The following is a 111,188-nucleotide window of genomic DNA, read 5'->3' on the forward strand; positions in this document are numbered from 1 at the left end:
AAGGACTCCAAAACATTCTCTCTGCAATGCTAGGAGCTCTGTTTGTTTTATGAACACTAAGTTCTGAAGTGGTAAGTTCCTTGGAAAGAAGCGGAGACATGCCTGGAAATATGTGGTTGCAATTGGCAACTTTTCAAAATGTAGCAAGTAGACTGTGTAAGCAGCGATGTGGGAACCTAAGAGGAAGGGCCATCATGACTCTGCAGGAGTGAGCAGGGCAAGTTAAAGTCCTTTCACAAAGAATGCATGCATACAGCCAGTGGTCAGACAGACAGTTCTCAGAGCCTCATGAAGATGCCCATAGGTGGGATGCCCGGCAAAAAAGTGACAGCCAGACCATGGAGTCTAGCCTTCCGTCTGTAGGCGAGGTAGGGTGAGTGGTTTGTCTGCATGTCTTTCCTGCTGGAAAAATGAGTTCAAGCTTCTGTGGAGCTACTGGACACTATGCTCTTATTCCATTTAGTTATTTTCCTGAAATGCAATCTTGGGGCACTAATGTAGGAAACTAGCCACACTTTAACAGTCACTTTGTAACCACAGGGGTGTGTGTGTATGTGTGTGTGTATTGTTTGGCCACCCCCAATATCCCAACAAATAATAATGAAAAGTAGTGTGCATTTAGAAGAGGGACAGATAAGGGGCCCAGTGTCCTCCAGGATTCTCTTTAGGGTACTTAGAAGAGCTCTATCTTCAAACAGTGAAAGAATTGGGACTGTCAAGAGATATGCATAATTTAGCAGTCTTGATCAAGGTGTGGTTCCACCCACCACTCTCAGTTTTGATTCTGCAAAGGTGGACTGGTAAATTGTTCTGTCATCCAAGGAGGCCAGTCTGAAATCTACCAGAAGGTCTGCTTTGGCGTGTAGCTTCTGTATCATAGATGTCATGATTGTTTGAGAGGAAGGTGCTATCCTCAGAGACTTTGCTGTTGCTGGATACAAGATGATACAAGATGACCGAAGGCTTAGAACAATGACTTAACCTTGTGCCTTCAGCCTTGAAGGAAGAGAGAGATTAGAGCAACGGTTCTCAACCTGTGGGTTGAACAACCTTTTCACTGGGGTTGCCTAAGACCATCAGAAAACACATTACAATTCCTAACAGTAGCAAAATTAGTTACAAGCAGCAACAAAAATAATCTTATGGTTGGGGTCATCACATGAGGAACTCTATTAAAGGCTTGAAGCATTAGGAAGGTGAAGAACCACCAGGTTAGAGATACATACACCCCTCGAGTAATTAGCATGCCCGTGCAGTAGCAGGAGTCAGACACAATGCCTAAGAAACACAGCTTCAAAGCGTCTGTTACAACTCAGGCAAACTGGCCAGCGCATTAAAACTGAAGGCTGCTACATTAGCAGTCACACTATTATCCGCTGGTGAAGGCCTCAGGACACAGATGAACAGAGGTGGCTCCTGTGGCAGGTTTGCTGTGATTAGACCTACACACATGGCAGGCACAGCCCTACCTGCAGTTTACTGGATACCAGCCAGACATAAAGGCTATAAAAGATGGTCAAGAATGACGTTAGGGGGCTGGAGAGATGGCTCAGAGGTTAAGAGCATTGCCTGCTCTTCCAAAGGTCCTGAGTTCAATTCCCAGCAACCACATGGTGGCTCACAACCATCTGTAATGGGGTCTGGTGCCCTCTTCTGGCCTGCAGGCATACACAGACAGAATATTGAATACCTAATAAATAAATATTTAAAAAAAAAAAAAAAAGAATGACGTTAGGGAAAGCAAACTGACTGCCATCTACAACACAACACCGTGCTGAGTCTGAGGCTCCAGAGTGTGAAAGGCCTAGCTGTGACTCTAGACAGCTGCAGTTTCGAGTCAACAAGATAGGCTCCTGTGAGTTATTTTCATGACTCCTTGTTCCTGATTCTGAAAGTCCTATTTTTTTTTTGGGGGGGGGGTGGTTCAAGACAGGGTTTCTCTGTGTAACAGCCCGAGCTGTCCTGGAACTCATTCTTATAGACGACACTGGCCTCAAACCCAAGAGATCCACCTGCCTCTACCTCCCAACTGCTGGAATTAAAGGTGTGTGCCACCACCATCCGGCTGTTTTCATTTCACCAGGAAGTGGGTTCTGGACCTAGTCGTGGGATGTGCCATAGACCTCCTAAATCAAGGCCAGTGGAGAAGGCCAAACGTTCTGGCAGTCTGAACATTTGGGCCAGTCCTGTCTGTAACGGGCACAGCACTTGCCAGCAATACTCAAGCACACACCAGATGGACACCGACCAACGAGGGAAAGTCAAGTCCTGACAAGGTCCCCTCATTACCCCTTAGCTTCAGCCATCAGATGTTGTTAAATAAAAGTCTCTCCCTTCCCAAGTTTACAGCACTAACTTATTTAGTTTTTGGAGCTTTCAAATTCTCCATGAGCTGGCAATCTTTCAGAAAAACCACCAGAGAATTCTAAGTATTCTAAGTGATGTGGAAGGTCCTTCTGTCTATGTGTTGCTTTTATTGGTTAATGCATGGGAAAAAACTGCTTTGGGCCTATAGCAGAGCTACAGGGGAACAGAGCTAGGCAGGGAAAATGAAGCTGAATGCTGGGAGAAAGGAAGCAGAGCCAGTAAGAAGCCATGTAGTTCCCCCCTCCGCCAAAGAGACACCAGTTGGAATCTTGCCAGTAAGCCACAGCCACATGGAGATACACAGATTACTAGAAATGGGTTAAATTAAGATGTAAGAGTCAGCCAATGAGAAGTTAGATCTGATGGGCCAAGCAGTGTTTTAAATAATATAGTTTCTGTGTGGTTATTTTGGTTCTGGGTGGCCAGGACAGACAAGCAGCCTCCTCCTACACCTAAGACCCCAGAAAAGCTAAGTGTCTAAGAACCAGGCTTCCTGTGGCGTGTGAGTCATGGGTAGATGCCCAGTATGCTCACTCCTCTTGCAGCTGCAGACCATCTCTCTGGCCCTTCTACCTCATACTGCAATACTACTTATGACATACAAAAGTAGAGTGACCTTAGTAACAGCTGCTGCCACACTACACATCTGTAGCAAGCGTTTAGATTCTTTATAAACACTCTGTCACCAGACAGTGGAGGCACAAGCCTTTAATCCCAGCACTCCAGAAGGCAGAGGCAGGTGGATCTGAGTTTGAGGTCAGCCTGGTCTGCAGAGTGAGTTCCAGGACAGTCAGGACTGTTACATAGAGAAACCCTGTCTCAAAAAAAAAAAATAATAAAGTTATCAATACTTAGAACACTTTAATATTTTTCTCATTTTACAGACAAATAAGTCTGAGAGGGTGAGCAACTTGTTTCAGAAGCAGTATTGATCTGTCATGACTGTCACTTATCTCTTCACTCTGATAAATGCATCTACTGTCAGACTATAGCACAGAGACAACAAGCTGGACAAAAAAAGCAACTGTGGGGGTTGGGAGGTCTTCTCTTTCCTTGAGTACCATTTGTGCTGTGAATTCCTGGTCTAGCTAATACATATCCTTAGCCAATGGCCCACATTCTGTAGAGTCTGCTCAATTTTAAGATAACCTCATTCTAGAAGCAGCACTTTCCTTCAACCTCATATATAGAAATACAAACTATACCATTTATAGAGAGCTACCTTCTAAGTGACTATTTAATGAGAGCTATAAGTGAGGGTTATACTGATTGGCTGTATATGGAAAAACAAGAAATCTGTTAGTACTTATGTCAAAAGCACAAGGTTTTTCTCTAGAAATGAAGAACCCATGACTAGTCTCACAGCCATGGGTGCAGTCTTTTAACTTGTTCCTCTCTATCTGCTTCCTCATTTCAGAGTTGGTTATAACGAGTTTCTATGAGGATCAAATGACAGTACATATATTGCCTGGACTGTGGTAACTGAACAAAAAATAAGAGATATGTGTGATGCTGGTCATAGTGTTGGCACCATCCAAGAGCAAGACACTGTCTGTGGTGGGGATTGATATTTCCCATCTTGACTGTAACTCAAAGCGTTTGTGTGCAAACAATATGAGATAGTTGCCCTAATGGCTGTACTAAGTCTTCCAATCCAGCTGTGTATGAATGCCCCAGTGTGATATACATCTCACTTTCATCTTAAAATCAAAGACAGCTTTAGATATGATAAATCAGAAGTTAGGCACCTGAGTTGTGTATTAGTTTACCCTGGTCTGATATCCTGTACTGCCGCTGGGCAGTGGTGGCATACACCTTTAGTCCCAACACTCAGGAAGCAGAGGCAGGAGGATCTCTGTGAGTTCAAGGCCAACCTGGTCTACAGAGTGAGTTCCAAGGCTACAGAGAAACCTTGTCTTAAAAAAAAAAAAATCCTGTACTGTTAATACCCACTTAGAGTCTCTTTCACTAGACTGTCCATGAGCTAGAGCCAAAGCTGGTTCTTTTGTTTGACTGTCTCCTTTGGTTAGTTACTTCTGCTATTTGAGTCTCTCACTTTGGGTCCACCTGGACACTAAGGATAAACCACATCTCTACTCTGCACTGGAAGGGCTCAGGCAACACTATAGAGACTGGGGACTGCTCTGATATTTCCACTTAATCCCAATTTACTGCTGCCACATGATCTGTAGCAGCAAAAGGAAAAAAAATTGATTTAAACAGATAATTGTGCCTGGTACACCCACCGGTAAATCCACTTTGAAAAAACTTCATAGGAGCAAACTAACACAACAGTGTTCACTTACAAATTCCAGAGGAGGCCAGGCGGTGGTGGCTCACACCTTTAACCCCAGCACTAAGAGGTAGAGGCAGGCATATCTCTTTGAGTTCGAGGCCAGCATGGTCTACAGAGGACAGGCTCCAAAGCTACACAAGAAATCCTGTTTTGAAAAAGAAAAAGAAAAACAAAACAAAAAATCCCCACTCCAAAGCTCACGACAAAAATATAAAAATCTCCACATATTGAAGAAATAAGTAAGATTTCATACAAACATAGATAAATATATTTAAATTTTAACTATAAGTAAATTCAAACAGAATGCTGTAAAACAGGATACTATTCACAATTGTCTCGATGTATCTTATAAAACATAAAAATCAGGATGCTGAGTGGGTGCTGGTGGTAAAAACAACAGGGTCAAAACTCTTACAACAAACTAGGGACCACTATAATTAATGAACATGACCAACCCAACAATAATGATTCCAGTCAACTTCCAGTCCAAAGAAATTCAAGATTTTCTCCTCCTTCTTCTGCCTGATTTGGTCCGTGACCGAAAAGTAAATTGGTCTTTAAAGTCCACTAAGCAATTTGTGGCTTCTGAAACAGGAACAAAAGACTTGATGGGAGACTCATTTAAGTTGAGCTGTGAGAGGGAACTCTGCATCTCTCTGCTGCAGCTAGCCTCTTCCACCTCTGGTGAAGGTATCCTAGACAGAAAGAAAAACTCAAGTGAGACATATTACATGTGTGTATGTCCAGCTCTTTAAAATTTTTTATGTGCAAAGGTGTCTGCATTTAAGTTTGTATACCACATGTATGCCTGGTGTCCTTCAAGGACAGAGGAGGGTGCTGGATCTCCTAGGATGGGAATTACAGATGGTTGTGAGCCACCATGCAGATGTTAGGAATTGAGCCTGGGTCCTCTGAAAGAGCAGCCAGTGCTCTTAAGCACTGAGCTATCTCTCTAGCTCCCAGCCTTTATTGAAAACAAAACAAAACAAACAAACCAAACAAACAAAAAAAAACTATGTAGACCCAGTTGGCCATGAACTCAGAAATCAAGTCTGCCTCTGTCTTTGTCCCACTATGCCTGGTTTCAAGTTCAATATGAAGCTGGTAAGCAACAAGTATGAACTACGCACTCTAGTGGAGCCTTTAAATTACATTAATATACTAACTTGCGTAATATTCTAGCCATGTAAGTTGTATCATTCTGCTTTCACAGATGAAGATACTGGGTAATTCACATAACCTAAAGCCATGGAGACATGGAGAGACTGTGGAGTCAGATCAAAATTCCTAAATCTGCTAGAATTCAGGTTTAGATGGGAACTGAAAAGAAGAAAGGCCGGGCAGTGGTGGTTCACACCTTTAATCCCAGTACTTGGGAGTTAGAGGCAGGTGGATCTCTGTGAGTTTGAGGCCAGCCTGGTCTATAGAGGGAATTCCAGGACAGCTAAGGCTGTTGTTACACAGAGAAACCATGTTAAAAAAAAAAAAAAAAAAGGAAGGAAGAAGAAGAAAAGGAGTAACATAACCCTACTTACTTTAACATCAATACAGCTATCCAACCAATTCTTAACCCAGATATAACAGGATCATCAAGTTAAATAATTGTGTTAGTTCTACAGTGATTTCTATTTTAGTATCTTAATTATCAATCTACACAGAGAACCTAGCATTAGGCTCACACTTGCCAGGGCTGTTGACAGATAGATTCAGTGCATACTCTAACTTACTTGAAGGTTCTTGCTTCTGAAGACGTGTTTTTTTTCTCTACACCTGGAGAGATAAAAGTACTAACATTAGCAGTCATAGCCTCTCAATGCCTGCTGCTTTTCATCAAGCCTATTCAAGTAGTTCAGATCTCCAACCCTTCGACCAATGGAATGTGAGCATTAGCATCCAACAGGCTCAGCTGCAGTAAATACTTCTGAATGAATCATTTCTGAATAGACCTACTTCAGACCTAGACTCAGGCAATAAGGGCTGCCAGGGGAAATCTGCCACCTGAGAGATTCACAACCTGGTGATCTAGAAGCAAGATGTATGACAAGTATAAGACGGGTTCTTTTTTGTTTTGTTTTGTTTTTTCGAGACAGGGTTTCTCTCTGTAGCTTTGGAACCTGTCCTGGAACTAGCTCTTGTAGGCCAGGCTGGCCTCGAACTCAGATCCACCTGCTTCTGCCTCCCAATTGCTGGGATTAAAGATGTGCATCACCACTGCCTAGCAAGACAGGCTCTTTTTACAGTCATTACAAAGCAAAACAGATTTGCTTGGTAGTAATAAACTATTATAACTAGACAGTAAGCAAAAAGTTACTGTTCAATTTGTATTTGGTAAAATTTAACAATAGCAACTAAAAGGAACAATAGTAGCAATAGCATCTAACATCCAGCAAAAGTCTATTAATGCCAGGGAATACATATATAGTGCTTTACTAGATATAATCTTTGTAATCTCTAAAGTTAGAATTACTAATGCTCCTGATAAAGCTACTCTAATGCTCCCTAAATACTAGAGAAGCAAAGAGGAATTACTTCCTACAATTTCTTAGGAGTTAAATTGGGAGACTAAGCTAAAGGTAATGTATGAATGGTTTACAAACATTCAGAAGAGGCAGTGATGTCTGCATGTGTGGTTTTCCATGACTATTCCTTTAGAAGATCTATTTTCTGGCATGAGTTACAATTTGGAACCACTCCCCAGTTTAACAGGCAGTCTTAACTCTAGATGTTATGAAGGATTAGGTGTTATAAAGGATTATATTAAACCCATGTTGGGAAAGACAGGATATCTCTTCATCCTTCCTGGGGATGAGACAGCCTAGATTAAATTTCCAAGGCTGGCTGATTGGCTCCAAAAGAATTCACTCACAATCCCCAACAATCAGCTGAAGGTTAGGAGTTACTATCTTCACTGGAAGGCCTAGAAAGAAACCCATAAAATTGGTCTTGGAGTTTTCACCTGTGGTCTTGTGCTCAGACTGTTCCAAGAGACTGAGCAGTCGGCCTTGACTGTGGTCTTTGTCCTGTGATAGAGAAAATGATAGACGGATTAATTAATTCGTGGCAAGATTTACAGCACAGCTGACTTAGTGCTGTGGAATGAGCTCCTGGGCACTGCGAAGATGTGTCACTCTGTTTTAGTACAAAGTTGAATGGCCAATAGCTAGGCAAAATTTCCAGACAGAAAGAATGCTGGGAAAAAGAAGGCGGAGATGCCAGAAGATGCAAAGCGAGCAGGATGGGCAGTATGGAGATAAGATAAAGCCATGAGGCAAAAAGTAAATTAATAGAAATGGATTAATTTAAGTTATAAGAGCTACTTAGAAACAAGCTTAAGTCAAGGCCAAGCTTTCACAATGAATATAAGTCTCTGTGTCGTTTTTTTGTGAGCTGGCGGCCCAAAGAAAAGCCCGACTACAATTTAGCCTAGATCTTTCCCAGAAGAGAAATATGGTGGCACAGCTGGCACTAGGCTAGTCTTTTGCTTTATAATAAATGAGAGTAGAGGAAAAGAACAGCAAACTGTAATGAAGGTGTTTAAGCACCATATCAGGAACACAGCTTTCCAGGAGTGGTGCACACCCTTAACCCCGGGGATCAGCATGTAGAAGCAGGTAGATCTCTGTAAGTTCAAGGGCATCCTGGCCTAAATATCAAGTTCCAGGTCAGTCAAGGCCTCACAGGGAGACCCTGTAAGAAAGAATGAAAGAAGAAAAAGAAAAAGGGAGGGAAGGAAAAGAAAGGGAGAGGAAAGGAGATTCAAGGATGGCTTCAGCATCAAATCAAATCAGCCCACAAACTACACTAAAGAAGAACTTTTGAGCTGGAGGGGTGGCTCAGTAGTTAAGAACATGCTGTTCTTTCAGAGGACTGGAGGTCAATCCCCAGTACCCACATGATAGCTCACAACTGCCTATAATTCTAGTTCCAAGGAATCCTAGGCCTCTGGCATCCTAGGTCAATGGACTCATGTGATCATACCCCCCCCACACACACACACTTTATATATATGAATAACTAAAATTAATAAAAGTAAATCTTAACAAAAAAGGACAGCTTCTGCCCTATGTTACATTTGAGATTTTTAAAAACAAAAACAAACAAAAATCAGTTTCAAGACAACTTCTATAGGCAGTAATGACAAGATAACTAAACTGGTGGCTTAATGATGAAGAGCACTGGCCAGTCTTCCACAGGACCCAGGTTCAATTCCTAGCACCCACATTATGGCTCACTATTCTAACTCCAGTTTCAGGGGACCTGATGTCCTCTTCTGAATTTCTTTTTTAAAAAATATATTTATTTATTATGTATACAATATTCTGTCTGTGTGTATGTCTGCAGGCCAGAAGAGGGCACCAGACCTCATTACAGATGGTTGTGAGCCACCATGTGGTTATCGGACCTCAGGACCTTTGAAAGAGCAGGCAATGCTCTTAACCACTGAGCCATCTCTCCAGCCCTCTTCTGAACTTCTTAGGCACCAGCTACACATATGGTACACAGAGAGACATACATGTGTATGAAACACTCATACACATAAAATAAAAAGTTTTAAGTATAAAAAATTTTAAAAGATAAATAAATTGGCTCTTTGGTATAAATAAGCACTCACCTATAAAACTCAACTCCAAAAATCACCTGATTTAGGGGCCAGAGAGGTAGTAGCACTTGCTACTCTTCAGAGGACCCAGGTTTGATTCCCTGCACTCACATGGCAGCTCACAGCCTTCTGTAATCTAGTTCTACAGGATCCAACATTCTCTTCTGGCCTCTGAGGCACTAGGCACACAAGTGGTACACAGACATACATTCAAACAAAACACCCATGAACATAAAATAAAAAATTTTAAAAATCCTCTGATTCATAGAGATGTCACTTCCTTCTGACATGAAGATCAGTTTGGGTTACCTGCCCAGCTGTCTAAGTGGTTGGTATGCTAACAGTTCTTGAACACACTGTTGCTGCTTTATGTTGGTCACTAAACCAAGACTTGCCTTTCCTGATCTCTCATCACAAGACCCAGAAAGTCTTAGATCCATTTTCCCACAGACCAGGAGCCATCTGTAGTTTCTCAAGTCTAGACACAGAAGAGATTCAGAAGTTATTTCACATGTGTTCCTAGCAGTGTGGACATGAATTCCCTACATTTTCTGAAAAGCAATTCATTGTAATATTTCAAAAGACACTGGAATATTGACTTACACTTCAATAAATAACTGGTAGTCCAAGGATGGGTTAATGGTATTTTTCCCCATTTTTAAATTGTTGTTATTCTGTTTTGTTTATATTGTTTTACTGGAGTTTTGTTGCAGTTTCTGTTTTTTAGATAGGGTCTCACTACCTAGCTCAAGTTCATCTAAACTCACTATGTACCCAGGACTGGCCTTAAACTCTCATACCTCCAGAGCGCTGGGGTTACAGGAGTTTGCCTATACCAGCCCTTAGACTGTTTTAAATAGTCATAAATATAGAAGGATTAGGGGAAAAAAACAACATTTCAGTAATAAGATGATGTTAAGTGGCCATCTATATGACACAAACATTGATAATAATAATTTTTGCAGGTTGGAAAGCAGGTGTTAGAGGTAGTGGTAGGGCTTAGAATTGCTATGTAGAGCAGGATGTCCTCAAACTTATCATGATCCTCCTCTCTCTGCTTCATTACTGGTGGATTATAGCTATGCTCCACCATACCCAGCTAATAGTAATGTTTCAAAAGTCTAAAAATAAACCCAGAGAGATGTTTATAATATACAGTAGAGCTTCTTACTCCACTTGGGACCCCTTCTCACCTGAGAAACTTTTATATACTGGTAAATAAAATCAATAAAACAAATCAAACTTTTATTGATAATAAATCATAATGAAAATTATTTAAGAACAACTCTTTGGAATATATGTAATTTTACCATTTACTAAAGATAAAAGCTAATGTGCATACTAAAAAAATAGATGTGCTTGTGGTATGGTTTTAGTTTTTGATGTTTTGGTTTTTGAGATAGGGTCTCATTTAACCCAAGTTGACCTTGAACTTGTTATATATCTGGGAATGACTTTGAACTCTGATTCTCCTGTTTCTACCTCCCAAGTGCTAGAATTATAAGTGTATTCACCATGCTCAGTACTATAGGGTGCAAAACTTCGTTCATGCTAGGCACAATCATTCTACATTCTAAGCCAAACCTTCAGCCATACTTGTTTATTTTTACAAAAACCCTGGCTGAATATCTAACACTGCAAAACGCAGAGTGTGTTCAATGCTTCTCAGAGTTGACATATATTTTGATTTTATTATCATCAGTGCCGAGAATACGTCTTCACATAAATATATATTACAAACTGACAGGTACATGCTAAGGGTCATTTTAGAAAGTGTTGGAAATTTCTGTCTTAATCCCAAGCCAAAATTCATTATAAATTTTTTAAACAACCCACATTAGCAATTCAAATAGCAATTAAAAAAAACCATTCTCACAAAATACAGACCAAAAATACACTAATTTGGGGATAGGATGTCATAAAAGTGGTTGCTGTTAAAAATGAGGACCTGACTTTGGGTCCCAACACAAATTTAAGAAGCTGGCATGGTCCCAAGCACCTTTGCCCCTAGCATGAGGGTTGGGGTAGATAAAGGTAGATTCCCAGAGCTAACTGGCTAGCCAGTCTAGCTAATCAATGAAAAGCAGGTTCAGTGAGAAACCTGTCTCAAAGGATAAGTTGGGCACCTGACATAAATATAGGTATTTGCAAGTAACCATTATGTTTTTATAAGAGTAGAAACTTCACATGTACTGTAAAAAGCATAGCAAGTAAAACTGCCATAGTCTTGGATGTGCGTGAAGGAGTTTCAGGTAGCATTCTTAATCTGCAAGCCCCAAGTCTAGTGAGATCCTGTCTCAAAATGAATGGATGACGCCTCCTGCAGAACAACACCCAAGTCTGACCTCTGGCCTCCATACATAAATGCACACATATGTATGCATACATATACACAAACACCTATCCTTACAAGCATAAATCCTGTATTAGTATAAATAGGAAAGAGGAGGAGGGAGAGAAAGGAGGGAAGATAGGGAGAACAGAATTGCAGCTTTTCCTAAGCACATACCTTTGCCTTCCTCAGCCGTTGCTCCTGTTTGCCTTCCACAGCTGCACACACTCTGGTTCTCTTACCCACTTCAGTTCCATCTCCTCTGTCTCCCTTTGCAAGCTGGAGACAGGCCTCTACATGACACTCATACTCTCCAAGTGGGACCAGGGACTTACAGAGATAACACTTCTCCTTCCTGGGTGATCAGAAGAGGGGTGGGGAGATGGGAGGGAAGGCAGTTTTAAGATCTGCTTTTGCCTCTGGGTTCTTGGAATGTTTCAAATTGTCTTTTTACATCTAAAAATGTCTGCAGAGGAGACTTGTCAACCAATGTAGATTCACTCAGTGGGATCACCAATAAAATTAACCCTATGCCAATCATAAAAACTAAGTGATTAGCAGTTTTCCCTGGCTGTTTCTCTGTACCCTGCTGTTGCAGCAGTGGGATGGTAATGAAATCAGCTCTACTAACTATCTCAAACAATGCTGATTGCTCCTCAGACATAAAACAGTCTGTCAAACTCTTCTGAAATTAAGTGTAATCGTTTCTCCAAAGAGAAGTTAAAATTTCAACAGAAAAGGAAGCACCAAAAGCATTAAATCAACAGTGAGAGTTTTACCATAGTGGATGCATTTGTTTGATTAGTAAATCAAATCTATCTATATGCTAACTTCCTTAACTTTATAACCTGACATATCAACTAGAAAGTTACTAAAACATGTGGGTCTGCTAGAAGTTTTTGCACTAACATAGTTACTGTCATCTTTTTTTATAACAGAACCATTTAGAGAAAGGAAAGTGTGTGTTCTTGCTGTGGAATTGGTAAAGAATACTTATTAACTACTTTCTCCGTGGTCAGTACCTTTCAACATGATTTCTCAATTAATTCTTCAGTCCCAATAGGAAAGAACTATTCTACACAAGGGTGTCACAGCTAATAAATATCAGAACTCATAGCTGATTCAGAAGTTCATCTTAAACTTCCTTTTCTGACCATTACTGTTTAGTAACTATGATGAGATTAACTCTATGGAAGATTTTCTCTAAAGGAAAATAAAATAAAAAATTAATTTATTTCTCTAAAGAAATAAAATTTCTCAAGCTATTCAATTACCTGGAAGAATACAAGTAAAACTCTACCTTATGAGAAAAGTTAGACTAGTATATCTTCAAAGTTTATCAACTAATGCAAAAAGCACTATTAACTCTTATTATTAGATTAGTACAAAAGTAATTTTGTTTTCTGCACTGTTGAAATTTGTCATTTGATTATGAAATACACTCTTAAATATATGTAGTTATGATATACATCATTTTAATGCACATTTTTCACTTTATGGTTCTTTGCTGTTTTTTTACTTGCTGTTTATATTTATTTATTTTATAAATTTATATTTATATTTTACTTGCTGTTCATTTTATAATATGGAAATGGTGTGAAACAATTTTTTAAAGATTTATTTATTACGTATACAGTGTTCTGCCTTTGTGTCTGCCTGCAGGCCAGAAGAGGATACCAGATCTCATTATGGATGGTTGTGAGCCACCATATGGTTGCAGGGAATCGAACTCAGGACCTCAAGAAGAGCAGCCAGTGCTCTTAAATACTGAGCCATTTCTCTACCTCTGTGAAACAAAAATTTGAGTTTTCTTATTTGGCAAAATAGATGGTAAAATAGCTGAGGCAATTTGCAACATCAATAGGTCTTTGGCCCAGGAACTAATAATGAACATATAGTACAGAGGTGGCTCAAGAGCCTTCAAGATGAAGAGCTTAGTGGGTGGCTACAGGAAGTTGATAATGAGCAGCAAAGAGCACTCACTGAAGCAGATTCTCTTATTTGACTTGAGAAGTTGCCTCGATGTGAATGAACCATGCAAGTTGTTCAAGTATTTGATGCAAATTGAAGGTGAAAAGGTTTGGTAAGTGGGTGTCTCATTAAATCGGAAAAAAGAAAAGAAAATTTAAGTTGCTCTGAGCTGTTAGTCCTCGTATTCTACAGAACAACAAACCATTTCTTACTAAGACTGTGATATGCAACCAAAAGTGAACTGTGTCCGACAACTAGTGATGACCAGTTCAGTAGCTGGACCAAGAAGCTCCAAAGCTTCTAACTTCCCAAAGCCAAACTTGTACCAAAACAAGGTCAGGGATAACTGTTTAGTGGTCTGCTGTTGGTCTGATCCACTTCAGCTTCTGAATTCAGGGAGACCATTATGTCTGAGATTTGTGTTCAGCAAATGAATGAGATGCAGCACTGAGAACTGTGATGCCTGCAGCCAGCACTGGTCAACAGAAAAAGCCCGAATACACCGTTAGGACACCAAACTGCATAGGTACAACTAACATTTCAAAAATTGAACAAATTAGGCTACAAAATTCTGTTTTATTTACCTGACCTCCTACCAATCAAGTACCACTTCTTCAAGCATCTTGACATTTTTTTTTTTTTTTTAAAGAAAAACGTTGTAGGAACTCCTTCAGCCAATACCCTTTAAGATACTCACTTTGGGTGTGGTCTCATGTACTATAAGTGCAGATAAAAATTGCGCACAGACCCCTTTTTTCTGCTGGATTTTGTTCCAGTTCCCAGTGTACACAGAGGACTGTAGATGGCTACCCTTATTGTGAGTTTATCCCTAAATATATAAACCTTTGTTATACTCATTCCAGGTTACTGTGAAACTCTTTGATACTAGTACAGAAAATGCTTTATAATCAGAAGAATACAGAAAATGCTTTATATGGGGATCAGCAAGCTGGCTCAATGGATAAAAGGTACATGTCACCAAGCCTGATGACCTGAGTTTATTCCCTGGAACCCATATGGTAGAAGAGGAATCAACTCCTACAAGTTGTCCACTGACCTCCACAAATAATGCATTAAATGTACTGGGGAGGTGGTGGGGAGGAGAAGAAAGATACTTTCTAAGAGTTCTTCATATCCTGAAGCATGAAATTTTACACTACAGAAATAAACATTTTTCATTGGTAAAAAATACACTGACTGTAATGGTTCCTATTTTGATTAATAAAGTATGGTTGAATCTAGTCATGATTTAGAATTTATGGTCTGAAACAACAACTCCTTTGAACTAACCTAATATATGAGAGACAGCAGCACTACAGGAAGACCCAAACATTTAAAGTCAGGCAGACTTTTGACTTTGTTACTGTTCACATGACTTAGTTACCTATAATTTACCTTTACTTGAAAAAAGAGAGAGAGAGAGAGAGAGAGAGAGAGAGAGAGAGAGAGAGAGAGAGAGGAAGGAGAGAAAGGAAGAAAGAAAGAACGAACGAACGAGAGAGAAAGAAAGAAAGAAAGAAAGAAAGAAAGAACGAGAGAGAGAGAGAGAGAGAGAGAGAGAGGAAGGAAGGAAGGAAGGAAGGAAGGAAGGAAGGAAGGAAGGAAGGAAGGAAGGAAGGAAGAAAGAAAATGAAAAGGGGCTGAGGGCAGTTCAGTGACTAATTGCTTAGCACATACAAGATCCTGGATTCAATTCCCAGTACTGGAAGGGGTAGGAGGAGAAAACAATTATGCTACTCCATTATTTATTATATAGTAAATGAAGTATCTACAATGATGACTGGCATATGATAGCAGGTGTTCATTACACAACTAATATTTTGAGTGCTATCTCAGATATATCTTATTAGATGCTGAACATAAACAAAAACGAAAATAAGTGTGGGCACCTTAACAGCTTATCAAAGAACACAGAGATTTTAAAACAAACTGAAGCAATATGAGGAATACAGCCCAAGACATCTATATTAAAGCAAGATCACAGAGAAGAAAAATAGGAAAAAGTTGTTTGTTAGTACTAAGTTACAGCTAAATAGTACTAGGGAGTCCTCAGGGTTTTTAATGTTTTTAGCACAAAGAAATGATGACTTTGCTTTTAGAAGGCAGCATCTATACCTGGCGCCTTCCTCAGAAAGTGCTTTCTTACTCAAGCTACAACCCACATCCCAAGGAAGTTTTCTATATTGCTCAACCTCCTGCAACTCAACATTGCAAAATGCTCACTGTTTCCCCAAAGCACCAAACATCAATATATAAATTCAAAGAGTACAGAAACCTAAGAGCAATGCAGAAACAGAATCATTAAAGTTGGGAAACATACACTGAAATAAACTAGTAAGAAAAGGAAATTCAGACTTTCAAATGACAAAAGAAGACTAGGAAACCAAAGAAATACATGGTGACAAGAACCAGTCTCTTCACTCGGTCCAAATAATAATGTGTTAGACAAGAATTCAATGAAAGCATTGTGGCTACTTACTTGTTGATGTCCAGGGCAGTCCGTGTAGATGTCTTACTGTGACTTTTGTTCCTGGCCTCTCTTCGTTTCCGAGTTAACACTTTCCCATTAAAAAAAGAAAAGTTAGCAGGCAGTATATTCAAGGTATAAAAGAAAAGACAACATTCATAAAAAGAAACAGTTTAAAACTGTTCTGTGGGGAAGAAGTCCCCTGACTGGAAAACCCAAATAACACTTGTGATCAAAACTGCCAGTCACAAGACATTTCCTGTTTGCCAAACCATGAGATCTAAAAATCTAGTTCTCTCCAAGGAAAGTTTCTGTGAGCTACCTGTACGTGCAGCAATCAAGGAAAGGACATATACATTCCCTCACCATAATTCTGTAAATTATGTAAATAATTCCAGTAAAGTACTCTATGAAATACAGTAATGATAGCTACAGATGAAGACCAACTAACATAAGCCCCAATCTTTACAAATCCTTCTGCGCTCCATTTTATAAGTGAGGAAGATTAGAACAGTAAGCACAGCTGGTCTTTTCCACTACATTAGGATCACCTCTGACTTCTACTGGGTATTAATGGGTTGAGTCAGGCGATATAAATATTTGTCTCTCACCAAAAGATACCTACTTATAAAATCATAGTTCATCTTAATGACCTTGCAGGTTATTTAATCAAATGTTTTCTAGTCTTTGCCATAACAAAAACTAAACATTTATCTTCAAAGCAAGCCTTCCTTACACTTAACATATTATACAGAGACTTTAGAAAACTTCTATTAGTTCATGAAATAATGTAGCTTATTAATTACTTGAATCTGCAGCTTGTATAATGCCTGGGTTATACCAGGTATTGCATAATACCAATTAGGTTCCAGTTAAGTACTTGCTATACAAACCTGAATTTGATCCCTAGCACCCATGTAAAAAACAAAATATGGTCAGGTGTAGTGGCACACACCTTTAATCCCAGCATTTGGGAAACAGAGGCAGGTGTATCTTTGTGAGTTCGAGGCCAGTCTGATTTATAGAGCAAGTTCCAGGACAGCCAGGGCTACAGAGAAACCCTAATACCTGAGCTGGAGTCCCAGAATCTTTCAAAGGATCCACACTGTGGATGAGAGACCTGACTTCCACTAGCTGCCTGCCCTCTGATCACCATGTGTGCTAGGATGCTCATTCTCTCCCTGACTCCATTCAAACCATGCACACATACTACTCATATATTAAGTCCCAAAGTACATATAACATGGTAAAACATATATAAAGGTCTTCTGATTTACTCAGAGGGTGTGTCTAAGCTGATTAATCATGCAACTAATTTAACCAGAGATTTGTATCAAGGCTGCCTTCTCTCACCTTGAGTCACAAAAGGATTTTTCTCATCAGAAGATTTTCTTAAAATCTTAAAAAAAAAAACCTTGTTCTCTCAGGTGCAAGCCTCAATAATTTTATTTTATTGATAAGCTATAACTCAAAACATTCATGCTGATAGTTCCTAAATATAAGTCCTTTCATGCTTCCTCTTCCTCCCCCCCCCCCCCACAAAACACCCCAGATACATGAGTCCATTTAATAATGAGCACATTTTAAAAGCTTAGAGGTCTCAAACTTGTAAATTACTCCCCTGGAACATTATTTAAGGTCTGACAGACTCCAAAGCCAGGACTGCAATGCTAAAGACCCCTGTCTCTACTCAGGCTGTAGTAATTTCAAGTTTAGAAATGAGCATGCTTGGGGTTGGAGAAATAGCTCAACAATTAAGAGCACTGGCTGCTCTTCCAGAGGAACCAGTTCAATTCCCAGCACCCACATGGCAGCTCACAGCTGTCTGTAACTTCCAGTTCCAGGGCTTCTGACATCCTGGCATGGACATACATACACATAAAATAAAAATAAATTTAGAAAAAAAAGAAATGAGCGTGCCTATTGTTTGCTTCACAGTGGTCCTGGGATTGAACTTAGAGCCTTATGAATGCAAGACAAAAACTCTACCATTATGTGACATTCTTACTTTCCTTCTTAAGAGCTACATTCCAATGTTCAACTCTTGACCTTGCTGTTAGTTAACCCTGTACCTAGTTTGCTCAATATCTTTCCTCATAAAGTCAAATATATTCATATAAATATAGTCTTATCAATACTACCACCCTAAAGAAAAGAGTTTGTACCTTGATAACACACATTCCATCTATTTCAATATGAAAGTCAAGCACTATTAAATGTTTTTAAAACCCTCAATCATGCAGTGAACAATCTAGAGGCTGCAGAAAAAGTAACTGACCTAATTCCTACTAGTCTGTACAGTTACAATTCAGTCGGTTTTGTTGTTGTCGTGGGGGAAGGGTTGTTGTCTTTTTTGTTTGTTTGTTTGAGACAGGGTCTCACTCTGATGTACTGTAACTCACTATATAGACCAGGCTGAGATCTGCCTGCCTCTGCCTCCAACTGTTAGGACTAAAGGCATGGATCCCCATGCCCAGCCCTCAATCATTTCCTTGACAGCTTAAATTTTTGTTTAAGCACCTTGCCACAGAGTTTTATTATCTGTCTTTTTTTAAATTATATTTATCCCTTTATTTGTGTATGCATGCATATGCACCGGCAAATATGTGTGAGTATATTTGTGCGGTGGCATGCATGTGAAAATCAAAAGTGCTTTGTGGGAGCTGGTTCTTTTCTACCATGTGGGTCCTTAGGCTTCTTCACAGCAGCACACTTACCCACTGGGCCGTCTCACTGACATTATGTTTTAGTCAGGGTCTCTGCTGCTGTGAAGAGACGCCGTGACACAACAACTCTCATAAAGGAAAACATTTAACTGGGGCTGCCTTACAGTTTCAGGTTTAGCCCATTATTGCCATGGAGAGAAACATGGCAGCATGCAGGCAGACATGGTACTGAAGAGGTAAGCAACAAAAAGTGAACTGTGTGCCGGATGTAGTTTCAAAACCCACCCTCACAGTGATACATTTCCTCCAACAAGGCCACACCTAATAGTGCCACACCTATGGGTCAAACATTCAAACAAAGGAGTCTATGGAGGTCATGCCTATTCAAATCACCACACGCTATATTTAAAACTTAAAATAACGTATTTGTTTTTGTAATAGCAGAAACTGAAATCAGGGTTTATGTATGTTAGGCAAGTGGTCCTTCACTAACTGCACTCCTAGACCTTTATTTCTTTCAATTTCAAGACAAGCTCTCATTAAGTTGCTCAGGCAAGCTGACCTTGAACTTAACTCTGTGGTCCATGAAGGTCTTGAACTTGTGATCTTGATCCCTCAGCATTCTGAGTAGCTGAGGTTACATTCTTAGATCACCATTTCTGACCAGAATTTTAAAGTAATACTTATCTTCTGACTGGTGAATTATAGTTTAGGAATCCACTTTGATACAATCTTAACTTATCAGACTGTATGGACCAATATATTTTCTAAAAGCACTATTTATAACAATGAAACCTAAACAAGCCAATGTTCAAAAACAGGATTAAATAATGCAAGAATACAAAAGAAATAACATAATACGCCAAAATATTAAACTGGTGAGCCAGGATTTGGGAAAGTTTTTCCCATTATACTATTTTTTAATTAATTAGGTTTTTCAAGATAGGGTTTCTCTGTGTAACAGCACTAGTCGTCCTGGAACTACCTCAAACTCACAGAGATCCACCTGCCTCTGCCTCTTGAGTGCTGGGATTAAAGGCATGGGTTACACCATCACCCAGCACCAGCTAATCTTAAAACTAAAAAGACAACTAAATAGTATATGCCTCAAGTTTAATTTGATATGAAATTTACAATATCATCTACGAAACACTTGAAAAAAACCAAAAACACCTGAGGTAAATCTGACCAAGTCTCAAATCCAATTAGTAGTTTCTAGAAACTATACCCTAGAACAGAGAAACATGCTAAAGTGCAAACAGCAAAATACAGGAAGAAAAAAATGTGGCTTTTTTTCCCCCTCCTTGTTTTGTTTGGAAACAGGGTCTCAAGCATCCCAGGTTGGCCTCAAGCTCACTAAGTTTGAGACTGACCTTGAACTTCTGATTCCAGGGTGGAAGTTCTAAAACATAATTAACTTAACAAATGAAGTACAATGGAAAAGGGGGAGAGCTAGTGAGAATTCAGAAGATACTTAAAAAGTTATCAACCAAATCTAATGTATAACCTCTAGGTCCTGGATGACTGTTATGACAATAATGATATTGATATCAAAACAGCAAATTACAAATGTAGCTCTTTTTCTTTTCCCTCTTTTTTTCTTTCTTTCTTGAGATAAGTTTTTAATATGTTACCCTGGCTGGCCTGGAACTCTCTATATAGACCAGGCTGCATTTCTGCCTGCTTCTGCATCTCAAGTGCTGGTTTAGAAGCATGCGCTACCACGCTGCGTCTGGGGCTGTATTTTTATTAATATCACTGAACACTGAAGTATCTGTAGATGAAAAACTATGCTGGAAAACTACTTCAAAATACTTTAGTGGAGAAGGGGGTGAAAAATCAGAGTAAGTATAAAAATAGATTGGTCTTATGTTGATAATTACTGAAATTGGGAGATGTGTTTATAAGAATTTGTTATAGCCCAGCACTCGGGAGGCAGAGGCAGATAGATCTCTGTGAGTTCAAGGCCAGTCTGGTCTACAAAGGGAGTACCAGGATAACTAGAGCTGTTATACAGAGAAACCCTGTCTCCAAAAAACAAAACAACAACAAAAAGGGGAAAAAGGAAGAAAGGAAGGAAGGGAGGGAGGGTGGGTAAGGGGAGAAGAAAGGAACAGAGAGGAGAGGAAGGGAGGAAGAAAAAGAAGGGAAGAAGGGAGGAGAGAGGAAGGGAGGGAGGAGAGGAAGAAAAGGGAACATATCAAACTAGTACACATTTAAAAATAAAACATTAAATCAAAAAATAAATCCATAAGCCCATGCAATATTAAAAAGTAATAGTAAAGGGGGAGGGAAAAGTCTTTACAGAAGAATGTCAGCTAATCAATGCAGAAGTGGCAGGATCACAAAAACCATCATTACCACAGTGATAAACAATTTAAGTAACATTATCAGTGGGTACTAAATCCTCCACAATCACATGGGAAAAAGGAACCAAGCTGTTCTCTCTCCTCACACTTGCACTGAGGTAGTTAGTGGCCCTTTCTCTCCCTAGTAAATAAATGTAACATAAAAAAAAATTTAAATCATGGTGAACACTATTTTGGAATGGAATACTTATTTATATAGCCTCAACATCATAAAAAGTGTGACTAGATCCTAAAGTAAAACAGTTTTACCTGCAGATACTCCTTTTGTACATAATACTTTTGAGTATTAACTCAGGTATTAAAAGAGCTATTTTATTTTTCAAGAAGGGATGGAATAAGCACATCTGGACAAAGAAAATTGATAAAAGAAGTTTTGAGACCTGGATGCTGTGTTGTGATTCTCACTTGGAGGGAGGAGGGAAGCTCACGAAGCTGAGAGGCACAAAATGCTCAAAAATGTATAGGACTTATAAGGCCCTCCCAGAGGTTAGGTAAATAGTAAACAAGGTAAAACAGCCAACAAGTTGAGTAGGGAGCTCCAGGGATGAGGGTTCTGAGTGATCATCCATTTTCCTGTAAAATGTTATATGATACGACTGCCTGAGAGTCACTCATGCCCATATTTAGTAACTCTCAAACTCACTGGCTCACCAAACTAGACTTGAGTGGGGTCATTTCTTTGGTCTGCTGTTGGTATCCTAGCTGGGGTAAAAAGATGCTTACTTACATCTCTCGTAGAAAAGTCACACAGCACTGACTCTTCAATATCAAAACACAATGAATAGGAATAACTACAAAAGTCAACATTCAAAACAAGATGAGAAGAACAAAGATGCTTGAGATCCTAAGTGGATATGCTGCAGTCAGACAACTATGTATTTTGTGTGTGTGTGTGTATACACACATACATACATACAAACACACACACATACATTTGAAGCAGGGTCTCATGTAGCCCATCTTCAATCTCTCTATGTAGTCAAGGATAACTCTGAACTATTGTTCCTCCTGCTTCTACCTCCCAAGTACCAGTTATTACAGGTATATACCTGGCCAATCATTCCATATCAAACACCAACTTTAAACTATATAGTGGCACAAGCCTATAATCCTAGCACTCAGAAAGCTGAGGCAGGAAGACTGCCACAGGTTCAAGGCCAGCCGGGCTTCAAACCTGCAGTCTTCCTGCCTCTGCCTACACACTCGGCTAAGATGTATCTTAACACTTGCACCTAGAAAGCACAATATAGAAAACAGAAATAAACATACAAATAGCTTTCAAAGCTGAAAAAAACCTCCCATGACAAACTCCCATTAGCTTGTTACATGTGTCATTCTCCTATTGCCTTCCACAATGCCCACACTGCCGTATTTAATTGTTGCTCTTTTCTGCACAAGTTTTATGTGTTTGTATTTAAGTGATCTATGTTATATTAGTGCCCTTTTCTTCTAAGTCTTCAATCACATTTTCCTCTGAAACAACACAGAATCTTCTTTGTGAGGCTCTATGAGTATTTTTAGCATTGTATTACAGCTATTTATGTGCACTTCTTAGCATGATTTCCATGAGATCAGAGCCTATTTCTTATTTGTGTATCTCCCCACATCACCCTGTCTCCTAAATCCACACTTTTTTTCTATTAAATCTATCCCATAAAGTGAAACTGTTAACCCTTTAGAACAAGTCTAATAGCAATATAGCTAATCTAATCATTCTGGGTACTACAAACACCACACTAATACAAAAAGATAGGAGAGCTTTACAAATGACATTCGGATCAGTAACTAGCAGGTATCTAAAACAGAAAAGGTCCAACTTTGTCTAACTTGAGAAGTGAATCTTACTTAGAGATGCTAAGGCCTTACTGATTTATGCTAACATTACCCAAGTCAAGCCTGTTCTAAGCCTCAGTCCTTTATCACCAAAGCATATCATAAAAAAGATCTCTACCTCCTTCAGTGCATCCCCATCTATTCATCATTATTTTTCGAGATATCCATGAAAAGAAAAAAACACTAAGCAGTATCATGACTCTATGCTATAACCCTCTACCTAGACAAAAAGTAAATATAGTTAATGCCTAGAGCCTCCTAGTTGCTGCTATTATGTATTTCTTTTTTAAAAAAAATATTTTATTTATTTATTTATTTATTATACAATATTCTGTCTGCAGATGGCTGTGAGCCACCATGTGGTTGCTGGGAATTGAACTCAGGACCTTTGGAAAAGCAGGCAATGCTCTTAACCTCTGAGCCATCTCTCCAGCCCCTATTATGTATTTCTTATTAACTTATTACTATTTGTTTTGTTTTATGAGACAGGGTCTATGTACCTGGATATCCTGGAACTCTCTATGTAGACCAGACTGGCCTTGAACTCAGAGATCTACCTGCCTCCATCTCCCGAGTGTTGGGATTAAAGGTGTGTACCACTACTTCTAATTTAACTTATTCTTACCACTTTGACTCTTGGCCTTGATGACCATCTTCCCCTTACTTATACCCAACTGACAGCTTATCTACTTATTAGAAACACAAGCCCTAGAAATAATACTAGACATGAAGAAGTAATTTATAATTGCAGCTAGCATTTATAAAATATCTAGGCATAATGCTTTATATATCTACCCAAAGACATTATAAAGTGTCTCAGATTCTCATGACCCTACTGTTGGACTAATTTTATAAATGAGGAACCTGATTCTAAAAGAGGTAAATATTAGTCAACTGGCAAACATTACATCTATTCTATCATTCTGCCCAAAACAAAATGTTAACTGTTCCCCCACTGTACCCCTGTCCCCCATTCTAATAATCTACTGTCCTACAGCAACCTGAGTGATCCTTAAAATTGCTACCCTCTGTTTAAACATTCATTCTTGGCTCAAGTCTTTCCCCCGCACAGGAAAAATCTCTGGGCCTTTTGTACTCAGCAGCTAATGCCAAGTACTGCTTCTAAGACTACTGTTCTCCAAGGACTAAGGAGAGGATTTGGGATTGCCTGTGTAGCTAAAAAGCTGTCTCATTTTTGCTGATTTATCCCTCCCAGATCTGTCTAGTGGCATTTGATAATTTAAGGTACTGTTAACTTATTACTTCATGACATTTATGAAGTTTCCTTCTAAAATACAGACAGGTGTACCTCTTTAACAGACTTCATAGTCTAGGGCTAACAGGTTTCAGGTGTATCTTCAGAGGTTCAGAGTTTCCAATTCCCTTTAATTGTCTTATGTTAACCTCACCTAGTTTCAAGCACATTTTACAATAAGGACATAAAAGAAGGAAGTTTTTGCTCTTTGCCTGCTTGTCCTTGCCTTGCTAGCACTGAAATAAGAGCCTACTTCTTTGGGATTCCAGTATATACTGAAGACCAGCTGAGCCAATCAGTTTTGTTGTCTGAGCAAGTAATGGATCTTGGGCTTCCATTCACTGCCAGCCATGGTTGAATTAGATGAACTTCAGCCTATAAGGCATTCCACAAAATCCCCTTTATATATAGATTCACTCTATACCTTCTATTATTACTCCAGGGATCTCTGACTAACACACTTTCTCACTTTAAAACTCCCTCACTTCTTTTAGGTCTCTACGCAAATGCCAACCTTCTTTTTCATATTTTTCTTTATGTAAAAGAATTATTGCCTGAATGTATGCATGTGACTTCAGAGATCAGAAGACAGTGTTAAGACACACTGTCTAAAACTGGAGTTAGATGGTTATAAGTCATCTTATATGGGCACTGGGAATTAAACACAAGTCCTCTATGTACCATGAATTCTAGTTGATCTTAGTAATTAAAAACTCAGAGTCAGATATTAGAGAGTGAAAGCTGAGAGATTAGAGAAGCAATGCAGCCAGGCACCAGAGAGTTCTCTATCGGGGGCCTTGAGTACCAGCCTCAGTACCCACTCTGGGCTCAGAACTGGGTGTCTATGACAAGTGAGGATCTGAGGGCAAAAAAATTAACTCAAGTACATTACCCCTGCATCTTCTCTATTTTTCATGCAAAGGGAGAAAGTGAAGTGAAGGGAGCACAGAGGAGAGGAAGAGTAAGGGGAAGAATAAGGAGAAGGAGGAGAGTAAGGGGAAGAAGTAGCAAGGAGAAGAGTAAGGGGAAAATAAGGTATGAAGTGATCTCCTCAAGGTTTCTAGTTTTTACAGACACAGATGGAAAATTCCATAGTCAAGGACAATGATAATATGCACATCAAAATCACAAAGAGGGCAGGTAGAATCTGACAAGCAATACTCCAGAACAGGTAGCCAGGCCCAGGAAAGAGCTAGCATTCAAGGGGAAGTACCTGACATTCCAAACCGCCTGATAAAGTTACCCAACATTCCTGCATCCTGGATTCACCCATTCTCATCTAATCTCTTTGGGTGACAACCAGTTTTGGGGACGCCCATATTTGTTTGTTAGCAAAGGTGGGGCATGCTGCCTTCCTGCTCAGTGCCTGTCTTCTATAGAAATTTCCATGTTGTCTGTTAGCAAGTAATTTTGTGGGATTGACTCTATGTAAATTTGACTGTTAGAACAAAGAGTGGGTGTTATCAGTCTAAGGTCTCGTGGTGTGGGGGAATGGAGCAAGGTCATTCTGTTGACTGTGCAAGAGTCACACTGCTGAGGTGTTTTGGGAATGAACCCCATTTTGAAGGGAAGAATCATGGCTTCACAAGGTTTTTACAAATATGACAGTAACTTTTCCAAAAGACAAGTATTTTTGCAGCTCTAGAAAACAGGTTGTCGCATAAGTTGTACACTTGTGGGTCTGCCTTTATGAATCTATCAGCTGTGCATTTACTGTCTAGTCTTGTGGGCTCCAACAGTTCTCACCTCTACCAATGCTCAGACTGAAAGGGCGAGCCTGTCCTCAGACTGCCTCCTCAGACTGCATCTTCAAACTCAGACTGCACTGAGCTCCGTCTCCTCTCACCTAATATTCCTCTCTCCACCTCCCTAGTGCTGGGATTAAAGGTGTGGGATCCCAAATACTTTGTGTGAGATCTGTTTCTCTTTTAGACAGATTTAATCCTGTGTAGCCCAGGGTAGACATAAACTCAAAGATCTCTCTGCCACATTTCCCCCGTCCTGGGATTAAAGGTGTGTGTGCCACCACTCCCTGGCCTCTAGTGGCTTAGCTCTGCACCCTGGTCTTCAGGCAAGCTTTGTTTGTTAAAATACAAAGTATCACTACACTTCTGAAAGAACAGCAGATGTTCCTAACTGCTGAGCTACCTCTCCAGCCCCAAATGCCACCATCTTAAATGGGACCTTCCTGACAACTGTTTTAAATTGTTACATCAAATGCCGGGCGGTGGTGGCGCACGCCTTTAATTCCAGCACTCGGGAGGCAGAGGCAGGCGGATCTCTGTGAGTTCGAGGCCAGCCTGGTCTACAAGAGCTAGTTCCAGGACAGGCTCTAAAAAAGCTGCAGAGAAACCCTGTCTCGGAAAAAAAAAAAAAAAAAAAAAAAAAAAAAAGGAAAAAAAAAATAAATTGTTACATCAGTACTCTCTATTCCCTTCTTGTGCTTTGTACTTTTTTTCTCCTAAAATATTTATCACCAGTCTAGAGAGACAGTTTAGGCAGTTAAATGCCACACAAGTATAAGAACATGAGTTTAATCCCCAGAACACATAAAACGTTGAGCATGATGGTATATGCTTGTAATCCTAGCACTAGGGAGGTGGAGACAGGCGGACTCCTGGAGCTCACTGGCGAACCAGTCTAGCCTTAACCATCAAGCCCCAGAGAGAGACCTTGTCTCAAAAAACAAAGTAGATGGCTCCCAAGGATAATACTTGAGGATGACTTATGGCCTCTATACATATGCACACACATGTACATATACATATGCACATCCACACAAAATAAATTTTAAGAATTTATTACCACTTGACGTCTTGCTTCCTTACTTTTTGTTTCTGGTTTATCTTCTATCACTGGATTGTACACTCCATGAGAGTAGTGATTTTTTATATTAATTTAATGTATCTGATATACATTATTGTTAAATAAGTAAGTAGGGAGCTTTATTTTTTCCTAAGTGTTTACATAAAAATGATCTTCAATGTATTTTCCAGAAAATAAATATAAAGGCAGCTTGCTTTTGTTCTAGTCTGGATCAACATAGTGAGTCTTATCTCCTACAAACAATCCTTTTAAAGAACATTTTATTTTTTATAGTTCTGATCAGATAGCCATGTCACTAAAATAACTGAGCACACAAGTCAGTTTAAGCACAGTGTAGTATTATAATCAAATAAAACTTACAGCAAAGTTAATCAGACAGATCTTTAATGACATGCATAACTGTTATTATACTGCACGGTAACTAGGCATAAATGGTAGACATTCCATGTAAATGATGCTAATTACTATTCCTGTTACACAGCCAAACCAAGCATATCTAGGATTAGCATCAGAGAGAAACAGAAAGGAGGGAGAAACCTTGATACTTAACTCTGAGAGGTAAGAACGTTCTTCCTCTGCTCCCCAGGAATTAGACAAATTGTCTCCAGGCTCCATTATGTGGCTTATTCCCATTTTCAAGATGGGAAACTTTTCCTTACAGTATGAGAAGCCTGCTATCCAAGATTTAGAAATTATGTTGAGAGGAACAAAAAACAATCACTAATTTCCATCTCTAAGGAAGATGTGGGCACAGGCAAATTGATGGAAACTAAGCCAAGGATCAAGAAAAGGCCACACACACTAGTAAGTGTTTCACATAATTTTTCACTTCCCCAACGTACCTAAATCCTGAAATTGTTCCCAAGAAAAAACAGGAGTGAGAAGACTGTGGGATGGCTCCAGTGAGAATTCCCTGTAGACGGAGGCTGTTTATTCATTTCTGGGCCTCCCAGACCCGAAATACTCACACAGAAACTATATTAACTGCAATACTGTTTGTTTGTTCAATAGCTTAAGTGTATTTCTAGCTAGCTCTTACATTTAAATTAACCCTGTTATTTTTTATTTACCATGAGGCTCATGGTTTACTGGTACCAGCGCGTGGGTGTCTTTCTCCTCCAGCAGCTACATGGTGTCTCCCTGTCTCCTCCTCTACCTGCTTAGAATACCTGCCTTTCCCTATTCTGCAATGCAATAGGCCCAAAGCAGCTTCTTTATTAACCAGTGGTATTCATAGCATACACATCAATTCCCTGCTCCAAAGTCTCCTACAATGCCAGCTTTCACAAAGCAGGCTAAACCCCAGCCTATCTAAGTTATGGTAAGTCACTGTCCTTCTCTCCCCCACTGCACTCATTTGCAGGGATATTCACTTAGGTATATACAAGCCATGCACTCTAAACAACTGCAATTACTTTCCTGAGTAAAAATTTACTTTCCCAAATAAGTTCACAAACCTCTCAGGAGCAGAAATCTGTTTTAAAACTTCTCTGGTAACCCACATAAAGGCTTACCACAAAATTTTTTAAAAGCGTGTTCTGGGGCATGGTGATTAAAAGTGTTTGCTGAACAATCATAAAAGCAGAATTTGTATCCTAGAATACATGCAGGAAGCTGGGCATCCCACACAAACCTGTAACCCCACCTCTGAGCAGAGTGAAGACAAGAGGATCAGTGGAGCTTGCTCAAGTCTAGTCTAGCTGAGAAAATGTGAGCCCCACGTTCAGAGAGACCCTGCCCCAAGGAACAGATGGAAAATATTAGAGGAGAACACTCAATGTCCTCTTCTAGCCTCTGCACATGTGGGATCCAGGGGTCAGAATTAGATCATCAGGTTTGGTGCCTTGACCCATGGAGCCATTTCACCTGCTTGAGCTCTCTGACATATATGACATGGGTAGTAAGCAGAGAAATCCAGCAGAATACTAGTCTACTCCAGTCATCTTTTAGGATGAGCACTTCCTGAGCCTTTTAGGGTCACAGATGCCTGGGCTGCCAAATCATATATAACCATTGTGGATGAGCCAAGTGGTCCTTTCTGGCAATTTTAACTTATAAAACACTTTACTAATATACAATTTCAGATTTAGATACATCTAAGTTTTAAAAATCAAGTGGCATTAAGAAGGTTGCAACACTTCTAATTACCTAAGGCTTACATTTCATTTGAATGGTAGATCATGGAGCTCTAGCTATGCTAACACTAATTAATTTAAAGGTTAAAATCATAGACAGAAAGGCAGATTCTGGATAGTAAATTAAGGGATATGATTAACAAGAATATTTTCTTGGAGGCCGGCGGTAGTGGCGCACGCCTTTAATCCCAGCACTCGGGAGGCAGAGGCAGGCGGATCTTTTGAGTTCGAGGACAGCTTGGTCTACAAGAGCTAGTTCCAGGACAGGCTCTAGAAACTACAGGGAAACCCTGTCTCGAAAAACCAAATTCTTGGTCAACATCTCACACTGTATCAAAACTATGGCTTTGAAGGGTTACCAGTAGTTTTGGCTTAACCCAGCAAAGATATACGGGACAGAAATATAAATTAGGGATAGTTTTAACAGCTGTCTCTAAGTAGAATGTCTACCAATATAAACCACAAGACATTTCTTTTAAATAAAAAATGGACTACGCTAGAACTTAAGTTTCTCAAGTTGCTTACGAGTCTCAATATTTAAATATATAAACTGAAAAGCAAGGTTTACTGCACTGTATTAGCTTTTCAGTATGCACAGTAAAGAGCTAATGGAACATTAAAAGGAAAAGGTTTCCCCCCCCCCTTTCCCTTTTCCTGAGGAACTTGGTACAAGGTACTATATCTAAGGAAAAGGGACCTGAATGAACTAGAAACTAATTATATAGAAATAACAGCAACTTTGAAGATAGAGCTATTTCTCCTGCACTGTATTACAGAAAATTACAAAAATACTGTGCAAAAAAAGTTAAGAGTTACACTGTCAGCTGGGTATGGTGATGCACATCTTTAACCCTGGCATCAGGAGGCAGAGGCAGAGAATCTCTTCAAGTTCAAGAGCAGCGTGGTTTATATCATGAGCTCCAGGCCAGTCAAGGCTACATGGTAAAACCCTGTCTCAAAATAACAAAAAGTTAGGTCACCCTGGTGAGGTTTTACCTGTTTCCTGCTCCATCAGACCATTGCAGTACATGGCGTGTTGTTCAATCTTTGTAGGAGGAAAGTCTTGGTCACACAGTGGACAGGACACCCGGGTACCAGACGAGAATGCAGGAATGGGAATTGCTTTCTCACCATTTTCTCTATTACCAACCTAAAGAGTATGGCAAACAGCAACTGTAAGTAACTGTTAGTTTATGTCTCTTCCCCCAAAGAACAAGACCCATCCACATTTCATTTACTTCCAAAGAAAGAGTACCTATCAGTTTATACCAGATTCAAAAACCAAAGACTAAAAAGCAAAGACTTAAGTATTTGCTTTTAATTTTTTAAGTATTAAGCCTAAAGAAGTTATTAGTTAAGACAATAACTAATTTCTACTAAAGCCTCTGTTAAGTCTTTTCTCTTGCTCCTACAGTTGCCATTATCTTGCACAGGCAATTTTAAATTTTTGTTTTAGTGTGTGTGTGTGGTTTTGGCTGGTTTATTGTGTGTGTGCATGTGTATGTACATGCAACATAGTAGGCATGTGGAGGTTCAGGAGTTGGTTCTCTCCTTCCACTTTGTTGAGGTTAGGTCTATCTTGTCTGCCATACTTCATATTCCAGGCAGGCTGGCTATCTTAGTTAGGGGTTCTCTGGCTGTGATGAAACACCATGACCAAAAGCAACTTGGGAAAGAAAGGGTTTATTGCATATAATCCCACATCACAGTTCTTTATCAAAGACAGTCAGGGCAGGAACCTGGGAGGCAGGAGCCTGATGCTGAGGCCATGGAGGGGTGCTGCTTACTGGCTTTCAATCATGCCTTGCTCAGTCTTCTTTGCTATAGAATCCAGGACCACCAGCCTAGAGCTGAAACCACCCACAAAAGGTTGGCCCTCTCACATCAATTACTAATTAAGAAAATGCCCTACAGGCTTGCCTACAGCCTGGTCTTCTGGAGACATTTTCTTAATTGAGGTTTTCTCCTCTCAAGTGATGTAGCTGTGTCAGTTGACATGAAAGACATTTCCCCCCAATATCACCAAAATAGTCTGTTTAAATAACTAGTAGGAAGGAATTACAAGGCAAAAAACATGAGTAAAGCAGCTTTTATTAGGACTGTGTAGCCTACATACAGATTTGGTGTCTACAGAGCTGTTTCTACTGTTTTAAAATACCATACAGGCAAGATGGCTCAATGGGTAAAAGGTGTTTGAAGCCAACTCTGATGACTTTGAGTTCAACCTCTAAAATCTACATAGATGGAGGGAACTATCTCCAGCAAGCTGTTTTCCTGACCTTCACACACACACACGTACACACACACACACACACACTCACTCTGTGTAAAATAAATAAGTAAAAAATACTACACAATGAGATATCAAAAGTAGTACTCAGACACAGAATTGTAATCCCTTGTAGGTATGTCTTTGGCTCTCAGGTATTGGGGACTATTACTTTAACTTGGCAAAGATGTGTTACATTTGTTTATGTTGTGAATTATTACTTTATGTAAAGTGTGTTACATTTGTTTATGCTGTATTTGTTTAACGATGTAAAGATGTGTTGCTTTGCCTGCCTCAGGCACCTGATTTGTCTAATAAAAAGCTGAATGGCCAATAGTTAGGCAGTAAAGAGATATATGGGGCTGGCAAGCAGAGCGAATAAGTAGCAGGAGGAATCTAGGCTCAAGAGAGAACAAAGGAGGGGGGGGGGGGGAGACGTGTAGCCAACCAGTCAAATATGGAGTAGGACACACAGAAAGAAAAGTAAAAAAGTCCAGAGGCAAAATGTAGATGAAGAGAAATAGGTTAATACAAATTTTAAATTTAAGTGGGATAAGCAAAAGATAAAGCTAAGTATCCATAATATTAAGTCTCTATGTCATGATTTGGGAGCTGGCTGGTGGCCCAAAAGAAAAGTCTAATACAATCAGACCACATCCCAGGAGAGCTGTGAATGCCAATTAATACATTTTATAAATGACAATATCATGCCACTATGTCAAAAAATTGGCAAACTCCTGTAGCCTAAACTTCTAACCTCAAAAAAAAAGCCACCTCAATAAATAAGCCCAGTGAAAATAAAGATATACCCTATAAATCACCAAGTTCTTTGCCCTCCCCTACCTGGCTTATAAGTAGCTTAGAAAGCTGTTCGTTTTGATCCTTCTTACCAAAAGACTTTTTGTGCGGGGGGGGGGGGGGGGAGAGATAAGGTGTTTTTGAAACAGGATCACCCTATATAGCACTGGCTGTCCTGGAACTCACTATGTAGACTACTTTGAACTCAAGAGATCTGCCTGCCTCTTCCTCCCAAATGCTGAGGTTAAAGGTGTGTGCCACCACACTAGGCTCTATACGACTCTATTCAAATAAAAACTTACTAAACTGTTTTGTTTGGAAGAACTCTTATCTCACCTGAGAACAGAATATCTATGACAATGTCACATCAAGAAAATTCTCAAGTACAATACTGAGAAAACATTAATCTACCATTTCCAAAGAAAACTGACTACTGTAAGAAATCAAGAGAGACTGCAGTTATAACAAGGTTGATATGCATAAGTCAGTACTATCAAGCAGTTACCCCAATTAACAAGCTAATATCACTAAACAGTCACAAAAATTTCAAAGCAAAAAAACTGTTTTTATATGCATACTTCTACTTGTGCCAGATCAGTTATATGTTTTATATTCTGTCTAATTTAATATTCTAAGAAACTCATCTTTTAATGAATTTGAGGAGCCAGATGGTGGTGGTGCATGCCTTTAATCCCAGCACTCAGGAGGCAGAGGCGGACGGGATCTCTGAGTTCAAGGTTAGTCTGGTCTACAGAGCAAGTTACAGTTTAGCTAGGGTTACACAGAGAAACTCTGTCTCAAATAACTAAAAGAATCTCCGTTTGATCCTCAGCACCCAGATGAGCATGGTGGTACGTGTTTGCAATCTCAGCACTGGGGAGGCAGAGACAGGCAAATATCTAAGGCTCAGTAACTAGCCTATCAGAATTGACAAACTCCAGGCCTATGAAAGATCCTTCTTAAAAACAAGGTATGGTACATGGCTTTAATAGCAGCACTCAAGAGACAGAGGCAGATAGATCCCAAGAAACCTCCAAGATTACTTAGAAGCATAAGCAGACATAATCAAATAGCAACAGTGAAAAGCACTCATTTAATAGGTAGCAGTGCAGAATGCACATTATAATTTCCAAATGGGCCTTATGTTCTTTGGCCCCAAGAACAAGTATCCTTTGTAGTCATGGTAAGGGAGGAGGAGGGGAGGAGATGGAAATTTTTAATAAAAAAAAATGAGAAAAAAAAAAAGAAAGAAAGCATTCTTGAGGGCTGGAGAGATGGCTCAGGGCTTAAAAGCACTGATTGCTCTTCCAGAGGACCAGGGTTCAATTCTCAGCACACACATGACAGCTAACAACTGACTGTAACTCCAAGATCTGACAACCTCACACAGACACATATGTAGGCAAAACATCAGTGCAAATAAAATAAATAAATCATAAAAAAGAAAAAACATCCTTGATAACTAAAGGCTTGTAGAGTTTCTTCTGCATGTTAGGATAACTATATTGCCAATACTCTGTTCCCAGATTCCCATTTAGAAGGTTCTGTATCTTCCCTGGGAAGAAAAACCCAATGGCCATTTTGATATTATCTAGCAGAATCTAACCTCAGTGCTACAGAGGCTAATTTTTCCTATACTGGCATGAGGAAATCCCAGCCTGTCATTTGTGACACACCAGGTTCCAAGAAACCTGTGTATGATTCACAGGTTTCTAGCCAATTACCTGCAGTGCAGAAACTAGGAAAGAACCTAACATTTACTGTGAAAATTGTTTCCAAAAAACCTTTACAGTTAAAAAGGAATGAGAAAATTAAGTTTCTTTAAAGTGTTCAGGACCATAAACATAAATATGAGCAAAATTTTTATTTCTATAAGAATTTATTCAATCCTCAAACTGCTTTTTACAGCAACAGAATTCCAGGAAATTACTTAGTTAAATCTAAAATGAAAAATATATACAATAAAAAGGCTGGAGAGATGGCTTTTACTCAAGTCTAAGGACCTGAGTTTAGATACTGAACAATTACAGAAAAGCCAGTTGTACACACCTGTAACTCCTGCACTAGGGGGATGGGGAAGGGAAAAAGAGATGCAGGAAGCAGAGATCTGAAGAACCCAAGGGCTTGCTGGCCAGCCAGATTAGTCAAAACAGTGCGCTCCAGATTCAGTGAGAGACTATCTCAAAAAGAGGAAGGTATCAGCCTCTGGTCTCAACATGAGCATACACAAATAAATGCACTCAAAATAAAAAATATAATCTATGATTTTTTTTTTTTTTGAGGCACAGTTTCTGTACAGCCCTAGCTGTCCTGAAACTCACTATGTAGACCAGGTCGGCCTCAAACTAAGAGATACACCTATGTTTGCATCTCTAATGCTAGGATTAAAGGGTTGTCCTACTATGCTTGGGTTACTCTAAGAATCTCAACTGTACAGCTATGGCCAAGCATGTGTAGTCAGGGACAGTAAATTATATAAACAGAGATTCACGTATTTGTCTTCCCTTTGTATTTCTTTTTTTTTTACACTTATCTGTATTTATTTCATGTTGAATTTATTCCTGTGCCAGAAGTTTTTGTTTCTTCAGTTTCTTCCGGGATGTCTTTTTCTTCTGTGCAACCTCCTCTTCTGGCTTTGGAACAATCTGTTCCTTTTCAGTGAGGATCATCTCCATGTGGCAGGGGGAGCTCATGTATGGGTTAATCGGCCGTGAGCTCTGTAAGTCCGTTGGCGCATCTTAGGTGCTTTGTTCACCTGAATGTGCTCAATGACCAGAGAGTCTACATCTAAACACTTCAGTTCAGCATTGCTCTCTGCATTTTTAAGCATGTGCAGCAAAAATTCCGCACCCTGTGTCCAGCTCCACTGTTTAGCCTGGGCGCACCTACCGACTCCACCATTGTACCATTGTTATGGCACACACTGCTTCTTTAGAGTGACATCTTTCAGATACTTGGTGGCTTTTCGGATATGCATACCCTTGATGGTCTGGGCCGTTTCACGGGTGTTCTTAAAGTGAACCTGAAGGTTTGATCCTCTCGATTTGCATGATTTTGTAGGGTTTTCTGGGTCAAGAGAGTAGCGAACCATTTTCACAGGTCACCTTTGGCCACTTACAGGAAGAGGAAGTCTTCCCTTTGTATTTCTGATAACATTTATAAAATAAGGTTGAACAATACGTGTATGCTACACAGTGATTACCTGCCCCCATCCTGTCTATTTCTTCTACTTATCTGTATAGGATAGAAAACGTCTCTATAGATTTAGAGACAAATCTATGTTCAGGTTCTAGTTCTATAATTAATAGTAACATCAACTAGTGCAAATTATGTAAACATTCTAAATTTTTCTTTCCCTATCTCTAACAGAAACAGTAAAAGAAATGGTTAAGTGGCCGGGTGTGGTGGTGCACAACTTTAACCCCAGCACTCAGGAAGCAGAGGCAAGTGGATGTCTATAAGTTTGAGGCCAGCCTGGTCTACATAGTGAGTTCTAGGACAGTCAGAGCTATGTAGAGAGACCCTATCTCAAAAATCAAAATAAACAAAAAAGGTGGTATTTTTATAAACAGTGCTGAAATGATAATTTCAACTATAAAAATTTCTCTCTAAGTGCTCCCTCCCAAAACTAAAACTCTACCACCAAAATCTTTCAGGCCGAGATGAACACTGTATCACAAAGAAGACCAACAGCATAAAAATTAATTAGAAAAATCATGGAGAAGAGTATTAATTCACCTGCTTATCACTCACTGTCCTTCTTACTTCAATGGGGACCTCGCTGCTATCTGGAGAGTCTTCTCTATTGAGGTCAAAGGGCTCAGGGGAACTTAACTGTGTCTCTGTAATTTAAAAAAAAAAAAGTAAATACCATTAATTCTAGTTAATTTCTTGAAGATTTACTGTGACATAATTTACACAGAACAGAACTGACTAGCTTTCAGTTTGTGATTTGATGGGTTTGACTAATACATATCATGTAACTACAATAAAGAAAAACAAAATGTTTCCAGCATCCCATTAAGATCCTCCTGTACCCTTCAGGAGAGTCAACTGTACAAACTACTATATACCATTTTGCCTTTCCTAGAATATCACCTAAATGGAATTAGCCAAATGTGGTGGCACACACCTGTAACCCTAGCTATTCAGGAGGCTGAGACAGAATTCAAGTTTAAATCTGGGACAATATAGTGAGACCTGTCTTTTAAAAAGGAAGAAAAAAATCACAGTGTATATGGGTATCATCTTTTTCTTAGTATCATGTAACTGAAAAACAGCCATGTTATCAGACATAAATGGTGTCTCCCTTTTTTCTGGTAAGTAGATCTCTATTAAATGAATGCAACACAGTTTGCTTATCTATTTACCAGTTAATCCATTTGGCTTATTTCACTATAGTTCTAGTATCAAAATCTACTGATTTCAACAGAAACCAAAAACTGCCTACATTAGTTCTAAGGTTAAAAGGATGAATGGGAAAAACAGAAAGGCAAAAAAAATCAGAATATGCATTTTTTATTATGTTCTTTAAAGCAATACCTATTAGTTCAATAAATACTGATGGAATAAAAAGTCCCAGGCATTGTACTACCTACTACTAACACAGAGATATAGTGTAAATCAAGAACAGAAAACTATAGATACCTTCTAGGTCCAATCTGGCCAGCTGCCTGGGTTTGTAAATAAGGCCCAGTGTAATACAATCATATTCATTTAGCTACACATTATCAATGGCTGCTTTTTCAGTGAAACAGATGAATAGGTTTAACAAAACATCTAACCTAAAGAACCTAAAATATTTACTAGTCTTAAAGAAAAGAAAGAAGTTTGGGGAAAGTTTGGTCAGGGGTCGGGGGTGAATTAATAAAAATATTTTTTTGAAGTTATTTAACTAGAAATTCTAGACACCTGTCAATATAACAAAAGAATAACAAATTGTATTTCAAATGACAACAGATCTAGTAAAGAAATGTTGTAAACTCAATGTGTATGTCTCATTCAAACGTCATGATGAAATGGTAATCCTAATGATGATAAGAGGAAATGGGAGGCCTCTGGAAAGTAATTAGGTCATAAGAGTGGAAAAATAAAAAAAAAAAAAGATGGGATTAGGGTCCTTTTATCAGAACCCTACAAAGAGCTGTCATCTCTGCCTCCCATTTAAGAACATAGTAAAAGGATATGTCTAGAAACCAGGAAGTGGGTTATCACTAAACACTGAATCTGTCTACGCGTTGATCTTGGACTCCCCAGACTCCAGAACTCTGAGAAATAAATGTCTGCTGTTTATAAGCCAAAGTCTATGGTATTTCCTTTTATTTTTTAAACATTTTAAATTTTATTTCCCTCTTTTATATTTGTCTGTATGTGAACCAGGGTCTTTTAGAAAAGCAGTCAGTGCCCTTAACCTCTGAGCCATCTCTCTAGCCCCAATGTTTGCTTATTACAACCATAACTAAATAAAGAAATCCATCTCAGAAGGTAAGCCTTGTTAAGTTTTCAGTTGTTTGACACTATACCTCTGACACTCTCATGCTTCACACATACAATGAATAGTCAACACTGGGCAAATAATCTGTAAATTCTAAACTATCTTCAGAACAATTAAAGAATTAAATACATTTATAGTATTAACTATATTTGAAAATTAGAAACTCTTTATCCAATTTGGTTGTAAAAAGCTCACAATTCTTAAACTGCAAAATCTTCTGTGTTAAATTTCCCTGAAAGAGTTTATCACCAAATACACTATTCAAAGATAAGAATCACTCCCATAGATGGCTGTAGCAATAAAAAGGACAAACAGATGAGCGGTCTAACCACGAAAACACTTCAGAGAGCCTTGGTGCCTCAGAAACAAACACTGCTGGTGCCGTCCTGTGACAGTTAGCCTTGAATGCTAACCTGACTGACTTAAGAAAGAAACCTAGGTTAGTAAAGTACAGGTGGATGTGTTCGTGACAGCAGTTCCCGAGACAGATCCCGAGGGCTCCGGCCCAGTGAATGAAGTCATTACTAGGAGACGGTAAGAGAAGAGGTGAGGCCCAGCTGAAGAACACCAGCCACTGATATCTACATCCTGAGTGTGATATCTTGCTCAAGTCTTTCTGTTATTTCTCTTTTTACTGGTTCTTATACCATGAGGTAAAGAAGCTTCTCTGCCACACACTCCTACCATGTTTATGCTCTGCTCAAGCACATGGAGATAACAACTACTGACTAAACCCCCTGAAACCATGAGTCAAAATTAATTTTGAGGCTCAGTTGTTAAGAACACTGGTGCTCTTCTAGAGAACCTGGATTTAACTCCCATGTGGCGGCTCACAACAATCTGTAACAACCGACCCGGGGAATCCAGTGCCCTCTTCTGGCCTCCACAGGAACTGCATTCACATAAAAACAGCTAATGAGAGAGTAAGCCCTTTCTAACTGAAGTTAGGTAAAGTAGCTTTTATTATCATGACTTCCAATTAGCTTACAGGTTAAACCCAACTATTTGCTGACCTAAACCACTTTCATGTGGGTGCTGGAATTCAAACCAGGTTCTCTGAAAGAGTATGTCTCCAGCCTATTTTTTTTTTAATTTTTTGTTTTTTGGTTTTTTGAGACAGGATTTTTCTGTAGCTTTAGAGCCTGTCCTGGAACTAGCTCTTGTAGACCGGCTAGCCTCGAACTCACAGAGATCCGCCTGCCTCTGTCTCCTGAGTGCTGGGATTAAAGGCAAGCGCCACCACCGCCCAGCTTTATTTTTAATTAGTATACAAAAAAAGGCTTTTATTATCACATCCCATATACACTTGTTTTTATTGACCCTCCCTCCCTCCTCACACCCCTCCTCCACTACTCATGCCTTCCTTCCCCAGGTAGTCCTCTTTGCATTTTCATGCCGTGTGTATTCTATCACCTTATTTTTCCTTAGGAAATCTTTTGCTTTTCCATGGTCCCCTTTTAAGCTTTTTGACCTATCCCATATCCCCTTACACATGTAAAAATTTAGATCTATTAGCTAAGACTTTGACGATCATTCTATTTGCAGGTTCTTTCTGAAATATGCCACAATGACATCATACGCCATCATCTCAAACAGAGTGTCTTCCCAGAAGGATGGCAAAATTCATCAGTTCCACACAGAGAAAGGGATAAAGCTTTCTTTTCACAAAGACAGCACCACATTCTTGAGTGCCCTTGCCAAAATCAGAGCACTTTAGTAACTGAGTCTCTTAGTAGGTATCATTAGGCAGTAATTCATATACATTTCAACTTTATTAAGAAACCACTTTCATTAAAAACCAACATTATAGCCGGGTGGTGGTGGCGAATGCCTTTAATCCCATTAACATTACTTACATTCTTAAAACAATAAAAATCTTTTTGACAGGCTTCCAAGTGTTTTAATGTATTTATAGGATTTTTCCTAGAGTATATGTTAAGTTTTAGTCTTTGTGGAAAAAAATTTGAAAGAAATTAAAATAAGACAACTATAAATACTGACAGGCTGAATGTGTTCTAAAGGAAACCCAAATATGACTACGACTTTGTACACTACTTGTCTTCCGGTGAGTTTAAATATAAGTAGGTAGTTCCTTAACCTCACATGAATAAGATTCCTGAGTAATACAATGGGCTCTTCTTTTAAGAAAAAGGAAGGAAGGGAAGGAGGGAGGGAGGGAGGGAGGAAGGAAGGAAGGAAGGAAGGAGAACGAAAGAGGGAATGACGGCTGGCTAAAACAAATTCTTTAGAAAGTAAAAGTGGTTCATTTAGCAAAATAATTATTCATATTATACAATGACTCATTAAAGAAGTCTCTTAGACAGTGGCTATCTTAATTCATTTCAAATCATTTTATGTATCTAAATCCATTCACATGAAACACTGAATTAGTATGTCTTATGCCTAAGCAAAATATATAACCCCATCTTTATAAACTAAAGCATTTAAGCAGATCTTATCTACGATTAACTGTGCCAGCCACAAAACTGCACAAAAATTCAGTTCCTGAACTCATAAAACCTCAAATAATAGCAATATCAAAACAAACTACTAAAGGGTTTTGCTTAATAATGAAGGTGACCTGAGAACAGTCTAATTTTGAGGACATATAAATCAAACATTTAAATCCCTTTGGCCCTGAATACACTGTTAAGTAAGGATTATTCTTGATATTTTGTTGCTTCTTCAGATCACATGGTAGGGAAGCAAGTAGACATAAGAGCCAGTTAATTTCAAAACCAAATTACTCCTCAAGCAGAAAATAAAGCTGATAAAGTATGCGAACATGTGTGTGTATATACACTAGCAATAAACACATACACACATAAATCACACATAACCCTCCTGAGAATAGTTTGAACAGTCAAAAAATTGAATAGAAATGAAAAGGCAGATAAGTAATATCAGAAATTCAGTAAAGTCATGGTGTACTTACCAGGACAAACAGTAATTTCTTCTGCAGAACTCTCTGGCATAAGGACTAAGCTTCTCTTATTGGCCAAAGCTGCAATGCTGAAAACAGAATCAAACGATAAGTGAACTCATAAAATAAAGCAGAGCACAGGCCTACAAGCAAAGGTGGGCCATTTACAAAGCCACAAGTAAACTGATATATCCTGTACAATGTCACAAGCATTGGAATCTGCAGTGCCAAGTAGGCCAGAAATAGGGAAAATTACAACTTCGGTTCTAGTGAAATCACTGAATGAAAAAAAACCCTCCCTTTTGTAGTCTCCACAAAGGAAGGATTAAAGGGTAAGAACTACCAGTGACTATCAGAGAAGACAAAAATTATAGTATCAAAAGTGTTTTGCAGTCCAGCGACCAGTTATAGCCTTCTGAAGGCAAGAGATATAAACTCAGAAAACATGGAGATTCTCCTGACAGCACAGTAGGTTTTCTTCACCTTACAGTTAAGGTTTCGTCTTTATCTCAAGATAGAGCTTTCCAAGCAACAAAAATAAAATAAAATCCCAAAGTGTCCTACAGCAAAAATCTGCCCACACAAGTTGAATATCTCTTCTGGGAAAAACGTAATTATGAATGGCTTCCCTTATCCAACCTTCTGGTTTTTCCTGCCTGTTTGTTCATGGAGTGTGATCTCTTCCTGACATCAGAACACATGGCTGAGAACTCTGAGCATCTGAAATAGTTCCCTCATGCTTCTCAGAATTTTATGATTAGTTTGATCAAGTACGCAAGAAGACACTTAAAAACACAAATCCTCACATCAGCCAAGAGCCACAGAGAAGAGAGAATAGCCACCACTGAGACTCATGATAAATAACTAAATCATGACAGGAAACCACAAGTGATTTCTCTCTCTAAATAAAACATTTCAGAGCATTTGTTATAAAGCCAAGCCAGACACAGTTTACTCTGCATGTAACATTAGGGCTCTATTCAAAAAGTCCATCACAAGACAATTTGCTGACATTTATAAAATGGGCTAATCAATTTGAAGTCAAACCACATTGGATGTGATTTCAACTCTCTCCTGGTGACAAAACATATAATCATTTATTAAAACCTACATCTGCTCTGCACAGGCTCACAATAAAAAAGAGGTCTACAGGGAGCAGAGGACCAACTTCAGTTTAAAACATTTCCAAGAGTATTTTTTTTTTTTTTTTTTTTTTTTTTTTTTTGGTTTTTCGAGACAGGGTTTCTCTGCAGCATTTTTAGAGCCTGTCCTGGAACTAGCTCTTGTAGACCAGGCTGGCCTTGAACTCACAGAGATCCGCCTGCCTCTGCCTCCCGAGTGCTGGGATTAAAGGCGTGCGCCACCACCGCCCGGCTCCAAGAGTATCTTAAAAGCAAAAGAATACAACCAACTCCATATTCTTCAGCTTAGGGATAAATACCTAGTACTATTCACCGAATGCTTAACAAAGACCACTACCTAAATTCTAGTAATGACAACTGGCCCTTAAATTCCATATGAGAGACAACAGTCATTCAATACAAAGATCAACTCTTGAGAAACCCCCAAAACTCAACTGTCAGACAAAGGGTAAAAGTGGCTGGAAACCTGATGCAGTTAATAACCAGCTAGCCATTATCTATTATTAAAGAAAAAAGACTAGGAAAGTAACCCCGTTACCTAATCATCAAGAATAGAAGAAATGGGGCTGGAGAGACTGCTTAGGGGTTAAAAGCACTGACTGCTCTTCCAGAGGACTTGGGTTCAACTAACAGCTAACAACTGCCTGTAACTCCAAGATCTGACACCTTGACATAGATACCAGTGCATAAAAATAAATAAAATTTTTTGAGAACGTTGAAAGGAAAACTGTATGGACTTGAGAATCTGTAGCCAGCAAATTGACCATTTGCATGAAGCCATAGTGTAAGATTATTTCATAAAACAAAAAATAATAAACTAATTTCATTTTGTGCTAAATAACTTATATAACGGAAACTCTGATATTTGTGCATATGTGTTTGCCACTTTATGAGTTTTTTAAAATAGCCATCAGTTTTAAAAAGTTTTAGTTTATGGCTGGTAGTGTTTTAATAAAGTTCCTTGATAGGAAAGTATTGTTACTGATTCACAAATCATGTCTCTAACCAGCTTGAATTTACTGTGCTCTCAGAGCATAAGCTGGTCAAGCCCTTTTGAGTAAGCATGTATATATGTGTATTGTGTGCGTGTGTTAGTGTCAGGAAGTGGGATCAATTAAAAACTGGGACATACACATATTATCGTACAGTTATAAAGACTGGTACGCTTGGGCCAAGAATCCCTTAATATTTGTTCTTGGGGAAGTAATTATACCACCAACTCCTCTGTGGCAGTTTAAAGTCGTTGCTTATACAGAAACAAATAGTAATTAAAACTAATTCTAAAACTGTTAAAACAAGCAAAAAAACAAACAAACAAAATTTTTTAAAAATGGAAGTAATACAAATATACAGCTATAGTATCAGATAGATGAGAAACTAACCAGACACAATGGCAGAGATAGAGTGAAGGTGGTACAGAATCTGTGTGGCCTGAATAATACATAGGTTTAAGAAGACTTGGAAATGCATATAAGTATAAGCAAAGCAAAAAGACGTCTCTACAGAAGACCACCAGAATAAGAAAAACAACAACAACAACAACAACATCAACAACAAAAGACTATGCCAAAGAGATAGAGGGGAACGATTTGGAAAGGTACAAAATAAGTAAAATAGCCGGGCGGCGGTGGCGCAAGCCTTTAATCCCAGCACTCGGGAGGCAGAGGCAGGCGGATCTCTGTGAGTTCGAGACCAGCCTGGTCTACAAGAGCTAGCTCCAGGATAGGCTCCAAAGCTACAGAGAAACCCTGTCTCGAAAAACCAAAATAAGTAAAATAAAAAGTATTTATTACTTTGCAAGCAAGAATAAAGGCATACCAAGTCTACAGCAAGCTGAGTACAGCAGCTATAAAGTTCCTTGGCCCTGAAAAAATTCAGAAGCCATTTCAAAAAGCAAAGCCAGATGAAAGCAAGATAGTTCTGCCCCTAGGAAAAGCCCCAGTTCTTAGATTTCAAATCCAGTTTCAAATTTCAGTGAGACAGTGATTACTCCAGTAGACAGATCTATAGTAGATACAAACCCCATTTCTGTTATACCATATGACTTGGAAGGCAGTGGCCAGGAACCATTTTGGGGAGGGAGGTCTATTAAAAACTAAACTGAGGCTGAAGAGATGACTCAGTGGTTAAAAACACTGGCTGTTCCTAAAGACCTAGGGTTTAATTCCTAACACTCACACAGCAGCTCACAACTGCCTATAACTCTAGTCTTGGGAATCTGATGTGTTCTTTTGGCATCCAAGGGTACCAGACACAAATATACATGCAGTTAAAACCCCCACACATACATAAAAATAAAAATTAAAAAAAAAGCAAAAACTGAACTACCGTGGGGGCCTGATATCAAGAAACATCCACAGGATAAGAAACCTCAATTTGGCCTGCTATAAACCTTCAGTCAGGGAAGCCTCTTTTTTTTTTTTTTTTTTTGTTTATTCAATTCTCTTTTAAAATTTATTTATTTATTTATTTATTTATTTATTTATCCGTTCAATTATTTACACTTCCTTCCCTCCTCCGAATCCCCTCCTGCTCCCCTACCAGGGAAGCCTCTTAAAGGCAGTTGAGGATAGCAGCAGGGCTAGACTCTGGCCAAAGGGAACAGGCAACAGAAGGCTGGCTTAGATTAGTTCATGTATAAGAAGCAACAACCCCATGCTCAGTAGCCAGAAACAGATCTCATCAACAAGAACTATGCTAAAGTTTAATAGCTCTGATCCTTAGGTCAGTGAGCAGATCAAATTTTACAACTACCTACATTCATTACTTTTAAGCCCAAGAACTCTGAAGTTCCTGGAGTGTGATACCCAAAAAGGCATCTCTCCAGCAGAATGATTAATACATAGGAGACCTTGAAAATAAGAAGGCATGTCTTTTTCCCTGTACCAATCTCAGTGCTATGGTAGGATTTCCACACTCCCAATCTACTTGGGAGACACTCCTTAGATAAACAGCCACAAGAGGATACAATACAGGTAGACTAAGGAGGATGTGAAAATCTGCCCAGCCCACAGAATACAAAGCTAAATGTGACCCACAGACCCTGACATGCAAAGAAAGAAAATGATCGTGAAGAGAACTCCGGCAGATAGCAATACAGACTCCGTAACAGCATAAACCGAAGGACAGACATATCAACAGGCCACAGCAAATTGACCCTACTCCTGACTCTTGAGTATTATTCAAGGATCCAGAAAGAAGCTGCTGCAAACATCATCTTTTTTTCTTTCTTCTTATTTATGTTCTGTTATTTACGTTTATGTGTGTGTTTTTCCCTTCCACACTTAGAAGGATTTTAACATTTTTAGTGTGTGTGTGTGTGTGTGTGCACAGGCATGGGGACAAGAGGACAGTTTTTGTTAGTCAGTACTCTCCTTCCACCACAAGGTCTGGGAATCAAACTCAGAACATCAGACTTGTACAGTGAGCACCTCCACTCACTAAGCCCTATAATCCAGGATTTTGTTTTGTTTTGCTTTTTGAGATAGGTCTCTCTATGTAGACTTAGATGTCTAAAAACCTATCTAAGACCAGGCTGGACTCAAACTCACAAAGATCCTCTAGTCTCTATCTCCCTAGAAAAGGGTTGGGGGCTTTTGGCTATTTTTTTTATTGTATTAAAAATTCTTTAATGTTCTTATTTGCTATTTTTCTTCAAATATTTCTCTAATTTTTTAATCCTTTTTTTTCCATTTAGGAAAAAACTTTTTCCTAGTTTCTTAAGACAGGACTTCATTGTGTAGTCCTAACTGGCCTAGAATTCATTATGCAGGCTGGCCTGCCACTACCTGGGAAGAGCTAGATTAAGACATGCACCACCAGTGCACAACTTTATTCTTCACTTTTTTCCTTTTTTTGCTCCTCATCCTACATTTATGAAATTTTGCTTTTAAATTTTCTACTCAGTGATGCTTTCTTTCTTACTCTCCTGCTCTTGTCTCTCCCAACCCCCCAAATTCCTCTATTCCATTTATTTTTCCTTTCATCTATTTGTTTTCCCCTTTCCTCCAGTCTCCATCTCATTCACTTGCTATTTCCACTTACTTTAAAAAATAATTAACTTTATACCTCATTCTACAGCAATATGGTATTTTCAACTATATCCTTGTTAGTGATTATATATTAGTGAACTGCAAGTGATATATTTGTATTTCTCTATTTCATACAGTTTGATGTTACTACTGCTAATAGCAGTGTTTCCTCCTGAGTGTACACATTCAAGAGTAAGCTGCTCAATAAGAAGATACGCTCCAAAATCCAGAAGAAAAGCCAACAGATCCATGTATCAGAACAATGGATGTAAGAGATATGGAGAGCAAGGGTGACACAACCCCTCTAAGACTACGATCCTCGGCCACGGAGATTTACAGAGGGAGTTCTCAAGTGTTTTCTGATAAAAATGGCGTATGAACTAACATAACATAGAAACAAAGCAGATTTAATCCAGAAATGGAAAGTCTGCAGCATGGGGGGAAAAACAGGACCATCAATGAAAAAAAAAATCAATATAGATGAAAAACAATAGAGAAGAGAAATTCAGAGATTTTTGAAAGGGAGAGAGGAGTAAAGGAAAGAGAAGGATAGGAGGCAAGGAGAGAAAGAAAGGAAAGAAAACATGGAGAGCGGGAGGAAGAGAGGCAAGGAAGGAAGGCATTGAAAAGCTTTTGAGTAAAAAAATGAAACAGAGGTGCCGGAAAGACAGCTCAATAGTTAAAGGCACTTCATGCTCCTGCAGTGGACCTAGGTTGGGTTCCCAGCACCCACATAGCTTGCAACATTTGAAACTCCAGGTCAGAGGACCCAATGCCTCTACCCACCTCTGTAGGTTCCTGCATACATGCAGTACACATACATATACCCAAGCAAACACACACACACAATTAGTAATTTTTTTAAAGTAAAGTGGGAAGTATCACCAATAACTTGACTAAGCAAAAGAAAGAATATCAAGGATAGAGGACAAAGTGAAACAAATACTAGATTCAATTATTACTGAGGAAAGAATAAATGATCATTACCACAACATCTAAAAATTCTGTGATAGCAGAACATGGTGGCACAAACCTTTGGTCCCAATAATAGGGAGACAGAGGCAGGTGGATCTCTTTGAGAAGAAGACCAACCTGATTGATCTACATAGTGAGTTTCAGGACAGCCAGGCTCATAGTGAAATGAGACCCTGTCTTGAAAAAAAAAATCAAAAAAGAATCCATATGATAGACATATGATAGAAGATAGAACTGCTATGAATACTGAAAGCATAAGTTATTCAATGATACTACAGCAGATCATTTCCCAAACCTACAGAAAGAAACAGACAGAGGCATGTTATGTCAAGAGGTCAAACATATAACGTAGGAGCTGAGGAAATGGCTCAAACATTAAAGTGCTTGACACACAAGTCTGAGAACCAGCGTTCAGATCCACAGAAACCCTCTTAAATGCTTGGTGGGTATGGCAGTGACTTGTAATTCCAATCTCATAAGGCAGAGATGGGGACTCCCAGAGCTAGCTGGCTAGCAAGACAAGCCATACGGGCAGGCTCTGGGTTGAACTAAAACACTTTGCCTCAATACGGTAGAAGAGTGATCAAGAGGGATGCTATATGGGCTTCTAACCCACACATGTGCATACCCACCTGCATGCAAAAGCATGAATACATCACATGAAAATGAAAAAATACAAAGCCCCAAATACAAGAGCACCCTCATATGTAAAAGAAACACTTCTAAAGCTTAAATCATACATTAAACCCCACACACTAATAGTGGGAAACTGCAATACTACATTCTCACCACTGGATAGGTCTCTAAGGCAAAAAATTAACAGAGAAATAAGGGAACTAACAGATGTTATGATTCAAATGGACTTAAAAGACATCTATAGAACATTCCATCCAAACATATACTGGCTTTGGGGAGGCTTGGCCTGTTTGGATGCTCACCTTCCTGGACCTGGATGGAGGGGGGAGGAACTTGGACTTCCCACAGGGCAGGGAACCCTTACTGCTCTCTGGACAGGAGAAGGAGGGGGGAATGGAGGTGGGGAGGGGGGTAAATGGGAGGCGGGGAGGAGGCGGAAATTTTTAATAAAAAAAAATATACCTTCTTCTCAGTACCTCATGGAACCTTCTCAAAAATTGACCACATACTAGGTAAGAAAGCAAACCTCAACAGATGCGAAGAAAAAAAAAAGGTGGGGGGGAATAAACCCCATGTATCTTATCAGATTACCATGGCTTAAAATTAGAATTCAACAGCAACACTAATTCCAGAAAGCCCACAAACACATGGAAATTAAACAATGCGCACCTGAAGCATCAATGGGTCAAGGAAGAAATTAAAGACTTTCTAAAATTCAATGAAAATGACCACACAACATACCCAAATTTATGGGACACAATGAAAGCAGTGTTAAGAGAAAAGTTCACAGCACTAAATGCCTATATAAAGAAGCTGAAAAAAATCCCACATTAGTGAGTTAACAGAACATTTGAAAACTCCTCTACAACAAAAAGAAGCAAACACACCCAGGAGGACTAGAGGGCAGGAAATAATCAAATTGAGAACTGAAATCAACAAAATATAAACAAAGAAAACAATACAAAGAATTAATGAGCCAAAACTTTGGTTCTTCAAGAAAAGAAAAAAAATCAATAGACAAACCTTTATCCAAACTAACCAAAGGGCAGAGAGAGAATAACCAAATTAACAAAATCAGAAACAAAACGGGGAACATAACAACAGACATGGAGGAAATCCAGAGAATCATTAGGTCCTATTTGGAAAACCTGTACTCCACAAAATTGGAAAACCTAAAGGAAAATGGACAATTTTCTGAATAAATATCACTTACCAAAATTAAATCAAAACCAGATAAGCAAATTAAATAGATCTATAACTGCTAAAGAAATAGAAACAGTAATCAAAAGTCTCCCAACCAAAAAAAGCCCAGAGCCAGATGGTTTCAGCTCAGAATTCTACAAGATTTTCAAAGAAGAACTAATATGAACACTCCTCAAATTGTTCCACACGTTAGAAACAGAAGGAACATTGCCAAATTCTTTTTATGAGGCTACAATTACCCTGATACCCAAACCACACAAAGACATTACTAAGAAAGAGAATCACAGACCAATCTCACACATGAACATTGACGTAAAAATACTCAATAAAATACTGGCAAACTGCTGTGAGTTCGAGACCAGCCTGGTCTACAAGAGCTAGGTCCAGGACAGGCTCTAGAAACTACAGGGAAACCCTGTCTCGAAAAATCAAAAAAAAAAAAAAAAAAAAAAAAAAAAAAAAAAAAAAAAAAATACTGGCAAACTGAATCCAAGAACACATCAGAAAAATCATCCACCATGATTAAGTCAGTTTCATCCCAGAGATGCAGGGATGGTTCAACACACGAAAATCTGTCAATGTAATCTACCATATAAATAAACTTTAAAAAAATCCACATGATCATCTCATTAGATACTGAAAAAGCATTCAACAAAATATAACATCCCTTCATGATAAAGGTCTTAGAGAGAGGAGGGATATAAGGAACATACCTAAACATAATAAAGGCAATATACCCCAAGCCAACAGTCAATATCAAACAAAATGGATAGAAACTCAAAGCGATCCTTCTGAAATCAGGAACAAGGCAAGGTTGTCCAATCTCTCCGTATCTATTCAGTATAGTTCTTGAGGTTCTGGATAGAGCAATAAGACAACAAAAGAAGATCAAGGGGATACAAATCGGAAAAGAAGAAATCAAACTCTGTTTGCTGATGATATGACAGCTTATATAAGCAACCCCAAAAATTCTACCGAGGAACTTCTACAACTCAAACACCTTCTGTAATGTAGCAGGATACAAGATTAATTAAAAAAAAAAATCAGTAGCCCACCTTTACACAGATAATAAATGGGCTGAGAAAGAAATCAGAGAAACATCACCCTTCACAATAGCCACAAATAGCATAAAATACCTCAGAGTAACTCTAACCAAACAAGTGGAAGACCTATATGACAAGAACTTTAAATCTTTGAAGAAAGAAATTGAAGAAGACAACCGAATATGGTAAGATCTCCCAAGCTCTTGGGTAGGTAGAATTAACAGTAAAAATGGTAATCTTACCAAAAGCAATCTACAAATTTAATGCAATGCACATCAAAAACCCAGCAAAATTCTTCACAGACTTCGAAAGAACAATACGCAATTTCATATGGAAAAGCAAAAAACCCAGAATAGCCTAAACAATCCTGTACAATAAAGGAACTTCTGAAGGCATCACAATCCCTGCCTTCAAACTCTACTATGAAGCTACAAGACTGAAAACAGCCTGGTATTGGCATAAAAACAGAAAGGAGGACCAATGAAACCAAATCAAAGGCCCAGATATCAATCCACACACCTATGATCACCTGACTTTCAACAAAGAAGCAAAAAACATAAAATGGAATAAAAAAAGCACATTCAACAAATGGTGCTGGCATTACTGGATATCAACATGTGAAAGAATAAAAAAAAAAAAACATTATCTATCACCATGCACAAAACTCAAGTCCAAATGGATCAAAGACCTCAATATAAAGCCAACCAAACAATCTCATAGAAGAGAAAGCTGGAAGTACACTGGAACGCATTGGCACAAGAGACCACGTCCTAAATATAACCCCAGTAGCACAGACACTGAGAGAAACAATTAATAAATAGAACCTCCTAAAACTGAGAAGCTTCTATAAAGCAAAGGACACGGTCAATAAGACAAAAAGACAGCCTACAGAATGGGTAAAGATCTTTACCAACCCCACATCAGACAGAGGGCTGATCTCCAAAATATACAAAGAACTCAAGAAACTGGTCATCAAAATAAAAAAATAATCCAGTAAAAACAAAAAAAAAAAAAAAAATGGGGTAAGGACCGAAACAGAGAACTCTCAACATAGGAATCAAAAACGGCTGAAAGACAGTTAAGGAAATGATCAACATTCTTAGCCATCAGAGAAATGCAAATCAAAACAACTCTGAGATTCCATCTTACACCTGTAAGAATGGCCAAGATCAAAAACACTGATGGCAACTTATGCTGGAGAGGATGTGGAGTAAAGGGAACACTCCTGCATTGCTGGTGGGAATACAAACTGGTACAGCCCCCTTTGGATATCAGTATGGCTATTTCTCAGAAAATTAGGAAATAACCTATGTCAAGACCCAGCAATACCACTTTTGGGTATATATCCAAAGGATGCTCAACCGTGCCACGAGGACATGTGCTCAACTATGTTGACAGCAGCATTGTTTGTCATAGCGAGAACCTGAAAACAACCTAAATGCCCCTTGACTGAAGAATGGATAAGGAAAATGTGGTACATTTTTACACACTGAAGTACAACACAGCAGAAAAAAAATAATGACATCGTCGGGCAGTGGTGGTACACGCCTTTAATCCCAGCAGAGGCAGGCGGGTCTCTGTGAGTTTAAGATCAGCCTGGTATATAAGAGCTAGTTCTGGACAGGCTCTAAAACTACAGCAAGACCCTGTCTCAAAAAACAAACAAATAACAAAAATAGAAAATAAAAAACAAAACAAAACAAAAAATGACATCTTGAAACTTGTGGGCAAATGGATGGATCTAGAAAACATCATATTGAGTGTGGTAACCCAGACCCAGAAAGAAAATATCGTATGTACTCACTCATAAGTGGCTTTAAGACATAAAACAAAGAAAAACCAGTTTACAAATCACAATCCCAGAAAACCTAGACAACAATGAGGACCCTAAGAGAGACATACATGGATCTAACCTATATGGGAAGTAGAAAAAGACAAGATCTCCTGAGTAAATTGTGAGCATGGGGAACATGGGAGAGGGTAGAAGGGGAAGAGAGAGAAAAGGAGGGGAGCTAACATATATATATAGAGAGAGTTTAATGAAAACAATAAAAACAAATAAATTTAATTTAACTGACTGACTGGTTGGTTGGTTGGTTGATTGATTGATTGATTTTTTTCAAGACAGGGTTTCTCTGTGTAGCTTTGGTGCCTGTCCTGGAACTTGCTCTGTAGACAAGGCTGGCCTCAAACTCACAGAAATCTGCCTGCCTCTGCCTCCCAAGTGCTGGGATTAAAGGCATGTGCAATCACCACCAGGCAAGATTTAAATTTTATAGCCACTATCAAATATGGAAGTTCTAAAAAAGACAGACAGAAAGATGAAAGGAAAGACGGGAGAAAGGGAAAGAGAAAGAGACAGGTGGGGGTGGAAGGGAGGGAGGGAGAGAGCAAGAGCAAAAGAGAGTGAGAGAAAGAGAGAATAGAATTACCATACAATCCAGCTACATTATATCTATGCACTCAAAGAAATGTCAACAGACCACAGAGATACTTGTATATCCATGTTTAAAGCCACACTATTCACAATAACCAAGAAATGGAATCAGCCTAGATTTTAATCAATAAGTAGACAAACAAGGTACATAGACGCAATGGAATTTTGTACAGCTATAAAGAAAACTGAAATCATGACATGTGCAAAAAATATGGGTGCAAGATCCCTGTTAAAATAAGCAGATTCAGAAAAACAAAGACTATACACCATGTTCTCTCATAAGCAAAACACTGCATATAAATCTAGTATGTAATAAATACATGTTAATGTATATATGTATATTTGTAGAGCATGAAACTAGTAAGGAGATCATGAGAGAGGAGAAAGAAACTTTAAGAAAGGTGAGAAACAGAAAGAGTAATGGACTAACCAGAAAAAAGGGTATAGCTGGGCAGGGGAGGGTACACAGAGAAGACAGTGAGGGAGGCAAGTGAATCAGAACAATTGCACAAATATGAGGAGATGACATAAAACCTATTATCTGTGTATTAATCTGAAAGGAAAAAGTAACATGAACAGAGAGAACCAAAGGAGAAAGAAGACAGGAAGAAAAGCCATAAAGAAATTGTCTAGAAAGCTAGGATTAGAGAACAGCAAGAAATAAACCAGGAAAAACTTATATCAAGATGACTAGAGTAGGTAAGAAAACCTTTATGATCTCTTCCAGGCTTAACAATTTAGGCTTCTAAGAGATGCATATTTGCACTGTGCAGTGGTAACGCTTGCCTTTAATCCCAAGGGAGGCAGGCAGATCTCTGAGTTCCAGGCCAACCTGGTCTAAGCAGAGAGTTCCAAGACAGTCAGAACTGTTATACAGAGAAATCCTGTCTTGAAAAACAAAAAACAAACGGCAAAGGGCGGGGAGGGGGGGTGCCTATTTGAGAACTTACATTTCCAGTCCTGACACATTAAGAAGATAAAGATCCCTGGCAAGTTGTCCATGTTAGTCTCTTTCAAGGGGTTAACCCTTATGCTTATACCATAGGAAGAGACCTGAAACCCACAGAAAAATACAACCTCACCTTTGTGAGACAGGCACACAGTTTCCTTCTTCAGAACTCTTCAGAACTTCTTCTGAAGTCTCTTCAACAAATAGACCTTGGGAAGACTGTAAAAAAACAGGAAACATCCTAAATACATAGATGAACTTATTTCTTCCTTGTTATTATCTATTTTGTACATGTTTATATGTGCATATGGGAGACAGAGGTCAACCCTGGGTGTCATTCCTCAGCAGCTATCCACCTTGGGTTACTGTGTTCACTTTTGCTGTATTTTGTTTGTCACAGAGTCTCACTATATGTAGACCAGGCTAGCCTCCAGCTCAGAGAGATTCTCTTCTGGGACTAAAGGTACACATATACATGTTGGTTTCTTTGGTTTTTTGCTATTTTTGTTTTATTTTACATTTGTTTATCTTTGGGGAAGGACTGCACATGTCACTGGTGCACAGAGGGCAAGGTTTGCAAAAGTCAGTTTTCACTTTCCGCCATCTAGATTCTGGGAATCAAATTTAGGTCATCAGATCCCTCTTTCTTGGTGGTAACAAGCACCTTGTTTCTGAAGACAGCCTATCTCATCAACCTGAAGCACCCCAAGTAGACTAGGCTAAGTTGACTTGTTAGTCCCAGGTCTCCATTCACCTGTCTCCAACTCTCTAGTATTAAACTTAAAACTGAGTGTCAGCCACCATATCCAGCCTTTTTTCCCCCATGGGTTCTGGGGATGGAATTCAAATCCTCAAGTTTATATGGCAATCAGTTCCAGTTGAGTGTTCTCCTCAGTCCTAATTTCCTCCTTTAAAAGAAAAATCTAATTGTTCAAAATTATCATTTAACAGTTAGTAGTAAGAATAAAATATGCTGGGTGTGGTGGCATATGCCTGTAATACCAAAACTTGGGAGGCAGAGGCAGACATGTCTCTGTGAGTTTAAGGCCAGGCTGATCTACAGAGTGAACTCCAGGACAGCCAAGGCTACATAGTAAAACCCTGCCTCAGAAACCAAAACAAAACAAAGGCCAGGTATGGTGATTCCAGCCTTTTATCCTAGCACTTGGGAGGTAATGGCAGGCAAATATATGAGAGCTCAAGGCCATCCTGATCTACGTATCAAGTTCCTAGACAGCCAGAGCTATGTAGAGACCCTGTCTAAAAGCCAGACAATAGAGCCACACATCTTAAATGCCAACACTTGGGAGGCAGAGACAGGCAGATCACTGTGAGTTCAAAGTTAACCTGGTCTATTTAGTCAGTTCCATGAAGAAAGCAACTAATGCTACACCTTAAATGGGATTCCTGAGAATGTATCTTGGTTATGATACTTCTTCCAGGAAAAGCTTCTCTAGCTACTTGATCAAAGTTTTCAGGGTTTCTTAACATTTTATCAATACCCCCAAGAGGTTAGACATCCCTCTATGATTTCAATAAATGATAAAATTTAAAAGGAGAGGAACAGGGGGGAAGGGAAGAAAACAGAATCTATAATCAAAAGGAAGGTAAGTTTACAATAACTGGAAATGTGGTTATGACACATCAAGGTTGAACAATAAATACTACAGCACCAATGGGCCAGCAAGATGGTTCAGTGGAAAAGGGTGCTTGCTACCAAGTCTGGCAACCTGAGTCTGATCCCCGGGACTCATACAGCAAAGGAGAGGATTGACTTCACGCAAGTTATTCTCTGACCTACACATATGTGTGTGTGCGTGCGTGCACACACATAAGTAAAATGTAACTTTCTGAAAACCTTATCATTAAAATACAGCAACAATAAATAATGCACCAACTCTTTGAATTAAGCAATGAATTTTTTCCTCTGAAGAAAAAGAAACACTGACACCTAGTGTCCACTAACAGAATTTGTTGATTTAGGGAACTAAAGTTCAAAAGAGCATGTACTGCTAAAGAAGTAGAGTCCAGTTCCCAGACCCTAAGTCAAGCAACTAACAAAAGAACTGATTCCCACAAGTTGTCCTCTGACCTTCAATCATGTGTTGTGGCACACCCAAAATAAATAAATACATAAATGTTTCTGAAGTGTGTTGATTTTTTTTAAGTGAAAAATAAGACAAAGTCAACCTCTGGCCTTCAACCTCTACACACACACACACACACACACACACACACACACACACAAAACCAGAAAGGACTGTTAAAGAAGTATGGTCCCTATGGGCAGCCCTAAGTGTTGCACTAAGCAATTTAATCAAATTCAGTTTAATCATTACGACTCCATAAAGATGGGACTGAAGAGATGGCTCAACAAGTAAGAACACTTACTGCTCCTTGCAGAGGACTCAGGTTTACTTCTCAGCACCAACATGACAACTCATAACCATCCTTAAGTTCCTTCTGAATATTTTAAAAGCATCATATAACTACAAACTCATTATCGGTAATTTTTAGAGTACTGTTTTATGATTAAAATGTTTTCTATTGCTATCTCTGTTATCAGACTTTGAATTTTTGAGTTTCTCTTGCTACCACATTAGTTTTCCTTATGATAAACATTTATGAAGTGATAGCTCTTACAAGTATTCCTAATAGTATAATTTTGATCTCTGTATTTTAGTAATTTCGTGTCTTTTAGCAAGTCTCAATTTTTACATCTATAAAATGGGAATAACAATTCCTATCTTTAAATAGTTTTAAAGGGAGACAAACAAGATACAAGTTTTTATACATAACACTATCTAGCCATATGTGAAATAGACTAAGACAGCCGGGTGGTGGTGGTACATGACTAATTCCAGCACTTGGGAGGCAGAGGCAGGCAAATCTCTTTAAGTTCGAGACCAGCCTGGTCTGTAAGAGCTAGTTCCAGGACAGGCTCCAAAGCTACAGAGAAACACTGTCTCAAAAAACAAACAAACAACAACAAAAACAAAACAACAACAAAAAAAACCCTAGATTAAGACAACAACCTAAATGTCCCAAATGGAGATTGATCAAAAGTCACTAGAAGCAAATTAGAACTATACCATGATGAGAATGAGAATAAACTGGGTAACTGTCTCAATTTATATCAAAGACTATTTCCCCTAGGATTGACATGGTGGAGAAATAAAACTGACCACTGCAAGTTGTCTTTAACACACAAACACACACACACACTAAATTAGTAAATAAACTATCAAACTATAATTGTGTAGTTTTGTTTTTCGAGACATGACTTCTCTGTGTAACTACCCTGGCCTAGAACTAGCTCTGTAGACCAGGCACAGAGATCAATATGCCTCTGCCTTCCAAGTGCTGGGATTGAAGGCATGCACCACTACACCTGGCAATAAATTGTAATTTTTTAAACATTACATAGATATTTTTCCATCTTTTCTATCAGGAAATGTCAATTAGTCTGAATACCATGCCGGTGCAAACTTGAGGGCTAGTATTCATGCACCTCTGTGGGGAAGGCAAATTGTCTATAGATGACAATTTGGTAATGGTTAACAAAACTACGAATGTCAGCATCCTTTGTTCCACTACTGTATAATAAATTATCCTATCCCCTGTAGATGAAATTTCCTGTTGAAAGCAAATGTTAGAGACAACCTACATGCCCATCAGTCGGCTACTGAATAATCTGTTTTATCTAATACAGTATATCCCATATCTCTAAATAAAGGGGGATAAATTGAGTATTGTTATGGAATGATCGCAGAATTGCCAAATAAAAAAGGGCAGAATGTGTATAGTAAACTACCATTTGTATAAATAAAAGGCAGGGAGCTAAGCTTGTCTAGTATGCATGAAGTCCTGGACGCCACCCCTTGCATTAAATAAAGCATGATAAGATAATGCTTGCCTATAACCCTACCCAGTACTCTGGAGGTGGAAGGAGTGTTGGGGAGGCTGACCAATTCCTTGTCTGAGGGGCGTGGCCGCTCCAGGGCAAAAAATACCTTTAAAAAAACCAGGTTGGGTAAGCTCCGCCCTCTCGGTTCCCTGCTCTTTGCTGGAGCCTTGGCTCTGTAAGTTTACCCCACTTCCTTCCTTTATTAAAGCTGATTATTTCTGACAAGGCTAGTTTTGATTATTTCCCATTGCTGCCCGACCACCAGGCTACAAAGGAGGGTCACAAGTTCAAGGTCATCCTTCTACTTAACAGGTCTAAAGGCCAGCCTGGACTACATGAGAAACTCTGTGAACTAAAGTTCCCAGAAAAATAAGCTACATCTACACTGAACATTCTACAAGGCTGTTTAACAGGTTATAACCCCAATGACTGTGAAAAGGCTGAAATTTGCATGTCCAGAGCCAAATTATTTTAGCCCCAAAGTAGCTATTTCTTGCTCACCTGTGTGTGTGATTTAACATCCCTGTGACTATTAGGTAATGGAATGTATGAACAGACACCTAGCTTCCACCAACCCCAAAGCTAAAAATGTCATCAGAAAGTATCTGAGGCCTATACACAGCTTTCCCCATTTTACTACAATCGACCTACCTGATGTTCCCACCAATTTATTTGAAAATGTTTTTCTTTAAAGACTTATTATTATTTTAATTGTGTTGGGCATGTGAGTAAGTGCACACTGAGTGCAGGCATCCAGGCCCCTTGAAAGGTGTTTGGATCTGTAATTTTCTTTGTTCAGTTACTATAAAATCTTCATAAAACCTTAACACCTTGTTAAGGTTGTTAAGGTGTTGTTCCTTGGTGGAACATGTAACCTAAAGCTGTGTTCCCAGGCCACAGCAACTCATATTTGGCTGCAGAATAAATTAATTCTTATGCCTTCTGAAATAAAAGCTGTGTTTTTTACATTGATACTTGTCTAAAAAATAAAATAATTTTAAATAGTGAGGAAAAGTACTTTTTGTATTACATGAAGTATCACAGAAGGTACACTAAAAATTAGTAGCATGGAATGAATCCAGTAAGGGAAATGTCTGGCTAGGTGTAGATAGAAGACAAATATATTTTTAATTTACATTACCTAGAATTTTTTTTAAATGGTGCCTGTAGAAAACATTTTAAAAATAAAAAATTTAAGTCGGGTGGCAGTGGCACATGCCTTTAGTCCCAGCACTTGAAAGGCAGAGGCAGGTGGATCTCTGTGAGTTCAAGATCAGCCTGGTCTACTGTAAGAGTTCCAGAAAAGCCAGAACTACACAGAGAAACCATCTTGAAAAAAATAAAAGTTTGGAAAAGAAAATATGATATATCCTAAAAAGATGGAATAATGTTTTGATATATATCTGGTAAGCAAAGATTTTTGATAAACTATAAAATAAATTAACAAAGTTTGGGCAGTAGAGTCTCCATTTTGCTCAAAAATTTGAAAGAAAAATGTGTTTTATACATTTAAAAGTGATGATGATTTCCTCTTAGTGGCTGGACTGCAAGTAATTATTATAATTTTTTTCTTTTTTGAGACAAGGTTTTACAATGTAGCCTAGGCTGGCCAGGTTACCTAAGCCTAAATGATGGGATTATAGGTGTGTAGCACCACACCCAGGTTCTTGTTTTGCACTTTTCTCATTTTATATGGTAAGCATGTGTTGTTTTAATAAGCAGATAGAGGGGAAAGATCATATAAATGGTTAAAATAATCCTAACTTTATCTGCAAATAAATAATCCTTATAGCATCACTGACCCTTACCTGACCATGACTGGTTGTTGGTTCTTCCTCCAACAAAAGTTTCTGTTTCAAGCTTTTAATTGAACTTTTTTGAAAATCCTTGGTCTCTGAGTTCCAGACAGATGCCCCAGATCCCTGCCTTTCCTCTCTGGCTTCCTCTCCCGTGTCTTCTGAGACGCCTTCATTGTTTTCACTCCTCTCATCTTCTTGGCCACATTCATTCTGGGTCAGAAAAGGAGGTCTAGGTAACACTGGTTCCCCAAACCCTCTTTTTTTAAAAAGCTGCCTCTGAGCCATTTTCAGGCTCTTCTGATAAACCTCCAACTGACAGAGAATGACATTGGTATATTCGTTAGGATCTACTCCAGCAGGGCAGAATGGAATACCCCAGTAGTAGTGCACAGTGCCCCCATTGTCCTGGAGACTTTTGGTGTCTGTTGGGGTAGGAAGACATTGCCTAGATGTGTCCCCCTTACCCTGGACAGCTTTGAGAAAAGCATAACCACTCCCAGTACTTTCCTGTGGCTTCCCACACTTTGTGTGCTCAACCAAGTGGCCAGTACATCTGTCCAAACATTTAACACTCTCATTCTCAAACACTGGCTGGCTTGACTGGTCCCAGCTTCCTGAGCTGCCAGAGACCGGCTCCTCTTCAGTGTTTTCATTGTGGTCCCAGGGCTCTTTTCTTTCCTCAGCCTCGTTTCCCTGACTGATATTTGAGTCTTTAAACAGTGATGGAGGTACCAGCTGCGATATGCCTGTAGGTATTTGAGAAAAAGTAGGGCTAAGGACAAAAATTTTTATTTTCAATTAAGACAACTTGGTAAGTAATCACTTACCAAAAATTACAAAATAAAGTTACAAAAAGCCCTTCTTTTACTTTAGCCAAAGGGTGGTATTTTTCTTGAAGATAAAAGTATTTCAACTATTTGCGTTTTAACCTCTTTTATATCACAACAAGGATGTGGGGCATCTCTGTCACCACTCTCAGCAGAAGACCCCTGTGGTGTGGTTATACTTGATGAGTGGAAGGAGTCAGAACAGGAAGACATGCCTTCAGTGGTTCCAGAATCTTTGGTGTTCTCTTGATGGGAATGTGAAGATGATCCAATAGCCAAAGGTTGAGAACTGGTAGCAGAAGCATCAGAAGACCAGCAACTCTGAAACAAGTGATCCCGTACCAAACCAGGTTCATTATTAAAATAGCTGTATACGAAGAGTCATAGGAAGAACAAAAATGGCAGGCACTGTCCCTAGGAGTTTCTCTTCTTCAAAATATAGCTCCTCAATTAAAACAGATTCCCCAACGAGAAGTCAATGTCTATATATATTTACTATATAGTTTCTAATATGAAGGGTATATAGTATAAATGATTCAAACTGGACATATATATTCATATGTTGATACATGTCTGTAGTCCTAAGCTTTTCGGAAGGCTGAAGTGGGGGGGACTGCTTGAAACTTATAAGTTCAAAGCCAGCTCTTTCAACTCTAGGAAATTCCAGCTCAAACAATTGAGCTAAAAAATAAATAGAATCAAGGATGGCTCAGAATCTGTTACTGGCAAGTATCCTTAACATTTAAAATAATTTCTATTGCATGTATTCAAATAGTAATTTAATATTATTTGGTTTTTTAATTTGCATTAGTTTGCCATGTTTGCCGTGGGAAGTTTCAGGTCTCCTGAAACTGGAGTTACAGCTGTGAGCCGTCATGTGGGTGCTGGGAGTTGAACCCAGATCCTCTAGAAGAGCAGTCAGTGCTCTTAACCGCTGAGCCACTTCTCCAGCCCCTTATTTGGTTATTTTTAAAACTGTCCATTCTTTGTCTCATTTTCTTTGCTGGCCCCACAAATGAGAAGAGGTAAGCACCTGGTCTTTGGAATTCTTGGTATTCTATAACTCTTCAGAAGCTGCCCACTTACTATGATTCTTTTAAGCCACTGACTGAAAAATCTGTGGAGTGGAAGCAAACTCATACAGTAACAAAAACACTTCCAACTGGACTAACCAGAAATTCAACAACACAGACTTTAAAAATAAAAGTACTGAGATATATTAGTCAAAAAACCTATAAACTACCATAGCTCATTTCTAACTATATAACTATACCAACCACCAAGTAACTAAGAACATTATTAATAAAACCCACAAACTCAACACAATATATATTTACATTCAGGCTTTCAGCAATGGCTTTCCTCAAGAGCTCCTCTTCTTTCTCCTCCTGGCTGTTCACCTCCCTAGCTTCCTGCTCACTCATTCTAAGAGCCAAAGCAAATTGTTCTTCTTCTGACATTTCTGTAAGAGTGTAGGGAAGAGAACACCAGGAAACAAATTAGCACAATGGCTCAAAACAAAAAACCAGAATCATTAAACTGTTAACTGACAATACTCTAAATCATTTAGGATGATTTGTAATCTAGTAAGGAAAGTCAACCAAGGTACAGTGTGGTCAAGATTATTGGCAGCATTACAAGAACCCTACGTTAACCAGAGTATAAGCCCTCATGAAGGCATAGTGTTTGCCTATACAGTTCATTAGTGTATCTCTAGCACACAAGAGTACATGGAAATTAGTAACTGCTGAATGAAACCACTAGAGAGCTTTTTGCTAAATACCACACTACTTTATGCTCAATATTTAACCAGAGCAATTTTACTCTTCAGAATCTTTGGTTTGTTTTTTTTTCCCCAGACAGGGTCTGATGTAGTCTCTGCTGGCCTTGAGGATGACCCTCTAGTTACACTAGGATTATACACACACACCACTTACTTTATATAGTGATGGGGATTCAACCAGAACTTCATGCACACTAAGCAAACATTCTCAAGAACGGAACCACATATATCCCCAGCTCTCAGAATCTCTAATTTATTCATTTTAACAAATCCTTAGTTATCAAATTCTGATCATCAAACATTATTTCCACTAACAGCAATTGTAGTACACTAGCAAAATGGCTGATTCCAAGTCATGAAATGTACAAATGAGCTAAAATACTTCTTATAACAGCAAAGAATCTATTATACACTCCTAGGGTTGGATCAAAAGAAATCAGTAGCAAACTTAGGGAAAAAAAAAAACTACTGGCATAAAATTGAACTAGAATCCACTGCAGTATCTTTATGAATTAAAACAGCAAATACATTCCCAGCCCCTCAATCAATGCCTTCAACATAACAAAGAAAAAAACCTTTAATAATTCTAAAATAAGTTTAATATCTGAAGTAAAATATGAAAAAGTAATAACAAAATACTAATAATTATTAATATCCTCAGAAAATAAGATATTGGACACTGGATCTCTGAACACAGTCAGGATGCCATAAATAAGCAAAGAACATTAGAGAATGAATAAGAAACTCTGAGATGAAAGAAAATGAAGATACACATTTTCAAAACTTAAGAGGTAAAGCTAAAGGAATTTTTACAGCAAAATTTGTGAGTGTATGATGCTTGTATTAAAAAAAGACAAAAGATGTAGTTCAGCTGGTAGAGTGCTTACTTAAAATGAAGCCTTGAATTCAATTCCAAGCAATAATGAGATTTTTGCATCTATATTCCAAAGAAATATCAGTCCTTAATTTTCTTGTACTATCTCCCCATGGACATGGTATTAGACTTAAGGAGTAAGTTAGGCAGTAGTTTCTCATTATCTAATATCTGTAGGAGTTTATAAAGAACTGCTATTAATATTTCTTTATTCTTGACTAAAGTTCAACCATGAAGGCATCAAACCAATCTTTTTTGCTTATAGCTATTGTTTTTTAATTCAATTTTTTATTATATTAGTTCTATTTTTATTTTCTGCTTCTTGAGTAAGTTCTGGTGTGGGTATTCCTAAGAATTTATCTACAAAGTTCAAGTTATTTATTTTCTTGGCATACACTTTTTTACACTATTTCCTTATCTATAACTTAGTTCTCTTTTCTAGTCTTCATTTTACCTCCAATTTATTTTATATGGTTGTGCTGGTTGGTTCTTTTGTCAACTTGACACAAGTAAGAATCATCTGGAAGAGAGAACCTCAACCGAGAAAAATGCCTCCATCAAATTGTCTTATAAACAAGTCTATGGGGGCAGTTCCTTGATTAATGACTGATGTGAGAGGGCCTGGCCCACTGTAAGTGGCACCACTCCAAGGCAGGCATTCCAGAGCTGGGTAAAACAACAAGATGAGTAAGCCATGGAAAGACAGTAAGCAGCATTCTTCCATGGTCTGCTTCCAGTGCCTGCTTCTAAGTTCCTGCTTGAGTGCCTGCCCGACTGACTTCCCTCAATGATGGACTATGATATGGAAGTATAAGCCAAATAAACCCTTTTTCTCTCCAAGTTGTTTTTGATCATGGTGTTTTTCACAACAAAAGAAACCTAAATAGGACAATGGCATAAAATATAACATATACAATGGCAGAGATTATATTCCAAATATATTCAAATACAGTTGAAAAACTGTAACTTGAATATAGAAATAACTTCAGTTTCATGATTTATCACTCCTTAGAGTTAAAATTTGACATCTCTTTCTTATGTCCAGAGGTATAAGAGATTTTAGGTGATAAGTCTTATATAGCAACACACAGCAAAGAATTCTTCTTTGAATCCTTTTTTTTTTTTTTTTTTTTTTTTTTTTTTTTTTTTTTTGGTTTTTCGAGACAGGGTTTCTCTGTGGCTTTAGAGCCTGTCCTGGAACTAGCTCTTGTAGACCAGGCTGAATCCTTTAATCAGGATCAATAACAGTTTTACTTAGTTTCTTAACAAAAATGAGCTACTCACAAACGTAAGTACTTCCAAGTACATTCACACACAATGGTTTTATATTTCAGATAATAGTTCCCAAGGTATTTGTAGAATGCTGGGTTTCTGGTGCTATCTTATTTGGCTGTCAGTGTAGTGTTCCCTTTCTCTCCATGGCTCAATGATCAAGAGTACTTGCTGCTCTTGCAAAGCACCTGGATCAGTCCCAACCTCACACAGTAGCTCAGATCATCTGTATCTCCAGTTCCAGGAGATCCAACCCCCTCTTCTGGTACCAGGCACATACAAGCAAGCACTCGCACACATAAAAAAAATCTTAAGGGTTGGGTGGAGAATCAAGGGTCTAGTTACAGTGCCTAGTCATGAAGAGCACATTTAAAATTTCAAGTCTTCCTCTAGCAAGTCAAATGTGTAAGCAGAAAGTAATTCCCTAAGAAACTTGAAAAAGTAAAAGAAAAAAATAAAAAGGAAAAAAGAAAAAATTTTCCTAATGAAACGCTATCAATTCAACTAAAAAAAATGAAAACATACGTGCAATTTTTCTTTTAGCCAAACACTTTGATCTGTTAGACTGTTTTGTCTTCATTTTCTGCAATCCATTCTCCTCTTTTGCTTCCTGTGTAAACAAGAGATATGATCAGAGTAAATGACATTTAAAATAGTAATTTCTCTATTTCTTCCATATTTCTTTTGATTAGTGGAAGCCTTTGAATTATCAGAGACTCTTAAAATGGTACACATAAGGAAATCCTTTTTTTATTTAAAAAAGAGAGCATGCAAGATCTAGAACCAATCAAACCATAAAAATGAAATTGTGTAATACGCTGACATGATTACCTACCACATATATAGAATCACATAAAAGCTGCCCAAGACATCTACCCAAGATCAGAGACTCCTGAGTCAATAATTGTCTGAATTCAGTATATATTTATTTATTGTAAATCATTCTTTGACCACTGGTTGGTGAAAAGAAATAAAGTAAAGGAATTCTACAAAAATCAATAGAAAACCAAATATACCCACCCCATCCCACATCAAAACTTAGAAAGTAGCACTTGAGAGACAGAGCAGGCAATATGAGTTTGAGGCCATTCCTGGTCTATACAGTGAGTTCCAGGACAGCCAGAACCATGTCGAGACCCTGTCTTAAAACAACAATAACAACAAAACTTAATAAGTAGCACTGAAAAACACCAAATAAGATAACCAAAAAAATAAAAAGAAAAAGCAATAAAAAAAAAAAACCTAGGAGAAAGCAGATGAAAGAGAATAGACACAAAGATGATACATGTATAATTGAGGATCCCGGGACAGAAACAAATATTCAATTGTAGCCCAAGAAAACTTTCAGGTGGGGAGACGGATGAACCAAAAGAGTGTCTATCATTCTTTAAGAATCAATTTCCCAGAGAAATTGCTAAGCAAATACTAAGCAAAAAAAGAAAAATTCCTAAAACATTCAGATGACAGACACAATAACTGACCCTCAAAAAAGAAAGTTAGTAGATATCCCAAAATCAGCTTACAAAAGCAAAAATATAAAACAAACAAACAAAGCCTAAAGACAATAAACTAAAGAACTACAAGACAGTGCTGGAGAGGTGGCTCAGTGGTTAAGAGCACTGGCTGAAGAGAGCTGAAAGCATGGACTGGAGCCAACCCAAGAGAGAATGTGTGCTGATGGCAGGAGAACTAAATCCCAAATTATATCATGACTATGTTATCACCTTTCCATGTTAAAAAGAAGGCATTCCCAGGCCTCTTTTACACCACAGAACAGAACATTTTATTAGTTTCTTAGTTACTTTCTATTTTGAGTACTTTAGTTCTTGGGTACTTACGAGTTTTGTGGGAGTTATTTTTTTTTCTTTTGGTTTTTCAAGACAGGGTTTCTCTGTAGCTTTGGGGCCTGTCCTGGACTAGCTATTGTAGATCAGGCTGGCCTCAAACTCACAGAAATCTGCCAGCCTCTGCCTCCCGAGTGCTGGGACTAAAGGCATGCATGCCACCACTTCCCAGCAGATTACTTGTTTTTTGCATTCAGCTTTGTTTTGTTTTGAGACAGGGTCTCTCTGTAGCCCTGGCTGTCCTGGAACTCATGTAGACCAGACTGGAAATGAACTCACAGAGATACATCTGCCTCTGCCTCCCAGTGCTAGGATTAAATGCTTGCACCACTACATATGGTGGTTTTTTGTTTTATAATGCTGGCAATCAAACCTAGAAGGTCATTATTCATGCTAGGCAAATGTTTGACCACTGACTTATACCTCAGGTAATATATTTTCTTCAAGAAATATTTAAATACAGCTAAGAACACTAGCTCATACCTTCAACCTAAGCACTTGCTAGGCAAAAGCAGGAAGATCTCTGTTAATTCAAAGCCAGCCTGGTCTACAAGACAAGTTCTAGGATTTGGAGAGATGGCTCACAGGTTAAGAGTACTGACTGCTCTTCCAGAGGTCCTGAGTTCAATTCCCAGCAACCACATGGTGGCTCACAACTATCTGTAATGAGGTCTGGTGCCCTCTTCTGGCCTGCAAGCATACGCATACAGAACATTATATACATAATAAAATCTTTTTTTAAAAAAAAGTTCTAGGCTGGTCAGAGCTACATAGTAAGACTGTCTCAAAATACTGAGAGAAAAAAAAGGGGGGGGTCAAGAAGAACCATTAAAAGTAAATAAAATTTGACAGGTGGTGGTGGTCCACACCTTTAATCCAAGCACTCAGCAGATATCTGAGTTCAAGGCGAGCCTGGTCTACAAGAGCTAGTTCCAGGACATGCTCCAAAACTACAGAGAAACCCTGTCTCAAAATAAATAAACAAATAAATAATTTTAAAAAAAGTAAAACCTGGAGGCTGAGTTAACTCAGCAATTAAGCATACTTAAGCAATTAAGAATACTTACTGTAGGCTGGAGAGATGGTTCAGACTGCTCTTCCAGAGGACCCAGGTTCAATTCCCAGCACCCACATGGCAGCTCACAACTGTCTGTAACTCCAAGATCTGACCCCTCACACAGACATATATGTAGGCAAAACACCAGTGCAAATAAAATGAAAACAAATTATTTAAAAAACAAACAACAACAACAAAAAACACTGCTCTTACAAAGGATCAAAGATCGGTTCCCAGCACCCACATCAGGTAGCTCAAATATGCCTGTAACTCCAGTTCTAGGGGATCTGACACCATCTGGACTCCACAGGCACCTGCATGTATGTGATACACATAAATTCATGAAAGAACACATACATTCTGGCAGATCTCTGTGTGTTTGAGGCCAGCCTGGTCTACAGAGCGAGTTCCAGAACAGGCTCCAAAAAAGCTGAAGAAACCTATCTCGGGGAAAAAAACAAAAAAATAAAAATTATTTGAGCCCAGTGGTGGTGGTGGTGGTGGTGGTGGTGTATGCCTTTAATCCCAATACTCAGAAGGTAGGGGCAGGCAGACCTCAGTGAGGCAAGCCTGGTCTACAAAGCAAGTTCTGGGACAACCAGGGATACACAGAGAAACTCTATGTCTCAAAACCAAAAAACAAACAAGCACGGCAGTGGTCAGCAAGATGGCTCAGAGGTAAATATGCTCGCCACCAAGCCAGATGATCTGAGTTCAACCCCCAACCCAGATGGCAGGAGAGAGCCAACTCCAAAAAGTTGCTCTCTAGCCTCCACAAGCGTGCACCTATACACATTCACAGAAAATAATTAAAATATAACTTTAAAAATTTTTAATATAAGCAAAAGTTCTATGGGACCATAAAATATCAGGAAACTGACCTAGTACTAGAAGATCTACAATGGAAACCAAAGGAGCTGACTAACACTCAAGTTGAAAAGCATAATAGGGAATACAAAAGTCAGAAGAAATAATGAATAATTTATACCAATTTTCTTTTTGTTTGTTTTACGAGACAGGGTTTCTCTGTGTAACAGCCATGGCTGCCCGGAACTAGCTCTGTAGACCAGACTAGACTCAAACTCACAGAGATCTGCCTGCCTCTGCCTCCCAAGTGCTGGGATTAAAGACGTGCGCCACCCCCACTCAGTTCATACTGATTTTCAAACGGCAAAGTCAAAAAGTTGTTCTTCCTAATACCAACTGCTTCTTAATATTCCACAACAGTCTTTATAGTATTTTTTAAATTCCAAAAAACGCTGAATGGTGGGGGCAATGTAGAAAGATGGCTCAGTGGCTAGAATCATTTCTTATTCTACAGTTCAGTTCCCAGCACCCACATCAGGTGGTTCACAACAGTCAGCTCTGGGCTGGAGAGATGGCTCAGAGGTTAAGAGCACTGGCTGCTCTTCCAGAGGACCTGAGTTCAATTCCCAGCAACCACATGGTGGCTGACAACCATCTGTACTGAGATCTGGCGCCCCCCTCTGGCGTGCGGGCATACATCGAGGCAGAATGTTGTATACATAATAAATTAAATCTTTAAAAAAAAAAAAAAAAAAACAGCTCCAAGGGATCTGACAGTCTCTCCTGGCCTCCTCTGTTACCTCAATTCACACTGTATATATTCACAGAATACACATAAACTAAGGAAAAGGGTCACACAAGCATGGAATCAGATCAGTGTCTTGCTCAGCCATCATCAGAGAGCTTCCTTCTACAGTAAATGGGAATAAAAACAGAGACCCACAATGGGACAGGTGTAAAGAACAAAAGATCTTGCAACACCCAGTCCTAAAAGGGATGTCTCATCAAATTCCTCCCCTCAGAGTTCAAGGAACCCTGCCAAAGAAGAGGAGGAAAACTTGTAAGAGCCAGAGAGGGTGGAGGACACCAAGAAAACAGCGCCTTTCAAATACAGCAGGACTAAAGTACACATGAACTCAGAGACTGTGGAGCACGCACGGGGCCTGCACAGGTCTATGCCAGTTGGGGTCCCAGTGCTGAGAGGAAAAGTGGAACCAAGTCTTCATCCCTACCCAGAAGCTATCTCCAATTGATAACCACTCAGAAAGGAAAAGTCAGCTTTCTCCAACAGAGTGTCACTAGGTACACAAAACACTCTTAAGAACAGACCCATGCCCAACAGTAGAAAACTCACACAAACTCAAAGGCATTTTTGGAGCTTCTCTGTCTCATAATGCTTTGTTTGAGCACTATTTTTCTTTTGTCCTTACAGGTCTTTTGGGTATGCATTACAGTTTTCCTGCTGTGTTTTTAAAGGATTTCTGTGTATGAACTTGTATGTCTCAGCATCTATATGTTTTGTGGACTTTTTCTTTGGTTCTTTTTCTTCTGTTTCATCCTATTTCAGCTTGTTACTATTTTATCTTATTTACTAATTTTTAGATGCTAGCTTGTACTCTAATGAGATAGGGCAAGAATGTGGATTTGAGTGGTGAGGAATTCGAGAGGATCCGGAAGAAGTTGGGAGAGGTAAAATCTTATAAAAAGAGTATATTGTATGTAAAAGATCTATTTTTCAATAAGAAAATTAAAATTTCAAGCCAAGTGGTGATAGCACAGACCTTTAATCCCAGCACTTGAGAGGCAGAGGCAGGCGGATCTCTGTGAGTTCGATGCCAGCCTGGTCTACAAGAGCTAGTTCCATGACAGGCTCCAAAGCTACGAGAAACCTTGTCTTGAAAAACCAAAAAGAGAAGAAGAAAGAAGAAAGAAGGAGGAGGAGGAGGAGGAGGAGGAGGAGGAAGAGAAAGAGGAAGAGGAGGAAAATTTAAATTTAAAAAGAAAACTAAGGAAAAGCAAAGGAAAGTAAAACAAATTCAGCAATGAGGCAATAAGTAAAAAGAACAGAAGAAGAACACACCGCAATACGGAAGTGTCTGCAGTGATGAGCCAAAGATGCTCATGCCATGCCTTCCATGCATGTGAATAGGGGCATACACACAAACACCCGCCACACACAGACAGACAGACAGACAGACAGACAGACACACACACACACACACACACACACACACACACACACACACACACCTAAGTAAATAGTTGCAATAAGTGAAGTGAAATGTAAGGAGAAAAAACAAGGCAGAAGAGACATGTACTCTATTGAAAAAAATCTACATAGCAGATGAACAGGCAAAGAAATGGAAACAGATCTGAGATCACTGAAGAGGTAAAACCTAAAGCATGTGGCAATCAATAAGGGGTAAAAGATGAAAAAAGGAGTCAAAAGCAATTATAAAATTTATAGTCAGAGAAAAATGAATGCTTTTCCCATTGACCGTGGCTTGGCTCATCATGCACTGATTCTGATCTAACAGGCAGGTAAAAAAGAAAGAAAGAGAAACAGTAAATAAAGGAAAAGATTTAAAATCTAGAAAAACCTCTCTCCTAGAAGCCTTTCCACATGATGCACCTTCTTGGCTCAGTTGGGAGTGTGCTTCCCTAGCATGTACAAAGCCCAAGCTCCATCCCAAGCAGCATCCACATTTTCTTTACTTTCCAAACACACAAAAATTACACTTTACATTTGGTTCAATTTAGGAGTTCTAAAATATTATATTGGGTTAACATATTAGAAAAAGGGAAACTATAATTTATCCCCAGCAAACAGCATAGCTATTTTCTTTTAAATAACCCATAATTCCACTTAAAAATCTATAGAAAATCAAGTAAAAACTGCAAAGTCAGCAAGCTAGTGTGAAGGTACAGCTGAAACAAAACCTTGTGGGTAAAGAGGCCTAGCCTGAGACCTACAACTCCATGTCAAATACTGACCTCTCCATCACTATCAGATATCACTATGAGTAAGTCCTCAAGTTTACGCTTCTTTTTTATACTGACGGGACTGGTGGTTTCTTGATCCTTCTTCTCTGAGTTATGGCTTTCAGAGGCTTCTTTAATTTTTTTCTTTCTTCGTGGCATCCTTTTGCCTGAAATGCAAGTTCAATAATTTACTCAAAGTATACGTTTCTAATCCAGAGGCTATTCAATTTGGTCATGTAAAAGCAAATGACAGCCATTTAAGGGAAATGATTCTAGATTTTAGAACTTTTCACTATTCATTAAAATTTTTGTCATTTTTTTCTGCAAAGAAATATATACTTGTATCCATATCCCTATCTATACAGGTGATAGACATATGTATGCATCCATATAAACACATACAAATAAATCTAATCTCTCTAGTGAAATTTCAATAGCATAAAAACAATTTATCTTGGTTCCTTATACATTAATTTACACAACTGATTTCCTCAAGTATACAGTAACAATTTACCCAAAAGATCTTTTAAAAAAATACAAATACTCTTAATCAGGCATAATTTCTCCCAGCACATTAGAAAGCAGAAGCAGGAAGATAACAAGGTAGAAGCTAACCCAGAAAACAGAACTATGATCTCCAAAATTTAACAACAACAAAAACCTCAATACCTCAATCTGATAAGGGACTATCCCAAAAATCCCATAGCTAATGTTTATATATTTATATAATCATAGCGTGAAATCCAATTGATCTTAAAAATAAGAATTTGGAATCAGCTATCAGGGGGTGAAAGTTGAAGAATCAGAGAAGCAGAGCAGCCAGCCACTAGAGAGTTTTTGCCTCAGTCCAAAAGGGTGATCCTGTCCTCAGACTGACTGTTCCTCAGACTGCAATGAGCTCCTGTCATTTATTTCCGAGTCATATCCCTTCCAGTCTCCACCTCCTCAACACTGGGATTAAGGTTGTCACTCCCAAATACTGGGATTAAAGGTTTGAGCCACACCTCTTGGCTCTGTTTCTCTTTTAGACTGGATCAATTTCATGTAGCCCAGGGTAGCCTTGAACTAACAGAGATCTGTAACAGAGCCTCTGTCTCCCAAGAGCTGGAATTAAAGGTGTGTGCTATCACTGACTGGCCTCTATGACTAACTGCTGTGGCTAGTTTTGCACTCTGATCTTCAGGCAAGCTTTATTTGTTACATCATATACAAAATATGTTATATCATATACAAAATACAAAAAAACCATGTGTAATAATTTAGATAGCAATGTATTTAAAGGTAAAATACTGAATTACTTCTCAAGACAAAGAACAGAGCAAACATGACTGCTTTGGCTGTGTCATGTGCCTATAATACGAGATTACTTGCATGCTGAAGCAGAAAAGAAAAAAGAATGTTTGCTTTTATCACCTAAGATTATAGTGGAGGTTCTAGGTAGGTTAATTAAAATGCCTCAAAGGGCAGAAGATGGCAGCTCTTCTCAGTGGAAGGTGTGTGTGTGTGTTCATGTGTGTGTTCATATCCATGTGTGCCCACATACAGGCGAACATAAGCTTTCAAACACACCTTGAGCAATAATAGTTATCATTGACAGAATTACAGGCAGAGTTACAGGCAGTTCTAAATCACCAGGTGGGGTGCAGGGAATTTAAACCAGTGTCCTCTGGAAGAGCAGTCAATGCTCTTATCCACTGACACATCTTTCCATCACCCGATTCTACTTTTTTAGAAGTTCATGTATGAGTGTCTTGCCTGCATGTGTTATGTGTACCTCTGTGTGTCTGGTGCCTACAGAGGACAGAAGAGGGCACCCAATCCTCTGGAACTGGAGTTATGCACAGGTGCTGAGAACCAAACCTAAGTCCTCTAGAAGAGCAGTAAGTGCTCTTAAATGCTGAGCCATCTCTCTACACCAGTGGTTCTCAACCTCCTAATGATGCGACCATTAGGTTCCTCATGTTGTAGTGGCCCCCAACCAAAAAATTATTTTTGTTGCGACTTCATAACTGTAATTTTGGTACTGCTATAAATCGCAAAGTAAATAAATGCAAGATATCTGATATGTAACCCTTTTGAAAGGGTCGGTTCACCCCAAAGGGTTCAAAATCCACAGATTAAGAACCAATGCTCTACACACTAACTTCTACTTCTAACAGCATAAAAAATAATAAAACCCTAGCCAGTGGTGGTGGTGCATGCCTTTAAACCCCGCCAGTACTTGGGAGGCAGAGAGAGGTGCATCTCTGGCTTCAGCACCAAGCTGGTCCAGTCTAATCTACAGAGCAAGTTCCAGAACAGCCAGGGCTACAAAGAAAAACCCTGTCTCAAAAAAAAATCAAAATAATAATATCCTTATGAATAAATTAAACAAAAAGTATATAAAATTTAGAACTAAAAATCTTACACTATTCCTTAAAAGGAGGTAGAAATTAAACTCAGTGGAAGGTGTGTTTGTGTGTGTTCATACCCACATGTGCCCACACACAGGCAAAAATGAAAGATTTCTGCTGGGAGGTGGTGGCGCACGCAGAGCACTTGGGAAGCAGAGGCAGGCTGATCTCTGTGAGTTCGAGGCCACCCTGATCTACAGAGAGTTCCAGAATAGACTCCAAAGCTACACAGAGAAACTCTGTCTCGAAAAATCAAATAAGATTTTAAACACACCTTGAGCAATAATAGTTATCAGTGACAGAATCAATGGACAAACTTCTAGTTATCTCATACCCACTACAGGTTATTCCTCCCAAGAACTCTTACATGGTAGGCATCACTAACACGTTGGGAAACAGTTTTAAAAAAAAATAGTTGGCAAGTGGCTCTGCTGAGAAACGACACACGATGCACCTGATTCCAAAACTAGACTTTCTTTGACGTAACTACAAAACACTGTCTCTCAAAACAAACACGAAAACCCTACATGTCGAGCTCTCTTTCTCCTCAGCGTTGCCCGTGTTTGATACAACGACTAAACCGCAGTTAGACAGGAGTCAAGTGACCGGATTCACGCCCAGCTCCACTCCTGCGAAGACCACGCTCGGGTCCCGCGCCGCCTGTCATCGTCCACCGGGGAAACTCAGCCGCTCTGCAGACGACGCAAAGTGGTGGATGGCACAGGTTTCAGTCTTTCTCGGCTGATTACGACAGGAGGATCGCGAGTTAGAGGCCATCTTGGCACGCAGTGAGTTCAAAGCCAGGACTAACAGAGAGAGCCGGGAGGGCGGGGAGGTCTCTTAGGCGAGGAACTAGGGAAACCAACTCCCACTCCACAACCAAAGTAGTGTGGGGAGGCGGGGGCCTAGTCCCGTCCTCGAAGTCTGTTAGTCGGGCCGGCGACGACGAAGCCAGCTCGCTCCCGGGAGGCTGTGGGAGCGCAGGGCCCTGGAGGCCGCGGGCCGCCCTCACGGGGAAGGCGCACCAGGGGCTCGGAAGCGAGGGCCCGTTCCGAGCCGCCAGCGCGGCCCCGCGTGGGCTCCCGCCCGGCCGAGCGGCCTACTCATTAGGCTGCGCGTCCCACGCCGGCGGACAGAGAGCAGAAGCAGGCGCAACCCTGACGGCCGCAGGGGACCGAGGCGAAGCGTACTCACCGCGGGGCCCGTCGCTCCTGTGAGCGTCTTCTGAACGCTGGGGGTCGCGAGCGGCCGCAACTCCACAGAAAGTGGAGAGCGCGCGAGGCGGGGACGGGGGCGTAGCAGGGGCGGGGCGCGCAGGCGCAGACGCAGACTCTGGGCTGCGTGGGCCGAACTAACCACTCGGAAGCCGCGCCCTCAAGAGTGCTTTGGCTAGAACTTGGCCACGGTTTGAAGGAAACCACTAGGGTCTCAAATACCTATAGTAAAATCTTCGAAATCAACTTTGCTACATCAAGCCTCCTCTGGTACTTTGTTTGTATGAATTCTGAGTTACATTGAAATTAAATATTTACATAACTACTTAGAAACTCTCGGATAGTAAATTAATGTCTGATCGTCTCAGTAGAAAGCGAACACCCTGAAACTCAGCTATGGCACGTTGCAATTAGAACGGAACACTTCTGATGATTTGATGTGATGCATTTTTATAACAATGTCATTTGTAGAAAAATAGAGATGAGGCTGGAAAGATGGCTTAGTGGTGAAGAGCATGTACCGCTCTTTTTTTTTTTTCTCATTTTTTTATTCAAGATTTCCATCTACTCCCCCTTCCCTCCCCTCCCTTCCACCCATACCCCCACTCCACCCCTCTCCAAAGACAAAGAGCCATCAGGGTTCCCTTCACCATGTTAAGTCCAAGGTCCTCCCAGCTCCCCCTAAGTCCAGGAAGGTGAGCAACCAAACTGACAAGGCTCACAGTGAGCCCGTCCATGCTGTAGAGTTCATGTTCATCGCCATTATCCTTGGTTTCTCAGTCCTCCTCCACCGTCAGCCACAATCAGAGAGTCCGGTTTGGTCCCCTGTTCCATCAGTCCCATTCCGACTGGACCTGGTGGTCTCCCGTTAGATCTGTTCCACCGTCTCAATGGGTAAAAGCACTCCGCGTGGTCCTGGCTTCCTTGCTCATGATCTCCCTCCTTTTGCTCCTCATCAGGACCTTGAGAGCTCAGTCTGGTGCTCCTACGTGGGGCTCCGTCATTTTCTCCATCCAATGCCAGGTGAAGGTTCTATGGTGATATGCAAGATATTCATGAGTATGACAATAGGCTCTTGCAGAGGACCCAAGTTTGGTTACTAGAACCCACATAGGGTGGCTCACAACTGCCTGTAACTCCAGCTCTAGGCATCTAATGGCTTCTAACCTCTGCAAGTCCGGCATTCATACACATACATAAATATAAAACCAAAGCTTTAAAATATGAAACTTCTACAAGAGAGCATAAGTTCCAGATAGCCCATTTCTTTGGAAAAAAAATGCCAACAGCAGAAATATCTAATACAACAAAGATGAATAAAACATGAAATATTCATACAATAAAATTCTACAATTAAAGCTCAACTGAATCCTATGTAACATTTTATAGATCCTAACAAATCTTACTGATGCCAGGCCTTTAATCCCAGAACTCAGAAGGCCTTGGCAGACAAGCCAGGCCAGCCAGGGCTACATTTCTCCAACAAAAGGGGGTGGGCGAGTAGTAGTAGTCTTACTGAAATAATAGCGAGCCAATAAATATGAACAAATATTAAAAGATTTGCACAAAGCCGGGCGGTGGTGGCGCACGCCTTTAATCCCAGCACTCGGGAGGCAGAGGCAGGCGGATCTCTGTGAGTTCGAGACCAGCCTGGTCTACAAGAGCTAGTTCCAGGACAGGCTCCAAAGCCACAGAGAAACCCTGTCTCGAAAAACCAAAAAAAAAAAAAAAAAAAAAAGATTTGCACAAACTTAAAGAAAACAGTATGTATAGTATGTATATATATATTATATATATATACTATAAATAGCTCATAGTTTGCAGAAAACTATGTATTAAGATTATAGATTAAAGACCAGTTGGATAGATGGGTACACATCATGGTAATAATATAAAATCATAGATTAATGGACCAGATAGATAGATGGGTATACATCATGGTAATAACATGGAAATGAGAGGAGGAAGTAGGAATAAACAGGACTTCAGATAGATGTCAAGACCAGGACTGATAGCACACACCTAAAATCCAAGCACTCAAGAAGCTGAGACAGGAGGATTGTCACAGGTTGGAATCTGGCCTGAGCTACACAGAAAGCAATAAGCCAACCAGGGCTGTATTCTAAGACCCTGTCTTCAAAAGAGTAATGACAATAATAAATAGTAACAAGCTGTCAACAGTTGGATAGCAGAACACAAGTACATTATTCTTAGTACTTTTCTGTAATATTTAAATTCTGGAATATCTTTACTGTATTCCCCTAGGTCACCAACTTCTAAACCATCCTTCAAAAGCCAGCTCAACTATTTATAACCCGTTCATTTCTCCTATTGCTTCCTCGGCTGCTTAGATATCGTGTTCCATGATATACTATAATTACTTACCACATGTATCTATAGCTTCCCTAAGACTTGTGAGCCATCTTACAACATTGCCCATGGAACCAGCAGGACGGTTCAGCGGGTAAAAGCACTTGTCACCAAATCTACAACCCACCTGGCAGAAGGAGAGTACCAACCACCAATCCTGCAAGTTGTCATCTCCCCTCTGGATACATGGCATGGCACACTTTCTCGTATACACACACACACACACACACACACATATACAAAACAAAGAAAGATATAAAGATTAAAAATATTGCCCATGTCGGTGGTGGCGCACGCCTGTAGTCCCAGCACTCGGGAGGCAGAGGCAGGCGGATCTCTGCGAGTTCGAGGCCAGCCTGGTCTACAAGAGCTAGTTCCAGGACAGGCTCTAGAAACTACAGGGAAACCCTGTCTCGAAAAACCAAAAAAAAAAAAAAAAAAAAAATATTGCCCATGTAACCTCAGCAGGTAGCAAAGGGCCCAGTCAAAAGAAAACACTCAATATCTGTGAATTGAATTCAGATGAATTAAGCTGGGAGCAGGTATCACATAAGGCCTCAAAAGAGCAGTTCATGGGCAAATGACCTGGAACATAACATACAGCACAGTATAAACAGCAAAGGAGACCCTGCCTCAACAAGGTGGAAGATGAGAAGCAGATCCTTAGAGTGGTCATCTGACTTCTACCACTGCACAAACAAGCCCCTACTCACATACATCACACGTGAGCACACACACACGCGCCAAATGTTTAAAGACTGTGGTTTTCATGCAGAGCACTGTCTCTGGGGCAGGGCGTCCCTGTGTAGCTGAGGATGATCTGAACATACTGTGCAGCACTAATTATCAGTGGAAGGAAGGAAATGCAGCTCAGCAGCAGCACGAGGAGCTCCCAATCTCCCGCAGGGGCCTCCACTCAGACAATGCCAAGTCCTTGACTATGCAGCGCTTAACAGGATTTTAGGATGAAGTCAGACATGGAGGCACACACATATTCGGTAGAGGAAACAGGAGCTTAAGGTCAACCTCAGCTACAGCAAATTCAAAGGCAGTAGACTCTGAGACTATCTAATAAATAAACAAACAATACAGTAACAATCAGTAGCCAAAGAGAAGCAAGGTTAGTGAGTTTACAAAACAGTGTCCAGGCAGAATGGCACACACCTTTAATGTCAGCACTCCGGAGGCAGAGGGAAGTGAATCTCTTTGAGTTTAAGGCCAGTTTGGTCTGCATAGTGAGTTCCAGGACAGCCAGGGCTCTGAAGAGAGATCCTACCCAATTAAAACCCCCCAAAAAGCAAAGAAAATACCAGTGATAGAATTCTAGGGTTAACCCCCACCTCAGCCCTACAAACTCCAGACCCATATTCACTTGTTTATTGAATGTTGCACTTAGACATCTAATAAGCCTCCCCAGCATTAACTGTCAAGATAACAACGAAGTAAAATAAATACATCTAGAAATATTTTAAAAAAATAAAATTATAAGTAAGGTGCATTTATTTAGATTTAGTTATGAGAAAGAATTAAACTCAATGTCACAAATACTTTGGCCCTAAGAAAACACAGAATGGAGCCAGGTGGTGGTGGCATCTGCCTTTAATCCCAGCACTCAGGAGGCAGAAGCAGGCAGATCTCTGAGAGTTTGAGGCCAGCCTGGTGGACAGAGCAAATTCCAGGACAGGTTCCAAGCTAAAGTGACACCGTCTCTAAAAAAACAAAAAGGAAAAAAGAAAGTATAGACTGTTTTTTATTTTAATTACATTTATTTACTTGGTGTGTGTATACGTTTGGGTCTGCGTAGGAGATGATGAGCTGTAGAGGCCAGAGGACTATTCTCAAGAGTCGCCACCCTCTGTCTGAGGCAGGCATGCATAGGAGATAGTTTAGCTGAGGACCCTATTTGAGTTTGGATTAAAATATACACATGCATCCTTTTGTAACAATACACTTGACACCCCAAGTACTTGACACCTATATGTACTATACACATGTTCCTCTCCAAACAATATGCCTAGCAAACTCAAAACCTCAACCCCCAGTCTGCATCAGGCTACACATACTCCTATCTCTGAGCAGAAGTTTCTCCACCCCTAGTAACAATCAAATTTAGACAGTTTCTATTTAAGTGTGTGCCCAATGTATTCAGATATGAAGAACAGAAGGGACAATCTGGTCTGAACTGGTTTTGGATAATGTGCAGCAAAGCGAAATATCTAGAAATGTTTTAAGGAGAATCCTCTATTTACCATCTCATGATGCCTATGCATAGCTGTGTGTGCATATTTCTAAAATCAGATAAATTATGGGAAGGGACATGTGCACTAGGAAAAGTCAATACATGAACTGATCTATCAAAGTAGAAAACCATAGTAACCAGCCCCATCTTCCTTTAGACTTAATAAAAAAAAACCTGCAAGGTGCATCTTGGGCCCTTGAGTGCCCTCACTCATATGACCTACTGTCAATTGTAATCATTTTATAGAGGGATGCTCATAAAATGTATTATTGATTTGCTCCAAATAAAGATAGCATGCTTCTTTTGTAAATCTTTGTGAGCCCTTATCTACTGGATTGAGTGAGAAATGTCTCCCACAGGCTCATACTTAGTCCCCAGTTGGTGGTGCTGTTGGGGGAGGTTGTAGAACCTTTAGTGGGTGGAGCCTTGCTGGAGGAAGTTCATTCCTCAGGGCGGGCTTTGAGAGTGACAGATGGCTGCACTTCCACTCTCTGCTTCTGCCTGTGGCTGGGACCTCAAAGTCCCCTATCTGGCCGGCCACTCGCTCCGGGCCTCCTTCCCATTATGGTGTCTCCCTCCAGAGCTGTAAGCCAAATACAGTCTTCCTTTTATAAGTCAATTTTAGTCTAGTCTTGGTATTCTATCACAGCCACGGAAAAGTCACACCTTATTTTTTCAATTCTTTGAATGAGAGGAAACGAACACAGAAACACTCAACCTTGACCCTGCCCACCATACCCCAATCATTAGTAAACACTTGTACCACGTGAGAGTCCCAGGGATCAAATTCAGGTTGTCAGGCGTGGTGGCAAGCACCTTTACAGACTGAGACGGCCTTTTTCCGCTTTTACAGTCAGTGACTCACGTCCTAAACTGGCCTTGAACTCCTGGTCTCCCAACACCTCCCAAATTGTTGGTTATCAGGCCTGCCCCGCCACACCCAGCTTAGTGTGTTGTTTCTAATAGATCCTTTGAGAGGTCTTTTGGAAGTCAAGCACTTTCTCAGTAAGGAACTTTGGCTCCTTTGGTTATTTTGAAATTTCAACTCTCAGTAGGAAAAGCAAACTAGAATCCTGGATCGGAGCATCTGTCACTTCACTGTCTGCCTGAAAATGCTGCCTAAAATGAGGCGTGAGTGCACACCTTCAGTCTTAGCACTCAGAACGCAGAAGCAGGTGGACCTTTGGGAGTTCGAAGGCACTCTGGTCTACTTAGCGAGTTCCAGGATAGCCATGGCTACATAGAGAGAACTTGCCTCAAATAATAATAAGATACCTAATATTACAGTAATATAATTCAAGTCTGTGCCCTACTTTACTCCATTATCATGTGAAACAGTGGCTTTTCAGATTCGAACTCTTTGTCTTGCCTTGAAAGATTCCATTTTACAAGCAGCTTGTTTTGTTTTGTTTGTTTTTCTGAGACAGGGTTTTTCTATGTAGCTTTGGAGCCTGTCCTGAAACTCGCTCTGTACACCAGGCTGGCCTTGAATTCACAGAGATCTGCCTGTCTCTGTCTCCTGAGTTGTAATGAGCATGGGAACAGATTCCCCTTTAAGAACCTGGAGCTGAAGTCCCCCAGCTCGTAACATGAGTGCTGGAACTAAAGGCTTGGGTCACCACCGCCCAGGAAGAATAAATTAAAATCTTTTATTATTTATTTATTTATTCAGCATCCTGCCTGTAAGCCAGAAGAGGGCACCAGATCTCATTATAGGTGGTTGTGAGCCACCACATGGTTGCTGGGAATTGAACTCAGGACCTCTGGAAGAGCAGTCAGTGCTCTTAACCGCTGAGTCATCTCTCCAGCCCCCTATAAATTAAAATCTTTTTTTAAGATTTATTTATTTATTATGTATACAACATTCTGCCTCCATGTTTGCCTGCACACTAGAAGAGGGCACCAGATCTCATTACAGATGGTTGTGAGCCACCATGTGGTTGCTGGGAATTGAACTCAGGACCTCGGGAAGAACAGCCAGTGCTCTTAACCACCGAGCCATCTCTCCAGCCCCCTATAAATTAAAATCTTATCAGGAAAAACAGGCCCAAGAACTTTGGTCAAACACCACAGACCAAGAAGAGGATCTAACTCCCTCATCTGGACCCCACAGAGTGACTAGCACTGAGATGGCAATAGCCTCCACACTGACCTCAAATACATGATATGATGGCTGTAGGCCCGGGTCTACCCTTGTTCCTGGGGCTCATCTTGAGGACAGTTTCTGGTCAGCTAACTAAGCATCCTGTTTGTTCCTGTGCTCTCTCTGCCCCCCTGGTGATTACCTGTAGGGCATTGTTGACTCCATCTTTGGTATGGTAATTTCCCACCTGCCTGGGCGGAAATCCTTGCACAGCGAGGTCTATAAGGATTTCCCCAAAATTAAATAAACGGCATTTGGCTGATCTCCTCGAATGCCCCAGGTCTCTTTGTGTGTTTTTTCAATCTCCAGGCCCTTGCCCGACTCGCATATGGTACAGTGGCGTGCAAACTGTACCAAGTGGGTAACACAGAACAGGGAGTTACAGATGGCAATCCTCCTGCCTCAGCCTCCAGGGTGATGGGATCACAGGCATGCACCACCACACCCTACTTTTTATTGCTTGGGTTTTGTTTTGTGGGTTTGTTTAGTCTCATTGAGAGAGGATCTACTGTAAAAGAGGCTTGCCTTGAACTTCTGGTCAACTGCATCCACTTCCAGAGTACTTCAGTGGCCTCAAACAGTCTCTTTGTGTAGCCCAGGCTAGCATCAAATTTGCATCTCCCTCGCTTTAATCTTGAAAATTTGGGGATTTTAAATATGAGCCACCTTGATCAGCTACTAACAAACATTTTTTTGAGCCAACTATATAAGATAGACAAGTTTATTTCAGAGTAAAGTGTCAAGGGATGACAGTGGGCAATGGTTAGAGACCACTGGGGAGCAAACCACTTTAATGGGGTGAGAGTAAACAATGGCCAGAGAGACAAGTGTCCTAATTTATATTTTACATAGGCTTTATACTATTTTAAAGTCTCTAGCAGATAGTTTACCAATGGATATTTTCCTGTCCGGGTGATTGACAGGTGTGTTTGGATTGACTATCTTAAGAGGGAAAATGTGCGCTTTTGTTCTTTATCTGAAAGCCTCCTGCTATGTAGTAATCTCATAAGCTCTTGGAATCAGACTTAATTATCAAGTAATAACCTTCCATGCATTTCAGGATGTCACATGTCTTCCCAGGGCCACAGATGACCCTCTCTTGCTGACAAGCTTTATTTAAGGGCCTCATATAGCCCAGGCCGGCATCGACCTCCTGATTGTGCAACCCCCAGTCCAACTCCCGTGTGCTGAGACGAAGGGCCTGTGTACCATTATGTCTGGTTTGTGTGTGTGTGTGTGTGTCTGTTTTTTTTTTTTTTTTTTTTTTTTTTTTTTTTTTTTTTTTTTGGTTTGGTTTCTCGAGGGAGGGTTTCTCTGCGGACCAGGCTGGCCTCGAACTCACAAATGTCCGCTTGCCTCAATGCTGGGATTCAAGGCGCGCGCCACCACAGCCGGCTACCACGTCTGCTTTAACGAACTCCTAAATAAAACATTTCTAGAATCTGGTCCTTCTGTTCCCTACCAAAGAAATGGGAGAAATTTTCCTATATATAACAAAAAGAAATGAGAAGTGTCAGTCAGCGGCTCACCGTGAGCAAAGATGAGAGCCCTGAGCTAAGAACTGCCTGGAACGAAGACGCCTTGGTGTAGTAATCACCATCCACGGTTTTTCCTCCAGGTCACCGCACTCATCCCGAGGTTCCACCGGTACCAAAACAAATTGCGCCTCAGGGCTCCGCCCCAACGTGGTTTGCAGAGCCCGAACCTCGCGAGATTTGCTGACCGGGTCAAATCCCCGCTTACCCGCCGCTCGCGGCAGCGGGCGCATGCGCAGCTCTTCAACGGCGGGGCTTGCGGGAAAGATGGAGTGTTCTACGCCGGGTACTACGGAGGCTGCGGACCCTGGAGGGGCCGGACCGTACAAGAGCTCCGAGGAGCAAGAGGGTCGGGAACCGGACGGAGTGCACTTCGACCGCGAGAGGGCGCGCCGCCTGTTGGAAGCGGTGTCCGGTGCTCAGCCGGCGGGGAGGGAGGAAGGTGAGTCGGGGGCTCCGGGTATCGTGGCTGGACGGAGGCGGGGCGGCCTGCAGCCTGTCCCTGGCCTGGCGCGGGCCAGCCTCTGCACGACGTCCCGGACCTCGAAACTCGCTACCCTGCGGAATTTTCGCATCCACACGAGGACAGTTTCCACCAAATTCCAGGTCTTGTCCTCTTGGAGATCAACAGGACTTGCCAGCCTGACCCTAGCCGAGCCAACAACCATTCCTATCTGTCCTTAATCTTGCATCTCCTCATTGCTTCCCTTCTCTCTCAAAGCCCTACAGTTATGACGGATCTGAACGGCTTTATTCAATTTAATTTATTTTTATTTATCTTGCGACGCCTTTCAAACTCGTGGCGCGCCTCCTGCCCCATGAGAGGTCTGAGCTTTGGAAGGTCTTCCTGAATCCCAGCCTCTTCTTGAGCTTGATGACTGTGACTTGGCTTTGCCATATTTCTTTCTTGATAGACCTGACTAGCCTTGAACGTGCCTCAGCCTCCTTAGTGCTGCTATGACTGGCTTTCACTATCATATCCTGCAATATCGTATTTCATGCCCTGCAATACCATATTTCTATGTGCCTGTTGCCAAGCCCCTTTTCCAAAGAGGAGATCCAGGAGCTGGAGAAACTGGCCTAGGTAATCTTGTCTCCAGATGTTCCATCGCACCCTGATGCAGAATTGTGGAGAGCAGTGTACCCAGTTGGGGTTGGTACACTTCTGAGCTGAAGTGAACGGATGCTTTCGTTTGACCCAAAACTGAGTAACAAGGGATAGAGAAGAACAGCAAGAGTCAGCCTCTTTCTCAGTCCTTTCCAGAGCTAGCTACTTAATGCTAACCCAGATGTACAAAATCTGTATCTGGGTTTCTGTGCTAATCAGGTCTCTGCAGAGAGACCAGATTTCTGTCCTGGTTGGTTTGCTTGCTGAGCAGACTAATCTTGGAAAGTTCAATGTTTGTGAACTGCTCTCCCTGAATAAATTGTAATTTTTGACCATGTACAATGGAGACATGTTTAAACTTTCTTTAAAAGATTTTTTGTTTAATTTTGTATGATAAGCTTTTGCCTGTGTGTGTGTGCATGTGTGAGTGTGCCCTATGTGTGTGTGTCAGGTACCCAAAGAGGCCAGAAAAGGGCATCACATCCCCTGAAACTGGAGTTACAGACCATTAGGAGCTACCATTTGGGTGTTGGGAACTGAACCCTGGTTCTCTACAAATACAGTAATGTCTCAGAATTGGGGGGTACACAAAAAGGAAGTGACCTTGGAGCTAGGAAGAGTGTACCCTGGACCTTGAAGCAGAGAACACAGCAGTTGCTTAATGAACTATTTGCTTGCATATGCATGAGCACAATACATACCTGATACATACAACCCAGTTCATTTCCCTCCCCTCACTTCTCCTGGCTCACTCACCTGCAGCATTTACATTCTGCCCACTTTGTTCCTTGTAGCATCTCCACTATTATAATTTATATATCATAAATTGAACCGTTACAGGTGTACCACTCAAATGATTTAAAATCTTTTACTTTTAATTATGTCTATATGTGTGCCCCTGCAGAGTGGATACAGACACATTGGATCCCTTGGAACTGGCGCCACAGTTGTGAGCCAGTATGGGTGCTGTGAACCAAACTCGGGTTCTGAGTCTGAGGTCTGCAGCCCCCAACTCAGTATTTTATTTTTTTCTTAAATTTATCTAAAGAATGTGTGGCATGCATGCTCATACATGTACCATGGGTGTGTGTATGGAGGTCGAAGAACAAGAGCTTTCAGGCGATGGTTCTCTCCCCCCACCATGTGGGTCCTGAGGATCAAACTCAGGCTCTTGGGCTTAGTGGCAAGTTCACTGACCCAGCAAACCACCTCACCAGCCCCTAGTCAGAGACTCTTAGTAAAATTAGAGATTTGTGTGGTCATAACCACAGTCCGATTCTAGAACATATCCATCATCACAGGTAGTGTCCATCTCCCGTCCTTCCCACTGGTCTCTTCCCACTTGCCCTAGGTAATCACTAATGTGTTTTCAGTCTCCACAGACTTACCATTCCTCAACATCTCATACAAACAGAAAAATACACTATATAGTCTTTGGTGTTTAAGCTTCTCTCTGCATGTTTTTGGGGCTCAGCCAAGTCACCACGTATGTTCCTTTTTAGTGCTAAATAGAACTCTGCTTCTGCTAGGCCTGGAGGGATGGCTCTGCAGTTAAGGTTAAGAGCACTGGCTATTTTTCCAGAGGACCTAGGTTCAATTCCCAGCACCCACACAGCAGCTCACAGCTGTCTGTATGTAACTCCAGTTCCAGGGCTTCTGACACCCTCCCACAAACATACATGCAGACAAAACTCCAATGAACATAAAGTTAAAAATAAAATAAATTTTAGAATTCTGCTTTGTGGGTATTATATTTGCTTGAACATTTGCTTTTTTGGAATGTCTGAATGGTTTCTAGCTTGGACCTTTTCTGAGAAATGCTTTTAGAGGGGTCTCATTATCTAGCCTTGGCTGGTCTGGAGCTCACGATGTAGATAGATCAGGTTGACTCAAAACTAAAGTAAATCTGCCCGCCTTGGCCTCCTGAATGCTAGTTCTCATGGTAGGCACTATCATGCCCAGTGAGAAAATCTTTACCGTTTTTGTGTGTGTCTGTGTGTACACAGGCTCATGCATGCCGTGGTGTTTGTGTGCAGGTCTCTTCTCCTGTGGTGGAGTCTGGACATTGACCCAGCTGGGTTGTAAGGCACATGGCCCTCTTCAGTGCATCTGCTGTGGGATTATGTGTGGACATCCATTGTATTTCCCAGGGGTCTCTTCCTGGGAGTGAATTTGCCAGGCTGTGTGGTAACTATATCTTTAACATTTTGAGGAACTGTCAAATCTTTCGAAAATGGCTTCTTTCGATTTCCATTTCTTTCTTTAAAGCATGAGCTTTAGTTCTCTATGTCCTCCCCTTTGTTTATTGTTTTACCTTTTGTTTGGTTGTCGTTTTGTTTTGTGTTTTTGAAAAAGGGTATATTAGGTAGCTCTGGCTGTCCTGGCGCTCACTCTGTAGTCCAGGCTGGCCTCAAACTCAGAGATCACCTGCCTCTACCTCTCAAGTGCTGGGATTAATAAAACGTGCCACCATACCAACTGTTTTAGGAGTGTGTAGTGATTTCTTGTTTTCTAAATATTGGTGACAGTAAGCACCATTTCACTTACTACTCTTGTATATTTTAGTGAACTATCTAGTCACATTGTTGTTCATGTTGTTTTATTTACTGAATTATAAGCCATTTTATATTCTAGGTGCAAATCCTATATTTCAGATATGATATCCACATATATTTTCTTTGGGACTTGTCTTCATTGTTTTGTTTTGTTTTGTTTTGTTAAGATTTTCTTCTTCTGGGGGTGTTTTACTATGTTACACTGGCTGACCTGGAACTCCCTATGTAGACCAGGTTCTGGCCTCAGACTCATAGAATGCTAGGATAAAAGGCGTGCACCACCATGTCTGGCTGTCTTTATTATTACATTTATGTGTATGTGTGTGAGCACTTGGGTGCCATAGCACTCGTGGAGGTTAGAGGACAGTTTGAAGTAGTCGTTCTTTCCTTCCACCTTGTGGATCACAGGGATTGAACTCAGGAGTTCAGATCAGCTTTGGCAGCAAGCGCCTTAACCCACTGAGCCATCTCACCAGCTCATTTTATAAACAGCTTTATTTTATAAACAGTGCCTTTTGAAGCATAACTACGTTCTACCATATGAAAGAACATGTGGTGCTTGTTTTTCTTTGCCTGTCTTTTCTCACTTAAAATAATGCCCTGCAGTTCTATTCATTTTGCTGCAAATGACAGATTTCATGGTCTTTTGTGGCTGTATAATGTTCTGTTGGGTATATGTACTGTTGGGGACCGTGCTTCAACAAGTAAACCACTTACCAGGGTAGAGATGTGAGGATTAGAAAAGTTAGCAAAGAGCAAAGAAGTCAAAATGACAAACCGACATGTAAGATAGTACTGGGAGGGAGTTCCAGTGAATATTAAAATTTGCCTGTGTTTAATTTTCCATACACTTATATACCCCAATACCACAGGCGAAAGAAGACAGAAGTCTGCTTTAACCTGATACAAAGGACCACTAGAGCAGTTTCTTTAACCTGATACAAAGGGCCACTAGAGCAGTTTCTTTAACCTGATACAAAGGACCACTAGAGCAGTTTCTTGCTTCAGTACTTTGAGCCATCAAGTCATTAGCATTCTGTTGTCTAGGCAGTGAGTATCCTGAAGGCAGCCATTCCCAAGGTCAAACCTCCTATTTCAAAAGAAGGAGCAGAAGTATGCTTGAATATCCTGACCATTGGTCAGGGGGCAGTGGATTTACCTATATGGGCCATCTTAATGTCAGAAACACCAAGTAACCACATCCTAGGTCAGGGTGTAGCCACACTTATTCTCAACAGCTATGAACAAGCTAAAACTCTGACCTTCAGACAAGGTGGAAATGGGCTCACACTTTTACCTCCACACACTCCTCCCTTTTTGTCAATTTTAATAGAGCCTGAGCTTCTGCTCCAGGACAGACGATTGTGTCTGGAAAGTGATGAGTTTCCTGCAGCTAAACTAGTGGCAAAAGCTCTTTCTCTCCTCCTGACTCTGTCTCCCTCTCCCCCTCTGCCTCCCCTCCCCCCCAAGGAGAGCATCGAGTGGTCAACTCAGCAGTAAGAAGCACATGATCCATTTTGTGAACAGGGAAAGGGAGTAGAGATAATGACAAGTTTTGTGTCAGAGCTGGAGCTGAATGACAGCTTACCTAACTTTCGCAGGGTAAGGTGCTGGGAGGTAGGATTGTCAGCAGGTCTAACCATCTTGATTTGGTGATGTCTGATTAAAAAAAGTTAAAGATGAAGTTGTTCAAAAGTACCTAAAACGGAAAACTTGCACATCCAGGTACTGGTTTTTGGTTGGGCCAGCTTCCTAGAAACCCTTTCTGTTCAGCTAGGACTTTGTGCAGAGCATCAGGATGTCCTGTTAGGACTGCTGGCTCTCAGTAATGCAGACCCAGGCTTGTGTTCTTCTCTGTGGAGGCCAGGATATACTAGGCTGAAAAGTTACCTTCCAGCAGGGAGAAGGATTGGACTGCTGCATTCATACTGTCCAATTACTTGGAATGTTTGCTATAGCCAAGCATGGTCCCACACCTTTAATCCCACACTTGGAAGCAGAAGCAGGCTGATCTCTGTGAGTTTAAGGCCAGCCTGGTGTACAGAACAAGTTCTAAGGCCACATAATGGGCTAGAAAGTTGACCCAGCAGTTTAAAGCACTGACTGCTCTCACAAAGTATCCAGGTTGGATTTCCAGAACCACTTGGCAATTCACAATTGTCTGTAACTCTGTTTTCCTGGGATTCAGTGCCCTCTTATGGCTCCCCATGGTGTGTAGGCATGCATGCAGCAAAATACCGATACACATGACATAAAGTAATTTTTTTAAAGATTTTATTTATTATGTATACAGTATTGTTTGCATGTGTGTCTGCAGGCCAGAAGAGGGCGCCATATCCCATTATAGATGATTGTGAGCCATCATGTGGTTGCTGGGAATTGAACTCAGGACCTTCTGGAAGAGCAGACAGTGCTCTTAACCTCTGAACCATCTCTCCAGCTCCATAAAGTAATTTTTAAGATTCAGTTATAGACCTATCTAATAAGGAATGAACATCTATGTCTTGGATGTGTGTCTTAGTTAGGGTTTCTATTGCTATGAAGAGACACGGTGACTTCGACAGCCCTTATAAAGGAAAAATATTTAATTGAGGTGGCTTAACATTTTCAGAGTTCAGCCCATTATGGTGCATCATGGCGGTATGCAGGCAGACATGGTAATGGCTCTATCTTGATCAGAAGGCAATAAGAAGTGAACTGTCTTACTGGGTGTGGCTTGAACATATATGAGACCTCAAAACCCGCCTCCATAGTGACACAGTTCCTCCTGTAGTACAACACCTACCTAATCCAACAGGACCATACCTCGTAATAGTGCCATTCCCTCTGGGAGCCATTCTCTTTCAAACTACCACAGTGTACTTTGTCCTTTATCCTAAATAGCTATCTCTCCTGTAATGTTGCTAAAACTATTGATGTTGTTTGAGATGGGATCTTACTATGGAGCCCTACACAGCCTGGAACTTACTATGTAGACTAGACTGGCCTTGTACTCAGAGATCCAGCTGCCTCTGCTACCTGAGTGCTGTTATTAAAGGTATGCACCTCTTCATCCTGCTTTAGAACTTCTTCATGAGACGTCCTCAGCTACACTTTCTAAGTTACAGTGTGTGGTGGTGTGAGCTTACAGTCACATCTGCTGAGGCAGAAGGGTCCCTTGAGCCAGGAATTCATGGGAGCACAGGACAACCTCATCTCAGCTGACAGCAGTGTGTGACTGGGTGACTAAGAACACTGGCCTATATAAAATAAGTAATAATGCAGTTGGTTTGTGAGCATAGTATGAGCCATGGCCCAGTGACAAGGAGAAGCAGATCTGTACATGTGTTGGAATGAGGTGTCCCATTCCTCAGTGCCTGTGATTGGGACAGATCAGAGACAGTGCTGTTGAGGTCATATCTATCAGCTTGTATGATTTCTCTTCCCTCTGTAGTGGAGCACATGATCCAGAAGAACCAGTGTCTCTTCACCAGCACCCAGTGTAAAGTTTGCTGTGCCATGCTGATTTCTGAGTCCCAGAAGCTGTCACATTACCAGGTATGCCTTTTCTACCATAGCCATGAACTTACCTTCTGGTCCAGTGCCAAGCCCGCTCCTCTCCTGTCTTGCACAGTGAATACTGATTCTTCCAGATGTTTCCTTCATGCATGATTGCTTGGGACTTGAAGATTGACTTAATTTCTGTGAATCTCATCTCTCCCATCCGAATAAATGAACCATTATGTAGGTCTTTCTGTACAGCGCGGTGTAGCGGGAAGTGTGAGCTTTGGCTCTACACACACTTGAATTTGAACCCAACTCTGTTACATCATCTTATAGACAAGAAATTTCACCATGCTTGGCCTCAGCTTCTACATGTATAAAATAACAATATTCTTATAGATTGTTAAGGCTAATGTAATAGCAAGTCAAGGGTCTAGCACATAGTAGGAACTCAGTAAATGAGTTTTCTTCCCCCATTTTCTAATCCTCAGAAGTTTTGTGAGGAGGATCAGGTGAGAATCTGCTATGTCATGGCTGCCTTCTCTATGAAATGGCATTGACTATCTTAGATCTTTCTCCTTGGATTCTTGCAGAGCAAAAAACATGCCAACAAAGTGAAGAGCTACCTAGCAATCCATGGAATGGAGACACTAAAGGGGGACGTGAAGAGGTTAGACTCAGATCAGGTAATACAGCAGCTTTGTTGAAACTGCTTGCTTCCCCAGCAGGTTGGTGTGGTGTGAGTGCAGGCTTTGATTCAGACTGACTTGGCTGCAGTCTCAGCCCTGTTGTCTAACTTGGGCAAGTTTTATAACTCCGAGCCTTGACTTCTTCCTCTGTTAAAAACATCAGTACTTCCAAGCATGGTGGTGTGTACAAGTGACCAGGCACTTGGAGGTGGAATCCGGAAGATTGGTAGTTCAAGGTTATCTTCCTCTGCTTAGCAAGTTTGAGGCCAGCTTGAGCTACAATGAGAGACTGTCTCAAAACAAACAAAAATATTATTACACCTGCCTTTCAGAATTTTTCTTAAGTTGAGAAAAGACTACTAAAACACCACCAGACCCCAGACTTGCCCTACAGTAGCAGTTCAGCAAAGGGAGCCATTCATTGCTTTCGCACCTGGAGGGTTACCAAAACAGAACAAGAGAGGAAGTAGAGGGATGTTCATTTTCTTGAGCTGTAGGGGAAACAAGCTTCAGCATTTGGCCTGGGCAATATACCTCCTCCAATTATGAAGCAATTGCATTTATTTCCTATTTCATAGTTACTATAAGAATTATTCTGAGACAAACTCTTAATTCCTTGAGTGTGTTGTGCACATCATGGGCCGGAAGTCAGTGCACACGGCTCTAACTCACTAGAGGGCGGCCTTGAGCAAGTCACCTCGCCTCCCTGAGTTCACTCGTGAAGTGGAGGTGGTCTGGAGTTGGTCTGGCCTCCTTAGTGTTGTGAGGTAAAGTTTCGTCCCCAGTAAATGCTTGATAAACGGGTTACTTTCCAGACCACCTTCCTGCTGCAGTGGCCGGTGGTTTAAAGGGGCCTTGCTTCCCTTCTAAAAATCATCTTCTAGTTGCCCTTATGGCTGAGACCCAGATAAGAAAGACCGTTTCACCTCTCTGCGCTTCAGTTCTCCAGATGACTGAGTGGCTCAGATGAGATCGCAGCGCCCATCACCAGCTAGGAATTACTAACCCCAAAGTGTCTTCAGTGAGAAGGTTGAGAAATGTTAAAGAAATAGCTTATTGAGAAGACAGACTTTTCAGAACGATTAAAATACACTTCCTAGCATAACCATAGCAACAAATGGAACCTGGTGGTGTACTTGTTCTAAGAGCCCTGGATATGTACTGTGTGCTCGATACAGCAGGGTCCAAGGATAAGTAGCAAAGATAAGTCGAGTTGCCCACAGCCAGCATTGCACTAGAGCTCATATCAAAGCCTCCCAAGCTGTTATGCTGTCTGCGTAGGTGACAGAGGGTGTGTTAGAAATCTGATAGACTTGGAGTACAGGTGAGGAGCAAGGTTAATTCTTTCTGCGTATGCGTACAGGGGGCTTGGTCATTGAATGGCGGATAGCAGACCTACTGCCCTGCAGGAGGGCAGAGAAATAACCCAAGCAAATTAAGAAAGTAACAGAATAAAATGGAAGTTATGCACAGTCCGGACATGAAACAGCTGGAGAAGACTGCTCCAGGCATGTTGGGGTTAGCGTGTGCAGGGGTCTTAATGTGCACCAGCCACGGGCAGGGGAACCATGAAGGTTTTCTGGATGCGCAATGGCATGATCAGACTGTGTTCTCTCTCCCAACCAGAAGAGCAGCAGAAGCAAAGACAAGAACCACTGCTGCCCCGTCTGTAACATGACCTTTTCCTCCCCTGTTGTGGCACAGTCGCACTACCTGGGGAAGACCCACGCAAAGAACTTAAAGCTGAAGCAGCAGTCCACTAAGGGGGCAGGTACTGGCTTTCTGAGTAGTGCTTTTTGGGACCCCTCCCGTCCTCGGAGCACCAATGCCAGGTGCTTCCAGAATGCTCACTGGGGCCTCAGACTTGGAGAGGTTGCTTTTAAGAGCCCTGAAAGTTCCATCTAAGAGTTGGGGATGTAAGTCAGTTGGTAAAATACTTCCCTAATGTGCACAAAGGCTCGGCTTTTGTTCCCAGCCTTACATAGCCAGATGTAATCTCAGCACTCAGGAGGTGGAGGCAGGAAAATTAGTAGTTCAAGGTCTTCCTCAGCTGTCATAGGGACTTTAAGGCCAACCTGAGCTACATGAGACCCGGCTTCATTGAAATTCGGCCTCAGACTTGCGCTCACTTCACTTCCCCCTTGTGGTCTGCCACATTTTCTGTAGAAGCTTCTTAGCCCAAGCCTTGTCCTGACCAGTGACTGTAACTCAGAGAGCGGAAGGCCGACACACACTGTGAGCATTCTTGCTTGCCTCTTCCTCCCACCACCCACCTGCTCTTACTACTAAATGTTGCTAGTTGACAGCTAATTCCCCATCTTTCTCATGGGCTTAGGTTAGGCCTGGCTCACTTGGACCTACAAAAGCTACCTGTTCTAAAGGTGTAGGCTAGCCTTCAAAGCAGCACACTCTAGTGTTGCCCAGCAAGCTGTTTGCAGCTGCCATGAACCCGCTTCCCGGCACTAACTTCACAGTTGCCTCCTTTATCCTGACCCATTGGCCCAGCCTTCACTTTCATCTTGAGTCCTGGGGTTCTTAACCTAGGCGAACTGCAGTGTGTGTGTGTGTGTGTGTGTGTGTGTGTGTGTGTGTGTGTGTGTGTGCGCCCTGTGTTGGACCAAGACCACACTATTGATAGAACTTTTGATTATTTTTGTTTTACTGCATTAATGAAACAAGACAATTGTGCTTTAGAAGGTTTTGAAGATGGAATAGAAAAATCTACTCATAATTATAGCCTCTATTTAAACCCAAATCTATTACCTACAGTGTGAAACAATAGCATATAGACTCTGAAGTCAGAGCAGCACAGGCTTCAGTCCTGGCGCTTTCACTTGCCATTTGTGCCTGAGCTTCTGTGCCTGCAAAGTATCAGTGCAATCTGCTTTGAAGCTTGTGAGGGTAATTTCCAAACCACTGGGCAGCCAGGTTTTATGGCACACCTCGGATCCCAGCACTTGGGAAGCGGGGGCAGGAAGATCAGGAGTTCAGTGCCATCTTTGCCTATAAGTTTGAGACCAGCCTGTCCTATATGGCACCCAAAAAATAAATAAGAGGCAAACACCACATCCTCCCTCACCCCCAAGAAAAATCTAGGATACAGCAGATTCTCACTAAATAACAGCTATTGTCATTATTGTTGTCAGCATTAAAAAGCCAGAGTGAAATCCCCTCATAAAATGCAGTTATTGATCAGGAAGCCACTATCTAGAGCAATGATTCTCAGCCTCCCTAATTCTGTAACCCTTTAATACAGTTCCTCATATTGTGGTGATCCCCAGCCTAAAATTTTTTTGTTACTGCTTCATAACTAATTTTGCTTCTGTTATTAATCATAATGTAAATATCTGTTTTCTGATGGTCTTTGGTGACCCCCGTGAAAGGGTCGGTCATTCAACCCTCAAAGGGGTCGAGACACACAAGTTGAGACACTGATTTAGAGTGTGCCATTGACCTTGCTTGTGGCTGATTTGTTAACTTAGATGAGGACTAATTGAGTTTTGCCTGTGAAATGAGGGCTGTTAACAACAGCACCACGATGTTTAAGCATTGGGCTGAGGAAAATTGTCTTAAGAACTGAATTCATAATGTCATAGACTTCACATCCCACAGATGAGAAAATTCTGTGGAAAAAGCCTTCTAGCAATACTTCTGCGCAGTAGTGACTTTGCACATTCTGTGTGTTGCATCTGCGCAGTGGTGACTTTGCACATTCTCTGTGTTGCATCTGCGCAGTGGTGACTTTGCACATTCTCTGTGTTGCATCTGCGCAGTGGTGACTGCACATTCTCTGTGTTGCATCTGCGCAGTGGTGACTTTGCACATTCTCTGTGTTGCATCTGCGCAGTGGTGACTTTGCACATTCTCTGTGTTGCATCTGCGCAGTGGTGACTGCACATTCTCTGTGTTGCATCTGCGCAGTGGTGACTGCACATTCTCTGTGTTGCACCACCATTTGTGTTCCTCTGGTACTTTTCATTTAGCCTCATAAGTTAAGCATACGTTCATATTACTTCATGAGTTTATTGTAACTTTATTCCTGAAGTTAAACATTTGTCTATACAGATAAATTGGAAGGAATTTCCATAGTTTTACCATTCAGAGTATTAGCCTTTTAGAGTACTATTGCTCTTATGATCTTGTGCACTGTGTGTATGCGTATATCTGCTTGTATTCTATTTGTTTTATGTTCATCCAAGTTGACTCCATGTATATGTGTTTATAAACATAGAATACGTAATTTTCTGTTTCTGTTAAAATGATGCACATACATGAATAATTCCATTCAACATGCAAAATGTTCAAAGAAGCAAGTAAAATGCCACCCAACGCCTACTTCTAGGAGAGCACTGTTAACAGTAGCTCATGCTTAGAATCTTTGTACTTGAGAAGCTGAGACAGGAGGATTGCTGAGTTTAAGATCATCCTGGGCTACAAGCAAGTTCTAGGCCAACCTGGGTTATAGAGTGAGACCCTGACTCAAAAGAATAAGCAAACAAATACATCCATATGCTGTATGACGTGCTATCATGTATGCATGTGTGTACGTGTAGGTGACATTTTTAAATGCCATCATATTTATATAGATTACACAAAAAAACTTAGCATTGGCATGACCGTATTGTCATGACAATATGGTCCTTTTATAGTTCTTCATTTAGTATAACACTTCCTCCCATTAGGTGATAGAGAAATGACTTAGCAGTTAAGAGTGTTCTGGCAGAGCAGTGGTGGCTCGCACCTTTAAGCCCAGCACTTGGGAGGCAGAGATGGCAGATCTCTGTGAGTTCAAGGGTTCGAGGTCAGCCTGGTCTACAAGAGCCAGTTCAGGACAGTCCTCAAAGCTACAGAGAAACCCTGTCTCAAAACCACCCACCCAGAAAAAAAGAATGTGCTCTACTCTTGCAGAGGAACCAAGTTAGATTCCCAGCACCCATGTGGGGTGACTCAAAATCCTGGTAACTCCAGCTCCAGGGGGCTCCATCACCTCTGGCTTCCGTGGGCACTGCTTTATGTGCGCTTACCACACAGGCACATGCAATTAAAGTCTTGGGTTAAAAAAAAAAATTCCCCCAGGTTATTGCAAACTTTTTGTATGTGTTTTAAGCAGTCATGCAAACCACTTGATGGCTCTTCTAATGTTGAGTCTTTACATTTCGTCCCCGCTTTTCCTGTGTTATAAAAGCATAGCTGACATCCCTGGAAAGCACTCTGCATGTCTCCCGTATTTCTCTGGAGCAGCACTCACTCTTGCTGGCATTGATGTGCATTAAATAGCTCCTCTAGCTCTGCGACGCACTGCTGCTTCCCTTCAATATGAGTTCTTGACGATATTTATCTATTTTTGCGTATATGGATGTTTTGCCTGCCTGTATGTGCACCGTGTGCATGTAGTGCCCACAGAAGAAGGCATCAGACCTCTAGGACTGGAGTTGCAAGCAGATGAGAGCCACTATGTGGGTGCTGGTACTATCATTGCGGGGCCAGGTCCTGTGGAAGAGCAGTCAGTACTCTTAACCACTAAACCTTCTCTCCAGCCCCACCCTCTAGTATGTTTTGAAGAGTAACCTTGGGCCATCAAAGATTGTGCTTGCCACACAATCCTGGGTGTCTGAGTCTGACTCTCAGACCCTATGTGGAAGTGAAGGGAGAAAACGGAATCACAGAGTTGTCCTCTGATCTCCACACGTGTACCTCTGGCATGCACACCTATGCACACACACACACCTGTGAGTACACAAACATGTACATACATAGCATCCACTTTGAAAAGGCCATCTATATGGCCTGCTTTCAACATCCCATGTTGACCTATGAGAGTACATATGTCCATAGCAGACTCTGATTAGCTGGTTTCTTTTTTTAAGAAAAGATTCATTTCTATTAGCCGGGCGGTGGTGGCACACGCCTTTAATCCCAGCACTCGGGAGGCAGAGGCAGGCGGATCTCTGAGTTCGAGGCCAGCCTGGTCTACAAGAGCTAGATCCAGGATAGGCTCTAGAAACTACAGGGAAACCCTGTCTTGAAAAACCAAAAAAAAAAAAAAATTCATTTCTATTGTTTTTTAGATTTATTTATGTGTTATGTATATGTTATGTATATGGTGTCATGCCTGTATATATTCCTGCATGCCAAAAGAAGGCACCAGATCTCATTATAGACAGTTGGGAATCACCCTGTGATTGCTGGGAATTGAACTTAGAGCCTCTGGAAGAGCAAGCAGTGCTCTTAACCACTGAGCCATCTCTCCAACCCTCATTTCTATTTTGTAAAGTGTGTGTGTATGTGTATACATGTGTGTATATGTGTGTGCACTTGCCTACATAGGCCAGAACAATTGGATAAAGGCTTTCTGAGCCACCTGACAAGGATTCTGTGAACTGAACTCAGCTTCTCTAGAAGAACAGTAGCACTCTTAGCCACTGAACTGCTCCTCAGCCCCTGACAGATTGAATTCCTAGCGCAGTCAGGAATATTTTCTGACGATGCCTGCATCAGTGGTAACCCTCAGATCTGCTTGCTGTACACGTGAGCCTGGGGTAGAACAGCAGATCCAGGGTCACACAGTCCAGGGTTCTTGTCACTGATGTGGTCATCTTGAGAAAGTAATATTTACTGTCTAAGCATCAGTCTTCTCTGTAATATGGCAAAATGATGCCTACTTCATTGGAGTACTTCTGAGAACCAAAAGGGAAAATGTGTACACAAAGTGTATAAATGTTACTGCCACCATTTCTTCTCCCTCACATTGCCTAAATTCATCGTAGTCTGATAGGCATCTCTGTCAGGTGTGGTGGCACACTCTTCAGTCCCAGCCTGGTTTACATCTAGCCAGAGAGCTACAGAGCTACATAGTGAGGCCCTTTCCCAAAGATAGGTAGGTAGGTAGGTAGGTAGATAGATAGATAGATAGATAGATAGATAGATAGATAGATAGATAGATAGATAGATATTAAAAGTAATTCCTAATCTGGTTGCCTGGCTCTATATGGGCTCAGAGCTTGAATGTCTACTTCAGCTCTGTAACTGAGGTATTATATTTTGAGGGTGGGAATGAAATTTTCACATTTCTTATCCTACTTACATTGAAATTCCAAGACATTCTGAGGGCTAGAGAGACTGAAAGTTCGTTTGCTTGGTCTGTTACAGTTAGGCAACGATATTCTAAGTTCAGAGCCTCTTCAGAGTGTGAGAACATCAGGGCTCATATTCCTAAAGCTGGCAAACAAATCAGTTGTTCATTGCATCTGCTCAGATCTTGCCAGCTTTCCCAATTGAAGAGGCATTTATGGTATGAGCCTCATGGGCAGTGCCCCATCTCTAAGTGTGATGGGTCGCGCTGTCTTTCTTCCACTTCAAGCATACTCAAGAGCCTGGCACCTTCTGGGTTGTTTTTTCATTGTTTCTGTTTGAACTCTCTCACCACAGCTCTGTCGAAACACCTTACAAATCCTTTCCTTGTGGCCTCCACCTTAGCCTTGCACCAGAATAGAGAGATGCTAGACCCAGACAAGTTCTGCAGCCTCTGCCATTCAACCTTCAACAACCCTGTCATGGCTCAACAACATTATATGGGCAAGAAACACAGGAAGCAGGAGACTAAGCTCAGACTCATGGCGCACTATGGGCGACTGGCAGACCCTGCTGTCTCCGACTTAACAGGTGAGAGAGCCTGGCTCATACACAGAGCTGGACCAGGGACTGAGCACTGGAGCTCCCTGGATGACCCAAGTGTGTGTTGCTTCCTGCCTCTTCTAAAGCAAGGTTTGCACAGAAGGCAATCAGGAAGCCAGGCTTGGTGTACACTTAGGAGAACGAATCAAGGGCGGTCTGGGGTACATAGTGGGAACCTGCCTTTGGGGTATGTAGAGGAGCAAGCAGGAAATTCAGTAAGCTCCAAAGATAACCACAGTCAGCTGAAGAGTATGTAACACTCTGAGTTCTACTGGTGTTGCTGGTTTTTAATTTTAAAGTACTGTGGAAATCAGGTATGGTGCACGCCTTTATTCTCAGTATTCAGGAGGCAGAGGCAGATAGATTTCTGTAAGTATAAGGCTAGCCTGGCCTACATAACCAGCTCCAAGACAGCCAGGACTACACAGAGAGGCATGTTTAAAAAAAGCTATGGAAATCCAAATTTGTGTTTTTATTATCATTATTGTTAGTTTTATTTTGATGCTGGGCATGAAATACAGGAGTTTGTGCATGTTTAAGAGCCACCAGTTTATAATCTCTGATTTAAATGTGTGTGTGTGTGTGTGTGTGTGTGTGTGTATACACACACATACATTTATATTGTGTTTTATATATATTGTTGGTTTGTTTTTAAGACAGGATTTCTTGGTGTAGCTCTGTCTGGAACTGGTTATGTAGACCAGACTAAATTCAGATTCATAGATCCACCTGCCTCTGCTTCCTGACTGCTGGGATTAAAGGTGTGCGCCACCACCACCTGGTTTAAAGATTTTTTTTTTTTTTTAAAGAAAGTGTCAAAAAAAATCCCGCTGGGCAGTGGTGGCGCATGCCTTTAATCCCAGCACTCAGGAGGCAGAGGCAGGTGGATCTCTGTGAGTTTGAGGCCAGCCTGGGCTACAAGAGCTAGCTAGTTCCAGGACAAGCTCCAAAGCTACATAGAAACCCTGTCTCGAAAAAGAAAAAGGAAAAAAAAAAATGTGGCCGGCAGTGGTGGCATGTGCCGATAATCCAGCACTGGGGAGTCAGAGGCAGGCAGATCTCTGAGTTTGAGGCCAGCCTGTTCTACAAAGCAAGTTCTAGTACAGCAAGGGCTATGCAGAGAAGCAAAAAGATTTTTATTTATTTATTTTTGGTTCTTCCAGGCAGGGTCTTTCTGTGTAACAGCCTTGGCCGTTCTGGGACTCACTTTGTAGACCAAGTTGGCCTCCAACTCACAGAGATCCGCCTGCTTTTGCCTCCCAAGTGCTGGAATTAAAGGTATGTACCACCACTGCCCAGCAAGATTTATTTTTTTAATTATGTGTTTACGTGTATCTGTGGGTGCGTAAGCACGGGTACCCAAGGAGACTAGAAGACGGGGTTGATTCCCTGGAGCTGGAATTACAGATGGTTGTGACACCTGATGGGAACTGAACTCGGGTCCCTTGGAAGAACGGCAAGTGCTCTTAACTACCTAGCCATCTCCCCAGCCTGATTTAAACTCCCTAGGTAACATACACATTGCTTGATTGAAGGTGTTAGTGGTCTCTACCGCAGTTTGAACATCCTTAAGATAGCTCTTTCCTTGGCATTTGAGATCTCCCTGTATCACTGGGGAATCATGGTGAAGGAGGGGGCCATTCTAGCTTCCTTAACCTCAAAATGTCACCTGGCATCATGAGAATGGGCATTTACAAATAATTAGGGGCCTTTCCTTTTGGTCTACAGTGTGTTTGGGGCTGGGAGTGTTACTCAGTTGGTAGAGTGTTTGCCTATAATACACAGGAAGTCCTGGCTTCAGTTAGCAGCACCACATAAACAGCACAGCAATGCACACCTGTAATTCCAGCACTTAGGAGTTAGAGACTGGAGGATCAGGAGTACACACACATAAGCAATTATATAAATAAATAAACAAACAAATAAATGAGAGCAAGGTGATTGTTCCTGCTATGAATATAACCTGCCAATCTATAAACTCAGAGCAGTCCTGTTTTAGTTTGGTTTGGGGGCTTAGGGTTTGTTTGTTTTCCGAGACACAGTCTCATATAGCTCACGGTGGCCTCAAATTATCTGTGTTTCCAAGGTTGACAACTCCTGACTGTCCTGCCTCCACTCTTAGCTGCTGGGATTACAGGGCTGTGCCACCGTGCTTGGCATAAGCTCAGTCGCACCAGCATCTTCAGAAGCTGGTATGCACACTGACTCCCTTTTCTCACAGAAGAGGATTGTTTGAGTCTGAAGCAGTCAGAACACTTGTCTCGTTCCCTTAGCGTCCCATAGAAAACCATTCTCCAGAAGGTCCACTGCATCAGAGGTCACAGCACTGTCCAGCAGAATACTGCACCAAGAACATGTGTGCATCCAAACTAGCGTCAACACACTTAACCAGAGTCTTTCCAGTCTTTTAAACATGTACAGTATGAGAAAAAAAATCCATGAAAAAAATCAGCCTGGACCAAAAGTGGTATTTCCACAAGCTGGTAAACTGTCCTTCCTCCTGTGAACTCTGTAACCAAGGCTTCAGGGCCTCTAAGCAAGTGCCTTTACCTTCCGAGTCATCCCACTTCCCCTTAATGTTGACCTCAAATGAATATCCTTTACTGTTGAATGGGAAGATGGCCTTTCTTTTCTCTGCTCCACTGCTCTACCTGAGTGTATACACAGCCCTCCCTTATCTCTGACATTTAGCTTTAAACCTATTGTACATGGTCAACTTGACACAGGAATAGTTTAAATATAGGACTCTTTACAGTATACCAAGATAACTGTAAGGAATCTGAAAGAAATCTGATCTGAAAGACTGTCGGTGGGGTGAGAAGACGACTTCCTCAATCTAGTTCTTATCTGTGCTCCTACCCAGCATTCTCTTTGCTGTGAGTCAGTGAAAACAGTATTTCCCTCTCCTTGTCGTGCGTTTCAATTGTGCCCATAAAACACTACTGATCATTATGTTCTGTAAATGGCTGAGTGAGTGGCCACTGCAGAATCTCAGCACTCACAAGGCTAAAGCAGAAAAATAGTGAATCCAAGCCTGTCCTGGGCTATACATTGAGATCTTGTCTCAAAACACACACACATACACACACACACACACACACACACACACACACACACACAGAAGGGGGAATAGAGGGGGAAAGAGAGAAGAAAAAAGAGAAAGTGGTGGCGTTTGTCTGTAATCTGAGGCAGGATGATAGTGAGTTCCAGGCCAGCCTGTGCTGTAAAAATAATTCAAGGCCAACCTGAACTACATAGCAAGACCCAGTCTCAGAACCTTACAAACAAGTTCAGTAAGATATGTTACAATGAACAAATCAGCTTTTCATGCACCAATAACAAAACTGCTAAGAAAGACTTCAGAAAAGCTATCTCCTCATGACCACAAAAAAAAAAAAAAAAAAAAAAATGGAAGTGAAAGTTCTCTTCAATGGAAATTATAAAACTAATCAAAGACATTTAAAAGGGACCTGGGGAGATGGTTCCTTGGTAAAGTTCCTGCCCCACAAGCGGGAAGGAAGACTCCAGCACCCCCAGGAGAGCTGGGTGTGGTGGTGCACTAATATACCATTGTGCCAGCAGAACAAGAGTTAGGTGGAGCTAGCCAGTTAGGAATTTCTGGGTCCAGTGAGAATCAGTCTTAATAAGAAGAGCAATAGAAAAAGATACCTCATATCAACCTTTGGCCTCCACAAGCATGCATGCTCACAAAGTACACACAGTAATAAAATTGAAGAACTGGATAGAGCAATACACACATGAACCCAAGGCAGGAGAATTGCCTCAAGTTCAAGGCCCATCTGAGCTACATGGCAAAACCCTCTCCCAAAGAACAAATAACCAAGCACCATCATCTCTAAAATGGGAACTTGTTCTGTGTTGGTAAATTTAATACTGAAATGTCCATACTTTAAGTGATTTGTGGATTTGGGACAGTTCCTATCCAGATGCCAGTGACATTCTTCACAAAAGTAGAATGTGTATGGTGTGACACATGACCTCCAGCAGCAAAGGCAGCCCTGAGAAAGAAAGCAAAACTTGGCAATTTTCCAAACATACTACAAAGCCACAGTGAGCCAGGCCTGGTAGCACTCCTCAGAATCCCAGAACTTGAAAGGTGACAGAGGAAGATCAGGAACTAGAGATCATCCTTGGCTGCATAGAGAATTGAAGATCAGCTGAGTTACATGAGACCAAAAATGCCTGTCACCTGTAATTCCAGCAAGCCTTGAAAGATGTAAGCAGGATGATCAGGAATTCTAGGCCAGCTTTAGCTATGCCCAGAGGCCAGGCTAGCCTGGACTATATATATAAGACTCTATCTAAACAAAGGGTCTTATTTTCTTTTGTTTTGCTTACAAAGTAGTGGTTTTCATTATGACATTTTCATACATATATATTATAAATCTTAGCTCTTATTAATCCTCCATCCCCATATCATTCCTTTTCTGTTTATTCTTTGTTTCTGTTTGTTTTTTGTTTTGTTTTAGGGAATAGGGTCTTTTTATACAGTTCAGCTGTCTTTGAACTCACAGAGATCCACCTGCCTCTACCTCTCTAGGTGCTTGAATTAAAGGCATGCGCCACTATCCCCAACTCTAATACTTTTTTAAAAAGCATTTTAACCCTCTGAGACTGATACTAACAGTAACCCAAATTTATATATCAGGAGCCCAGAATCTCAGAGAGGCTCTGTTTTCACACACGAGGAAATCAGAGCTGTTAAACAGCTGGCCTGTGGTCCCACGTGTGAATATGAAGGTGAGCTGTGTGCGTAGGTGACCTCACTGCAGAGCTGCGAGAGTTGAGGGCCTCAGAGCCAGGAGGTGAGGCTGGAGGAACAGAAGTTGAAGTGCAGCCTGAGATACTATCTCAAAAGAAAGTAGAGGGATTTGGCCTGGCATGGTGATGCATATATAATCCCAGCACTCAAGAGACTAAGGTAATATAATCGCCATGGCTTTAAGGCCAGCCAGAGCTACATCATGTAGTGAGACCCCATTTCAAAAATAAAATTTAAAATAGCTCTAAAGAGCCGGGCGATGGTGGCGCACGCATTTAATCCCAGCACTCGGGAGGCAGAGGCAGGCGGATCTCTGAGTTCGAGGCCAGCCTGGTCTACAAGAGCTAGTTCTAGGACAGGCTCTAGAAACTACAGGGAAACCCTGTCTCGAAAAACCAAAAAAAAAAAAAAAAAAAGGAGGAACAGCATTGCACAGTCTGTGCCTCCAGAAGAACCAGGTTTAAACCCTGGGATCAGCTCCACCCATCCATCTTCAGAAGGGCCTCTTTATGCTCTGTGCAAAGCAACATTCTTCTGGTTCCCTCTAAATGGATAACTAACTTTTCATTTTGATGTGTGTTTCAGCCGGGAAGGGCTATCCCTGTAAGACGTGTAAGATAGTGCTGAACTCCATAGAACAGTACCAAGCTCACGTCAGTGGCTTCAAACACAAGAACCAGTGAGTAGCATTCTTGGAAGTTGAAGAGTCTTCAGCAGGATCCTGGGGTTTCTCAGTCGGGAAGTTCTCTGCTTAAATCAGTTAACAGACAGTATCTCGGGGTTCCCTCATCAGCATGTGGACAGACGAGGCCGGAAGTTCCAGTAGACATGCACAGACGATGTCCTTTGTGGTTTCCAGAGAGCACCTGGGTTTCTTGGCGTGTAGCAGCTTGTGTAGGAAAACATGATTTTATACAATTATTGAACAATTCAGTTTCATTAAATCCTCAGGAGAGCTCCACCAGAACATCTCTGTCACCTAGTGTCACTTAGGTTGAATGGCTTGCCCTGGCTAACACAGCAACTTTGAGTTAAACAAAGGTTGACACCCTTGAGGCTGCAGACTGTTGATTTTGCTCTCCTGCTGCCTCCTGAAGCTCATTAGCCTGCCCCACCTTACAAGGCTATGTAAGGATCAGAGGCAGCATGTGAAGAGTAACTATAAATAAATTCGCTATTAAGATAAATTCTCTTGCTGGATGGTGGTGGTGCACACTCTTAATCCCAGCAATCGGGAGACAGTGTTAGGGGAATAATCTCTGAATTCAAGGCCAGCCTGTTCTCCAGAGCAAGTTCCAGAATGACCAAGGCTACACATAGAAACCCTATCTCAAAAGAACATTTGAAAAAAGATAAATTTTCTTTTTTCATTATAATTGTGCTTGTGTGCACACCATAAGAAAGTATCCAGTGACCTGGAATTTGAGTTATAGTTATTGGTGAGCCCAGACCCGGGTCCTCTGCAGGGGCAGTACATCATATTAAAGCAGAATAAGCCAAACTTGAGACAAAGATGAAAATCATGTTTTCTCCTTTGTGGATCCTAAATTTCACAAATTTCTAAAACATTTAAGTTTTCTGAAGTTGAGCTTCATGTATAAAATGAAGGTGCTGTTCTTTGCCATACAGAGTTGACATGAGGTTGAATGGGGTAATGGCCTGGCATTCAGTGGCCCTCAGTAAAAATAACGTCACCCTGCATTGTCCTAACGTGAGGAGAGCCGTACTACTTTAGCGCAAGCTACTGAGTGTAGTGCCACACACTTACCCGGTGCCTTTGTTCTTCTCAAATTACAGGTCACCCAAAACAGTGGTGTCACCTATGAGCAAGATGCCAGAGCAAACAGAGCCCACTCCAAAGGACTCAAGTGTGGTGGAAGACTAGAGATGTCTCTGCCTGGTCAGCCTTGTTGGGACAGCCACAAGCCAGTTCCCGGTGATTGTGGAGCCCTTGGCTCCCTCTTCCTCCTTTCTGATATCAGAAGAATATGGAGGCATGAGGCCAAATTGGGGTACAGACAGCCTCTGACTGGGCCCGGGTGGAGAGCTCCCCCTGGCCTCCTCTTTAGCATGACCCTACTGGTCATGTAGGAGACAGGGCTCCAGAGAAGACCTGAGGTGGTGGTTTAGAGGTTAGCCTTCCCTAGCCCCTCTGGGTGCACGTCCTGCAGCCCCAGTATCTGTTTTTCTGCTCAAGGTCGGTGTGGAGCAAGTTCCTGCAGACAGAGGAGAGCACCATCTCTGGGCTCCAGGCAGCTCCTGGGACACAAGCTTTCCTGAAGACTTTGTCCAGGCAGCAAACCAGAGACTGAGTGGCTGCCATGTAGAGACTTGGAGCTAATGTGTCACTTCCCACCCCTTAGATGTGCAGGCTTGCCTGGTGTAGATCCTGCTGCCGTGAAGTCTGGAACACACATGTAGTCCTAACAGCACTGCCATCTGCTGCCCGTCTCTCCAGTTCCCAAATGGTGCTCGGAGGCATCTGCAGTAGCTCAGAGCTTGGGGAAACCTGAGTGCCCTGTGGGATCATGGGATGCATCAAAGGGAGCTTTTGTCATTTATCAGAGGTGCTGTGACCCAGGGTTGTGTGAGAAAGTCTCCCACCTGCTGTGTTCCTTGACTCTGTGCCCTTGTGTAGTAGACTATCCCGCCAGGTTGCTGTGGTGCTATCCTTCCCTTGTCTTCAGGGAGGCTTGGGGGATCCAGGAAGGAGGATGACTGGAGAAATGATGCGAGGAAACCAGCCCCAGGCCCTGAACTGAGAATTTCCTACTGGTGTTTTGTGACCTGAGAATCCACTGAGAGTAGGGTTTTTTTTTTTTGTTTTTTTTTGTTTTTTTTTGTTTTTTTTTTCCACATAGCTGTGGAGCAACGATTCTAGGAAGTATCCCTTCACTTGTTAATGAAGCTGGGTACCATATAGGGATGGGGCAGGACTTTAACTTAAACCTTTGGCCACTCAACCATCCAAATAAAGAATTTCTTCCATGAACCAGGCTGTAACTTCAGATCTAGGGATTATAGCCAGCCATGTTGATACTACTACAATATCCCCCCACAGTCAGTAGTCTCCAGGGCCCTCGGATTGATCTTATCCCAGGAAAAGTGTACCTGGTGCCCTAAACCCTGTCCAGTTAATTGACCCAGCCACCTCCATCGTTCATGTAGGCCTCCTGAAGGTCTTGAGAGAATCTAATTTGGAATCTGACTTGTTCTTGAGATGGTCATTCTAGCTGCTGAGTGGAGAGCTGCGGGGGCCAGCATGAGAGCTGTCCATAGGCTGTCTCCAGGGCCATCCCTTCAGGATATCTCCACCAACCTCATGGCCAGGATTCTGTGTCTTAACTTCTGAGTTTATGAGTGACTGGATGAGAGTGTTTAAGAACAGGTGTCCTTTTCCTGCTCAGGTTAATGAGCTAGAGGCATTTCCACGAGCCTCTCATAGGCCTTCTGGTCCTTGGAAGAGCCTTTTCTGTGACTTGGAAATGATGGGAAAGGGAGCTCCGGCCTTGGAAACTGATGCAGATGGGCCAGACCAAGTAGCCTCAGCTCCAGTTCCCTGCAGCTTTCTGTGAGGCTCTTCTTGGCTCCTAGAATAGGTTCTCAGCTTTCCACTTCCCAACCATGGGCCACCACACAGTTTCCCCAGAATTGTGTACCGCCCAGTGTGTCAGAATGAGGAAAGATTACTAGGTAAGGAAATGAAGGGGAAGTCATGGATGTGCTGACCCGCGTGAGCCCTCCCCTTATAAGACCTCTTTGTCTAGAGTCAGGAGTCCCTACCAGCTCATGTCCAGCACCACTGCTGTGGAACCCTAGGGAGGCTCACCCCTGAAAATCGTGAGTTAGAGAGTTATAGCGGCCATCTGGGAATGCCCCGGACACGAGTATGAAAAGACTGTGAAATGAACATCTGGTCTGTATAACTTTTGAGGTTTGCCACTTTGTCTGAAGTAGCCAGGCTAGCCTTGAACTGCTGGTCCTCCTGCCTCCACCTCCCTAGGACCTGGGGTGAAAGGTGTGTGCCGCCACATTCAGTTTCATCCATGTTACTGTGTATGTGAGGGTCCAGGGTCTCACTGTGTAGACCAGGCTGGCCTCAAACTCAGAGATCCGCCTCCTGAGTGCTGGGATTAAAAGTGTGCGCCACTGCCACTACCTGCAAGAAGTTTTTTTTTTTTGTTTTTTTTTTTTGGGGGGGGGGTTTTTTTATGCTATCTAGTAATCCTTTGAATCAGTTACAACCGAGCTTTTCTACTGTTGAACAGTTGTGTTTCTCCTTGAAGGTCATTCCAAATAAAGCTACTGTCAATTTGGTGTGTGCACTTCTTCAGTCAGAAGTGGGATGATGGGAATGATGGGATAGGCAGTTTTTAACCAAAGTGGTTCTGATGTCCCCCACTCATGAACGGCCCCAGCTGTCCCACTTCTTGTCTGTACTAAGTATTTTCTGATGGAAACAGGAGGATGCGCTCAGAGGTCCCAGTCTTCTGATAAAGGACATTCTACTTTTATCATTTAAAAAGAAGTCTTTCTGTGTAGCCCTGGCTGTTCTGGAACTGGTGTAGACCAGGTTGACCTCAAACTCACATCCACCTGCCTCTGCTTTCTGCATGCTGGGATTAGAGGCCTGAGTCACCATAGCCAGCCTGCTTTTAGCATTCTTTGTAAGACTGTTGAGTTCAGCAGCCTAGAATGATGTCAGGTATCGGTGCGCAGGACCACATACAGCAGGTGAGCATCAGAGAGTGAGCTCCCCATGGTTCTAGTGACCCAGGAAGGTCGCACAGAGGCATAGGCCCCAGAGAGGCAGTCTAGAGCAATGCAGAGAACTCACACTCTGCAATCTGGCCACCAGGGCTCTGCCAGCTCTGCCTCCACAAAGCTCTGTGATCTTGATTAGTTAGCTCCCATCCCATCCCCCCTCCATGTGAAACAGTGCCTACCTCAGAGTCTGCTTGTGCCAAGCCTGAACTATAGAGAAAGACCATCCGTCCTTGTTTAGCACTGTACATAGATGCTGCTTTGAATCTAGGATAACCATTATGAAAATGGGCCAACTTTGTGATGCAGTGACCCATGCTGGCCACTAGGTGGAAGGCACTCTTTTTTTTTTCTCCTTGTGCAGGGTACATCAACTCCAGGACCTTAATGTTTGAGAATTGGGTGGTCCTCTCTTAAGTCTCTGTGTTTGATATTTCACTCAAGACAGCTGGGAAAAGATCTAGTTTCCCAGGAAAAACATGAGCCATGTCTCAGGGGATCTTACACAACCAAGCATCCTTTGGAAAGATCTGGCCCCAAGCTCCCAACTATATTTTTTAATATCATTTTTATTTATTACTATTTTATGGTTGCTTGGGCACATATGGAGGCCAGAGGACAACTTATAGGACTTCCCTCCTGTGAGATCCCAAGATTAAGCTCAGGTTAGTGGTATTTTGAACTCCCTGAACCAACTGGCCAGCTCCTGACTTTTTCTGTACTTCCCAGACCACCTCACCTTCCACTGTCACTCTTCTGAAAGACTGCAGAATTGGCCGCCTGCCTAAGGGTGACCTGGTGTTTGCCTGGCTTGGGACCCTTCCTTATTTTAGTTTGATAGGGTCTCATGCAACCTTGGCTGACCTCCAGCTTCTATGTAGCTAAGGGTGACCTTAAACTCCTGATCCTGTCACTACCTCCCAAGTGCCAGGGTAATGGATGCATGACACCACACTTTTTGTATTATTTGAGACGGTATCACTATGTAGCCCAGGCTGGCCTTGAATTCACCATATAGCCTATGTTGGCTTCAACCTCACAGCAATCCTCCTGCCTCCCAAGTATTGGAATTCCAGTACTGAGCCACCACACGACATTCACATCCTTCTGTTCTTTTATCCAGGATGCCTTTCTGCTTCATTCTTACACCCAGTGGTCCAGGGGAAGGGCTCCCACTCTATTCCAGAGGGTGAACCTGTGATCCAGCCTAGGCAACCAGAGCATGAATTTGGAGTTGCTCGTGACTACCTTTGCCAATGTCTAAGGAAAATCTGCCTGAAATTAAACCAGCACAAAGGAAACCAGCTAGGAAGTGAGAAGAAACATTGCCGATTCTTCTCTGTCGTGTAGGAGACACTCTGGCTCCCAACCATGCAGCTGGGGATAGGAGTAAGGGGCAAGGTGGGAGAAGGAGAAGAGGAGGATGGTTGGAAGCAGGCAGATGACGGCCTAATGCAGCTGGTCTTGTCAGTCTGGAGGCCTCTGCTGTGCTTAAATATAAAAATAGCATTGGCCCCCAAGGCTAACTTGGCTGCTCTTGCCTGTGCGCGGATGCCTTGTGTTCCCTTTAAGCCCTGCCCTTAATATACTGTGTCAGGACAATCTGTTCAATGGCCTGTTGGGGGTTTTGTTTTGTTTTTGAGTCAGTTTCTCCCTGTGTAGCCCAGGCTGGTCTGGATCTCATGATCCTCCTGCCTCAGGCTCCCAAGTGCACACCACCATGGCTGACTCCTAGAAGCTGCTCCCTATGGGCAGTAATTGGGTCATACCACACTGGATCCCTGACGCATAGCAGGGATCATGTTTTCCTTGGTGGGGGTGGAAGGGGCAATTGTTAAGGGTTTTTTTGTTTGTTTGTTTGTTTTAGGGGAGGTTTGCTCATTTGTTTGTTGTTGTTGTTGTGTTTTGTTTTGGGAAGGGGTGAAACAGGTTCTCACTATGTGACCAGGCTGTCCTCGAACATATAGAGATTGTTCTGCCTCTGTCTCCTGAGTTCTGGGATTAAAAGCATGCACCTTTTTTGGTTCAGTTTGTTTTTGCACTGCTGGAGCTTAGACCCAGGAACTTCAGCATGCAAGGCAAGTGCTGAGCCACTTCCCCATCCAGAACCAAGACTTCTTAAAGGAGATGAGCCTCTAGTGGTCATAAAGATCAAAGGAGCCATGTTTCAGGGGTAGGAGGAGGGTGAAGCAAGGACCTAAAAGAGGCGGGTTGTAGGGTAGAGTGGGTTGTTTCAGTGATCATGTCCCATGGATCTTTGCCTCTCCGTGTCCTTTTACACTTGACTTTCAAGGCTGGGATGTCAGAGTCCTTACAACCTCCCTCCTGCCACAGTGAGAGAGTCTGGGCTGAGCTGTAAGAAAATGAGCAATCATGTGATGAGGAGGTTGCATTTCACACAACTGGAATTCGATAAATGTGTTTTGTTGTCGTTTTGTTTCTTATGGTATTGGGGGCTGAACCTGAGCTTTGTTTATGCTAGGCAAACACTTTACCACCAAGGTAAAGCCCGAGGAGGTTGTCTTGGACCCCCAGCACAGACAAGTTGCACTGTAAGCAACCCTGATGCGATCCAGAATTCTGAAGCTGAGCCTAGCTAATCCACAGAATGGCACATGAAACACAATTCTCTAAAGTCACTGTCGTAGTCAGGGTTTCTTTGGCTGCAGTGAAACACTGTGACCAAAAGCAACCTGAGGAGGAAAGGGTTGATTTCATCTTACATTTCCAGGAACACTGAAGGCAGCCAGGGCAGGAACTGAAGCAGACGCCATAGCAGAGAGCTGCTCACTGGCCTGCTCTCATGACCTCCTCCAGCTTTATTATAGAACCCAGGGCCACCAGCCCTGCAGTGGCACCACCCATTGCAGCCGGATATTAGAGAGTCAATTTTTTTTTCTTTGTTTGTTTTCAAGACAGGGTTTCTCTGTGTAGCTCTGGCTGTCCTGGTACTAACTCTGTAGACCAGACTGGCCTCAAACTCACAGATCTGCCTGCCTCTTCCTCCTGAGTGCTGGGATTAAAGATGTGTGTCCACTTTGCTAGGTGCCAATTTCTTGAGGTTTCTTACTCTCAGATGACTATAGCTTGTGTCAAGTTGACATAAAACCAGCCAATGTGGTCACTAAGTTTGGGAACGGCTTATTATTAATGAGAGGCTCAAACATCAACGGGTGAAGCAAGTTCCAACTACCTTTCTTCCTATAGGATTTCTCTTGAAGGAGCCCCACTCCCAGTTTATGTGATCTGTAGAAGGGTGGCCTTTGGGGAAATACTTCTAAGTGAGAGGTCTTGGGCCTAGAGCTGTTACTCTGTCACCTTGCTGGAGTTCCTCTCCAATGCCCCATAGCAAAGCTGTAAGGAAGAAAACTTAGGTGGAGTCTGCAGCAGCAGAAGGGGTGGGTTGAGTGCAGTGGCAGGAGGGGTGGGTTGAGTGCAGTGGCAGGAGGGGTAGGAGGAGTCTGCAGTGGCAGAAGGGGTGGGTGGAGGTGGGGTCTCATTATTCAGCCCTGGTTGGCCTGGAACTCTTGAGGAGACCTGCTTGAAACTTGTGATGATCCTCCTGCCTCTACTTCCTGAGTGCTGGGATTACAGAGGTGCGCCACCACACCCAACTAAATAATGCATCTGCCCTATGCTGTTGGGCTCCTGGAATCCAGCTCAGCATTCCTTGAATCCTGAGCCACAGCCGTAAACTAAAACTCCTGGGGAGACTTGCACCGTTTCCGGGAGCAGGTGTGAGTTGGAGCATCCATTACTTGCAGCTGAGAGTTTGATAGGGTTTTAGCAGCTTCACGGGAGGCACAACGAGGAGGTGTAAGGAGTGTGGAAAGGAGAATTTCTTTTACCTCAGCCCTGCTGTATGCCAAGGTCCTGAAACAGGACCTCGAAGTCCCGTGGCTACAGTTGTAATAAAGTACTATAAAGGAAGGTCCCAGTGTGACCAAAGCATGTGACAGAAGACAACGCTCACTCTGGGCTGGAACAGGCTCAGTCTCCCTGAGGAATTCTGTTTTCTGGGGATGTGGATCAAACCCAAGGCCTTGTGCATGCAGGCCTCTGTTCTGAC

The 111,188-nt window shown here is 41.2% G+C and overlaps 2 protein-coding genes and 1 pseudogene across 7 annotated transcripts; 1 reads left to right on the forward strand and 2 right to left on the reverse strand.

Moving 5' to 3' along the window:
- Positions 1-4,908: 4,908 nt before the first annotated feature.
- On the reverse strand, positions 4,909-82,158 carry Uimc1 (ubiquitin interaction motif containing 1). 5 transcript variants are annotated; one of them, XM_038332692.2, is made up of 15 exons: positions 82,058-82,158; positions 70,182-70,336; positions 64,005-64,089; positions 60,888-61,012; positions 59,766-59,871; positions 58,733-59,469; positions 53,151-53,236; positions 40,614-40,690; positions 35,923-36,026; positions 30,114-30,267; positions 16,046-16,124; positions 11,773-11,950; positions 7,620-7,683; positions 6,391-6,433; positions 4,909-5,358 (listed from the first exon to the last, which is right to left on the reverse strand). In XM_038332692.2, exons 2-15 carry the CDS (start codon positions 70,326-70,328, stop codon positions 5,160-5,162), a joined length of 2,184 nt encoding a protein of 727 aa, XP_038188620.1. In that variant the 5' UTR covers positions 70,329-70,336; positions 82,058-82,158; the 3' UTR covers positions 4,909-5,159. The 5 variants fall into 5 exon arrangements, with proteins under 5 accessions (XP_038188620.1, XP_038188619.1, XP_038188623.1 ...); XM_038332691.2 differs by lacking the exon at positions 82,058-82,158 and adding an exon at positions 73,757-73,872; XM_038332694.1 differs by lacking the exons at positions 11,773-11,950; positions 82,058-82,158 and adding an exon at positions 73,757-73,872 and having other exon boundaries at positions 5,260-5,358.
- On the reverse strand, positions 34,538-35,275 carry LOC119816235 (annotated as a pseudogene).
- A 146-nt stretch (positions 82,159-82,304) lies between the features above and the next one.
- Positions 82,305-104,516, forward strand: Znf346 (zinc finger protein 346). Of its 2 annotated transcripts, none has more exons than XM_038334647.1 (7): positions 82,305-82,505; positions 89,160-89,263; positions 89,803-89,895; positions 91,525-91,669; positions 97,327-97,560; positions 102,941-103,034; positions 104,153-104,516. In XM_038334647.1, the coding sequence occupies exons 1-7, from the start codon at positions 82,331-82,333 to the stop codon at positions 104,238-104,240; spliced, it is 933 nt and encodes a 310-aa protein (XP_038190575.1). In that variant the 5' UTR covers positions 82,305-82,330; the 3' UTR covers positions 104,241-104,516. The 2 variants fall into 2 exon arrangements, with proteins under 2 accessions (XP_038190575.1, XP_038190576.1); XM_038334648.1 differs by having other exon boundaries at positions 97,375-97,560.
- Positions 104,517-111,188: the final 6,672 nt, after the last annotated feature.

The sequence above is a fragment of the Arvicola amphibius genome, chromosome 6 (genome assembly GCF_903992535.2).
Source record: "Arvicola amphibius chromosome 6, mArvAmp1.2, whole genome shotgun sequence".
Classification (NCBI taxonomy): Eukaryota; Metazoa; Chordata; class Mammalia; order Rodentia; family Cricetidae; genus Arvicola; species Arvicola amphibius.

Excerpts from the sequence above, each read along its gene's own strand:
- Uimc1 (XM_038332692.2), bottom strand. The coding sequence starts at position 70,328 with ATGCCACGAAGAAAGAAAAAAATTAAAGAAGCCTCTGAAAGCCATAAC. Across the intron at positions 59,470-59,765 it reads AGATTCTGGAACCACTGAAG|GCATATCGCAGCTGGTACCT; the intron begins GCATGTCTTCCT and ends AAATACCTACAG. Across the intron at positions 6,434-7,619 it reads GTCTGAGCACAAGACCACAG|GTGTAGAGAAAAAAAACACG; the intron begins GTGAAAACTCCA and ends TTATCTCTCCAG.
- Znf346 (XM_038334647.1), top strand. The coding sequence starts at position 82,331 with ATGGAGTGTTCTACGCCGGGTACTACGGAGGCTGCGGACCCTGGAGGG. Across the intron at positions 82,506-89,159 it reads GCCGGCGGGGAGGGAGGAAG|TGGAGCACATGATCCAGAAG; the intron begins GTGAGTCGGGGG and ends TTCCCTCTGTAG. Across the intron at positions 103,035-104,152 it reads GGCTTCAAACACAAGAACCA|GTCACCCAAAACAGTGGTGT; the intron begins GTGAGTAGCATT and ends CTCAAATTACAG.